Source organism: Rhinoderma darwinii, chromosome 2 (genome assembly GCF_050947455.1).
Source record: "Rhinoderma darwinii isolate aRhiDar2 chromosome 2, aRhiDar2.hap1, whole genome shotgun sequence".
Classification (NCBI taxonomy): domain Eukaryota; kingdom Metazoa; phylum Chordata; class Amphibia; order Anura; family Rhinodermatidae; genus Rhinoderma; species Rhinoderma darwinii.
In genome coordinates this window covers 330866813-331010991 of record NC_134688.1, presented here as the reverse complement: position 1 = coordinate 331010991, position 144179 = coordinate 330866813, and the positions used below count along the sequence as shown (strand labels likewise).

Sequence of the window (144179 nt, the reverse complement as noted above, 5' to 3'; positions counted from 1 at the left end):
GTGAAACAGCATCTCCCAGCATATCCTTACCATTGTTCGGGCCATGCTGGGAGCTGGAAACAAATTAGTGCAAACCTATACGGCAGGGGTTGCACTAAATTGAGCTGTATTTGTGCTGGTGTTGTATATATGTAATAAGTTTTGTTCTGGTGCTGTATATATGTAATGAGCTTGGTTCTGGTGTTGTGTATAGAACTATATTGCTTGTAAAATGTACAAATGTTTTTATACTCGAGTTACATAAAAAGAAATGTGGAAAAGAAATGACATGTCATTGATTGGTAGAGAAAACAAACATGGCGAGGGGGAAGTAGATGTCGGGAAAGAGGTTGGGGGAGCGCCAAACTGAATCTTTGCCCCGGGTGCTGGAGAACCTAGCTACGCCTGTGGATCTGGTCATATCTAATAGACCAGACACAATATCAGATGTGGAAGTCCAGGAGCACTTGGGTAATAGTGATCACAATATGGTAAGTTTTAATATAATTTTCAATAAAACAGTACGAAGGGGAGCTACAAAAACCTGGAATTTTAGGAAAGCAAAATTCAATCGACTGAGGGAAGCACTTAGTTGTGTTGACTGGGATGATGTAATGGTAAATAGCAATACTGAAGATAAATAGGGAGTTTTTAAAGATATACTACATGAATCGTGTAGTAAGTTTATACCCTCTGGTAACAAAATGTCTAGAAATAGAAGGAGATCATTCTGGATGAATAGGGAATTACTGAATATTATAAGACAAAATCAAAATGCATTTAAAACATTAGGGGCTCAGCAAAAGATTTTCAGGCTCACAAAGATCTAAAGAGTTTATCCAGTGGCGTAACTACCGCTGTAGCAGCCGTAGCGGCTGCTATGGGGCTCACGGCATGAGGGGAACCGTGCCGCCAGCCGTCATGGGCCCCCCATGCCTGAGGCTCCGCTAACAGTCGATATGGCTGCTACAGCGGTAGCGACGCCACATTCAATAGTGTTTGCGTCCTTTAGACGCAAAAACTATTGAACACTATGGCTAAGGTACACTGTGGCGTAGCTCTAGGGGTCGCAACGGTCACAATTGCAACCGGGCACGTAAGCCTGGGGGGCGCTGGTCCCGCTTCCTGAATGCTGGAGCAAGGAGCTGACAGCTCCTTGCAACAGCACTCACTCTGCCATGAGCAGCTCAGCGCAGGCTGGCGCGATGTAGTGACATCATCGCGCCTGTCTGCGCCGAGTCACTCACAGCACAGACCAGAGGAGAAGGATCCTCCACCCGTCGTGGGAATGAGGATAGGTAAGTAACTATGTTATTGTTTTTTTTCTATTAGGCACTATGGGGCATTATACTGGGTAGGGAAGGTGGGCTGATATGGTGGCAGCTATAGGAGCATTTTACTATATGGGGCATTATACTGTGTGGGGTGCATTATGCTGTATGGGGGGCATTAAACTGTATGGGTGGCATTATACTGTGGGGGCAGCTATGGGGGTCATTATACTGTATGGCGGCATTATACTGTGGGGACAGCTATGGGGCATTATACTGTATGGGGGCTCTATACTGTGGGGACACCTATGGGGGCATTATACTGTATGGGTGGCATTATACTGTGGGGGCAGCTATAGGGTGCATTATACTGTGGAGGCAGCTATGGGGGGGAATTATGTTGTGGGGGCAGCTATGGGGGGGAATTATGTTATGGGGGCAGCTATGAGGGGCATTATATTGTGGGGGCATCTATGGGGGGCATTATACTGTGTGGGGGCAGCTATGGGGGACAATATACTGTGTGGACATTATACGGTGGGGCAGCTATGGGTAGCAACACACTGTGGGGGAAGCTATGGGTGGCATTATACTGCATGGGGTAGCTATGGGGGGGGCATTATACGGTGGGGCAGCTATGGGGGGCATTATACTGTGGGGACAGCTATTGTAGAGCAATTTCTCCAGAGTACGGCAATACCCTGTATTATGTGGTCAGAAATTGCTGTTTGGAGACATGGCAGGGCTCAGAAAGGCAGGATCGCTATTTGGCATGCAGATTTTGCTTGATTGGTTTTTGGGCACCATATCGCATTTGCAATGCTGAGTACAGTGGAAGCCCCGAGAAGTGACCCAATTTTGGAAACTACACCCCTCATGCCATTTATCATTTGCAGGGCTCTGAAGTTAAATAGTAAAACAAACCCCTAAAATACACCACTTAAGGCATTTTAAGTGGTGTAGTGAGCATTTTGCCCCCACAGGTGTTTTCCCATTAGTAATTAATGTGCAGCGGATGGCGCAAAGTGAAAATTGCAAGTTTCCGCTGATATGCCATTTTAGTGCACAATATGTTGTGCCCAGTTTGTGCCACCAAAGACAAATATCTCATAATCTTTTAAGTGGGTTCTCACGGGTATGGTGATGCATATATTTGGACGTAAACTGCTGTTTGGCCACATTGTAGTGTTCAGAAGGAAGGGAGCGCCATTTGGCTTATGGAGATTTTGCTTGGTAGTAGTTCTGTTTGGGGCTTAGCTGGTCTTGTGGGGGCATATGTAAGCAGTGTGGAGTACATCAGGGCATAATAAGAGGGTATAATAATGTTGTAAATAAATATTAGCACACAGATGCGTGGCCAGTGTCATACTGATAAATGGTGCCCAATCTTTACCACTTTTAGAACAAACTGCACATTTTGTGTCGAGATAACATTTTGAGAGCCAAAACGTTGTTATTTTTTCGCCAACGGAGCTGTGAGGTCTTATTTCTTGTGGGACAATCTTGTGGGACAAAATGGTACCATTTTGGGGTAAATGTGTTATTTTTAAATCATTTTTTATTAAAAATTTTTGGCAAGCAAGGCGACCAAAAAACAGCGATTCTGACAATATTTTCTATTCTTTTTGTTTTACAGTGTTCACCGTGGGCTATAAATTACATTTTTACGTTATTCTGTGGGTCAATACTATTACGGCGATACCAAATGTATATCGTTTTTGCAGCTTTTGCATAATAAAATCACTTTTTTTTTAAAAAAAAAATGTTAAAAGTTTAGATACACCTTTTCACCATCATGGTATAACCAAAAATGTTTCTAAAGTATCAACAGTGACGTAGCTATAGAGGTCACAGTTATGACCGGGCCCCACAAGCGGCCATCTCTACCACCGGGCTGGGGGTGTGGCAACCCGGGTCGCCAGCACATTTGGAGAGGGTATAACCCATATAACCCATATGAGTCAGCTGCTGGCAGAAGGTAGTGGCAGCAGTTGACTGCAAAATGAGAGCGGCAGATAGTAGTGGACACAGTGAGATGATGTCAATGCTGTTCAGTTGCCCACACTTAAAGGCTATGTACACCTTTGAAAACGATTAATTCTTTTTTTTAAATAAACCATTGTATCAGTGTGTTTGGTGCAACTTTGTAATTACTTTCATATTAAAAAATATTTGTACTTTTTCAGATACAGCTGATTTGTATTTTGGATACACATCAGCTGTACAGTGTGCTGTAACCTGTATCCGTCGTGTCTCTGACTCGTGGGATCGAGCTGTTATCGATCACATTAAGTTGGCATTATCTACAGAGGGCACTGTGGCATTATCTACAAAGGGAACTGTGGCATTATCTGCAGAGGGCATTTTGGCATTATCTATAGGGAGTGTGGCACTTTCTACAGAGGGAACTTTGGAACTATCTACAGAGGGCACTGTGGCACTATCTACAGAGGGCACTGTGGCATTATCTACAGAGGGCACTGTGGCATTTACAGAGGGCACTGTGGCACTATCTACAGAGGGCACTGTGGCATTATCTACAGAGGGCACTGTGGAATTATCTACAGAGGGAACTGGGGCATTATCTACAGTGGTTGTGTGAAATTACCTACAGAGGGCACTGTGGCATTTACAGAGGGCACTGTGGCACTATCTACAGAGGGCACTGTGGCATTATCTACAGATTCCGCAGGGAATTCTGCCAGCAAAATGTGTCCGCGGCTGCGCGCGCTTCGTTCGCGGGTGCGCACGTGCAGTCGCGGCTGCGAGCGCCCGGGCTGTCGCATCTGGGAGCACCCAGGCTGTCGCATCTGGGAGCGCCCGGGCTGTCGTGGTTGCGCGCTTCCGGGCTTTCGTGGGTGCGCGCTTCGGGGCTTTCGCGGGTGCGCGCGCGGGCGGTCTCGAGTGCGGGCGTTCGTGGGTGCGCGCTTCGGGGCTTTCGCGGGTGCGCGCGCGGGCGGTCTCGAGTGCGGGCGTTCGTGGGTGCGCGCTCGCGAGTGCGCACGCGCGGGAGTTTCCTTGTGTGCGCGATCGGTTGCGCGCGCGGTTCGACGGCCCCCATGACGAGAGGGGGGGGCCCGCAGCTCACGACATTCTGTGGTGAAAAAAACGGGCCCCATTGCAGGGGCCCGTTTTTTTCTATCAAAGGCAAGTCGCAGCAGTTGCCGGGCCCCCCTTTCAATTCGGTTTGGCTGGGCCCCTCACACCAGTACCCCTAATACCCCCCTGATGGCGGCCCTGGTCACCATAGTCAACCAAACTAGTGCAGACATTTTTGGTTGTTTATTTATATGCAGAAATTCTGGGAAGCAAGCCATGCCCAGTTAGCCACATCCACCAGATAAGCCATTCCCCCATGAGACACAACCAACAAAGAAGCCACTCCCTAAGTGTCCCTGGAAAACTTTTTCAAATGTTGGCAACTATGAAAATCAAGCTTCAATAATAAAGTTTATGAATATTTATGATTTATTTAACATTTAGGTGCACTGGTGACCTCCCCCTACATATACAAATAGCTTGTGTTACTTTCTCCTCTTCCTGTTTATGAGAGGAGACAGGAACATCCTTGAGCTGTAAGTAAAATAAAAAGTATTAATTATTTTATTATTATTAAAACAACTGCTCATGATATTACCTGATCTACATCATATTACATGACACTACTCTGGAGTGCACAGGAGAGGGAGGTGCTTGCAGCACATAGGAGACGCAGTGGACTGTTGGGAAATGTAGTTCAGCACCAGTTATGGGGGCTCACAGGCATATACCCACTGAGCCAGGGACTGTTGCAGGGAAAGGGTTAAGTGAGGGTTAATAGGCTCCCTCCCCCTCCTCGGTACTTGGGTGAGTCAGAGTTAGGTAAGGGGCGTTAGGGCAGGAGAAGGGGTGGGCTTAGGGTAATGGGGAAAGGTTTATAGGGACTGCTTACCTGGTGTGCGGTCTCTTTTCCCGGATTTTCCCCTCCCTCTCTCCCTTAGGTATGGTTATATTGCAGGTATGATTTGGTTGGTGGGTGGGTGGCAGGATGTGTATATATTTATTTTAAAAAAAAGAGGCCTCAAACGTTACGGTTATTTGGAAGGTGTGGTATAAAAAAAGAAAAAAAAAGAAAAAAGGAAAAAGAGGTATTCCACATGGTGGTCAAAGATTTGTTTACTTGTTCGTTCTGGGCACAATGGTGTCTTGCTGGGTTATTTTGCATTATGGTGGTTTTATGTCACAGCGGGCGGTAGTAGAAGGGGATTTACTTACATGTCCTTGGTTTAGGCAGGCATACAGGTTGTTTATTGACCTCTGTTACGGTCATTTAGTGTTAATATATTTTGTAAATATGTTATTTAAGTTTTATTGTATTAATAAAGCTGTGGCCGACCCCCGGGTCAACACCACTTTAAAAGAGAATTACGTGTCGGTTGTTGTATTATTTTAGATTAGGGGGGGGACGACTCATGGGTTAGATTTTGCTATATGGATACAGCCTCAGGGTATTAGGAGCGGACCGCCCATTCTGCTCTCTGAATAAGGCAGGACAAAGTTTGTTTATTTTAGCATTTGGCAGTCTACTTACACATGCTATGATGGTAGTGGTCTTCGCTGTGTAGAGTGGTGTAGCTATAGGGGTCGCAATGGTCGTGGTAGTGGTTCCGGACCCCTAAGCCTGTGGGCCCACAGGGCCCCCGTTGCCACACAGCGCTGACTGCGCTGGTCCCACTTCCAACTAAACCTGCATCCGCAGGACGCAGATTCAGTTGGGTTGAATGCTGGAGCCTCACTCCAGCATTCACTCTGCTGTGAGCGGCTCGGCGTAGGCAGGCGCGATGTAGTGACATCATCGCGCCTGTCTGCACCGAGTCACTCACGGGACAGTGCAGAGGAGAAGAACGGGGATAGGTAAGTAATTATGTTATTATTTTTCTATTAGGTACATACATATGGGGGCATTATACTGTATAGGGCAGCTAAGGGGAACATTATACTGCATGGGGCAGCTATGGGGGCATTATACTGTATGGGGCAGCTATGGAGGGCATTATACTGTGTGGCAGCTATGGGGGCACTATACTGTATGGGGCAGCTATAGGGTGCATTATACAGTATGGGGCAGCTATGGAGAGCATTATACAGTATGCGGCATTATACTTTATGGGGCAGCTATGGGTGGCAATATACTGTGGGGGCAGCTATGGGGGACATTATACTGTGGGGGCAGCTATGGGGGACAATATACTGAGCAATTACAAGAGCTGCAGGTCCAAGGGGGGGAGGCGCTGTGTAGCACTACATACAAGGGGGGTGGTGCTGTGTGGCACTATATACAAGGGGGGATTGCTGTATAGCACTATATCTAAGGGTGGATTGCTGTGTAGCACAATATACAAGGGGGGGCTGTGTGGCACTATATACAAGAGGGGGAGGGCTGTGTGATGCTATTTACAGCGGTCTGTGTGTAGCGCTACCTACAGGGGGCAATGTGGCGCTATTTAAAGAGGGGGAGGGCTGTGTAATGCTATTTACAGGGGTCTGTGTGTAGCGCTATCTACAGGGGGCCGTGTGTGGCTCTATCTACATGGGTCTATGTGTGAAGCTATCTACAGGGGGCTGTGTGTGATGCTATCTACAGGGGCTGGGTGTGGTGCTATCTGCAGGGGGTGTGGCTCTATCTGCAGGGGGGTTGTGGCGTTATCTACAGGGGGTTGTGTGTGGCGCTATCGATAGGTAGGGCTGTGTGTAATGCTATCTACAGGGGAATGTGTGTGGCGCTACACACAGGGGGATGTAGTGCTATCCACAGGGGGTTGTGGCACTATCCACAGGGGGTGTGACGCTATCTAAAGGGGGGGGTGTAGCGCAATCTGCAGGGGGATGTGTGTGTGATGCTATCTACAGGGGCTGTGTGTGGCGCTATGTTCAGGGGGCTGTGTGTGGCACTATCTACAGGGGCTGTGTGTATGTGGTGCTTTACTTTACAGTGTTTGACACAATTATATTCAGGGTGCAGTCTTTGGTGCTATAATATTTAGGGGCACAGCGTTTAGTACTATTTTATTCAGGGGCGCAGTGTTTGGTGCTAATATATTTAGGGGCACAGTGTGTGGCACCATGATAATTTTATCTTTGTTTAGAGGTGTGGAAATATTGGAAAAGTGAAGAGCCGAAGACATCCGAGTGCCAAATTGTGCAGAAATGGGTCATGGCCGTGAGAAGTCGTCATGAAGTCTGGACCGGATGGAGTAGAAAAGAGGAAAAAAACGACATCGTCACCTGTGAGTGACTAGATTTATAGAGAATCTGTCATCTCTCTTGACATGTTTATTATAGGAAATCCTTGTATTTCACAAAAAGTCTTTGTGCAGTCCAGGACTGATAGTCAAATGAGTGTTACTATTCCCCTTGTCAGGAGGATGTGTCCCTACACAGTGCGATACTGTCAGCGATGGTTGGAGACTGTCAGTATGTAGGGACACAGCCTTTTGACAAGGGGTGTCGTAACATTTGTTAATGCCTGGACAAAAAAGAAGTGTTAACAATAGTTAGAAGGGGGCCCAACTTTGGATAACAGCCCAGGTCCTATGGTCTACTTAATCCGCAACTGCCTTAGATGCCTCAATCAATAGCAAACCGTTGCATCTAAGGTTATTTGACAGAGGGAGGGAGGTCCCTGTGTCATCCCATCAGCACACCCGCGACGCGGGCATTGATGGATTACCATGGCAGCCGGGGGTCTATTAAAGGCCCCAAGGTCTGCCAACAGTAAGTGCCTATTAGGCCATGCCAGAGGCATAGCCTACTAGTTTGCCAGTCAGTGTTACACATATAGCCAGTAATGCTTTGGTATACTTATCAAAGAATCACCGCTTCAAGTCCCAAGTCAGACAAAAAAATAAAAGTAAAATGTAGTTTAATAACGTTTAAGTAAAATTAAAGTAGTACCCCGATAAATAAAGAATTTAAACCATGTTTTGATAATTATCAGATGGGTCACTGTAAGAAAAAACGACATAATAGGTACTGCCGCAGTCATAATGACGCTTAGAACATAAAGTTTTAGTTATACTGCACGTGCCATGGTGTAAAAAAATGTGCAAAAAACATTAGTGAAATTGCTGGTTTTTTTTCTTTCCCCTTGAAAAAAATTATAAAATTGAATCAGTAATTTATATTTACCCCAATACGGTAGAAATAAAAACTACAACTCATCCCACAAAAAACAGGTCCTCATACCACTATATCGATGAAAATGTAAAATCTCAGATTGTGGCGACACAAAAATTACTTTTTTCACTAAAACATATTTTATTGTGCAAAAGTACTACAACTGAAAAAGACTATACATATTTGGTATCACCGCATTCGTACAGTTCTGTAGAATAAATTTAACATGTTATTTTTACCGCACGATAAACAGCAAAAAAACAAATAATGGCAGAATGGCTGTATCTTTTGCATTCCCTTCCAAAAAATGTTTATGAAAGCTAATTCAATTAAGTATATGAACCCGAAAATGGTGCATTGAAAAATACAACTCGTCCCACAATAAACAAGCCATCATACATCTACATCGAAGAAAAAATAAAAAGTTATGGATTTGGAATTTGAGAATGAAAAAATGTAAGAAAATGGTTTAACCCCTTAAGGACGCAGCCTAGTTTTGGCCTTAAGGCTCAGAGCCCATTTTTCAAATCTGACATATTTCACTTTATGTGGTAATAACGTCGGAATGCTTAAACCTACCCAAGCGATTCTGAGAATATTTTCTCGTGACACATTGGGCTTCATGTTCGTGGTAAAATTTGGTCAATATATTCAGTGTTACCAACAGCTCTGGGCACTGGGCAGAGTATCAGGGACCAATCTGATGGTCCCTGATCATGTGGTCGCTGTGAAAACCTATCACAGCGACCACATTTGTTTTATTTTGACTTTTCTGGCAGTAAATCTCCTGCCTCTTTTCTTCTCCTCAAACATTGTTTCAGTTTGAGGAGAAGAAGAGACTCGGGAGAATTGCTGCCAGAAGATTACAGTTACAGTTACAAAAAAATACAGTTACACTCTAAAACATTCTCTGTATAGATAGATTTCTATCTATCTATACAATCTATCTATCCATCTATCTTTTTTTCTATCTATCTACCTTTCTTTCTTTTATTCTATTAGAATAGGCAGGTAGGGAGTATATAATTATATATATATCCACATATATATAATATATATAGCAATAGCGGTTTATTTTTTTGTTAGCGGTAGTGTAGATATATATAGCAGTTAGTTTGTGTGTTTTATAAAAAAAATAAAAAAAATAAAAATTTGTTTAGTTAGTGTTAGTGTTAGTTACGTTATGGCGAGGAAGTTGTTTAGCGCCGAGGAGGCATACGCCATGCTGTGGTCTGAGTCGGAGACCGCATCAGAGATGGCGTCCGAGATGGAACCTGTTTTAGGTAGTGACGATGACAGCGTCACTTCAGGTTCATCTTCAGGGGACGTTGTCCCTGATGCAGTCGAAACTGCAGAACATGAAAGCGCAGGGCCAAGTAGCGCTGTAGCACGGGACAGCTTGGTCCCTCCAGTCCAGGCTCTTGTATGGGCACCTGCCCCATCTTTTGGGCCTAGAATCCACGGATTTACGGCCACTCCTGGCATAACCGTGGACAATACAAATTTTGTCCAAATGGATTACTTCCATTTATTTATAACGGACGACATCCTAAATCAGATTGTCCACGAAACAAATTTATATGCCACGCAATATATAAGGCAGAAACCTTCATCCACCCATGCCAGAGATTGGACGCCCACCAATTTGCAGGAATGAAAAAAATTTTTGGGGCTCACCCTAAATATGGGTATTGTCAAAAAGCCCTCCATTAGGTCTTACTGGTCAACAAGACCCGCCCAAGCCACCCCAGTATATTCTGCAGTAATGCCCAGGTCTCGTTATGAGACAATAATGAGGTTCCTCCACTTCAATGACAACGCACAGGCCCCCCCAAGTACCGATGCAAACCGGGATCGGTTGTTCAAAATAAGACCGCTAATAAATTCCCTGAATAATTTATTTCTGCAACTCTACACCCCTGACCAGAATGTAAGTGTGGACGAATCCCTCCTCAACTTTCATGGCAGACTTAGCTTTCGCCAATATCTACCTTCCAAAAGGGCAAGATATGGCGTTAAGCTCTACAAATTGTGTGAAAGCGGGTCAGGATATACCACCGCCTTCAGGATTTATGAAGGGCGGGACCGCACAATAAATGTTCCTGGATGCCCCCCTGATCTTTCCACCAGCAGTAAGATCGTGTGGGAGATAATGCAGCCTCTGCTTCACAAGGGGTACCACCTGTACTGTGATAATTTTTATTCCAGTGTGCCCCTGTTTAGGCATTTGCATGCTGCAAGGACTGGGGCATGTGGTACCATGCGCAAAAACCGAATTGGTTTTCCACAGCAATTAGTGGGGAAGCGCATGGTAAAGGGGGACTCCTGTGCTTATGCATCTGAAGAATTGCTGGCGGTCAAGTTCAGGGATCGCAAAGATGTGTATGCGCTAAGCACGATTCATACCGCAGGAACAGTGGCAGTGAGGGAAAGAGGGGCAACATCGGACAAGCACAAACCAGTGAGCGTGTCCGAATATAACAAGTACATGGGGGGGGTGGATTTAAGCGACCAGGTTTTACAGCCCTATTTAGTAAAACGCAAAACTAAAACCTGGTACAAAAAGGTGGCCATTTATTTGTTACAGGTGGCCATCCACAACTCATTTGTGCTCTATAAAAAAAACAGAGGCAGAGACACATACCTGGATTTCCAGGAAAAAATTATTGAAGGCCTCATTTTTGATGTTCAGGACACCCGAGAATGCCCCCAGTCTGAGGATGTCACGCGACTGACTGAAAGACACTTCATCAGTCGGATTCCCCCAACAGCAACCAGAAGCAACCCCCAGAAAAAGTGCCGCGTCTGCAGAAAAGACGGGCACCGCAAAGATTCCCGATATTTCTGTCCCTCATGTCCCTCGCAACCAGGCCTGTGCATTGAGCCATGTTTTAAAAAATACCACACTGTTCTGAATTATTAGATTTTAGTTAATTTGTTGAAAATATATTTGCCCTACATTACGTTTTTATTTTTCCCCTGATTTTACTCCAAGGGTGAGGGAGGGAATGGGTGGGGGGTGGATGTCATGTTTGATGTTTTCTAAAGTTCATCTGCTGGAGAGCTCCATTTGCATTAACCTGCAATTTCTTATTTTAGAAAACCCAAAAAAATAAATTCCCATTATACCCCTAGATGAATATTTTGAGATTTCTGCTTCAAGAGCAGATATTTTGGAAGTGTTATAGAAACTCTGTTGAGTTTTATAACACCAGCTTTGAAAAAAAGCGATTTGTGAAATAATCTTCTTCTATCCTCCGCCCTCCTACATCTCTATGTGATAAATAAGGCCACATATTTGGTATCCCCGTGCACGGGAGAAGTGGCAGAATGTGAACGGAGATTAATTTTGACCGTGGTCTATACCGTGTGTGAAAAATGCTGGTATAAACTGACGCATTTGCTAAAAAATTGCTAATTTTATTTTGATCCATCTTATTCAAGAAACTTTCAGAAGAAAACTGGACTGTCTAAAAATATGATAAACCCCTTGAAGGAAACCTTGTGGGGTCTACTTGTGTGAATGAAGTAATTTATGGGGTGATTCTAATGTTTCAGCAGCATTAGGCCCCCCAGAAAACAGTATGCTGCTATAAAATCAAATGCAGAATTCCTGGACCAAAAAGACTCCTTTTATGCCAAGCCCTGGCACATGCCCGCACAGTGAATAAGGCACACATATTTGGTATCCCCATGCACGGGAGTAGTGGAAGAACGTGAAAGGAGATGAATTTTGGCCGTGGTCTATACCGTGTGTGAAAAATACTAGCCTAAACTGACACATTTGCTAAAAAAGTGCTGATTTTATTTTGTTCCATCTTATTCAAGAAACTTTCAGAAGAAAACTGGACTTGCTAAAAATATGATAAACCCCTTGAAGGAAACCTTGTGGGGTCTACTTGTGTGAATGAAGTCATTTATGGGGTGTTTCTAATGTTTCAGCAGCATTAGGCCCCCCAGAAAACAGTATGCGGCTCTAAAATCAAATGCAAAATTCCTGGACCGAAAAGGCCAAAAAGCCTCCTTTTATGCCAAGCCCTGGCACATGCCCGCACAGCGAATAAGGCACACATATTTGGTATCCCCATGCACGGGAGAAGTGGAAGAACGTGAAAGGAGATGAATTTTGGCCGTGGTCTATACTGTGTGTGAAAAATACTAGCCTAAACTGACGCATTTGCTAAAAAAGTGCTGATTTTATTTTGTTCCATCTTATTCAAGAAACTTTCAGAAGAAAACTGGACTTGCTAAAAATATGATAAACCCCTTGAAGGAAACCTTGTGGGGTCTACTTGTGTGAATGAAGTCATTTATGGGGTGTTTCTAATGTTTCAGCAGCATTAGGCCCCCCAGAAAACAGTATGCGGCTCTAAAATCAAATGCAAAATTCCTGGACCGAAAAGGCCAAAAAGCCTCCTTTTATGCCAAGCCCTGGCACATGCCCGCACAGCGAATAAGGCACACATATTTGGTATTCCCATGCACGGGAGAAGTGGAAGAACGTGAAAGGAGATGAATTTTGGCCGTGGTCTATATCGTGTGTGAAAAATACTAGCCTAAACTGACGCATTTGCTAAAAAAGTGCTGATTTTATTTTGTTCCATCTTATTCAAGAAACTTTCAGAAGAAAACTGGACTTGCTAAAAATATGATAAACCCCTTGAAGGAAACCTTGTGGGGTCTACTTGTGTGAATGAAGTCATTTATGGGGTGTTTCTAATGTTTCAGCAGCATTAGGCCCCCCAGAACACAGTATGCGGCTCTAAAATCAAATGCAAAATTCCTGGACCGAAAAGGCCAAAAAGCCTCCTTTTATGCCAAGCCCTGGCACATGCCCGCACAGCGAATAAGGCACACATATTTGGTATCCCCATGCACGGGAGAAGTGGAAGAACGTGAAAGGAGATGAATTTTGTCCGTGGTCCATACCGTGTGTGAAAAATGCTAGCATAAACCGACGCAATTGTTAAATTCTTGCATTTTTTTCCAATTTTGCCCACTTTAGAGAAAAAAAAAAAATTTATATATACTGACAAATGCCACTAAAACAAAGCCCTATCTGTCCTTTAAAAAGAGTGTAAAATTCAAAGATGAACTTTATTCACCTGCTGAGTTATAGTCATCTAAAGAAGCGCATAGCAAAATTGTGAAATTTGCTCTGGTCATTTAGCTGTAAAACAGCCTAGTCCTTAACCGGTTAAGGTACGTCTTGAGTTCTGAAGTGGCTTTGTGGGGCCTATGTATTAGAAACCCTGATAAAACACCCCATTTTAAAAACTAGACCCCTCAAAGTATTCAAAACAGCATTTAGAAAGTTTTTTAACCCTTCAGGCATTTCACAGGAATTAAAGCAAAGTGGAGGTGAAATTTGCAAATTTCATTTTTCTTGCTGAATTTCAATTTTATTCATTTTTTTTCTGTAACACAGAAGGTTTTACCAGAGAAACACTACTAAATATGTATTGTCCAGATTCTGCAGTTTTTAGAAATGTCCCACATGTGGCCCTACTGCGCTCGTGGACTAAAACACAAGCCCTAGAAGCAAAGAAGCACCTAGTGCATTTTAAGTCCTCTTTTTTATTAGAATATATTTTAGGCAGCATGCCAGGTTTGAAGAGGTGTTGAGGTGCCAAAACAGTAGGAATCCCCCAATAGTTACCCCATTTTGGAAACTACACCCCTCAAGGAATTCATTTATGGTTGTTGTTACCATTTTTACCGCACAGTTTTTTCACAGCACGTATTTGAATTGGGCTGTGAAATGAAAAAAATGACATTTTTTCCAATAAAATGTCATTTGTGATCAAAATTTCTTATTTTCACAGGGAACAAAATACCCCATTTTGTTGCCCAATTTGTCCTTAGTGTGGCAATACCCGATTTGTGGTGATAAACTGCCGTTTGGGCCCATGGGAGGGCTCAGAAGGAAAGGAGCGCTATATGTTTGTTGGAGTCCAGATTTTGCTGGATTGGTTTTCGGGTGCCATGTCGCATTTGCAGAGCCTCAGAGGTATCAAAGCAATGGAAACCCACCATAAGTGACCCCATTTTGGAAACTACACCCCTCAAGGAATTCATTTATGGTTGATGTTAGCATTTTGACTACACAGTTTTTTCACAGCACCTATTTCAATTGGGCTGTGACATTAAAAAAATGACATTTTTTCCAATAAGATGTAATTTTTTACCAAAATTTCTTATTTTCACAGGGAACAAAATACTAAATTTTGTTGCCCAATTTCTCCTGAGTGAAGCAATACCCCATTTGTGGCAATAAACTGCCGTTTGGGCCCATGGGAGGCCTCAGAAGGGAAGGAGCGCTGTGTGTTCTTTGGAGTACAGATTTTGCTGGTTTGGTTTTCGGGTGCCATGTCGCATTTGCAGAGCCCCAGAGGTATCAAAGCAATGGAAACCCATCAGAAGTGACCCCATTTTGGAAACTATACCCCTCAAGGAATTCATTTATGGGTAATGTGACCTTTTAGACCCCATAGTTTCTTCACAGAACTTATTTGAATTGGGCTGGGAATTAAAAAAAAATATATTTTTTCCTATAATATGTCATTTTAGCTCAAAAATTCTTATTTTCACAAGAAATAAAATACTCCATTTTGTTGCCCAATTTGTCCTGAGTGCGGCAATACCCCATTTGTGGTGATAAACTGCCGTTTGGGCCCATGGGAGGGCTCAGAAGGAAAGGAGCGCTGTGTGTTCTTTGGAGTCCAGATTTTGCTGGATTGGTTTTCGGGTGGCATGTCGCATTTGCAGAGCCCCAGAGGTATCAAAGCAATAGAAACCAACCACAAATGACCCCATTTTGGAAACTACACCCCTCAAGGAATTCATTTATGGGTGTTGTGACCATTTTGACACCATAGTTTTTTCACAGAACTTATTTGAATTGGGCTGGGAATGAAAACAAAATTATTTTTTTCAAATAATATGTAGTTTTGGCTGAAAATTTCTTATTTTCACAAGAAACAAAATACCCCATTCTGTTGCGCAATTTGTTCTGAGTGCCGCAATACCCCATTTGTGGTGATAAACTGCCGTTTGGGCCCATTGGAGGGCTCAGAAGGAAAGGACCACCATTTGGCCTACTGGGGATTTTCTAGTGCGAAGTCATGTATGCAGAAGCACCTGAGGTACCAGTAGAGTTGAAACCCGCAAGAAGTGACCCCGTTTTAATAACTACACCCTTAAGGCATTCATCTAGAGGCGTAGTGAGCATTTTGACCAGAGACCTACACCCCATAAACTGTAATGTGGGTTCTCCCGGGTATGGCAATACCCTACATGTGGCTGTTATCAGCTGCCTGGACACACAGCAGGGCTCAGAGGGGAAAGACGAGGGGGGATAAGCTGTGCGGAGTGCATCAGGGTAAGTAAAATTGGGGTAAATTATAAACCAAGGCATGTATGATAAATTTTAAAACTGACTTTCATACAGAGCTCTGGTTATTCGGGACACGTGTCACATTGATATATTGTGTCATCCCTTATAGCAGACTTTGCACCTCTTTTGACTTTTTCCCTTCTTGCCAGTTTGGGGAACTTCTCCTGGAAAGTGTTGCCGCCTTGGTACGATGCGTGTGGACCCGCTTCCAGAAGTACTGGGTGCCCCCCCTTCTTGGTCCCTAAAGATTAGGTTCTTGATAATCACCTCTTGAAATTCCAGGAAAGTTCCTGTCTGGCCTGCACATCGACGTAGCACGTACGCATTGTACAATGCCATCTGTATGATGTGCCCGGCCAGCTTCTTATACCACACCGCATGGCGCTGTAGGGCTTCAGGATTTTATCTGACAAGTCCACACCTCCCATGTACCTATTGTAGTCCAGGATGCAGTCTGGTTTGGGGGTGGCCTTTCCTTCATATAGCCTAAACCTGTAGGTATACCCGGATGCACTCTCGCAGCTTATACATCTTCACGCCATACCTTGCCCTCTTACCTGGCAGGTACTCGCGGAATTGAACCCTCCCTTTAAAATGTACCAGGGACTCATCAATAGAAATACACTTCTCGGGGGTGAATGCTTGGGAAAACCGGGCACAGGAACGGTCTAATAGGGGTCTCCGTTTATACAAACGGTCAAAACTGGGGTCATCTCGGGGTGGGCACGGCTCATTATCAGTATAATGTAAGAAGCGAAGTATTGCCTCATTTATTTATTTTTTTAGGTTCCAGTTCAGTTCTGAAGTTGCTTTGAGGGGCCCATATATTAGAAACCCCTATCAAATACGCCATTTTAGAAACTAGACCCCTCAAAGTATTCACAACAGCATTTAGAAAGTTTATGAACCCTTTAGGTGTTTCACAGAAATTTAGAGCAAAGTAGAGGTGAAATTTAAATTATTTTTTTTGTCAGAAAATCCTCTTTATACCATTTTTTTTATAACACAAAAGGATTTATCACAGAAACGCAACTTAATACGTATTGCCCAGATTCTGCAGTTTTGAGAAATATCCCACATGTGGCCCTCGGGCGGTAATGGACTGAAGCACCGGCCTCCGAAGCAAAGGAGCACCTAGTGGATTTTGAGGCCTCTTTTTTATTAGGCACCATGTCCGGTTTGAAGAGGTCTTGTGGTGCCAAAACATTGGGAACCCCCCAAAAGTGACCCCAATTTGGAAACTAGACCCCTTGAGGAATGCATTGTAGTTTTCTTGGGGTGCATTCGGCTTTTTGATCAGTTTTTATTCTATTTTTAGGTGGCGTGGTGACTAAAAAACAGCAATTCTACTATTGTTTTTTTATTCTTTTTTTTTTACTGCGTGCACCGTGCGCAGATGTTTATAGTTTTTTTTTATGTCTTATGGCGTTTGCACAATAAAATACGTTTTGTAAACAATCATTTACTTTTTGTGTTACCTTATTCTAAGAGCCATAACGTTTTTATTTTGCAATCAATAAAGCCGTGCGAGGACTTATTTTTTGCGTAACGAACTGTAGTTTCAATCAGTACCATTTTTAGGTACATGCGACTTTTTGATCTCTTTTTATTCCATTTTTTGGGAGGTGAAGTGACCAAACAATTGTGATTGTGGTTCGGTTTATTATTATTTTCCTTTACGGCGTTCACCGTGGGGATAAATAACAAAATAATTTTGTAGTTGAGGCCGTTACGGATGCGGCGATACCAATTATGTACAGTTTATTTGTTTGTTTATATATTTTTATTAATAATAAATGACTGATAAGGGAAAAAGGGGGATTTTTACTTTTAATACTTTTAAAACTTTTATTTTCTTATTTTTACACAACTTCTTTTAACTTTTTTTTTACTGTATTACTTTGTCCCACTAGGGGACTTGAGGGCAGGAGGCCCTGATCGCAATTCTAATACACTGCACTACATGCGTAGTGCAGTGTATTAGAACTGTCAGCTACTCACTGACAGCAAGCATAGTGGGTCCTGACGTTGTCAGGACCCACTAGGCTTCCGTCTATGGCATAGCCGGACGCCATTGTTTGGTGTCCGGTTGCCATAGTCACCATCGCCGGCCGCTATCGCGTAGCAGGCCGGCGATGGCAGCTTAACCCCTAAAAAGCTGCGATCTCTATAGGCTTTTAAGGGGTTAATCAGCGGGGACACAGCGATCGGTCCCCGCTGTAGGAGCTGTGACAGCTGCTGAACAAGACAGCAGCTGTCACAGCTCCTGTATGTGTCGGGAGGACGGCCGAAACGGCCGTTACTCCCGAGACGTACTATTCCGTCATGGAGCGCGAACGATACAGCTGCCATGACGTAATAGTACGTCCAGGAGCGGGAAGGGGTTAATCATTAGGTCCAAACAGGCCTGGTCGTTAAGGGGTTAACAATGATGGGTTGTGGGAATAGCCATTTAAAGATATCTTTCATGGATTTGGAGCATGTCCGGTGTTACCTCTAAGCTGTGTGATCTGGTAAGGAAAGAGTTAAAACAATATGCTAATGAGGACTAATAAATCCAATAACGCCTTTACCTGTCTGCAGAGTTTAACATTTTTAACTCTATTATTTCCAGAATGCACAACTCAGGCCCCGTACACACGACCATAGCCGTGTGCACGGCCTGTGATTAAAGGCGCAGACGGCCGCGGACAGTCACCCATATTTGTGGGTCGTGCTCCCATTATAAAGTATGGGAGCACGGTCTGTAAAATAAAAAAATAGGACATGTCCTATATTTTACACATGCTTTCTAAGGCCCGGACACCTTCCCCTAAATATACAGGAAGGTGTCCATTGGCCATAGAAATGGATGGATCAGTATTTTGATCCGCAATTGCGGTCCAAATTTACGGTTGTGTGCAAGGGGCCTCACAAGGATCAGTGTCTTTACACTCTGACACGGTTCACTATGTGCTGACAGTATCAGAGTATCAGACTGTGTGGCGACACACCGAATTTACAAAGGGAATGGTAACACGCAGTTGTTAATTTATTCATAGGTTTCCAGAATGAATAACAGGGAAATGGCACAACGCAGAGATCTAAGAAAATAAGCTCCAGAATTGTTATATAATGGAGAATGCAAAATTATGCAATGTGTGAACACAGCCTTACTTAAGTTATTCCATTAGCAGACACTTATATTGCTTGATTTCAAATGTGTGTAAAATTTTGGATGTACCTAAAAAAAAAAAGACTTTTAGAAACGTACCAATTTTGAAAATGGCTGACGTAAAGTAGTATGTCCTGCACATACAATATGTCCTAAGTATAAGGCAATTTTTATGATTTACTACTTTTAAAAAAATTATAATTATGGCAATGTTCTGAGAGTCCTAACTTTTTTATTTTACTGTCAATGGAGCAATGTGAGGGCTTCTTTTATTATTGGGCAAGTTGTAATTTTTATTGGTACCATTTTGGGGTTCATACGATTTTTTTAAATTACTTTTTATTCCATTTTTTGAGAGCTAATGTGATTAAAAACCAGCAATGGTCTTTTTGTTAGATTTTTTGACATTACTTTATGAGGAAAATGGGAAAAAGTTTTATTTTTAATCTTTAATATTTTTAGTACATTACTAAAAACTTTAACTATTTTTTACATTTTATTTTAGTCCCATAGGGGACTTTAACAAGCAATTGATAGATTTCTGTAACGTCCATGGTCGCTGACCAAGAACTCCTTACATCCAGTCGATGCCCTTCTCTCCAAAGATGTCTGCACATGCGGCCATCCTGTTCCACAGTGACAACCAGGGTGTGCTCTCGAGCTCAGTCTAGACAAGGAGCCAGGTTGCACACAGGTGGAAGATTGAGCTGATTGCTCCCAGAGCACCCTGGACTATAAGAAGGGCAGTGCCCCTCCCTGCAATGCCTGAGCCTTGTTTTCGCTATCCTAGTCTGTCTATGCAAATGGTCTCCTAAGTGTTTTCCAGTTCCCAGTGTTTCCCCTTCCTGCTACCTGTAACCTGTATCCCGCGCTATCCTGGTCAAGTGCCGTGTTGATCTGAAGTCGTGCTGTGCTGTGTTCCACGCCTGGCGCCTGCCTGCTGCCTAGTCCCAGCCGAGCCTGTCTTGCTACTGTCTAAGCTACCACAGGTACACTATACGAACTATAGACTGTGACCTGTGTCCTGTTGGCCAGCTGCCATACCATCAAGGCGGTACGGCCCAGTGGGTCCACGTACCCAACGTGACAGTAGGCTCAGGCCATGGACCCCGCTGGTCTATCCAAGACCATGATGACGACACCGGAGATGCAGGCAAATATGCTAGACCTCCGTTCTCGACAGGACCAACTCCTCCAGGCATTGAAAATTATTGCACGTCGGCTGGAGGTACAAGCTGCCGTTCCTCCTACTACACCTCCTGGCAGTACTGATCCTCCAACTACAACTCCTGGCAGTGCTGATCACCGATTTTCTTTCCTCCTTCCTGAGCGCTATGATGGAGACGCGAACCAGTGCCAGATCCACTTTAGACTGTATGCAAGGGCATTCTCGTCTGATTGCGCAAGGGTCACTTTCATCGTCTCTCTCCTTACTGGCAGGGCCCTTGCATGGGCGAACCCTATCTGGGAGAGACAAGGAACTGAGACCCGTGACTTCCAGAGGTTCCTACGGACATTTCGCACAGTGTTTGAGGAGCCTGGACGAGTCTCGTCTGCAGCCGCCTCCTTGCTGAACCTACGCCAGGGAGACACCTCCGTGGGCGAGTACGCCATCCACTTCCGCGCCCTGGCGAGAGATCTGTTGTGGAACAGTGAGGCCCTGGTGGCTACATTCTGGCAGGGACTGTCAGGACGAACTTGCCGCCCGAGATCTACCGTCTACCATGGATGACCTCATCCTCCTGGCCGCCCGGATTGATATACGGATCCGAGAACGGTTCCAAGAGGCTCGTCGGGAGGGAGGACTCCCTAGTCCGGTTCCTACTTTGCAGCAATCCCTGCTGTCCTCAGATGCTGATCCTCCTAAGGACTCTGTGAGGACGGGCCAGTTTAAGCTGTCTACCCAGGAGAGACAATGCAGACGCACCTTGTGACTCTGTCTATATTGCAGCCTCGGAGGTCATCTTGTGCTGCTGGGTCTGCCCTGGCTCCGACTACATGTTCCAGTCCTGGACTGAAATTCTGGAGAGGTTCTCCAGTGGGGTCCCAAGTGTCTCAACCATTGCCTGGTACAGATTTGTTCGGCTCAGCCTCCTCTACCTCAGTCCTTGGCAGGATTGCCTGGTCATTATTCTGCATTTTTGGATGTCTTAACTAAGAAAGAGGCGGAGTTGCTGCCTCCACTCCGGGCGTATGACTGTCCTATCGACCTAGTTCCTGGTGCATCCCTTCCCCGTGGTAGGGTATATCCTCTCTCCTTGCCAGAGAATCTGTCCATGTCCGCCTATGTTAAGGAGAACTTGGAGAGGGGCTTCATATGGAAGTCTCCCTTCCCGGCAGGAGCCGGGTTATTCTTCGTCAAGTAAAAGGATGGTTCTCTGCATCCTTGCATCGACTATCGGGGTCTCAGCCAGATCACGGTAAAAAATAGGTATCCGTTGCCTTTGATTTCTGAACTGTTTGATCGCATATGTGGAGCCAACATTTTTTTCAAAGCTAGACCTATGTGGGGCTTACAACCTAATCAGGATTTGCCGGGGTGACGAATGGAACATGGCATTTAACACCCGTGACGGACTCTATGAATATCTAGTAATGCCCTTCGGCCTGTATAATGCTCCCGCGGTCTTCCAAGAGTTCGTTAATGAGATCTTCTTTGACCTCCTCTATGTATGTGTTGTGGTCTATCTTGATGACATCTTGATTTTTTCTCCAGATCCAATGACTCATCGGAGACATGTCCGTCAAGTTTTGCTACGGTTAGGGGAGAATCGTCTGTACGCCAAGTTGGAGAAGTGCGTTTTTGAGAAAAATGCTCTACCCTTCCTGGGCTACATCATCTCGAATCAAGGTCTCAAGATGGATCCTGAAAAGGTAAAGGCCGTTTTGGCATGGCCACGCCCTCAAAGCTTGAGGTCCATACAGCGCTTCCTGGGATTCGCCAATTTCTACAGACAGCTCATTCCAAACTTTTCCTCACTGACATCTCCTATCTCTAACCTACCCAAGAAAGGCACGAACGCCAAGGTGTGGACTGCAGAAGCGGAGGCCGCATTTAATAGCCTGAAGAGTGCCTTCACTTCAGCCTCTATCCTCCATCATCCAGATGTTTCTCGACAGTTCTCGTTGGAAGCGGATGCTTCCTCTGTCGGTGCTGGTGCACTCCTGTTCCAGAGAGGTTCCAAGGGCAAGTCAATGGTATGTGGCTATTACTCCAAACACTTCTCTTCCGCAGAATGCAAGTACTCGATTGGGGATCGGGAGTTACTGGCCATCAAATTCGCTCTGGAGGAGTGGAGACATCTATTAGAGGGCACAGTTCCCATCTTGATATTCACGGACCACAAGTACCTCACTTATCTCCAGACGGTCCAACGACTGAATCCCCGCCAGGCCAGGTGGTCGCTGTTCTTTACCCGGTTCCAGTTTGAGCTCCACTACCGTCCGGCCGACAAGAATGTAAGGGCCGATGCCTTGTCCAGGTCGTTTGAGACAAAGGACGCTATGGAGTCTCCACGGAATATCATTGCTCCGTCCTGCATCATCCCTGTCAACCCTGCCAATTAGAGACATTCCCCCTGAGAGGGCTTTTGTGCGTCTGGCAGACAGAAGAAGAATCCTCCGCTGGGGACACAGTTCCAAACTGGCAGGGCACGCGGGTGTCCGTAAGACCCAAGACTTGATCGCTCTTCAGTTCTGGTGGCCCCCACTGCCCAAAGACATTACGGACTTTGTCTCCTCTTGCACGGTGTGCGCAGCAAATAAAGTTGCCCACTCCAAACCGGCGGGCCTGCTCCAGCCGCTGCCTGTGCCCAATGCCCCCCGGGCAACATATTGCTATGGACTTTGTCATGGACCTGCCTCTCTGCTGGTTCCAGTACGGTCTGGGTGGTGGTGGACCGATTCTCCAAGATGGCTCATTTAGTTCCACTGACTGGCTTACCGTCCGCTTCCCGACTGGCCAATCTCTTCGTCCAACACATCTTCCGTCTACACGGTTTGCCTCTGCATATTGTGTCAGATCGGGGGGTTCCGTTTACCTCAAAGTTCTGGAGAGCCCTCTGGGTACTACTCGTGTGAAGTTGGACTTTTCCTCTGCCTACCATTCCCAGTCCAATGGTCAAGTCGAGAGAATAAATCTGATTATGGAGAACTATCTACGACACTTTATCTCCAGGCAGCATGATAACTGGGTGCAGCTGCTTCCTTGGGCTGAGTTCTCCTACAACGACCATACTAGTGAGTCCACCGCTAAGAGTCCATTCTTCATTGTCTATGGCCAACACACCTCTCCCTGTTTTGACTGCGTCCCAGGTGCCTGCAGCTGACTCTGCATTCAGGGACTTTCTACAAATCTGGCAGCAGACCCGATCTTCTATTCTGCTGGCAGTCAACCGCATGAAAAGAAAGTCAGACACAGGAAGACGAGAGCCTCGCCAGTTTCTTCAAGGTACTAAAGTCTGGCTGTCCTCTAGGAATATCCGGCTAAGGGTGCCATCGTACAAGTTTGCTCCCAGCTTCCTTGGACCCTTCGAGATTTTGCAACAAATCAACCCTGTCTCCTACAAGATTAGGCTGCCTCCTACCCTCAAGATCCCCAACTCCTTCCATGTCTCCCTGTTGAAGCCTGTGATCTTGAACCACTACTCCAAGACTTCCACTCCTGCAGTGGCTCCCAGCGGTTCATCAGATACTTTTGAGGTTAAGGAGATCTTGGACACTAAAAAAGTAGGAGGAAGAACCTGGATTGGAGGGGGTTTGGTCTGGAGGATAGGTCCTGGGAGCCAGAAGAGAATCTCAATGCTCCTATCCTCATTAAGAAGTTTCTCTCTCGTTCTGGCCCCAAGAGGAGGGGGCGTAAGAGGGGAGATACTGTAACGTTTGTGGTCGCTGACCACAAACTCCTTCCATCCGGTCGACGCCCTTCTCTCCAGAGATGTCTGCGCATGCGGCTGTCCTGTTCCACAGTGACCACCAGGGTGCGCTTGCGAGTTCAGTCCAGACAGATGGGAGATTGAGCTGATTGCTCCCAGAGCACCCTGGATTATAAGAAGGGCTGTGCCTCTCTCTGCAATGCCTGAACCTTGTTGTCATTATCCTAGTCTGTCTATGCAAATGGTCTTCTAAGTGTTTTCCAGTTCCCAGTGTTTCCCGTTCCTGCTACCTGTAACCTGTATCCCGCACTATCCTAGTCAAGTGCCGTGTTGAGCTGAAGTCGTGCTGTGCTGTTTTCCACGCCTGGTGCCTGCCTGCTGCCTAGTCCCAGCCAAGCCTGTCTTGCTACTGTCTGAGCTACCACAGGTACACTATACGACCTATAGACTGTGACGTGTCATGTTGGCCAGCTGCCATACCGTAAAGGCAGTACGGCCCAGTGGGTCCACATACCCAACGTGACAATTGCTGATACAATACACTGCAATAGTTATGTATTGCAGTGTATTGTGCTATTTATTGACTCCTTTTAAGCCCAGCGTTTGTGTACCGCATGCCTCCTTATAAATTACATAGGTTATTATCAATAATAGATGACTTCTTAAAAAATAAAAAAGTTACAGTCAGTATTTGGTCTGCTTGTGTTTGCGTGTAGAATATTGCCAGAGTCTTCTTTCCTAGGTTTTCTTTGGTGACATTTGGCCCATCCAAACCACAGCACTTCATTAGACTTACCAAGGTTTTAAAAGACCATTTGACCTGGCAACCATTATTGGTTGGTTTTAACAGTTCTTCTTGTTTCCCAAAGCCCGAAATCAATAAGCAGGATTTTCAGCTCTTTACAGATGGTCTATTTAGGCCATATTCAGACGAGCGTGACCATTTTGCGCGCGTAAAAAACGCAGCGTTTTTCCTACAGTTCATGTCCGTGTGCGTTGTGTATTGGCATCAGTGTGCTTTGCATCATCGGCATCTGTCCGTCACATGTACGCCATCTGTCCGTGTGCTGTCCGTGGTTTTCACGCACCCATAGGCTTCAATGGGCGACTAGGTGCGCAAAAACTCCCTAATATAGGACATGCAGTGAGTTTCACACAACGGACACTCGCTGCATGAAAACACACGCATGTCTGAATAGCCCCATTTAAATGAATGTGCCCGTGTGCTCTGAGTTACAGTTAAGTCCAGAATTATTTGGACAGTGTCACAAGTTTTGGCATTTTAGCTGTTTACTAAAACATATTGAATATACAGTTATATAATCAATATGGGCTTATAGTGAAGACTCTCAGCTTTAATTGGATGGTATTCATATCCTAATTTAAGAAAGGGTTTAGGAATTACATCTCTTTAATATGTAGCTGCCTCTTTTTCAAGGGACCAAAGGTAATTGGACAATTTTCTCAAAAGCTATTTAATGGGCTGCATGGGCTATTCCCTCGTTATTCCATCATCAATTAAGCAGGTAAAAGGTCTTGAGTTTATTCCAGGTGTGGCATTTGAATTTGGAAGTTGTTGCTGTGAACCCACAACATGAGGTCAAAGGAGCTCTCAATGCAAGTGAAACAGACCATCGTTAGTCTGAAAAAAATTAAGAAATCTATCAGAGAGATATGTTAGGTGTGACCAAATCAACAGTGCGCACTGGTGATCTCGTGAACACCAAAAGGCCTGGACGTCCATGGAAGACAACAGTGGTGGATGATCGCAGAATTCTTTCCATGGTGAAGAAAAATCCCTTCACAAAATCTACCCAAGTGAAGACGTAGGTGTATCAGTAACTAAGTCTACCATAAAGAGAAGACTTCATGAGAGCAAATACAGAGGGTTCACCACAGGGTGCAAACCATGAACCAGCCTCAAAAATAGAAAGGCCAGATTAGACTTTGCCAAACAACATCTAAAGAAGCCAGCCCAGTTCTGGAACAGCATTCTTTGGACAGATGACACTAAGATCAACCTGTATCAGAATGATGGGAGGAAGAAAGTATGGAGAATGCATGGAACGGCTCACGATCCAAAGCACACCCCATCCTCTGTAAAACATGGTGGAGGCAGTGTGATGGCATGGGCATGCATGGCTGCCATGGGCATGCATGTGACTGAAGACAGAAGCAGCCGGATGAATTCTGAAGTGTTCAGGGATATACTTTCTGCTCAGACTCAACCAAATGCAGCAAAGTTGATTGGACGTCGCTTCACAGTACAGATGCATTGTCCAAAAACATACTGCGAAAGCAATCCTGGAGTGTTTTTAAGGCAAAGACGATCAAGCCGATTGAGCATGCAAATCACTTGCTTAAGAAAAAACTTAAAGGGTACCTATCACCAGCATTTCACCTATTAAACCAGCACTGCCTGGTGGTAGTGGGTGAAAAATCATTTCTATATAACCTATACTTGTCTTCTTAGTCGGCTCTGTAGCTTTAGTATTCAGTTATTTAGTGTTCCCACACCGTATGCTAGTGAGAATAAAAGAGTCAAATCTTTGTTTGAAAAGAGTCATATCCTCATTCCTCAAGTCTTTCCGCTTTTACCCCGCCTCCTTACTTTTGATTGACAGATCCTCGCCTTCCCCCAGCACACAAAATCCCACGCTTGTGAATTGATGTTCTCTTCTGGTGTGTGCGCACAAAGGAACACCGGATTATTATGATAAAAGGCGCATGTTTGCAGACCGTTATTTACAGTCGTAGGAGGAGTTTAGGAGAGGGGATAACGGTAATGAACTTTTTATAGCAGCGGCCAGTGAAGGATAAGTAAAGTTCAATAGGTGAAATGCTGGTGACAGGTTCCCTTTAAGGCAGAAAGACCCACAAACAAGCAACAACTGAAGACAGCTGCAGCAAAGGCCTTGCAAAGCATCACAAAGGAGGAAACCCAGCGTTTGGTGATGTCCATGGGCTCTAGACATAGGCAGTTATTGTGGTATCCCAGAGGATGCAGATGTTATGAGAGGACCTGATGGGGGTAGTAGTCCCCCCTAATGGCTGGTTTATTAGTAATATCACGGTCGCGGCAGTGGTGTCCTACCCTGGGCACCTCTCTTAGGACGCGCAGCAAGTCAATTGTCAAAAAATGGAAAGCAAAATCAGACACAGTCCTCTGCTAACCAAAAGACTCTTTACTGAGGAGAACTTCCATAAAGTGCAGCAATAATTCACAGCAGTGCAGTCTCTCATTACAAGTATAGTGGAGTGTGCATGTGAGGAGGACCCCTTGTTAGCGGACTTGCAGGGATATACTTGTGAGGAGTGATGCTGACACAGTACTTTCCTCAGATTATGCCGTTTATGGTTTTGGGGGAGACACAGTCCTTATTATGGCTACAGAAGGGATCTGTACTGGTTGTCTCCCGGCGGGTTACTAACTTGAGGGAAATGTAGTTACTCACGGTTACTGGCCCGTGGTATCCGACAGACGGACGCGGACCTAAGACATGTGGCTTGGAAATAACAGAGCACTGGACTTGACCGGAGGCCTACTTTGAGGTCCAGGATTGCAGAAAGGCTCCTCTTGAAATTGCTCCTTTCTGGCAGATAGATTCTCTCCTTCTCGGAGGCGGTAGAAATGTATATGTTATCCCCTCTGTATGAACTGGTGAAGGGTCCTAGGAATATCTGTGCTTTGCATGGGCTGTGAGATCACCATGCAGCTCCTAGGCGTGGCAGGTAAGTAGCTGTAGATTCCCTGCCATCTCTTGCACAGCATGGGTGGCTGGCACCTCACACTAGACTCCCCAGAACTCGTCTGCCCTGGTTTTCCTCCCCTCTGCTAAGAGGTAGGCTGGGCTACAGTCTCCACCCACAGAATACTAGAAGTTTCTGGAGGGAAACCTGGTTATGACTCAGCGGTAATTGAAATCCTACACTCACATGCACTTACAGTGGGTCAACCATAGATGGCAGCAAATGATAATATACACAGTGTATGCACAGGAAATACATGACAAAACAGAGGCATACTGACACACAGTACTATTACATTGTGACAAACCTACTAACATACGACAACTACTCCTATTATGGAAGTAGGGGGTGTACTGGGGCACTACATTATTGCCTGGAAAAGATTCTCTACAAAGTGTTAAAACAAAATGTGTCCAATTACTTTTGAGCCCCTGAAATGAGGAGGCTGTGTAGAAAAATGGTTGCAATTCCTAAACGTTTCACAAGATATTTTTGTTCAACCCATTGAATTAAACCAGGAAGTTTATACTTCAATTGCATCTCAGTTGTTTCATTTCAAATCCAATGTGGAGGCATCAGAGCCCAAATCATGAAGATTGTGTCACTGTCCTAATAATTCTGGACCTAAGGCCTCATGCACACGACCGTAAAAACACCCGTTATTGCGGGTCGTTATTACGACCCGCAATAACGGGCTCATAGACTTCTGTTAGCCACGGGTACCTTCCCGTTTGCTCACGGGAAGGTACCCGTGCCGTTAAAAAAGATAGAACATGCCCTATTTCATGCCGTAATAACGGCACGGGCATCCCATAGAAGTCTATGGGGCTCCCGTAATCATGGGTGGCTGCGTGTGTTCACCCGTGATTACGGGAGCGTTGCGAGGTGAGGCGAGGTCAGGGGACTACCCGGACTGCAGGCCACAGCCCAGTGGCGTAACTACCGCCGGGACTACAATGAAAACTATGGCAGAGCGGGGAGGTATCTCCCCGCTCTGCCATAAACAAAAGACATGTATCCCCTATCCTGTAAAAAATAAAAATAAAAGACGTTCATACTTACCGACAACTTCCTGCTTCCTCCAGTCCGGTCTCCCGCCCGTTGCCTTGGTGACGCGTCCCTCTCGACATCCGGGCCGACGTCCTGGATGACGTTTCAGGCCATGTGACCGCTGCAGCCAATCACAGGTCAATCACAGGCTGCAGCGGTCACATGGACTGCCGCGTCATCCAGGGATGTCGGGCTGGATGTGAAGAGAGGGACGCGTCACCAAGACAACGGCCGGGTAAGTATGAATTTCTTTAACTTTTATTACAGAAAAGGCTGTCCCTTCTCTCTATCCTGCACTGATAGAGAGAAGGGGCTGCCGATTAGTGCAGTGCTATTTTGCTGCCAAAAACGTGCTCGTAAATACGGGTGGAATACGTGTGACACCGGACCCATATTTACGAGCACGGGTTCGTAAATACTGGTGCAAAACGGGTGGAATACGTGTGACACCGGACCCGTATTTACGCCAGTATTTACGGGTGTGAAAAAATACGGTCGTGTGCATGAGGCCTAACTGTATTTCAACGCACCGCACACAGACGAGTATTAGGCTCGTTTGAATGAGCCATGATGCACACGACAGTATTTTCATCTATCCCAAAAATACTGTCAGTAAATACGGATCAGTAGGCATCCGTATTTCATCAGTATATACGGATCATCAGTATATACCGTAAATACGGTCCGTATTGCATCCGTATTCCATCCGTATATACGGATCCTTACAAAAAGAGGGAGGTTGCAAATGATGTCATCAACATGTTGCCTAGAAACGCTTCAGTAAATACGGACGGTATACGGATGCACATCAGTAGCCGTCCATATTTACGGAAGCTCCCATAGACTTCTATGGGAGAGTCCTTACCGTAATTACTGACAAGAATAGGACAGGTTCTATGATTTTTTTCAGCATGGACACTCATCAGTAAAAATACTGAAAGGTGTCCGTGGCCAATAGAAATGAATGTGTTCCGTAATTACTATCAGTATTTACTGTCAGTAATTACTGATGAAAAATACTGTCGTCTGCATGGCGCCGAGTTGGCATGCCCTGGGTTATTCAAAGAAACTAACAGTACTAAAATTATTTCCCATGGTAGTTTTGGTTAAGCTATGGCCATCAAAGATGGGCAATAAGCAGATAACGTTCTGATCTGATGCTGTTAGGTCGATTAACGTTGACTTTCAACTTCAACTCTATGCCGGTTTTGGCAATGTTAAGAAAAATTTCCTAATATTGCAGGCGCTTAAAGCCCTCTTCTCTGATCTGAGTAATGGCTCTAGCCTCCAATCAGTGAATCTCGTTGCTGAGCTCAATTCTTTTATACGCTCTGACATGGGAGGATTTTCTGCCTTTTTTCAGGATTTCAGTGTTTTTTTTGGTCTGAGGTGGAGTGGACCTAGAATTCCTGCTGCTATTGAGAAGACTCGACGCCTACTGATTATGCGGGTATCACGCCATATGAGGGCTAAAGGAGCTGTCATTAGGCACCTCCAACTTGAAGGGGACAACAAGCAATTATTGTTGCGAGATGGGGTATACCTCAATGACAGTGGGTTGGACATATTTCTGTCTGAATTCCAAGATGCTATAGAGAGGGCTCTCTTTTTGCTCCTGGGTAGGAATAGGAGTGCAGGGTAGGAATAGGAGTTCAGTGTAGGTCTACACCCACCTCCTGTGGTGCCTTGAAAGTTCTTTTTAGAAACAGCAAACAGAGTAGCCAGATGAGACTTGGCACTTGGCAACTGAGTAACCAAGTCTGATCTACTAGGACATGCCCGCGGTCCATATGCTCCGGGTGTCGTCTGTATTTTACAGCGGACACCCGGGACTAAGGCCTAATTCACACGAGCGTGTTCGGTCCATGATATACGGTTCGTACATCGGCCGCATTTCCCGGACCGAACACACTGCAGGGAGCCGGGCTCCTAGCATCATAGTTATGTATGATGCTAGGTGTCACCGCCTCTCCGCGGAACTACTATCCCGTACTGAAAACATGATTACAGTACGGGACAGTTTTCCCGCAGCGAGGCAGTGACACCTAGCGTCATAGATAACTATAATGCTAGGAGCCCTTCTCCCTGCAGTGTGTTTGATCTGGGAAATACTGCCGAAATACGGACCGTATATCACGGACCGAACACGCTCGTGTGAATTAGGCCTAACTCACGGTCAATCGCGACCACAGTATCTGAGGCGTTAAAAAGAGGGGGCGGCCCCCTTCGACAGCTCATCGCCCTCCCGCAGCCATATGGGGGGGGGTGATAACAGTTGTCATGGCAGCCCAGGGACCTAATGAAGGCCCCCAGGGCTGCCTTCACTCTGCCTCAGCTAAGTCCTGCCTGTGGCAGGGCTTAACAGATGCCTGTAAAAATGACGATATACTGCAATACGTTAGCATTTCAGTATATTGTACTAGTGATCTAATGATCGCTGGTGCAAGTCCCCTAGGGGGGCTAATAAAGTGTCTGAAAAAAAGTGAAAAAAATTCTTTAGTAGTGAAAAATGTTTTTAAAAAAAACCTTTTCCCATTTTCCCCTAAAGTAATGCAAAAAATTATTTTTTTTAAACAAAATTGGTATTGCTGCGCCCGTAAAATTGAGATGATCTATTACAATATAGCGTTATTTAACGCCCACGGTGAACGCCGTAAAAAATGTAAACCGCCAAATTCACTGTTTTTGGTCAACTTAGCTCTCAAATTTTTTTTGACAAAGAGTGATCAAAAAGTTCTATGTACCAGAAAATGGTGGCAATAAAAACTACAGCTCGCCCCGCAAAATATAAGGCCTCACACCACTCAATCGGTAAAAAAATAAAAAAGTTATGGCTCTCAAAATGTGGCGACACAAAACATTTTTTTTTAACAAAAAGTTTTTTTATCAATAAAAGTAGTACAATATAAAAAAAACTATATAAATTTGGTATCAACGTAAACTTATTGAGCCACAGAATAAATATAAGGAATCACAGTTTTTTACAACATTAGCCCGCAAATAATTTTTTAAAGTTTCCCAGTACATTATATAGAACTATAAGTGGTACCAAAAGAAACTACAACTCCTCCCGCAAAAAATAGGCCCTCACACCACTCTATTGACGGAAAAATAAAAAAGTTATGGCTCTTGGAATGCGGGGAGTGAAAAACGAAAATCAAAAATCAAAAAATGGCTCAGTCCCGAAGGGGTTAAAAGTAAAAGTGTTGTCTGCCTCTATATTTATAAAGTTCATAAGTCCTGGGTTTAAGGATTAAGGGCTAGCATGGGGGCTCTTGACTGCTGGACCTGTAGGTTTAATTGACGCAAGCTGGCCACATGCAGGGTCTGTAGTTTTCTCCACTGAACTTTCTTCCATTCTTTTAATTGGCTAGTTTTCATACTATATTAAAGAGGCTCTGTCACCACATTATAAGTGCCCTATCTCCTACATAAGGAGATTGGCGCTATAATGTACTGTAGGTGACAGCAGTGCTTTTTATTTAGAAAAACAATCTATTTTTACCACTTTATGAGCGATTTTTAGCTTTATGCTAATGAGTTTCTTAATGCCCAAGTGGGCGTGTTTTTACTTTAGCCCTTATTCACACGACAGGGTTTCCCGGCCGGATAACGGCCGTTCATAAATCGGCCGTCACCCGGCTGCAGTAGGAACAATAGACCCCTAATGGGGCTGTTCACACGATCGATTTTTTGACGGCCCGGGAAACCTGGCCGTCAAAAAATGGGACATGCCCTATTTTCGCCCGTTTACCCGGCCGCCCGGCTACCATAGAAGTCTATGGGGCCGGGTAATACACGGCCATCACCGAATGTGTCCCGAGTGATGGCCATGTATTCCGTTGCTCGCGCTCTCTCTCCTCCTCCTCAACACAGTGCAGAGTGCATGTGAGGAGGGTCTTTTTTTGCTCCCTGTAGGAGTCGGAATCCCCAATCCCCGGCCAGGGATTGGGGATTCCGCTACAGGAGAAGTGAGTGACTACACTGTCCATATATGGACACAGCGACGTCACTCACTTCTGAAGCGGAATCCCCGACTCTATGGCCGGGGATTCCGCTACAGGAGAAGTGAGTGACTACACTATCCATATATGGACACAGCGACGTTGTCACGGACACAGGGTATGTGGACCCACTAGGCCGCTCTGCCGTAGCGGGGAGGCAGCTGACCAGGTCACAGTCTATGTGAAAGTCAATGGCAGACAGTAATGCTAGGGTACCTGAAATAGTCCGGACGGTGGCTGTGGCTACAGCACGGATGGAGGCTGTCACGGCAGGTGGCGCCAGACGTGGCGGGCAGTATGCGATGAAGCAGAAGACACTGGACGTGGCAGACGACACTGGACGTGGCAGAAGACACTGGACGTGGCAGGAGACACTGGACGTGGCAGGAGACACTGGACGTGGCAGGAGACACTGGACGTGGCAGGAGACACTGGACGTGGCAGAAGACACGACTCCAACGCTGGCAGGCACAGGAACTGGAACAATACCGAATACAGGAACGGGTAACAGGGCACGGGTAACAGCTGGAACGGGGAAACACTAAGGCACCATTTGCGAGACAGACTGGGATAGACTAACAACACTCAGGCAAGGATTAGAAGGCCTGGGGCCTTCTTATAGACCAGGAAATTGTGGCAGTTGATGATGATAATGACTTCCTATTTGCGCACGCTGGCCCTTTAAGGCAGGGCGCGAGCGTGCGCGCGCACCCTACGGGACACAGCCGAACGGAGCGGAAGTGAGCGCTGGCGTCTCCTAGGAGGGAGACGGGGACCAGCGCTCACGGATCCATGGCTGCGGGCGTCGGGAGGTGAGTAAACCCGACGGCCCATGGCCATGGACGCTACAGACGTCACTCACTTCTGAAGCGGAATCCCCGACTCTATGGCCGGGGACTCCGCTACAGGAGAAATGAGTGACTACACTGTCCATATATGGACACAGCGACGTCACTCACTTCTGAAGCGGAATCCCCGACTCTATGGTCGGGGATTCCGCTACAGGAGAATTGAGTGACTACACTGTCCATATATGGACACAGCGACGTCACTCACTTCTGAAGCGGAATCGCCGACCCCGTGGCTGGGGATTCCGCTACAGGAGAAGTGAGTGACTACACTGTCCATATATGGACACAGCGACGTCACTCACTTCTGAAGCGGAATCCCCGACTCTATAGCCGGGTATTCCGCTACAGGAGAATTGAGTGACTACACTGTCCATATATGGACACAGCGACGTCACTCACTTCTGAAGCGGAATCACCGACCCTGTGGCCGGGGATTCCGCTACAGAAGAAGTGAGTGACCAAACTGTCCATATATGGACACAGTGACGTCACTCACTTCTGAAGCGGAATTCCCGACCTGTCGCAGGGAATTCCTCTCCAGGAGAAGTCAGTGACTACACTGTCCATATATGGACATTGAAGACAGTGACTTCTCCTGGAAGGGGGGGTGGGTGCAACCTACAGGGGGCTGTGTGGCATTACCTACAGGGGACTTGGTGGCATTACATACAGGGAGCTGGGTGGCATTACATACAGGGGGCAGGGTGGCATTACATACAGGGGCTGAGTGGCATTACCTGCAGAGGGCTGGGTGGCATTACCTGCAAAGGGCTGGGTGGCGTTACCTGCAGGGGGCTGGGTGGCATTACCTGCAGAGGGCTGGGTGGCATTACCTGCAGAGGGCTTGGTGGCATTACCTGCAGAGGGCTGGGTGGCATTACCTGCAGAGGGCTGGGTGGCATTACATACAGGGGGCAGGGTGGCATTACATACAGGGGGCTGAGTGTCATTACCTGCAGAGGGCTGGGTGGCATTATCTGCAGAGGGCTGGGTGGCATTACCTGCAGGGGGCTGGGTGGCATTACCTGCAGAGGGCTGGGTGGCATTACATACAGGGGGCAGGGTGGCATTACATACAGGGGGCTGAGTGTCATTACCTGCAGAGGGCTGGGTGGCATTATCTGCAGAGGGCTGGGTGGCATTACCTGCAGGGGGCTGGGTGGCATTACCTGCAGGGGCTGGGTGGCATTACCTGCAGGGGGCTGGGTGGCATTACCTGCAGAGGGCTGGGTGGCATTACCTGCAGGGGGCTTGGTGGCATTACCTGCAGGGGCTGGGTGGCATTACCTGCAGGGGGCTGGGTGGCATTACCTGCAGAGGGCTGGGTGGCATTACATATAGGGGGCTGGGTGGCATTACCTGCTGGGGGCTGGGTGGTATTACCTGCAGGGAGCTGGGTGGCATTACCTGCAGGGGGCTGAGTGGCATTACCTGCAGGGGGCTGGGTGGCATTACCTGCAGAGGGCTGGGTGGCATTACCTGCAGGGGGCTGGGTGGCATTACCTGCAGAGGGCTGGGTGGCATTACCTGCAGGGGGCTTGGTGGCATTACCTGCAGGGGCTGGGTGGCATTACCTGCAGGGGGCTGGGTGGCATTACCTGCAGAGGGCTGGGTGGCATTACATATAGGGGGCTGGGTGGCATTACCTGCTGGGGGCTGGGTGGTATTACCTGCAGGGAGCTGGGTGGCATTACCTGAAGGGGGCTGAGTGGCATTACCTGCAGGGGCTGAGTGGCATTACCTGCAGGGGGCTAGGTGGCATTACCTACAGGGGGCTTGGTGGCATTACCTGCAGGGTCTTGGTGGCATTACCTGCAGGGGGCTGGGTGGCATTACCTGCAGGGGGCTGGGTGGCATTACCTGCAGGGGCTGGGTGGCATTACCTGCAGGGGGCTTGGTGGCATTACCTGCAGGGGCTGGGTGGCATTACCTGCAGGGGGCTGGGTGGCATTATCTGCAGGGGGCTGAGTGGCATTACCTGCAGGGGGCTGAGTGGCATTACCTGCAGGAGCTGGGTGGCATTACCTGCAGGGGGCTAGGTGGCATTACCTACAGGGGGCTTGGTGGCATTACCTGCAGGGGCTGGGTGGCATTACCTGCAGGGGGCTGGGTGGCATTACCTGCAGGGGGCTGGGTGGCATTACCTATAGGGGCTGGGTGGCATTACCTGCTGGGGGCTGGGTAGCATTACCTGCAGGGGGCTGGGTGGCATTACCTGCAGGGGGCTGGGTGGCATTACCTGCAGGGGCTGGGTGGCATTACCTGCAGGGGGCTGGGTGGCATTACCTGCAGGAGGCTGGATGGCATTACCTACAGGGGGCTGTGTGGCATTACCTACCAGGGGGGCTGTGGCATTATCTACAGAGGGCCGTGTGTGGCAACAAATTTAAATGAAGTTCATCCGGGTCAAAATCGGCCGTTAAAAACGGCAACACGGCGCCCGGAACGGAATCGGAACGGATGCAAAACGGATGCAAACCGGCCGGGAAAAACGGCCCAAAACGTCCGTTTTTATCGGCCGTCACTCGGACCCTGTCGTGTGAATGAGGCCTAAGACCAAGTGGGTGCTGTACAGAGGAGTATATGACGCTGACCAATCAGCGTCATACACTTCTCTCCATTCATTTACACTGCACTCGCGATATAGCTATATCGTTATGTGCAGCTACATACACACACTATAACATTAGTGCAGTGTCCTGATAATGAATATACATTACCTCCAGCTAGGACGTCATGTGTATTCAGAATCCTGACACGTCTGAATCTTTTCTGTGAGATTTCCAGCAAGGCAAACATAATCTCGCGAGATTACACTGTAAACGAGATTACGTTTGCCTTGTTGGAAATCTCACAGAAAAGATTCAGACGTGTCAGGATTCTGAATATACATCACGTCCAGGCTGGTAGTGATGTATATTCATTATCAGGACACTGCAGTAATGTTATAGTGTGCATATGTAGCTGCACATAACGATATAGCTATATCGCTAGTGCAGTGTAAATGAATGGAGAGAAGTGTATGATGCTGATTGGTCAGCGTCATACACTCCTCTGTACAACGCCCACTTGGTCTAAAGTAAAAACACGCCCACTTGGGCATTAAGAAACTCATTAGCATAAAGCTAAAAATCGCTAATAAAGTGGTGAAAATAGATTGTTTTTCTAAATAATAAGCACTGCTGTCACCTACATTATAGCGCCCATCTCCTTATGTAGGAGATAGGGCACTTACAATGTGGTGACAGAGTCCAAAGCCCAAAGGGTCTATAAAACAGCCTGCTGGATCATAGGTATCTTTTACGAATCTGCCCACCCTTCTTCCCACCGTGTTAATGGATGTAATTTTTATCTTTGTCATGATGTAAGGTGTGGAAACAACCCCATTTAGAAATGTTGGGCTTTGTAAACTTCCTGGCATATAGTGGGCCGGTCACCATGTTTAGATAAATAACCAATGTTTTTGTTTCAGGTTCAAGTTCCAGTAATGCAGAGGACATCAGTTAAACCCGGGAGGAGATGTAAGGAGTGCCTGAGGAACCAAATTTGAATGTGACTATACTTTTTATTTATTTAATTCCTTAGCAGATTCAAGTCCAACCACGTTTCTGTAAGCGTCTGTTTACACAGGCTATTTTCAGCCGTTTTTCGGGCCGTAAACGTCCCGAAAAACGGCTGAAAAATCGGAAGTAGAACGCCTACAAACATCTGCCCATTGATTTCAATGGGAAAAACGACGTTCTGTTCCAAGTGGCGTTATTTTAAGTCTCATTTTCATAAAACGGCGCATAAAAATACGCCCCGTAAAAAGAAGTGCATGTCACTTATTGAGCTGTTTTTGGAGCCGTTTTTCATTGACTATCAAGAAAAACAGCTCCAAAAACGCAGGTAAAAAACACAGCAAAAAAACGCTAGTTGCTTAAAAAACGGCTGAAAATAAGGAGCTGTTTCCCTTGAAAACAGCTCCGTATTTTCAGCCGTATTTTGCTAAGCGTGTGAACATACCCTAAATGTTGGTTTTAGCAGCAGTTCTATGTAATCTTAGTGCATTGCTGCCACCTAGTGGCAGACTACAATAGTTTTTGTTGATATTGTTGTGTGTTATGTAGATGTGACCTGAGGTTACATGATTAGAATATGCAGGTCCTCAAGCAAGAGTGATACTGAAGATGATGTTGTTGGCAGGCTGTGGTAGTGCTCCCTTGGCGGCGCCATTACTAAGGTGGCAGGTCCCTTGAAGTTGTACTCTGCAGTTTGTGGAACATAGAGGCGTCGGTCCCCCGTGCTCACACGTTACAACAGTAAGCACTACCTACAGGGGGGCAGTGTGGCATTACCTACAGGGGGTTGTGTGGCACTACCTGCAGGGTGGCTGTGTGGCACTACCGACAGGGGGCTGTGTGGCACTACCTAAATGGGGGCTGTGTGGCACTACATAAAAGGGTGGCTGTGTGGCACTACCTACAAGGGGGCTGTGTGGCACTACCTACAAGGGGTCTAGGTGGCACTACCTACAAGGGGGGTTGTTTAGCACTACCTACAAGGGGGGCTGTTTAGCACTACCTACAAGGGGGCTGTGCGGCACTACCTACAGATGGACTTTGTGGCACTACCTACAGGGGGGCTGTGTGGCACTTCCTACAGGGGGCTGTGTGGCATTGCCTACAGTGGGGATGTGTGGCATTACCTACAGGGGGGCTGTGTGGCACTACCTACAGGGGGGCTGTGTGGCACTACCTACAGAGGGGCTATGTGGCACTACCTACAAGGGGGCAGTGTGGCACCATCTACAAGAGAGGCTGTGTGGCACTACCTACATGGGGCTGTGGCAGTAACTACAGAGGGCAGTGTGTGGCATTATCTACAGAGGGAAGTGTGTGGCAAAAAATTTACAAATTCATCCATTTTTAAAACGGACAGGGAAAAAAACTGATGCAAAACGAGTCAAAATCGGCCGTTAAAAGCGGAAACATGGCCCGGAACGGAAACGGATGCAAAACGGCCGAGAAAAACGGACCAAAATGGCAGTTTTTATCGGCCGACACTAGGACCCTGTTGTGTGAATAGAGCTACACGACAGGGTTAGAGTAGGTAGTGCCACACAGCTCCCTGTAGGTAATGCCACATAGCACCCTGTGGGTAAAGCCACACAGCCCCCTATAGGTAATGCCACACAGCCCCCTGTAGGTAATGCCACACAGCCCCCCTGTAGGTAGTGCCACACAGTCCCCTGTAGGTAGTACCATGACAGCCCCCTGTAGGTAGTACCACACAGCCCCCTGTAGGTAATGCCACAGCCCCCTGTAGATAATGCCCCACAGCTCCCTGTAGGTAATGCCACACAGCACCCTGTGGGTAAAGCCACACAGCCCCCTATAGGTAATGCCACACAGCCCCCTGTAGGTAATGCCACACAGCCCCCCTGTAGGTAGTGCCACACAGTCCCCTGTAGGTAGTACCATGACAGCCCCCTGTAGGTAGTACCACACAACCCCCTGTAGGTAATGCCACACAGCCCCTGAAGGTAATGCCACACAGCCCCCTGTAGATAATGCCCCACAGCTCCCTGTAGGTAATTCCACACAGTCCCCCTTGACATAGTTCTACACAGCATACTTTTACATAGTACCCCGCTCCCCACGGATGGCACCCCCCTATCTTTCTGTAGATAGCGCCACTGTAGGGCACCTTTCCAGGAGAAGTCCCTGACTTCAATGTCCATATGTGGAGAGTGAAGTCAGGGACTTCTCCTGGAGCGGAAATACCGGCCACATAGCGGGGGATTCTGCTTCAGAAGTCCCTGACGTCCCTGTGTCCATATATGGACAGTGAAGTCAGGGACTTCTCCTGGAGCGGAAACACCAGCCACAGCGCCAGGGATTCCATTTCAGGAGTAGGGGACCAGGCCAGGAGAGGTCCCTGATGTGACTGTCCATATATAGACAGTGAAGTTAGGGACTTCTCCTGGAGTGGAATCTCCAGCCACAGCTTCGGCAATGCTGTGGCCGGGGATTGGGGATTCCGCTCCTACAGGGAGCAAAAAAATACCCTCCTCCTCCCCCTCACATGCATTTCGCACTGTGAGGAGAAGAGATCGAACGAGCGGCAGAAAGCTTGGCCGTCACTCGGATCACATCCGAGTGACAGCCCTGCTTTACACAGCTCCATAGACTTCTATGAACGGAGATAACGGCCGAAAATAGGGCATGCACCATTTCCGCCGTGTAAATAGCCCCGTCCGGGAATCCCTGTCGTGTGAATAGGGCCTAAGGGTATGTTCTTACGACCTATTTTCAGCCGTTTTTCAGGCCGTAAACGCCCCTAAAAATGGCTATAAAATGCGGGGGCTGAACGCCACCAAACATCTGTCCATTGATTTCAATGGGAAAAACATCGTTCTGTTCCCAAGGGGCGTTTTTTACGCAGCCATTTTTAAAAACTGCAGCGTAAAAAGAAGTGCATGTCACTTATAGAGCTGTTATTGCAGCCGTTTTTCATTGACTCAATAGAAAAAAAGCTCCAAAAACTACCGTAAAACACGCCGCAAAAAAGGTAGTTGCTTAAAAAACGGCTGAAAATCAGGAGCTGTTTTCCCTTGGAAACAGCTTCGTATTTTCTTCTGCTTTTTGTTAAGCATGCGAACATACCCTTACATTTATCCGAATGTTTGCAAAAAAACATGCCATGCTGCAGAAATAAAACCATAAGGCCGGATTCACACGAGCATGTTCAGTCCGTGATATACGGACCGTATGTCGGCAGTATTTCCCGGACCGAACAAACTTCAGGGACCGGGCTCGTAGCATCATAGTTATCTAGTCCCTGCCTCACTGCAGAAAAACTGTCCCGTACTGTAATCGTGTTTTCAGTACGGGACAGTTTTCCTGCAGTGAGGCAAGGCATAGCTCCCAACCGTCCCGGATCCAGCAGGACAGTCCCGGTTTTTAACCGCTTTCCTGCCGTCCCAGGAGATCTGAAAAATGTCACACTATGTCTCGTTGAGTCCCAGACTCCGTCTCCCTGTGGCCAGCCACGCCCCCTTCCCCTCCGTAAGGTCAATGTAAAAATGGCCGCATCTACCATGAGGCGAGTTAAGCTTCTGGGGGCACCCTGCAGTGTCTCAGAGGGGGCGGCATTCTAGAGCCGATGGCTGAGGTTCCCTCCACTTAGAAGCTGCAGGATGTGCTGCCTCCTTAAGAACAGCACATCTTTCCTATGCCACCTTAATAACCCCTCCCCTCCTCTCCACTCTACCGTCGCCATTGTACGATCCTGCTCAGTGTCGGGACGGAGAGGGAGGCGCGCAGGGTGTCTGCTCTGCAACCATACCTCCCACCTTTTAAATATTGTAAATAGGGACAACTGATGTGGCAATGTTTTTCTCCATTAAGCCAGCCTTCTAACCCCATCCATAAACATCCAGTTCAGACCACACAGTATCATGCTCCCATAGTGCCACCCCACAATATAATGCCCCCCAACACATCAATAGTGGCCCCCACACAGTTTAATGCCTCCATAGCTGCCCCCACACAGTATAATGACCTCATATCTGCCCTCCACAGTATAATTCCCCACATAACAGCTCCCACACAGTATAATGCTCTCATAGCTGGCCCTACAGTGTAATACCCCCATAGCTGCCCCCACATCCAGTATAATGCCCCCGCAGTTGCCCCCCATATCCAGTATAATGCCACCCATAGTGCATAATAAAATACTCACCTAACCTCGTCCCAATGACGATTGGAGGGGATCCTCTGTAGGTCTTCTCCGTCCTGTACTTTGTGCGGCTTGGCGCAGACAGGAGTGATGACGTCACTCCATTGCGCCTATCTGCGTTTCATAGTGAATGAGCTGACGGCTCCCTGCTCCACCATTCGGTTCAACTGTATCTGCGTCGTAAGAACACAGATAAATTTTAAAGGACATGCTGTCGACCGCCCGGGACAGCGGGACACCGCTTGTAATTTGGGACAGTCCTGCTTGATCCGAGACAGTTGGGAGGTATGAAATATTAGGTGCTCATTGGAAGTTTGGCGATAATAACCATATAGGAGTTATGGTTGATGTTCTTCTTGTTGGGTGCAGTCCTGAGGTAGGTAGAAGTACTAAAGAAATCAGGGTACAGTACCCTGACAGATTTGTCACCCTGGGTCAGATTTGACTTCTTTTTGTCCTGGGTCAGATTTGGGTACTGCATGGATAATAGCCCTCCAATATCTCCTTTTTGGGATTAGATTGTGCTTTTTATTGTGGGTAATTATAATAATAATGACTGTAGCGTCACATGGGATGAGACGTTTATCATCCAAGGAGGTCAGCTCAACACCAGCCGGGGGAGCAAGGACTCTTCGCTATGAGAAAGTCAGCAGAGGGGTGTATAGTCTATGTTTTTTTATTCTCTTTTCCCCTTCTTCTGTGCAGCGGCAAACCCGGCGGTAAATCTGCACCAAGATGTAAGATGCACCTAATTTATTAAGAGGAGCATGCCTATTAATAAATTCGGCACATTTCTGGCCATCCGTGCACTATGAGCTGACGCAGATTTGCGCTATCATTCACGCCAACTTTTGGTGTAAATTATAATAAATTTGTCGGACCACAGAAGGCCGCGCCCCATCTGCTAAGCTCTGCCCAATGAAGCGTCAGAAAATGGTTACAGATTTTTGACGCCACAATTCTGACAAACAGACCTTAATAAATTCCCCCCTATATATTGCCATTTTAGTGTTAAATGCTGTGGAGTTTTCATTAAATATATACAGCTGGACCATGGCAACATGGTTGACCTTATTGTTGTTAGTCACTCCAACACTTAGTAACTCGCAACTGTAACTTCCCCAACATGTACCAGGCTATTTTTTTTTTTAGGTTGCCAACATTACCACCCTCAACTCCGAGGCCAGCAGCCATACATACCAGGCACCTCGTCCCACACACACTTTACCTGGGTAGCAGGAATCGAAGAGGCTAGCAGGAGCCCCTTCAAAAGCTGATGAACGTACCCCAGCCTCTGGTACCCATAGCAGTGATACGATCTGCCCCATGATAGGGACACTAGTGATACACATTATTTTCTAAAATAACAATGACACAAGAGGCTTTCTTGTAAGAACAGTTTATTTCATGTATATGAGTACTGTCTGATCTTTTACACACTATGATGTCTACACTAACAGAGCACTGGAGAACACTCGTAGACGTTATCTATTACACACAATGAGCAGAAATTTGATCTGACAATGGAATATGCTGCATCAGGGAGTGATACAACCGCCTGTCAGATACACTCCTCAACGATCACAATATGTCTCTGCCACAAGGTGTAGCTATTTCTCAGTGCAGGAGACTTGTTACTATAAAGAACACATCAGGTGTTAAAATTCTGTATAATATACACATACAGTATGAAGCAAATTTCCATCTTGTTGAAACTGGGCCTGCCATTTCATTACATTAAAACCAGTTATTGCCACGTTACAACAGAAACAGGAACTTTTTGTATAATTCTAGGAACAGCATTTATTCCAATAAGTTCCACTGCAACTTGTCATTGACGCCACATATGTGGTTGGACATGTTCAAGCAATATTTTGGTCATGTCACAAAACCTAGTCAGCATCGACAATATTCCTCACATTATTCGAGGTAGGTAACATGTGACAAGCCCTAAATGTTAAGACTTGGAATACAGTATCTGAAGTGTACACTGAGTCCTCCATCATATAGCATTATGATACAACACTTTATATTTATATGTGCTTCTAATCTACAAATGATGTATAAACAATGTGCTTTCATTGTGCTAAGGATTATATATTGTGCCATTGTTACACTTTTTCTCGGGTATATATTCACCTATGTAAATCTCAAAAACATAAACTGTGAAATTATTGCTAATGCACCACTTCCTTCTAATTCTTCCAGACACCATTTCATATCAATTGTTGAATTTATTTTTAGGCTGGAAAAATAGGTTAGGCTAAAAGGTTCTGTGGATCGTGGCTGTTATGGCTATGCTAGTCTTCCCTTCTCTGCAGTAATTTCATGATATAGACATTCATATACAGCACAAAATAATCACATAATTATTACATATAGAAAAATATTTTTCACCGAATTTCTATATTCTGGAAAGCAAAGTGGTCATTTCAATGCCAAGCATGTAAACGCCATGCCTTATCACAATGCACAGTAACAGTGCTTACAGTTTTCATATAGCATATCTGCCAGCTGTGACCGGCATTCAGGGAGCATAGATGCTGGAATCCTACACAGTTGATATGCTGCCGAGGTGTAATGCTAAGTTAATACCACCAAAGTGCGGTTCCACAACCCATGATATCCAAATGAGGTGACAAGACAAATTGAATTTGTAAAATTGTATCCCAGCAGGGCTAGTCCCATCAAGTGTAGAATCCTTGGTGCACGCTACAGAACCTTCTGCACTTATTATGTAAGGAATAGATAATACTTATACTATGTAAGATATGCACCTCCTGCATCCATTATCAGATAAGACAAAGGGAACAATGAATGGTATATAAAACTGCTGGATTAGTTCTCCATTTCCCTATCTCAGGCAGATGATTTTATTTTCCGCCTGCTATGTTGACCACCAATGTCGGCTGTGGTGCTGTAGACGGGAAGGCCCCTAATGGAAAGACGCATCAATTCTTTGATAGCGGAAATCAGTTGGAAGTGGGTTGCCACATTGAAAAAATGGATTGGAGGAGTAATAGGAGTGCTATTGAATTTGATCCATCCTCAATACTAATGTATTTGTTGGTAAGGTCCTGTTTATGCAACTCTCTTAATAACTAGAATGGTAACTTATCTCATCTCTGTATAATTGCTTCAAGAATATAATAATTTGTTTTCCGGGAGTCTGTTAGGATATCCCCCCTGTACTTAACATCAATAATTTACCTCCATGTTACAAGTCTAAAAGCTTTTTAACTGCATTTAATAACCAATCTACTATTTTTATCGTATACTAAGTCAGGTAGGGGGGGGGGGCTGCCTACAACAACTGTGTCTCATGTATGCTTCTAATGTGATGTTACTTGTGAAGTAAGGTATGGGGAAAGCAGAATATGGTCCGCTTAGTTGTTACCCATCATGAGGTCATTATCACCGATTGTTGAAATGGCCCATTTTATGTTTCTCCTATTATTGCTTGAATAGATGCCTTTACCTTAGTGTCATCTAGATTGATTTCCATTGTTTCAGTACTTCATTCTAAGTATTGTACAGCTGTATTTCAGTGTATCATAGAGTGCTGGTGAATATGTTCCCTTACCCTCACTTATAGTTAAATCTGTAAATTATATGTCATCCCTTCTCTTTTGTTTTATTGCTATATGTTTTTTGTTTCCTTTTATTTACAATGCTAATGTCTTAAATTACACTATTATTATTTTACATAACGCCCAGTCTTTTATTCCTTACTTCTACAATAAAGCTGGGCACAGTGGGGGTGACAGTACTGTTCTATATAGTTGTGAGTTTACAGAACATCTGGTGATCACCAATTTGCTATTTGTGAAGAACTATAACTTCTCATCCAGTTTCTGTTGTGCTTCTTGGTTTTTTTGCTATTTTAAACCTATGTATTTTTAGGGCAGATTCGATATCGTCTGAGATGCCCCCAGAGACTGATGAGGCATTATACTGAGCTCTGGAAATGCTTCTAATTGGCGAATTACATAGGACTGGCTCTCTCCCAGGCTATTAATTGCATGAGTTTGCAGGAGATCAGGTGGCAAGGATATGGCTGAATATTATCTTTCAATACGGTTTAGAGCAGGCTTCATCCAATTGATATGTGCATTCTGCCTCTCTTGTGCTTCCAAAGAGGGATACATTCTACATGGCTCTAAAATATACAGGCACATAGATTATTCTAACCATAACACACAGTGTTAACTAGCCATATCGCTAGCTTAGAACTGTATACACATAGAGAATGACACAAGGCAACAAGAAGTTCTGTAAAAGCTACGGTCACATACAAGTCACTGGAAAACTAAAGCTAATTTACAGTACACAGCAATATATACAACGTATATAAATGAATTCACAAGTTACTGGAGAGTCAAAATGTACACAGACATGTACAATATAATATACAATATAACAATATATAATAATTACACATTTAATTCAGAGTATTCAGTTCTACCAATGTAAAGTCCTAGTGACTTAATTATATTAATTATAATAGGAAAATATTCTGTTTACAGTATTAACATTTGGTACCAATCTCAAGGTTGAAGGTGGAATGTAAAGCAATTGCTTCTGCCTGACTGTATATTAAACCTAAATTATGTGCCTACTGCAGCCAGTAAGTGAGTTTCACAATGCACAGCTGCCAGGGTTATCTAACCTGAACTGGCACCGCATGAACATCCCAAGGTCAGGTTGTACCAAAATAACAACGATATATAATGAATTTCACAAAATGCTGCCATTGCTTGTAGTAAACTGACTAAGCAGACTAAAAAAAGAGGATCAGCTCTCCTTTTAGTAAATACTTGTATTCCCCATAAAAAAAAAAAAAATAATTCTGGAGCATCTTTGCGTGGGGCCGTTCCTCTGTTATTCCACCTGGAACTGTATGAATAAATTGACAACTGGGTGTTAATGGGGCGTGTCTCTACGCAGTCTGACGCTGTCAAATCAGTACGGGCAATGTCAGACTGTGCAGGGACACCCAGTTGTCAATTTATTCATACATTTTCTAAAAGGAACAACAGTGGAACGGCACAATGTAGAGTTGTAAGAAAAGCTGCTTCAGAAGTGTTATTTCACAGTAAGTACAAGTATCTACTAAAACAGATATGCCAGGAGAGTAGACAGGTCCCCTTTAAAAGAAGCAACAAAAGTACCATAAATACTGATTTAGGCTGGGTTCACACGTGGCGGAATTTCACTTAAATTCCGCTGCGGACACTCCGCAGCGTTAATCCGCAGCGGAGCCGTTTCTCCATTGCCTTCCACTTCTATTTAGAAGTGTTCGTTTAGACGAGGCGTAAAATTCCGCTGCGGAGCATAGGCTGCGGAGCGGAATTTGGTGTCCGCAGCATGCTCTGTCTGTTGCGGAGCAGTGGCGGACTCATGGCGGAATTTCTCCATTGACTTCAATGGAGATTCTAAATTCCGCAATGAAGTCCGCAGCTGTCATGCACATGTTATGTGTGCTGCGGATGCGTCTTGCTTTTTTGCCATGACATTTCTTCATTCTGGCTGGACCTATGTATTTCTAGGTCTACAGCCAGACTGAGGAAGTCAATGGGGCTCCCGTAATGACGGGAGCGTTGCTAGGAGACGTCAGTAAATAGTCACTGTCCAGGGTGCTGAAAGAGTTAAGCGATCGGCAGTAACTGTTTCTGCACCCTGGACAGTGACTACCGATCCCAATATACAGCAACCTGTAAAAAAAATAGAAGTTCATACTTACCGAGAACTCCCTGCTTCTGTCTCCAGTCCGGCTTCCCAGGATGACGTTTCAGTCTAAGTGACGGCTGCAGCCAATCACAGGCCAATAACAGGCTGCAGCGGTCACATGGACTGCCGCGTCATCCAGGGAGGTCAGGCTGGATGCCGAAGGAGGGACGCGTCACCAAGACAACGGCCGGTAAGTATGAATTTCTTTGACTTTCACAAGGGAAAGTGCTGTCCCTTCTCTCTATCCTGCACTGATAGGGAGAAGGGAAGTACTTTTACCGCAGTCCGCAGCAGCTAGTCCGCATCAATTTACTGCACATTTTGTGCAGATCCGCAGCAGAATCTGCAACGCAGATTCTGTGCGGCATTGATGCGGACAATTGCGGAGGAAATCCGCCACGTGTGGTCATGCCCTTAAAGTATCATAGACCTGCATTCCACAGTGCGTAATTTATATCGGCTAACAAAAATGTAGGGACCCTGAGTTATAATATTTTCATCTGATTTAAAGTGCATATGTACCAGAATGAAAAAAAATAAATAAAAAGGAACACTTTAAAATGCTGTCCATACGTGTGATTTCTAAGAATATTTACTGGTCAATTATTATAAAGCAGCAGGATACTTTAAATAACTATATGCCAAGTTTGGTTTTATGCTAGTTTGGTCATTTTCTATCTTTAAAGGAACAGTCCAAGTAAAACTGATGCCCTGTGTACTGCCTAGTGAAGGACTTTAAGGGCGGTGCCTAACACGAGTATTCTCTCTTTCATGTTCTTTGAATCCCTGCGTCATGCATCACCCCCTAAGTCCCTGCACTAGACTCAACAAATAACACAGTGTAGTGTTCCTGTAAAGCTAATTCTCACCCAGAAAGTATATATACAACTACAATCTTAGGGGTGATGTTCTTTAAATATCCCCCATAATTTTGATTTGATTTTAATTTAGAATTTTTTCCTTTCTGGACCATGATTTAGCTCATCAGGAGAATCAAATTCAAACAGCTTGTAGCTGAGCAAAAACTTCTACCAGACTAGGCGATCCTCTTCTCGCTAGTACTAAATCTTCACCTTCTCATGATGCAGATCAAGCAGCATTAAAGTGCAATTTTTGATAGAATATATTTTTTAGGCCAGGTTCAAATGATGGTGATCGGATGCCATATTCCCCTAGAAGCTTTACTGTGTGCATGAGGTCTAAAGGAAAAATGTAAAATGCACAAAAAACTGCACTGTGTGAACAAGGTCTTTGTGTCAAACAGAAATTCACTGCATGTGACCAGAAAATAGAAGAGTTTTTTTTTGTTTGTTTCTATTTTTTTTCTTTTTTTTGAATCTTGTGGTTAGGCAGAACAATAAAACTGTGTTTTTACAGCACCAGCATGCACTCAAATGATACCATAGGATACATTTTACATGTTAAATAGTTGTCATAATAAAACTCATAATGTATCTACTGCTGCAATATTAATTTGGTTTACTTCTCCCCTTTAGAACATTAGATAAGTAAAAAATATGAAACTATAGTTCATAATTTGTAGCATTTTTGAATAAGCCTATAAGTGCTGGTAAATGTTGTCATGATGTACTACAATATAGCAATCTAATAGGTGGACTTTTCTATAGATTTAGAAACATCACTATTCCTATGAAAGCTCTGAAACAGCAACCAAAATAACGCATGTGCTGAGATGTGTAAACTGAACTGAATGAAGAAACGGTCAAAAAAAGAATGACTGCCCTAAAAACCTGATCGGATGTTTGAGATCATTTTCAATGATGTGATTTCCTGTCAGTAATCCTAGAACACGCAGACATGTGGTCAGATGACTTGTGGCATATACGAGAAGACATTACAGTAGTTAGACTGAAGATTATTTTCTTATCACGTTTTTCTAGCATGCCTTATATTAATAATTAATTTTTTATTAGTATTATTGAAAAAATGACTACAAAATTAATTAAAACTGAGCAAATACTCTTACTAGTTATGAAAATATTTATGAGTATGTGTGTGTTCAGTCTCTTTTTAAGGCAGTGAGCTATTAGTTATATATTTCTTTAGGTCAAGGAGTTAGGATGTTTAAATATAACAGCTTTTTGAGATGTGCACATACAGATATTTTTCATGTAATATATCGATGGCTAAATCATTGTAAAATGGCAATGTCAATCACTATAAAGGAAATCACCAAATTGTGGAAAATTCTAGTGGGAAACTTTGGACTTTATGATATACATGATCTATAGCTGAAGCCTCATGTACATGGCAGTGCCATGTGCATGGAGCCTATACAGTGGCACATGTAGTCCCTATGGTTCAAAACTACGAAACCATATAAAGTTTCTGTACAGCAACGTATTACGGATGTATTCTTTCCTAGAGGCAATGAGGGGAGTTTGTTAAGACTGGCGTTTCATGCGCCAGTCTGAAAATAAATTGTGCTGGAGTAAAATGCACCTAATTTATTAAGAGATACAGGTCTGTTCATATATTAGACACATCTCTGGCTGTCCATGCACCAGAAAGGGAAATCTACGCCAGCTAAGAGCTGGCATGATTTTCAGCTGTAATTTACACCATCTTCTGGCCCATATTCTAATAATTTTCTTTAAAAATGTGTAAATCAGTATAAGTCACAACATTTTGCACATATTGTGACTTTTCTACGCCAGAAAACTGGCGTAGATTGCTTGATGAATTTTCCTCCAGTGTGTCTAGGATAAAATTCCTTTATGATACAACATGGAACATGGAGGAAATCCTATTGGATTCCGTATACGTACATAAGTATACAGAGGTACAGTATGGGCCCATAGGTTTAGAATGGGAGTGCTTACATGTCCGTTGGCTCTTCTATGTGCATGAGGCCTTAAAGTAACTTTCCATGCAGTCAAGCTATGAGATATTTATATATATATCTTTTCATTTAATATTTTTTGTATTTTAAAAGGCGCTTTCACCTTACTTTGTTCCTTTACACTTTACATCTTTTTGCACTTTATACTCTATTTTAAAGAGGAAGTATCACTGATGTGTGAATATTTTAAAGTAACAATAAATAATAAAAATAGCCAGTAGACTGAAATGATTTGAGTTATATTTCTCATTATGGTTATCATTTTAAAAACGTCTTTGAAATTGACCTCTTTAAGTATAAAAAATAATAGGTATATCTTTTACTTGTATAATAATATGTTCAGCATTTATCTGTTTAGATATACAAGGTTTCTACAAAGGTTGTGCTAAGAATTTATGCAGGTTATCGGGTCCTGCAAGTGTGCTTGGTAGAAATGTGCAAAAATTTCCAATAATTCAACTGAGGGGTAAAACATAAATACTAGTTGATAAGGTATCATACCTGTGTATTATGCAGTGCTATGCTCCCTCTAGCTTTTTAGTAATATGTATACTTTGTGGCTGGATGTATAAACTCGCTAAGCAGAAGCAAATTTGCCTGAAGTCCATGATTTGAAGAACACTGCAGTACAGATGACATTTTCTGACGTAGCGGAGAAGCAAAGGTTTCGTTGGGGTAAAACATCCATTTCTGCTCCTTAGACATAAGCAATCCATTGCTTTTGCAGGGAAGTGTTTTAGAAAGTGCTATAATTTACAAAACATAATGTTAATTGCATTTGACAATATGGTAGGATTAGCCATAGAGTAGGATCACGATTCTGATTCCGGAGTGGTTGCCATTAGATATCCACTTCCATACCGTCCATTTGATGCTCCACCCAAATCCAAAGGAGAAGCATTTTCAGGGCCCAAGTATGAGCGATGGGTTGGCATTGGAGATGGAGTCTCACTAGGCACTTTACTCAGGATAAAGCGAGTTTCATCATTATCTTCCAAGTTAGAGATATCTTTCATCATACGCCCTTTTTTATATGACACAGACAATCTATTGGAGCCATCGGGGATTAATTGGAATTGCCAGAGAATGAAGATCACAGGCACTGGTAGGATTGCTAATATTATGAGACAAATAAGTAATGCCAGAGCCCATGTAGGATACAACAGAAATTGTTCTTCAGCCTGGAAGAGAAATGGTATGGTGATATTATACCCCAGAAACAATCGTAGGAGTAAAAAACATATGATAAAGAAAAAACTGCCGTTATAACCAGGGAAGCTTCTACTGAATAAATCAGCAGTCATTGCTTAGAGTGCCTCCAGCTAAAAATCAAGACGCCACTGAATCCTGTGCAGTAACCGTGTGCGGTGGTTCTCTTGTAGGTTCATCTGTTTCCTGCCTGTCATATCTGTGGCAGCAAATTTATCGCGGACCTTATGACACTTGCACACGACCGAGTACCACTCGGCTGTTTGTCACGGCATCCGAGTGGCACACGATAGTTTTCAAGGACCCATTCACTTCAGTGGGTGAAAACGGATACGACTCACTGATATGTGGAAAGATAGAACATGTCCTATCTTTTCACGGATCACGGACAGGAGTCAGACGGCACACACGGTCGTGTGCAAGAGCTGTGACATAGAATGTATTTATCCAGATCACTGGACATGTGCAGAAATGATTTCATACAACCTATAGTATATGTACATAAAAGTATTACCCAAATTTACTTGATGTTTTACTTTAAGGTAAAATAATGTCTCCTATTTTATCTCTCAATACAAACCATCTCCAGGAGACTGGTGAAGAAAAACAGCAGATTTTTCACTTTCTATTTTAATTCCTCGACCAAATTAGAACTGAACGTCATGGAATCTACTTGTAAATTTCACCCTATATCCTGTGTGATATTATCCCGACTATATAATGCACTGAATGGTACAATGAACTACAACAAACATCCTTTTATGCTTCAATGGGACGCTGTTTTAAATGTTAGGCTGGGTTCACACGACCTATTTTCAGGTGTAAACGAGGCGTATTATGCCTCGATTTACGCCTGAAAATACGGCTACAATACGTCGGCAAACATCTGCCCATTCATTTGAATGGGTTTGCCAACGTACTGTGCCGATGACCTGTAATTTACGCGTCGTCGTTTGACAGCTGTCAAACGACGACGCGTGAAATGACTGCCTCGTCAAAGAAGTGCAGGACACTTCTTTGGATGTAATTTGAGCTGTTTTTCATTGAATTCAATGAAGAACAGCTCAAATTTACGGCCGTCAAAGACGCCTCGCATAATGCGAGGAGGAGCAATTACGTCTGAAACGACGGAGCTGTTTTCTCCTGAAAACAGTCTGTAATTTCAGACGTAAAAGGCAGCTATCGTGTGCACATACCCAAACGGCTCAAATAACGTCCAAAGAAGTGTCCTGCACTTCTTTGACGAGGCAGTCATTTTACGCGTCATCGTTTGACAGCTGTCAAACGACGAGGCGTAAATTACAGGTCGTCGGCACAGTACGTCGGCAAACCCATTCAAATGAATGGGCAGATGTTTGCCGACGTATTGTAGCCGTATTTTCAGGCGTAAATCGAGGCATAATACGCCTCGTTTACGCCTGAAAATAGGTCGTGTGAACCCAGCCTTACACTACTTGGCACCATTATTGCACCTCAATGAGCAAAATAGCTGTCAGGTTTCATTAACTGAAACATCCCTAAGGCTGGATTCATGCACACAGTGTTTTGCTGCGTTTTGTGAGTTTTTCATGTTTTTAATGGCATTCCTTGCTGGGGTTTTTTTTCCGCGATCCGACGTTAGATTAAAATCTATAGTAAAATATAAAATGCACTAAACACAACTGCATTTTTGTTTGTGGCATTTTTGAGGCAGTTTTGTGGTCAGTGGCTTTTTTTTCCAAAAGCAACATGTTCTGGGTATAGTATTTATTTCTGGTGTTTTTCCCCATAGGTTTCTCTCTAGGACTTCAAAAACACCAGAAAAAACTATGTACAAAATGAAAAACACCACCAAAAACGCCTTAAAAACGCATGTTCCATTTTAATAATGCTAGTGTTTTTTTATGCAGTTTATAGTGCCAGAAAAAAATACGTGTGGAGGAAGCCTTAGGCTGGGTTCACACTACCTATTTCAAGGCGTAAACGAGGCGTTTTACGTCTCGAATTACGCCTGAAAAGACGGCTTCAATACGTCGGCAAACATCTGCCCATTCATTTCAATGGGTTTGCCTATGTACTGTGCCGACGACCTCTCATTTTACGCGTCGCTGTCAAAAGACGGCACGTAAAATAACAGCCTCGTCAAAGAAGTGCAGGACACTTCTTGGGACGTAATTTGAGCCGTTTTTCATTGAATCCAATGAAGAACAGCTCCAAATTATGCCCGTAATTGACGCCTCGCAAAACGCGAGTACGAGCAATTACGTCTGAAATGCAGGAGCTGTTTTCTCCTGAAAACAGCTCCGGAATTTCAGCCGTAATGGTCGTTATCATGTGCACATACCCTTAGGCTGGGTTCACACAACCTATTTTCAGGCGTAAACGAGGCGTTTTACACCTCGAATTACGCCTGAAAAGACGGCTCCAATACGTCGGCAAACATCTGCCCATTGCTTTCAATGGGTTTGCCGATGTACTGTGCTGATGACCTGTCATTTTACGCGTCGCTGTCAAAAGACGGCGCGTAAAATTACAGCCTCGGCAAAGAAGTGCAGGACACATCTTGGGGCGTAATTTGAGCAGTTTTTCATTGAATCCAATAAAGAACAGCTCCAAATTATGCCCGTAATTGACGCCTCGCAAAACGCGAGTACGAGCAATTACGTCTGAAATGAAGGAGCTGTTTTCTCCTGAAAACAGCTCCGTAATTTCAGCCATAATTGTCGATATCGTGTGCACATACCCTTAAAGTGTAACGCTGTGCATACTTTGTGCTAGTTAGATTGCATAGAATATACCCTGAAGTCCCGGATTTATGTTTAAGAGGTTGTGGTGATAGTGGTGCACACCTATCTCTATGGAGGGGGCCTACCCTATTGCTTAGAAATTTTGGAGGATATCTCAGTTAGTTGCTTCTGTTACAGAAACTCCTTATAATCTTACCTTCTCAATATTACTACTAGGAGATAAACCTCCTAAAATTACAAATGCAGGCTGGGAGGGAAAGTATGGGGCAGGCTCATGGGCTGAGCCCGTTCCATAAGTTGCGAGTATGTTATTGGCGACACTTCACTACAACTAGTGTGATTACAACCAGGGCCGACCTTAGGGGTGTGCAACCTGTGTTATAGCAGGCTTTTGCTGTAGCAGCCATAGCGGCTGATAGTGGCGACACCGGGCATGAGGGCTCCCGTGCCGCCCGTCGGGACAGGGCCACCCATGGTCGGCAGTGCCACATTCAAGAGGTATCTCCCTGCTCTGCTATCTACTAACGCCACTGTAGCTCCCTGGAGTGGAATCCCCCTGTGGCCAGGGATTCCACTACTGGACGGAGCGCTTGATGTCTCTGTCCATATATGGACAGTGACATTAGGGGCAACTTCTGAAGAGGAATCCCCGTCCACAGCATTGCCGACACTGTGACCGGGAATTCCACTCCAGGAGAAGCCCCTAACGTCACTGTCCATAAATGGACAGAGATGTCAGGGGCTTCTCCTGGATTGGAACAGAGACATCAAGCACTCCATCCAGTAGCGGAATCCTTGACCACAGGGGGATTCCACTCCTTCAGGGTGCTACAGTGGCGCTATATACAGGAAGGGGGGGTGCTATCTACAAGGGGGCTGTGTGACACTACCTCCAAGGGGGTGTTTGGCACTACCTATAAGGGGGCTGTGTGGCACTACCTACAAGGGGGCTGTGTGGCACTACTTACAAGGGGGCTGGGTAGCACTACCTACAGGCGGGGCTGTGTGGCACTACCTAAAGGGGGCTGTGTAGCACAACCTACAGGGGGCTGTGTGGCACTTCCTACAAGGTGGCTGTGTGGCACTGCCTACAAGGTGGCTGTGTGGCACTACCTACAAGGGGCTGTGTGGCACTACCTACAAGGGGCTGTGTGTCACTACCTACTAGGGTGCTGTGTGGTCATTTTACTGTGAGGGTGGGGCTGATGGTCATTTTACTGTCATTGAGAGGCTGATCGTCATTTTACTGTGAGTGGGGGCTGATTTTTTTTTCCAGGGGTGCCTTGAGTCCGAAAAGCTTGGGAAACTCTATAATAGGATACAGGATCACGCTGGCCTACGCAAGGATCCCGTCGTCAGCGATGTGTAGCAGCTCAGTTCGTCGTGGGAACGGGCCCTAGGTGAGTAAAAAATGTTTTGTCTGGGGGGCACTGTCTACAAGGGGGAGGTGGGAAGCTGTATGGCACTGTCTACATGGGAGAGGTGGGGGCTGTATGGCACTGTCCACATGAGGGAGGTGGGGGAGTATGACACTGTCTATAGGGAGGAGGTGGGAATTATGGCACTGTCTACAGTGAGGCTGTATGGCACAATGAGTGGCGTAACTACCGTTGTAGCAGCCATAGCGGCTGCTACGGGGACCGAGGCATGAGGGGGCCCGTGCCGCCCAGCCTCTAACATTTATGGGCCGGGGGCACGTGCCCTCTCATGCCCGATGGCGTCGCTAGGACCGGAGGGACCCCGGTGTTAGCAACAGCCACCCCCTCTTGCAGAAATTTTACCTGCGTCTATAGCTCGCAGGTACAAATACATGCATTAGCGCTGAAGGACACCCGACCATTCAGCGCCTTACAATGATGCTGACATCATTGTGCCGCTTCCGTTGTTGAAAGGCACTGATTGACGGGCAAGTCATTCTGCCCTGCCAATCAGCGCCTTTCAAAGACGCTAGCGGCGTGATGACTTCATCGCACCACTTGCATTATGCAGCCCCAGCAGACCTGCTTAGAAGAGAGCAGGTCTGCATTGCCACCGGACGGCGCGGGAACGGGATCATGTGAGTATGTAAAGTTTTCTTTTTATTATAATAAATCTATGAGTGGCATTATCTACAGGGGGGCTCTAGCTACAGGGGGGGTCTATATGTGGGGATGTGGAGCACTATATACAGGGGGAGCTAAATCAGGGACACTATATACAGGGGTGGGCTATATGTGGAGCACTATCTATAGGGGGAGCTATTTGTAGGCCACTATCTATAGGGGAGGGCTATATGTAGGGCACTGTCTACAGGGGTGGGCTATATGTGGGACACTATATACAGGGGGAGGTATATGTGAGGCACTATCCACAGGATAGGTCATCAGTATATGATCGTGGGGGTCCAAGACATGGTACCCCGCACCAATCAGCTGTGATGGCTGCCTCCGGGCATCGGAAGCTGTGCAGTGGTCGGTAGTGGAAGCAGAAGGCTCCAACCACTGTATAGTGGCCATGCTGCAATACTGCAGTTCTGCTCCTATTCAAGTGAATAGGAGCAGAGCTGCAGTAACCCAGCAAGGCTGCTATACAGTGGCCGGAGCCTTCTGCTTCCAGTACCGACCACTGCATAGCTTCCGGCAAAAGAAGGCAGCGGAACAGCTGATCAGTGCGGGTTCTGGGTGTTAAACCCCCACTGATCATATACTATAGAAAAAACAGCCCCCAATTTGGACAACCCCTTTAAGGGAATGGGTTGGTAATAGTACCAAATTTGGGATTATTTAGCTTGGAAAAAGACCATAAAGTGTAAAGGATCTGCCAGGCACAGCTTCTGTGTCAACGCCCATAGGTAATCAGTCTGCACCTGCTTCTATGTCTGTGAGACTGACTCCATCTTCCACCACTCAGGATGGCAGGCTTAGGAGTGGGAGAGCCTATCACAGCCTGGCCAGACAGAGCTAGCTCCCGCCCTCTGTCTATTTATACCTGCCTTTCCTGTTCCTCCTTGCTTGTGATTCTTCTCGTTTGGTTTCCTGGCCCTGCTGCAGCTTCTGAACTATTTGACCCTGCTTCATACTACCCTGGCTTACTGACTACTCTCCTGCTCTGCGTTTGGTACCTCGTACACTCCTGGTTTGACTCGGCTTGTTCACTACTCTCCTGCTCTGCGTTTGGTACCTCGTACACTCCTGCTTTGACTCGGCTCGTTCACCACTCTTGTTGCTCACGGTCCCCATTTCCCTTAGCTTTGTGTACCCTTGTCTGTTTGTCTGTCGTGCACTTACTGAGCGTACGGACCGTCGCCCAGTTGTACCCCGTCGCCTAGGGCGGGTCGGTGCAAGTAGGCAGGGACTGAGTGGCGGGTAGATTAGGGCTCACTTGTCTGTTTTCCTACCCCCATCACTACATAATCACAAGCCCATATACCTAGTCTACCCTGGTCCCTCACACTACTATGGACCCCCTTGAGACCCTGGCTCAGCAAATGCAGGGTCTCTCCCTACAGGTCCAGGCCCTGGCTCAGAGGGTCAACCAGCCTCATGCTACCATGGTAGTGCCCCTTACCTCACCTCTTGAACCCCACCTCAAGTTGCCTGACCGGTTCTCAGGGGACCGGAAGACTTTTCTCTCCTTTCGGGAGAGTTGTAGGCTCTATTTTCGCTTAAAGCCTCACTCCCCAGGTTCTTAGAGCCAGCGGGTGGGTATAATTATGTCCCGGCTCCAGGAAGGGCCCCAAGAATGGGCCTTCTCCTTGGCTCCTGACGCCCCTGAACTTTCCTCCGTTGATCTTTTCTTTTCTGCTCTCGGGCTCATTTATGACGAGACTGACAGGACTACCTTTGCCGAGAGACAGCTGGTGACCTTACGTCAGGGTAGGAGACCTGTTGAGGAGTATTGTTCTGACTTTAGGAAGTGGTGCCTAGCTTCTCGGTGGAATGACCCTGCCTTAAGGTGCCAGTTTAGGTTGGGTCTGTCGAACGCCCTGAAAGACCTGCTAGTTAGCTATCCCTCTTCTGACTCCCTAGACCAGGTTATGGCTTTAGCGGTACGACTTGACGTCTCAGGGAACGACAACTTGAACGTTTTTGTGTTTTCCCCTCTGACTCCCCCATGATGCCTCCCGAGGTCCCGTTGCTTCGCTCTTCCACGGAAGACTCGGAGGTACCTATGCAACTCGGGGCCTCCGTGTCCCCCCGACAACGTAGAGAGTTCCGCAGGAAGAATGGTCTCTGCTTCTATTGTGGGGATGACAAGCATCAAGTGAACACCTGTCCTAGGCGTAAGAATAAGCAGCTGGAAAACTTCCGCGCCTAAGTGATCATCGGGGATGTCACTTGGGCGCACAGGTATTTCCCGTAAATATGAAACGTAATAAAATCTTGCTTCCCTTTCAGGTCTCTTTTGGTGGTAGGTCTGCTACCGGCAGTGCCTTCGTGGATTCAGGGTCTTCTGCTAATATCATGTCTGTGGAATTTGCTATGTCTCTAGCTATGCCTTTGATTGATTTGCCTAAACCTGTCCCGGTAGTGGGTATCGACTCCACTCCTCTTGCTAATGGTTATTTTACTCAGCATACCCCTGTTTTTGAACTCCTTGTTAGCTCCATGCATTTGGAGCAGTGCTCTGTACTGTTGATGCAGGGATTATCGTCCGATTTGGTTTTAGGCCTTCCCTGGTTGCAGTTGCATAATCCCACGTTTGACTGGAATACTGGGGAGCTTACCAAATGGGGTAATGAATGCTTGACATCATGTTTTTCTGTTAATACTATTTCTCCCCCTGAGGAGGTGAACACGCTACCTGAGTTTGTTCAGGACTTCGCTGATGTTTTCTCTAAGAAGGCCTCCGAAGTGTTACCTCCTCATAGAGAATACGATTGCGCTATCGATTTGGTACCAGGAGCTAAGCTCCCTAAGGGTAGGATATTTAATCTCTCTTGTCCCGAACGTGAAGCCATGAGAGTATATCCAGGAATGCCTGGCCAAGGGTTACATTCGCCCCTCTACTTCTCCGGTAGGTGCTGGCTTCTTCTTCGTAGGGAAGAAGGATGGTGGTCTTAGGCCATGCATTGACTACCGTAATTTGAATAAGGTCACTGTAAGGAACCAGTATCCCCTTCCTTTGATTCCTGATCTCTTTAATCAGGTTCAGGGGGCCCAATGGTTCTCTAAGTTTGATCTACGAGGGGCGTATAACCTTATCCGCATCAAAGAGGGGGATGAGTGGAAGACTGTGTTTAACACGCCTGAAGGTCATTTCGAATACCTCGTCATGCCCTTTGGGTTGTGTAATGCTCCCGCGGTCTTCCAGAATTTCATAAATGAGATTTTAAGAGATTACCTGGGGGTATTTCTTGTAGTGTACCTTGATGACATACTTGTGTTTTCCAAGGACTGGTCCTCCCACATTGAGCATGTCAGGAAGGTGCTCCAGGTCCTTCGGGAAAACAAACTGTTTGCGAAGACCGAAAAATGTGTGTTTGGGATGCAGGAGATACCATTTTTGGGTCAAATCCTCGCTCCTCACGAATTCCGCATGGACCCCACCAAAGTCCAGGCTGTGGCGGAATGGGTCCAACCTGCCTCCCTGAAGGCGTTACAGTGTTTCTTGGGGTTCGCTAATTATTACAGGAGATTTATTGCTAACTTCTCGGTCATCGCTAAGCCTCTTACGGACCTCACTCGCAAAGGTGCTGATCTCCTCCACTGGTCTCCTGAGGCTGTCCAGGCTTTTGAGGTCCTTAAGAAGTGCTTTATCTCGGCCCCGGTGCTTGTTCAGCACAACCAAATGGAGCCATTTATCGTGGAGGTTGACACATCCGAGGTGGGAGTGGGGGCTGTCTTGTCCCAGGGTACCAGGTCCCTCACCCATCTCCGTCCCTGTGCCTACTTCTCCAGGAAGTTTTCACCTACTGAGAGTAACTATGATATTGGCAACCGCGAACTCTTAGCCATTAAATGGGCATTTGAAGAGTGGCGCCACTTCCTGGAGGGGGCTAGGCACCAGGTAATGGTCCTTACCGACCACAAGAATCTGGTTTTCCTAGAATCTGCCCGGAGGCTAAACCCGAGACAAGCTCGATGGGCGTTATTTTTTACCAGATTCAACTTTTTGGTTACCTATAGGGCTGGGTCTAAAAATATTAAGGCTGATACACTGTCGCGTAGCTTCATGGCCAGCCCTCCTTCGGAGGAAGATCCTGCTTGTATTTTGCCTCCAGGTATAATAATTTCCTCTATTGATTCTGATTTAGTCTCTGAAATTGCGGCTGATCAAGGTTCAGCTCCCGGGAACCTTCCTGAGAACAAGCTGTTTGTTCCCCTGCAATTCCGGTTAAGGGTACTTAGGGAAAATCATGACTCCGCACTATCTGGTCATCCAGGCATCCCTGGTACCAAGCACCTCATTGCCAGAAACTATTGGTGGCCTGGGTTGCCTAAAGACGTTAAGGCCTACGTCTCCGCTTGTGAGGTTTGTGCTAGGTCCAAGACTCCCAGGTCCCGACCAGCGGGCTTACTACGTTCTTTGCCCATTCCCCAGAGACCTTCGACCCATATCTCCATGGATTTTATCACCGATTTGCCTCCATCTCAAGGCAAGTCGGTGGTGTGGGTTGTAGTAGACCGCTTCAGTAAGATGTGCCACTTTGTGCCCCTCAAGAAACTAGCCAATGCTAAGACGTTAGCTACCTTGTTTGTCAAACACATCCTGCGTCTCCATGGGGTCCCTGTCAATATTGTTTCGGACAGAGGGGTACAATTTGTTTCATTGTTTTGGAGAGCCTTCTGTAAAAAGTTGGAGATTGATCTGTCCTTCTTCTCTGCCTTCCATCCTGAAACTAATGGCCAAACTGAGAGGACTAATCAGTCTCTAGAACAATATTTAAGGTGTTTTATCTCTGACTGTCAACATGATTGGGTCTCATTCATTCTCCTCGCCGAATTTTCCCTTAATAACCGGGTCAGTAACTCGTCAGGGGTCTCCCCCTTTTTCTGTAATTTTGGGTTTAATCCATGGTTCTCCTCCGTTTCACCTGGTAGTTCCAACAATCCCGAGGTAGAGGTCGTTCATCGGGAACTGTGCACAGTCTGGGCCCAGGTTCAGAAGAACCTAGAGGCGTCCCAGAGCATACAAAAAACTCAGGCAGATAGAAGACGTTCTGCTAACCCCTTGTTTATGGTCGGGGATCTGGTGTGGCTATCGTCTAAGAACTTGCGCCTTAAGGTCCCATCCAAGAAGTTTGCTCTACGGTTTATAGGGCCGTACAAGGTCATTGAAGTCCTCAATCCTGTCTCCTTCCGACTGGAGTTGCCCCCATCTTTTCGAGTACACGACGTGTTTCATGCCTCCCTCCTTAAACGCTGCTCCCCGTCCTTGGCTCCCTCGAGGAAACCTCCTGTCCCCGTTCTCACCCCTGAGGGGGTGGAATTCGAGGTGGCCAAGATTGTGGACAGCAAGATGGTCCAAGGCTCCCTCCAGTACCTGGTACATTGGAGAGGATACGGGCCTGAGGAGAGGACTTGGGTACCCGCCCGGGATGTTCACGCTGGGGTATTGGTCAGGAGGTTCCACCTACGTTTCCCCAATAAACCAGGTCCACCTAGAAAGGGTCCGGTGGCCCTTTATAAAAGGGGGGGTACTGTAAAGGATCTGCCAGGCACAGCTTCTGTGTCAACGCCCATAGGTAATCAGTCTGCACCTGCTTCTATGTCTGTGAGACTGACTCCATCTTCCACCACTCAGGATGGCAGGCTTAGGAGTGGGAGAGCCTATCACAGCCTGGCCAGACAGAGCTAGCTCCCGCCCTCTGTCTATACCTGCCTTTCCTGTTCCTCCTTACTTGTGATTCTTCTCGTTTGGTTTCCTGGCCCTGCTGCAGCTTCTGAACTATTTGACCCTGCTTCACACTACCCTGGCTTACTGACTACTCTCCTGCTCTGCGTTTGGTACCTCGTACACTCCTGGTTTGACTCGGCTTGTTCACTACTCTCCTGCTCTGCGTTTGGTACCTCGTACACTCCTGGTTTGACTCGGCTCGTTCACCACTCTTGTTGCTCACGGTGTTGCCGTGGGCAACTGCCCCATTTCCCTTAGCTTTGTGTACCCTTGTCTGTTTGTCTGTCGTGCACTTACTGAGCGTAGGGACCGTCGCCCAGTTGTACCCCGTCGCCTAGGGCGGGTCGTTGCAAGTAGGCAGGGACTGAGTGGCGGGTAGATTAGGGCTCACTTGTCTGTTTTCCTACCCCCATCACTACATAAAGAGATCTTTCTAGTGAAAGGTTTACACCTAGGCCTGTGACAATGACAAGGGATCATCCTTTACGTCTAGAGAAAAAAAGTTTTCACCATAAAAATAGAAGGTGATTCTTTACTGTAAGAGTCTCTCAGTGAGACTTTCCAACTCTCTGCCACAGGATGTTGTTATCGTTGGTTCATTAGACAAGTCCAAGAACATATATTACATTGTTGTCCATTCACGTGAATTGGCGCCATGCGATAACAGATGTTTGGCAGGGGTTTCAGAAGCAAGTTTACCGGCAATCAGCTGATTGCTAGTCCGCCTTAATTTAGAAAAGGGGTTATTGTAGTAAGACAACCCTTTTAAATAATAAAATTCTGTCTGCCTGCAGCTGACACTAGGGGGAGCTCACTGAATAGGGATTTATACAACTCCAACTGATGTCGATATTAGCTGTATAAATTTGTATATATTGAGCTTCACAGCTGGGACCTACATTTTTTCTATTATTTTACTTCTTATTATCCTTTTACAAATGTCCTCTTTCTTCATATATCTTGTTCTGTACTCCTTCCAGCCTTTGTCATTTTTCTCCATTGCACTTATTTCTACCACTTCTTATCTTTTGCTTTTTGTTTTAACTTCTCCTGTCTCAAGAAAAGTTTCAACCCAGCTAAATGTTTCTGAATACATTGAGAATAAATAAGAACAAAAAATCTTGGAAAAAAAAGAATAACTTGAAGAGACTCAACACACTAATACCAAAACAGAAACACACAGCATGGTGAGTACACTTTACTTACCAGTTCTTTGATCCAAGCACTGTATCCAGGTGGACTGAAAGCTAGTTGAATTACACTAGCTGACAGTAGAATTGCCATAAAGATTGGGGAAATATACTTCCATGTATAAAAGTAGTAGCTGTATGGACGAAATCCAAGCATATCTGTGAGCTCCTGCATGAATCTGAAAATGCACAGAGAAATTGTGTGATCCAACAGAGTAAGTGTAAATGTTGAACAAACAAATAAAAATGAAGACCCACTAAAAGGGATTTCTCACGATTAGAAAAAGGGTCTGCCTTTTTCCAAAAACAGAGCCACTCTTGCCCATGGGCGGCGTCTGGTATTGCAGCTCAGCCTTATACAAGTGAATAGTTCTGGAAACAAGCAAACCCGACAAACCCTTTAACTAATATGCACATTTGATAATGTTCATATTTGTATTATAAGGAATGGAATAGGTACAGGAAAGTTAAATAAAAAATTGTAGTTAAATACAAATGACATAGATTGAACAAGATTGATTTAGGTGGTTTGTGCACTGTGGCCAGTGCTAGTCAAGAGACATTGGAAACATATTATATACATTCAAAAACAACTTCAAAGGAAAATCTGATGTTTTTGTCTACTCTCTAAATGAATTAGAACATGTGATCAAGATTTTGGGTCATATATTTTACTTTGATCTAATTTTCAAAAATACACTCCAGTGTGAGAAATCCATATAGTCAACTAGTTGTAGAACTGAAATAAGAATAAATTTTTGTACATGTCAAGAATTGGAAAAACATGGCTGCTTTCTTCAAAAAACAGCACCATACCTGTACACGTGTGTGGTATTGATGCTCGGCCCCATTCACTTTAATGGAGCTGCGTTGCAATACCAGACACAACCTATGGACAAGTGTGGTGCTGGTTTTAAAAGAAAGCAGCCATGTTTTTCTAATACTTGACAACTCCCTTGACACAGGTAAATGGAAACGGAGGTGGGCACTGTACAACAAATTGCTTAATTGGTCTTCAAGACAGTTCTTTTGTTATTTCGCTAATGGCATTTTATGTGTTTTCAGAATTTACGTAGTCCATTATGTATATATCTTAAAATATATTTAAGTCAATCTCAAATTATGTCTTAACTAAAATTCCCTTTCTTAAGTGTAAGGAGGAATTGAGCATTGCTTTGGAGCTTTCATATTTTATGTAGGGGCCAGAAACAGTATATACAGTGCAAAGAACAAACCATTTTTCCATTTGCCTTTTGTATATCAATGTCCTGCGAGAGGAGTACAGGTCAGAAAGAACCTACTTGAAGCGAGAAGGTTCAGTTTTGGGGTGTTTGACAGACAGGGAGTGGGAGGATTCTTACTTCTTTGTGCCATACACCCAAGCTACTGCAATGTTTTCCAGGATGACCACAATGGTGAGTGGTAGTGTGGCAGAGTAATCATCAAACATGGTGACGAAATAATTTCCAGAATGCTGAACAAAGATCAAGCCCAGCAGGAAGGCAAGGATGCAACAGCTGACTACAATTATTAGCAGAAAGAAAAATTATATAGTGAAATGATGTGCATGCGACATGAATGTAACAGTATCAACATGCAAGTTATACATGCAACCCACAGCGGATCGGGACAGTTCGGCTGTCAGCAGAACTTCCTCATTCAGGATCCGCATGGTTTTGCTGTAAAAGTTGAATCAATATAGTCTGACATTCGAAAACATGCTAAGCCAAAAGGTCTGCACTTCCCAAACTGATGCATATACATACTCCTCTATGCCAGTAGATGAACTGCAAGTCTGGATCGTATGACTGTAAATATCCATTATAATAATGTGCATCAAGGACCTTTGTACTGGCAGTCATAAATGGTAATGATTCTGTCCCTCCTAGTATATATATATATATTATGGTCTGGTTGGTGAACATGCTGATATGGCAGTCACACAGGCATTGTCTAAATAGGGAAACTTGGTACACATATCTGTTTGACATAAGGTACAGTAGGTGTTCATCACCTCCCATAAGTACTGGCTCATCTCTACTGGTTGTTTAGTGTTGTCATTGTTAAAACGAGTCTGCTTAGCTGTTATTCTACCACACAGGAAAGGAATAAAAAATCTAGAAAAGAATACATCAACAGAATAATATATTGTAAAAGTAATAAATAAGTGCTCAAGGGCAAAACATTACCATTTACAATTTTAGCAAAAAAGCAGATATGTCTATTTTACGAATAATTCCTATTAATATCAGAGTTATGCTCTGTTTGAAGTTTCTGTCGCAGTACCCGTCAGGTTTCACAAGAAGAATTGCGCTGCGTGCATCGATATTCATCCCGTCAAAACGGCAGACACCACAAACTTACACTACCTCAAACATTTCAGACCAATATTACAATAAAAAAATAAAATATTCCAAGCTCAATCTAATATCTACTACTGCAATTAAAATAATTAGTTAGTCAGACTTAGGCCTCATGCACACTTCCATCACCGTTTTCACGGCCGTTTCTCACGGATCCGTGTGTCCGTTATGGTATCCGTCTGGTTTTCGTGTGTACTGCGTGTCCATTCCATGTTTCTGTTTCAAACGGACGTTGTGCTTCCGTTTGGCTTCCGTGTTTCCGTTAAATAAAACGGAAGGTATTGAACTTGTCACATATCCCAGTCTGTGAACTTTGGCACGCCTGCCGTGGCTAGGGCAACGGATCCGTCAAAAACGGACGGCACACGGAAGCCTTCCGTGTGCCGTCTCTTTTTTTCACGGACCCATTGACTTCTATTGGCCCCACGGTCGCGGAATCACTGACAAATGTACGACATGCTCTACTTTTGACGGAACGGAACAACGGATTCGTGAAAATAACGGAAGTGTGCATGGGCCCATTGAAATTAATGGGTCAGGGTGCTATCAGTGAAAAAAACGAATAGCACCCTGAAGGAAAAAACTGAAGTGGGCATGAGGCCTAAGGCCTCGTTCACATTTGTGTTGGAGGCTCCTTTAAGAGCCTCTGTTGTAGATCCATCTGAAATTACAAGAAACAATCCCACAGACTCCCCGACGGAAACCTGACAGATGCCATCATAGTCGATGGGTTTCATTGTCCGCTGGTGGTGTCCATGGTGCAACAGAACTGGTGTCCGGTATTTTGTTGCTCTGCTCCCATGACGGAGCAGAGCAACGGAAATACTGAATGTGAATGTGAACATAGCCTAAGAAGTCTAATCATCTGAGGACCAATAACTGAAAGTTGCAACTTGACAATTTTTTCTGCTCTTGGTCAAATCAGCAGACACTATTAAAATGTGCCAACTGTAATTATATGGGCCAATATCCTAGGATGTAAACTTAAAGGGGAGGTCTGCTTATGAAATCCATTTTCAATTACCCTGTTAATAAAGGAGAGTAAAAAATGTGGACTATGAATGCAATCCTGCAATGTGTTCATCTGTTATAAGATAGAAGTAATACAAAGTTTAGGAGGCATATCACATGTGGATTGAGTGGACATTTATAGGTTGTTGCCACTCTCTTAATTACAGTACATTTCTTATTCTAAGTGTTATTACAAATTTTTATTATTGTACCCATTTCTTATCTGTGTTTACGGGTCACATTGCTATTTCCTGTTTATTCTCTTTGTGTATGAGATTATTCACGGAAACATGTTGGTATTTTCCAATTTTTTTTTCCTCTGGAAATATATCCCTCTGGAAATAAATAATACATTGTACACTGTAAACTGCATCCTGAGTCTGAGGTACCTCAAATGCACTGAGGTAAATTAAGAAGATGTTAAAGGCTACGTACACCCTTTGATTTTTTTTTGATTTTTTTTTAACTAAAAATGTGTATCTGTGCGATTGGTGCACCTTTCTAAATGCTTTTTATTAAAAATGATTTTTACTTTTTAAGATACAGCTGCTTTGTATCCTGTATACAGAGCAGCTGTGGCTAACGCTGAAACCTGTATTCGTCAGGTCAGTGGCACTGACGGGTTATCAATCACATCTAAGTTATAAACTTAGATGTGATCGATAACAGGTGGATTCTGGGTGTCAGAGACACAGAGGACCCGTGGTCACAAAACCCATTAATGCTGCTGACCTGACGGAGTCAGGTCTCAGCACTAGATACAGCTGCTCTGTATACAGGATACAAAGCAGCTGTATCACAAAAAGTTAAATTTATTTTTAATAAAAAGTATCAGAAAGTTTCACCAAACGCACTGATAATTACTTCTAGTTACACCATGGCCTGATCCTCACACAATACCTGTTCTAAAAGGGGTTTTCCCACCATACTGTATACATGCATGCCAACCAGGTGTCTCCATAGCTTAGCGCAGCTACGAGATTTAAAAAGGAATGCTCTAGGAATAGCATTGCAGACCCTTTGTTTTAACATCATTGTGGTCACGAGTGGATGGACCCCACCGATTGTAATTTGTTTTAAAAATACTCATATCATTAAATTAAAGGATAAAAACACAATTTTACAACCATAAATTTATTCTATTTCAACTTCTTTATACAACATTTTGCAGTAGGTCTTTTCCATGAACAGATATTGAAAATGAGCCTACACAATATCACTTACCTGTCAAAACTTCCTTTCGGACTTTAAAAGTATCAATAATTGGAGTAGTAATACCAGACATAGTGCCGATCATACTTCCCAGACCAAGATTAATCAACATAAAGAAAAACATGACGGACCAAAAAGGAGAAGCTGGAAAGTGAGTCATTGCCTCAGTGAATGCAATAAAAGCCAATCCAGTTCCTTGTACAGCCTGCAAATGCAAGAAATCGCAATTCATGTTACTCAGGGTGCGCATTCTTTACTTCATCGACAATGCACATTTCTTACTTAAAATATTCATTTACATATAAGAATGATAGTAGCTTTGTGTACGGTCCATGATTACGGACGGGCCGGCGAGTGTCATCCGCGGGCCGTCTGCAATTCCGCACCATGCACACAGAAGATGTGCATTCATTTCAACGAGCCAGGACCGCAATTGCGCTCCGAATGACATGTCCTATTTTTTTTTGTGGTCCGGGTTCTGGGCAATGCACAGGCCGTGGTAACTACGGTCGTGTGCAGTGGTCCATAGGAAGCCATGCACTCTACACTATCTTCAATTGCGATTCCGTTACTGCGGTCGTGTGCATAACGCCTAAATATATTTTGTTCACAATTCTATAAAGCTGACTACAGTGATGTGTCATATATACTCAATATAAATACCTTATTGAGTTCATCTTCTAGCAAACAGGCATCCAGGTGGAGATCTTGAAAACCATCTTCTTTCACCTTTTTAATGACTTCATACATATCTGCATAATCCGCTGTTGTCAAGTGAGAAAAGTTCACATGTTGTGGTATAAGGAAATGGCTCAGTACTCCAGAATTTAAGTAACCAAGGATTTTCTCTGCATTTCTAATGGGGAGACAAAATAAATAAAGGAGTTTTTGGTTCTATGTGACTTAAGCTTGCCCCTTGTATATAATGAAAAATTATGCAAATTTCTCATAGACTTTGTGTTTCAGTTTCTCACCATTTTCAAGTTCAGCTTTTAATCCTGACACTATATTCAATGGGTGAGTCTGGCCTACAAAAACAGACCAGAATAGGGAATGCTCAGAGTTTCTCGCAACGGACACACTTTCCATTGAAAACAACAGAAGTGTGAAGAGCCCCATTGACTTGTTTGGGTCAGTGTGCTGTCCGTTGTTCAAACAGACCGCACACTGATGAGAAATACATTTGTGTGAATAAGGCCTTAGATTATATCCGCCTGTCAGCTGAGAGCTGGACTAAGTCTATACAGGTTTTCAGCCTCTGAGTGCACGCTAGAATGTTTCCATTCACCAACAGCAAAGATCTTGAAAATAGTAAGGAATTATTACAGAATGTTAGAAAGTTGCTAAACTTTTGTTATTTTTCATGCCGTCCTGTTCAATTGTGAAAAACTAGTGGACTAAATCAGGAACTTTTCTCATAAAAAAACAACCAAAACAAAGCTACCAGTTGTGGAAAGTGTCACTTTCTTAACCAGCATGGAAGATTCCAAATATGTGGCACATGATGGCAGCCTGAGATAAGGAGCAGGCTACTGGTATACCTTTCCTTTCATTCCATTATCTCCTCAGTCAGATGGTACATAATGAATATTTCACTAGCTTGCTCCTTTTACATTCTTTAGTCAGAACTGCTGCAATGAATGCTGCACGGAAGAAGGAAAAGTCCTGTTGGTATTAAATCAACTAGGCCACATGTGTTTTTTTGTTTTCTTTTAATCATGAATAACAATACTGTTATTGGGGGGTGTTAAAGGGTTAGGAAAACATTAGCAGCCCCAAGTAGTGTTTGGGCAGAAAAATATGCATATCAATTGGGCATCACAAAGGCTCATTGGTTAGCAATGTTGTCTTGCATAAACTGTGGCTATGGGCAGTGGACCTTCCACAGTCCGCCCGCTCACTAAAGTTTAAAGCCTGCGCACTGTCGCGGATGCAGTGGCGTCGCTGGCACCGGAGGGGGGCCCCGGCGCTAGCGACAGCCGCATTCACTTGTATGTGCATCCTCAGGACGCAGATACAAATGAATACTATAGGCTGCAAGCCACGTTAGGCCTGCAGCCTATAAGGCGCTGGGAAGACTCCCTGCCCATGCTGGCGTGATGACGTCACATCATCACGCTGGTCTGCGGATGCGTCTGCCCGAGAGGCAGTGTAGCGCTCCATACGTTGCGAGAGCGGGGCAAGGTAAGTACAATCTTTTGTTTTTTGAGGGGGCTGTGTGGTAATATACAAGGGGGGATTGCTGCGTGGCGGTATATACAAGCGGAGAGGGGGCCGTATAGCACTATATACAAGGGGAGAGGGGGGCTGTGTAGCGCTATATACAGGGGGGATTGCTGTGTAGCACCATATACAAGGTGAGGGGGGATTGCTGTGTGGCAGTATATACAAGGAGAGGGGGATTGCTGTGTGACAGTATATACAAGGAGAGGGGGATTGCTGTGTGACAGTATATACAAGGAGAGGGGGGATTGCTGTGTGGCAGTATACACAAGAGGAGGGGGGATTGCTGTGTGGCAGTATATATGAGGGGAGGGGGGATTACTGTGTGGCAGTATGTACAAGGGGAGGGGGGTATTGCTGTGTGACAGTATATACAAGGGGAGAGGGGCTGTGTGTCAGTATATACAAAGGGAGGGGGGATTGCTGTGTGTCAGTATATACAAGGGGAGGGGGGATTGCAGTGTGTCAGTATATACAAGGTGAGGGGGGATTGCTGTATAGCACCATATACAAGGGGAGGGGGGATTGCTGAGTGTCAGTATATAGAAGGTGAAGGGGGGATTGCTGTGTGGCAGTATATACGAGGTGAAGGGGGGATTGCTGTCTGGCAGTATATACAAGGGGAGGGGGGATTACTGTGTGGCAGTATATACAAGGGGAGGGAAGGATTGCTGTGTGACAGTATATACACTAACATTCAAAACTGTCCTTATTTTTGAAAGAAAAGCACAGTTTTTTTCAATGATGATAACATTAAATTAATCAGAAATACACTCTATACATTGTTAATGTGCTAAATGACTATTCTAGCTGCAAACGTCTGGTTTTTAATGCAATATCTACATAGGTGTATAGAGGCCCATTTCCAGCAACCATCACTCCACTGTTCTAATGGTACATTGTGTTTGCTAACTGTGTTAGAAGGCTAATGTATGATTAGAAAACACTTGAAAACCCTTGTGTAATTATGTTAGCACCGCTGTAAACAGTTTTGCCGTTTAGAGGAGCTATAAAACCGACCTTCCTTTGAGCTAGTTGAGAATCTGGAGAATTACATTTGTGGGTTGGATTAAACTCTCAAAATGGCTAGAAAAAGAGAGCTTTCATGTGAAACTCGACAGTCTATTCTTCTTAGAAATGAAGGCTATCCCATGCGAGAAATTGCCAAGAAACTGAAGATTTCCTACAAAGGTGTGTACTACTCCCTTCAGAGGACAGCACACACAGGCTCTAACCAGAGTAGTAAGAGAAGTGGGAGGCCCCGCTGCACAACTGAGCAACAAGACAAGTACATTAGAGTCTCTAGTTTGAGAAATAGACGCCTCACAGGTCCTCAACTGGCAGCTTCATTAAATAGTACCCGCAAAACGCCAGTGTCAACGTCTACAGTGAAGAGGCGACTCCGGGATGCTGGCCTTCAGGGCAGAGTGGCAAAGAAAAAGCCATATCTGAAACTGGCTAATAAAAGGAAAAGATTCATATGGGCAAAAGCACACAGACATTGGACAGAGGAAGATTGGAAAAAAGTGTTATGGACAGACGAATCGAAGTTTGAGGTGTTGGATCACACTGAAGAACATTTGTGAGACGCAGAACAACTGAAAAGATGCTGGAAGAGTGCCTGACGCCATCTGTCAAGCATGGTGGAGGTAATGTGATGGTCTGGGGTTGCTTTGCTGCTGGTAAAGTGGGAGATTTGTACAAGGTAAAAGGGATTTTGAATAAGGAAGGCTATCACTCCATTAAATTCTAATGGTACATTGTGTTTGCTAACTGTGTTAGAAGGCTAATGTATGATTAGAAAACACTTGAAAACCCTTGTGTAATTATGTTAGCACCGCTGTAAACAGTTTTGCCGTTTAGAGGAGCTATAAAACCGACCTTCCTTTGAGCTAGTTGAGAATCTGGAGAATTACATTTGTGGGTTGGATTAAACTCTCAAAATGGCTGGAAAAAGAGAGCTTTCATGTGAAACTCGACAGTCTATTCTTCTTAGAAATGAAGGCTATCCCATGCGAGAAATTGCCAAGAAACTGAAGATTTCCTACAAAGGTGTGTACTACTCCCTTCAGAGGACAGCACACACAGGCTCTAACCAGAGTAGTAAGAGAAGTGGGAGGCCCCGCTGCACAACTGAGCAACAAGACAAGTACATTAGAGTCTCTAGTTTGAGAAATAGACGCCTCACAGGTCCTCAACTGGCAGCTTCATTAAATAGTACCCGCAAAACGCCAGTGTCAACGTCTACAGTGAAGAGGCGACTCCGGGATGCTGGCCTTCAGGGCAGAGTGGCAAAGAAAAAGCCATATCTGAAACTGGCTAATAAAAGGAAAAGATTCATATGGGCAAAAGCACACAGACATTGGACAGAGGAAGATTGGAAAAAAGTGTTATGGACAGACGAATCGAAGTTTGAGGTGTTGGATCACACTGAAGAACATTTGTGAGACGCAGAACAACTGAAAAGATGCTGGAAGAGTGCCTGACGCCATCTGTCAAGCATGGTGGAGGTAATGTGATGGTCTGGGGTTGCTTTGCTGCTGGTAAAGTGGGAGATTTGTACAAGGTAAAAGGGATTTTGAATAAGGAAGGCTATCACTCCATTTTGCAACGCCATGCCATACCCTGTGGACAGCGCTTGATTGGAGCCAATTTCATCCTACAACAGGACAATGACCCAAAGCACACCTCCAAATTATGCAAGAACTATTTAGGGAAGAAGCAGGCAGTTGGTATTCTATCTGTAATGGAGTGGCCAGCGCAGTCACCAGATCTCAACCCCATAGAGCTGTTGTGGGAGCAGCTTGACCGTATGGTACGCAAGAGGTGCCCATCAAGCCAATCCAACTTGTGGGAGGGGCTTCTGGAAGCATGGGGTGAAATTTCTCCCGATTACCTCAGCAAATTAACAGCTAGAATGCCAAAGGTCTGCAATGCTGTAATTGCTGCAAATGGAGCATTCTTTGACGAAAGCAAAGTTTAAAGGAGAAAATTATTATTTCAAATAAAAATTATTATTTCTAACCTTGTCAATGTCTTGACTATATTTTCTAGTCATTTTGCAACTCATTTGATAAATATAAGTGTGAGTTTTCATGGAAAACACAAAATTGTCTGGGTGACCCCAAACTTTTGAACGGTAGTGTATAAGGGGAGGGGGGATTGCTGTGTGGCATTATATACAAGGGGAGGAGATTGCTGTATAGCAGTATATACAAGGGGAGGGGGATTGCTGTCTGGCAGTATATACAAGGGTAGGGGGGATTGCTGTGTGGCAGTATATACAAGGCTGTATGGCATTATCTACAGGGGGGCCGCGTGGCGCTATCTACAGGGGGGCTGCATGGCACTATCAACAGGGGGCTATGTGTGGCGCTATCTACAGGGGGTTATGTGTGGCACTATCTACAGGGGGCCTGTGTGGCACTATCTACAGGGGGACTGTGTGGTGCTATCTACAGGGGGGCTGTGTGGTGCTATCTACAGGGGGCTGTGTGGCACTATCTACAAGGGGCTGTGTGGCACTATCTACAGTGGGCTGTGTGTGTCACTATCTACAGGGGGTCTGTGTGGCACTCTCTACAGGGAGCAGTGTGTGGTAATATCTACAGGGGGCTGTGTGTGGAACCATCTACGAGGGGGCCTGTGTGGCACAGTCTACAGGGGGTCTGTGTGGCACTATTTACAGGGGGTCTGTGTGGCGCTATCTACAGGGTTTGTGTTGCGTTATTTCATTGATGCCTATAATTGGTGTTTATAACTGTCGGCGCTGACAGAGGGAGACTGTATGGGGACACACCCCTTTGACAAGAGGAATGGTAACACCCTGTTCTCAGTTTAATCATAAATTTCTATGAGGAATAACTGAGGAATGGAAAAACGCAGAGTTCTAAGAAAATGTGTTTCAGAATTGTTATTTCATAGGAAATACAATTAATTACTAAAACAGACATGTCAGTGGAGGTGACAAGTCCTCTTTAACTGTTTCAGATCTTCAAACAAAATGTAAAAAGATAAGTAAACACAAAAAATACAGTTTGAAAATGAAAATTAAATTTATTGAAGGAAAAATATATCCAGAATCAACCGGACATTATTAATTGAAATTGGGTTTAATTAAATTAGACAAACACAGACTTCACTACAGCAAGCCCTGTTGAATTGAAATATAACTCAAAGGCCTTCTTTAGGCTGGATTCGCATACACAGCCTTTTGCTGCGTTTATCGTTGCATTTTTAATGTTGTTTTTTGCTGCGTTTTTCAGTGCATTCAGATGTTACATAAAAGAGTATAGTATCAAATGCACTACATTCAACTGTGTTTTGATTTGTGTCATTTTTTATGCAATTTTGTGGTCAGTGGCGTTTTTTCCAAAATGTAGCATGCTCTGGGTATGGCATTTTTCAGGCGTTTTTCCAATGGGCTTCTCTATAGAACTTCAAAAATGCCACAAAAAAGAGACTAACAAAATGACACCATATGAAAAATGCCACCAAAAACGCATGTTACATTTAATAATGCTAGCGTATTTAGAAGCGTTTATTGATGCAGTGTAAATTGCCAGAAAAATTCTGTGTTAAGGGAGCCTTACACAGGTTTTTCCTCTATTGTCTTAAACTGCAAGAAAAAGTACATGTAAAAAAAGGCAGCATTATTTAAATGTGATGTAAGTTTTTACATGCGTTTTTGGTGGCATTTTTATTTAGCGTAATTTTGTATATGCATTTTCATGGTGCTTATGAAATCCTATAAAGGAGCCTATGGGAAATATACAAGAAAGAGCTCCATACCTAGAGCATGCTGCATTTTGAAAAAAAATGTTACAAACCAAAATACTGAGTATGTATGCTTTCTCATATTTTACCATAGACTTTAAAGTAATATCTGGGAAATATAACATGCAAAAAAAAAAAAAAAAGCTGGGAAAAATGCCACCAAAAATGCTAACAAAAACCCCCTGTGTGTAAATCCAGCCTTAGGCCGGGTTGCCACGTAGCGTAAATGCTGCGGAATATCCGCAACGGAATACTGTGTGGAAATTCTTCAGAATTTACGGTAGCAACAAAGTGGATGAGATTTAGAAAATCTGATGCCCACACTGCGGAAAAAAACTGCAGCGTAAATGTTAATAAATTGACCTGCGGTGCGGAATTTAAATCCGCAGCATGTCAATTTATGCTGCGTTTTAGTTGCTTTTCCGTTGCAGGTTTTCCCCATTGAATTCAATAGGAATGAAAATCCTGCAACAGAAAGCCAAGTGTTTACAACGACTTAGGTAAGTATGAGCATTTTTTACCTCTGTTTTATGCAGCAGAAAATCAGTACGAAAACGTACCACAATGTGGTGCGATTTTTCAGATGAAATGTACTGCGGGTTCCAGGTTTGACATTTTTACGCAGCGTATCGTACTCGTGGGAACACGGCCTAACCTTGCCAGAAGTCTGAAGAAGGCTAAAACCACTTTCACATGGCAGTATTTTGGCTAAGTATTTGCAAGCTAAAACCAGAAGAGGATCCAAAACACTTTCCATTATACTTTTCTTCTTTGTAGGCGCCACTCCTGGGTTTTGGCTTACAAATACATACGCCATGTGAAAGCGGCCTAAGGCATACACACATACAGTGTTTTGCCGCGTTTTTCACATTTAGGCCGGGTTCCCACGGGACGGATACGCTGTGTAAAAATCACACAGCGTGTCAGACCTTGGACCCGCAGGTCATTCCGTCCGAAAAATCGCACCACATTCCGCTGCAGAGGAAAGCCGTTCATACTTACCCTCTCCCCCCTTTGATGTCTGCTCCGTCCTCCCTGGATGATGTTTCAGGCCATCTGACGCTGCAGTCCATTTTTTTATTTACTGTTATTTTATACATGTGTTTTCACTAGCTTTTGAAGTTCTATAGAGAAGCCTATTAAAGAAAAACACCTGAAAAAACGCCACTAACCACAAAAATTGAAATGGATGAGATTTGAACAAACCTAATCCACCCACTGCGAAAAAACCTGCTGAAATTCCACGCTAAAGTCCAGGACAGAAATTTTGCAGTGTTTCTATTGTGTGTGGACAGACCCTTGCATAGCTATTTCTAAGGCTCTGGGACTCCAGCAAACCACAGTGAAGAGATAATAGAATCATTCCAGCAACGAGAAAGAAAATCATTGTTCTACAGGGTTAATAAAAGTGTAAGTAAGTTTCTTCCTTCAAAAACTGTATTTTGGGTTTATTAAGGGTTGTCCTTTTCCTATTATAAAATTATGTTTGAAGATCTGAAAGGGTGTGTAAAATATGCAAAAATAGAAGAAATCAGAAAGGAGGCAAATACTTTTTCACAGCACTCTATGTTCCTGTTCACACCACATTTTTTGAATCCCGATGAAAGGTACTGTTGCCTTTTAAAACAGGATGCAAAAGGACACAAAAAATTATGCAGGCTGCTTTTGTGTGTGTGTGTGTGTGTGTGTGTGTGTGTGTGTGTGTGTGTGTGTGTGTGTGTGCGCATGCCTGCGTGTTTAACATAGAAGTCAATGTCAAGAGAGGACTGCTCTTTCATCCTGTTTTAGGCCTTATTCACACGAATGTGTCCGTTTTGCGCACGTAAAAACGCATGTGTGACATCTTTGTACGGTGCGCGTCTGCGTTTTATACGCACGTATGTCATCCGTATCTCACGCGTTTTTTACATCAGCAAAAATAACTGAAGGAGGTGTTTTTCTTGTTCTCATTATTCCTTTAGCAACGGTTGCGTGAATCACGGACAGCACACGGATGTGCATCCGTGTGCTGTCCGTGATTTTCACGCACCCATTGACTTCAATGTGTGCGTGATGCGCAAAAAACGCACAAGTATAGGACATGCAGTGAGTTTCATGCAGCGGACACACGCTGCGTGAAAAACACTGAATGTCTGAATGGGCCCATTGAATTGCATAGGTCCGTGTGACGTCCGTTGTTTTAACGTGCGTAACACGGATGTGAAATACGCTCGTGTGAATAAGGCCTTAAAAGCACCTATTTTTTTTGTAACCTTAAAGGGAAAAAAATTGCAGCTCAACAGGATGCAAAAACTTGGTTTGAACCTAACCCAACTTGGTTTCCAATAATAATAGCTGTACAGTGTCTATGAGTGGTATAAATATAAAGATTCATGGGCCTGTATTAGAGTACCAGACAGCCCCTAGACAAGAGAAGATAGATTCGGGGTTTTAGATATGTTACATATGTTATATTTTACATTCTTTTATTTCTAGATGTTGGGGAGAGATGCTGTAGATATAGGACTCATAATTATGACCAAAACTTCCTCATTAGTTGAAACAAATGTGTTTTTTACTTACCAATGCGTTTTACTAAGTGTTTCAGCTGTTAGGGCTCGTCCACACGTAGCGGAATTGCTGCATATTTTCTGTCTGGAATTGCGGACGGAAAATCCGCAGCGGAATACAATAGTAGCAAAGTGGATGAGATTTAACAAATCTCATCCACACGCTGCGTAAATATTCAGAGCAGAAATTGACCTGCGGTGCGTATTTTTCGTACAGCAGAATGTCAATTCCTGCTACGGAAAGTGGACTGAATTGCTGCATTATTTAGAAGAGATGTCACCAACTCCGAGCATTGAGAAAAATTCAGCAAAATACGCACCATTTTCTGCAGTTAAAAATGCAGGAAATGGTGCATTTTTGCCGCAGCGAAAAATCTGCTACTTTCAACGGAATTGCTGCAGAAATTTTCTGCAGCAATTCCATCACGTGTGGACAAGCCCTAAGGCTGGATTTACACGAGCGTGTGCGATTTGCGCGCGCAAAAAATGCAGCGTTTTGCGCGCGCAAAAAGTACTTAACAGCTCCGTGTGTCATCACCATATGATGCGCGGCTGCGTGATTTTCGCGCAGCCGCCATCATTATGACACTCTGTTTGTATGTTTGTAAAAAGAAAAGCACGTGGTGCTTTTCTATTTTCATTCATACTTTTTACTGCTCTAGCGCGAATCACACGGAATTGCTTCCGTGTGCTGCGCGTGATTTTCACGCACCCATTGACTTCAATGGGTACGTGATGTGCGAGAACCGCAGAAATAAAGGACATGTCGTGAGATTTAAGCAGCGGACACCCGCTGCATGAAACTCACGGACAGTCTGCACGGCCCCATAGACTAACGTAGGTCCGTGCGACACGCGTGAAAATCAAGCGCGTTGCACGGATGTATTACATGTTCTTCTAAATAAGCCCTATGTCTGTGAGTAGTAAATTTAAACCCAGATTACAGCTGAAACACTTTTTTAAAACGCATAGTTTTTTCTTCCCAACAGTTCAAAAACGCAACGTAAATGCAACCTGTGAACCCAGCCTTATGACGAATAAACAAGTTGTGTTTTTTTTCTTATTATCTATGCTTAGATGACCTGTCAGATTGTATCCATTTATACAAAAATGCCTAGCCTACCCATACATCTTGTGTTGCTAGAAAAAAAAAAACACACTTGTGTTTTAATGGGGTTAAAAGGGTTTTCTCAATAGGCACATTTATCACCTATTCAAAGGTATGATCACTGGGGAACCGAGCACTGGGACCCCCACCGACCACTAGAAAGTACTCCACTGAAGCTCCATTCACTGTCTTCCTCACTGAGATCATACAGTGAGGATGATTTTGAATGAATGGTCACGCATTTGTGAGCTGCAGCTCCATCCAATGTTTATGGGGCCGATCAAGACAACCATATGGCCACAATTGTGCAGTGAGGAGCGGGGGTCAGGACCCCCATTCTATTGATCGGTGGTGGGTCCTAGTTGTGGATAGGTGATAAAATGTTCTTAGTGGGGAAAACCTCTTTAACGCTGCCTTCACGCGCACTCTGTGTCGCATTTTTGGGGCAAAAAAAACCGTGTATGTGGCGTTTTTCCATGGCAAATTATATAACTCAACATGCGATCACGTGATACAAAGATTCTTCTCCGCAACACATGATTTACTCAGAAAAAACACCACAAAGAGACCATTATAAAAGCGCAACACAAATTGCCAAATGCATTTTTTAACAGGAAAAAAAACCTATGGATTTCTATGGTGGAAAAACAACACTAACTGCTTAAAAAACTCAAACCTTGCTCCGATTTTGAAAAAAATCAAAAAATGCAAAAAAAAAACACCATGTTAAAAAATGCAATGTTTGTAGTGCGTTCTGTATTTCAGCATTGACTTCCAGCTAACAACTTGGGCTTTTTCCTATAAATGCTGCATGTGAAGCGTCCCTAAGGCCAGGATCTCACACACACACACACACACACACACACACTTACACACACACACATACACACACACACACACACACACACACATACACACACTTACACACTTTTTATGCAGTATTTGGGACAGTTTTTTAACCAAACATAAAAGTAGACACGAAAGAAAAGAAATGAATCAGTCTTTCTTTATAATTTTGCTTTCTTTTAGATCTACTTCTGGCTTTGGCTAAAAAAAACTGAAGTAAAAATTGCCACAAAATCTGCAGCAAAAGCGTGTGTGTGTGTGTGTGATCTTGGCCTAAGGCAGATGCTGAGATGCTCCATCCTGTAGGACTTCTAATATTACCACACTACTCTAGTTCTCTGCTTACCATCTATGCGTTACTAGAATCTGAAGAACATTTACCTTAAAACCAATCTCTATTTTCCTGCCAAGTAGAAATAAACTGCAATGTCTAATTCCTGTCACAAACTTCATGTCACAAAAGCAAATTAAAGTAATCCAAATTTTTCCACCATTAAAGCCCCATAAAACCCACCATACATAACATGAAAATGTAACTCCTCATAGACGGATTAAAGGAAATTTAGTAAATTGCCGTCAGATGAATTTGAAGTTTGGATATAATATAGTTCTATATGCTCGGAACAACCTTTCATGAGGAGAATAATATCGTTTGAGTACTTACTGTACTACGCATTTCTCATTCATCATATTAGCTTTGAACCCAAGGACAGCAAATACAACCAAAGTGGCCAGTACGGAGGTGAAGAAGTTGATGAAAGAGACAAGCGCTGCATCAAACTGGCAGTTATTATCTTGTTTATTGTAGCTTGAAAAAGCAATGACACCACCAAAACCCAGACCTAGAGCAAAGAAAACCTGAGTTGCTGCTTCCCTCCATACTTGTGGATCCAACATCTTCTCAACCTAGGGCAGATAATAAACACATGAGACCCTTTCTCAGGCAATTGAAACAAGGTAACTGTGTAACTGGAAAAAATGAGGAACGTTACCTTTGGAGTCAACATATGGAGGATGCCATCAACAGATCCTCTTAGTAATAGTCCACGGACAAGGAAGCAAATTAGAACCACATAAGGGAAGAGGGAGCTGAAGTACATTACCTGCAATAAGAGAACAAATGGGTTCAGTCATTTTTTAAAGGATACTGAGGTACATTTAAAGAAGGTGTGTAGTCTAAGCTCAGAAATTATTCAGAAGTCAATGCCTATAGGTGATACGTAACCCCAGCACTTGCTTATCAGTTGTGATATGTGACTACAGTTTAGCTACAGTGCCTACATGGAGTGTGAGTTAGTCTGAATCAATAGCGTAGTTAACTGCGCTGTTGATTCCGCCAAAAAAACGGAAACCTCACAGAACGGTGACAAACGGAAACCATTTGCACCGGATCCGTTACCATTGAAATCAATGGTGATGCAAACGGAAAGCTCTGGTTTCCATTTGTTTCAGCTTGGTTTCCATTCATGGGTTCCCCTGACGGAAGTCCCGACGCAGATTTGAACGAAGCCTAAGCTGCAAAATATTAGTGATATGCTTGTTTCACGTTTGCAATTCTTTGTTTCAGTGCTACACGACCGGTTTGTCTTCATTTCTGCAGATTATTGCTGTTTGATCTATACTTTGCATTGAAGAAAGAAAAGCATGCTGATTATTTGGCATCTGGACCCTGAATTACAGGACGGGATATACAGCTTTATTCTAAATATATCCTCCTTTGTCATCTGTGTTTTCTGGGTTCATTGCAGTAGATAAAGATTGATGTATTGTATTGAGTCAAATCTGGAAAAGTGTGGTTGGCCATTCTGCCTCCATCACTATCTCTCCCTTGCCAGAGTCCCCCCAGATTAGCACTGTTTTCTTGCAGCGCTGCGGGTATTGAGTTCAAATCTGACGAAGGGCAACATCTGCGAGATTTATTAGCTTCCTATGAAATTGTTCCTTGTGTTTGTCTGAGATAGAACAATTAGACTGTGAGCCCCATAGGGGACAGGGACTTTTATAAATAGTGACAATATTTGTACAGCGCTGTGAAAATGTTGGGTTCATATAAGCAGTGGTAAATAAATAAATGGGGTTATATTATAATCCTTGCATGTGATATAGTGTTAGAGACAAGGGCTGCTGACGATGAATTCTATGTCATGCTATCTAATGCCTTGCTCCATGTATAATAAAAAAAGAATTCTACAAATTTGAGAAAGCAATTTATAGGACAGAGCAGCAGGAGGTGTGGTCTGGCATGGTAACACAAGCGCCACCCAACCTTCAAAACACACATACTAAAAACGTTATGAATAAAGAGACAATGCAGATGGAATAAAATGGCCGCGGTATTTATTAAGGGGTTACATAATAAATAGAATAAATAAATATTAAACTTGTAATAAATACCAAATATTTTAATAAATATTAAAAACCAATAAATATTATACCAATAATTCATGACCTTGTCCACCCATAAACTGGGCGACTAAACCCCCACTAACAAGATACCGCGACAATAAAAGGGAGGGGGTGGGGCGATGATGTTCCTCTTCTTCATCCAACTCGGACGGGCAGCAGACCACTCCAAAACCTGGGAATATATATTCAAAATTCCCGCTTTTTTACCAAAGGGAACCAATGAAAACACTAGATTTTTCCGCCACATAGGAATTTTCCAGAACCTGTGCGTGCCAAGACCAAGTGGGTGGGGCACCACTAACCTGAACTTGACCTCATACAGGTAAGTACCAACTAAAATAATGAGGGGCCACGCTGTAAACAGGCTAATAGCCCCTATTCATTCTGCCTTGGTTACTTTTATTTCGGCTTGGCGCAAAGAAAAATACCACCTTATTAACATAATGTAATTTTAGGTACATTTTTTGAGGTACATTTTAGGTAATTTTTTTCGTTTTGTACAGTTTTTTTTGGTTTGTTTAATGTTTGTTCCATAAATAGCTCCAAATCCCATGCATAGACATCTAGTTAAATGATAATATTCTGGTTGCCTGTAGTCACCACTAGGTGGAGCATAGGGGCTTACTGCACACTGTTTCATTATTCAGTTTAATGTATAACTCACATACAGTAAGCCCCTAAGCTCCCCTTAGTGGCGGCTGCACGTTGCCATCATTTTAACATTTTAACATTTAAAGGGGTTTTTCCGAGATCTCATACTTAATTTTAATATATTTGAACAACAAATAAATGCCATGCGCAGTTCACAGCGACACAGCATAAGAACTTGTTTCTAGGGGTAAGCTGGCGCCATTTTATTGAAGACCGGAAGCGCTGCCAGACATTGTTATGATGGCAACACAGAGTGGAGGAGCGACTGCAGCAGAGAAGCGGAGGCGGAAGGAACATAGCAGGTAACTTATTGGGGTGGCTGGCAGGTGAGGAGCGGCTACATGTTTGTTTGTGTGTAGGGGGATTTGTTTGTTTGTGTGTGGGGGTGTTAGTGTGGGGGGTGTTGGTGTCGGGGGCCTAGTGTGTCAGGGGTATTTGTGTGGGGGGGTTTGGGAAGCGGCTACAAGTTTTTTGGGGTGTTTGTGTGTTTGGGAGTTTGTGTGGGGGTGTTGTGTGTCTGGGGGGTTTGTGTGTGTAAAGCGGGTTTGGAGAGCAGTTACATTTTTTTTGGAGGGTTTGTGTAAAGGATCTGCCAGACACAGCTTCTGTGTCGACGCCCATGGGTAATCAATCTGCACCTGCTCCTATGTCTGTGAGACTGACTCCATCTTCCACCACTCAGGATGGCAGGCTTAGGAGTGGGAGAGCCTATCACAGCCTGGCCAGACGGAGCTAGCTCCCGCCCACTGTCTATTTATACCTGCCTTTCCTGTTCCTCCTTTGCCTGTGAGTCTGCTCTGCTTGTTTCCTGGCTCTGCTGCTGCTGCTTGAACTACTGATCCTCTGCCTGTTATTGACCTTGGCTTACTGACCACTCTCCTGCTCAGCGTTTTGTACCTCGTGCACTCCTGGTTTGACTCAGCTCGTTCACTACTCTCGTTGCTCACGGTGTCTCCGTGGGCAGCTGCCCCGTTTCCCTAGCTTCTGTGTACCCTTGTCTGTTTGTCTGTCGTGCACTTACTGAGCGTAGGGACCGTCGCCCAGTTGTACCCCGTCGCTAGGACGGGTCGTTGCAAGTAGGCAGGGACTGAGTGGCGGGTAGATTAGGGCTCACCTGTCTGTCTCCCTACCCCATCATTACAGTTTGTGTGTTTGAAAGTTTGTGTGGGGGGGTTTGTGTGTGTAAGGGGGGTTTGGAGATGTTTATTTGGAGGGTTTGTGTGTGTGTGGAGTGTGTTTGTGTGGAGTGTGTTTGTGTGTGTATGTGTTTTGGTGTGAGGGGTTTGTGTGTGGGGGGGGGCGTTTGGGGAGTGGCTGCATGTTTTTTGGGGGGAGAGCGGTGCATGTTTGGGGGTGGTGTGTGTGGGGTGGTTTATGTTTTACTAAAGTTTGTTTTCGTGTTTGAGTTTTTTTACAGGTTCAGTTGTCGGACTACTTCAGATTTTAGGACTACTTTAATAACAGTGTTCTTTTTATTCTCAATAAAAAGGTTAACGAGGGCTTTGTGTGGGTTTTCTTTATTTCAGTATATTTTTTTCTATGTGCTTGTATTTTTTTAAACTTTATTACTACCGCCTTAGTAATGGCCGTTGTCTGATTGCCATGGGGAAACTTTTTTCCGTTATGTCTAATTACTAGGTGAAGCTTTCATTGTACTTCTCCATGGAGAAACATTCTGGTGGATGATTTTTCCATTGACAGATAGCAGAGTCACATGACAGGAAAAAATAATTCCCCATCACGTAACTCTGCTACCTGTCAACTGAAAAGTCATCCACCACAGCGTCTCCCTCTTGACTTTCATTGTTCTCAGCCGTGATCAGCACGTCTTACCATTGTATAGTCACTCACAAAATGGCGCTGACTTACTTCTGGCTTGTAGCCAAAAATAGGGAGGGGTGGTGAGTTTGGTCACGAGTAGGGAGAGTGTTTCTCTCACATTTACAGCAGCTGTGAGTCAGGTTGCTTTGTCCTATTCACCTTGCTGTAATTATGGAAAGGGTACCCTCTAGTGGCCAACATAGAGAAACATGACAAATTATTATTTCATTTTTCATATTTCCCACCTTGTGGAAGAAAAAAAAAATACACCAAAAACCCTAAAAATATATATAAAAAATAGGTAACTTACATAGTTACATAGACTGAATAAAGACACAGGTCCATCAAGTTCAACCTTTCTAAATCGATTACACGTCATTCATTGATTGATTAATTATAACCCTAAGGGCTTATTCAGACGAACGGGATATACAGCTTTATTCTAAATATATCCTCCTTTGTCATCTGTATTTTCTGGGTTCATTGCAGTAGATAAAGATTGATGTATTGTATTGAGTTAAATCTGGAAAAGTGTGGTTGGTCATTCTGCCTCCATCACTATCTGTCCCTTGCCAGAGTCCCACCAGATTAGCACTGTTTTCTTGCAGCGCTGCGGGTATTTAGTTCAAATCTGACGAAGGGCAACATCTGCTAGATTTATTAGCTTCCTATGAAATTGTTCCTTGTGTTTGTCTGAGATAGAACAATTAGACTGTGAGCCCCATAGGGGACAGGGACTTTTATAAATAGTGACAATATTTGTACAGCGCTGTGAAAATGTTGGGTTCATATAAGCAGTGGTAAATAAATAAATGGGGTTATATTATAATCCTTGCATGTGATATAGTGCTAGAGACAAGGGCTGCTGACGATGAATTCTATGTCATGCTATCTAATGCCTTGCTCCATGTATAATAAAAAAAGAATTCTACAAATTTGAGAAAGCAATTTATAGGACAGAGCAGCAGGAGGTGTGGTCTGGCATGGTAACACAAGCGCCACCCAACCTTCAAAACACACATGAACTCCTTCCTTCCAGTCGACGCCCTTCTCTCAAGAGAGGTCTGCACATATGGCCGTCCTGCTCCACAGTGACCACCAGAGTGCGCTCACGAGCTCAGTCCAGACTTGAGAAGCCAGAGCGCAAGCATGTTGGTGATTGAGCTAATTGGTCCAGAGCACCCTGGGCTATAAGAAGGTCCCAGCCCCATCCTCCCACGCCTGAGCTTTGTTGTTGTATTCCTAGTCTGTCTTGCAAATGGTCCCCTAGTGTTTCCTGCTCCCAGTGTTTCCTGTTCCTGTATCCTGTAACCTGTATCCTGATCTAGTGTCGTGCTTAGCTGTAGCCATGCTGTATACCATGCCTGTCCTGCTTCTCCACGCCTGACGTCTACCTGCTGCCTAGTTCCTGCCAAGCCTGCCTTGCTGCTGTCCGAGCTGCCACAGGTACCCTATAGAAACTATAGACCACTATTGGCCAGCTGCCATACCGCCAAGGCGGTACGGCCCAGTGGGTCCACGAACCCTACGTGACACTGACATAGAATCTGCCTTTACTACCTCTTGGGGTAGGGCATTCCATAGTTTGACTACTCTAACTGTAAAGAACCCTTTCCTATGTTGATGTCTGAAACGTCTTTCTTCCATACGCAATGGGCGTCCCCTGGTCCTTTGTAGAGTCCTTGGAAAGAACCGAACATGTGCTAGTTCTCTGTATTGACTACACATATATTTATACATGTTAATAAGATCACCTCTAAGACTTCTTTTTTATAAGCTGAACAAGCCTAATTTTTCTAGCCTTTCAATGTAAGCGACACCACCCATCCCATTTAATGATCTAGTTGCCCACTTTTCAAACCCTCTCCAGTTCCCCTATGTCCTTTTTACAATGTGGAGCCCAAAACCGAATTCCATATTCAAGGTGTGGCCTCAGTGGCGTAGCTATAGGGTTTGCAGTTGCGACCGGGCCCCTAAGCCTGATGGGCCCATGGGGCCCCCATTGCCATACAGCATGCTGATTAAATAAATTTTCTGTGCCGTGAAGCCGGCACTTCCTGGTTACCGTCACATGGTACTTAGTGTACCATGTGCCCGTGACGTCACGTGAGGGGCGTTCCAGCCAGCGTGGAAGAGCCGGTGTGGAGGACTCCAGGTGAGCTGCAGAGTCTGTATTGTAATGTATTGTGTTGTATGGTGTTGTCTTGTAATGTATTGTGTTGTATTGTGCTGTCTGTGTTTGCGGTGGAGAGGGGTGGGCCCGATAAATTACAGCCCCCCCCCTCCTCTCTCCACCGAAAAACCACACAATACAACACAATACATTACAAACTGTGGGTCGCGCCCCCCTGGGGGGTCGTGTGAAGACCTCCGGGGGGGACGCGAGTCACTCTAACCGCGGTCCCGGTTTATAATCATCGCTGGGGCAAGGAGCTGACGGTTCCTTGCTCCAGCATTCACTGTGCCCTGAGCGGCTCGACGCAGGCAAGCGGGATGTAGCGACATCATGTGTCTGCGCCGAGTCACTCATAGCACACACCGGAGGAGGCGAAGGATCCTCCACCCGGCGTGGGAACGGAGCTAGGCAAGTAATTATGTTATTTTTCTATTATGCACATATGGGGGCATTATAATGTATGGGAGGCTGATATGGCGGGGGCATTATACTGAATGGGGGGCTGATATGGCGGGGGCATTATACTGTATGGGGGGCTGATATGGCGGGGGGGCATAATACTGTATGGGGGGGCTGATATGGCGGGGGGCATTATAGTGTATGGGGAGCTGATATGGCGGGGGGGACATAATACTGTATGGGGGGGCTGATATGGCGGGGGGGACATAATACTGTATGGGGGGCTGATATGGCGGGGCGGCATTATACTGAATGGGGGGCTGATATGGTGGGGGGCATTATACTGAATGGGGGCTGATATAGCATGGGGGCTGATAAGGTGGAGGGCATTATACTGCATGGGGGGCTGATATGGGGGAATTATACTGTATGGGGTTGATATGGGGGGGAATTATACTGTATGGGGGCTGATATGGCGGGGGACATTATACTGAATGGGGGTCTGATATGGCGGGGGCATTATACTGTATGGGGGGCTGATATTGGGGGTATTATACTGTATGGGGAGCTTATATGGGGGCATTATACTGTATGGGGGCTGATATGGGGGCATTGTACTGTATGCAGGGCATTATACTGTATGGGAAGCTGATATGGGGTCATTATACTGTATGGGGGCTGATATGGGGGGCATTAAACTGTTTGGGGAGCTGATATGGAGGGGCATTATACTGTATGGGGAGCATTATACTGTATGGGGGCTGATATGGGGGGCATTATACTGTATGGGGAGCTGATATGGAGGGGCACTATACTGTATTGGGAGCTCATATGGGGGCATTATACTGTATGGGAAGCTCACATGTGGGGCATTATACTGTATGGGAAGCTCATATGGGGGCATTATATTGTATCGGGAGCTGATATAGAGGGGCATTATACTGTATCGGGAGCTGATATAGAGCGGCATTATACTATATGGGGAGCTGATATGGGGGCATTATACTGTATGGGGGGCTGAGATGGGGGGCCTTATACTGTATGGGGAGATGATATGGAGGGGCATTATACTGTATGGGGGCATTATACTGTATGGGGAGCTGATATGGGGGGCATTGAGCTGATATGGGGGGACATTATACTGTATGGGGAGATGATATGGGGGACATCATACTGTATGGGGGCTGATATGGGGGCACTATACTGTATGGGAGCAGCTATGTGGGGCATTATACTGTGGGTGCTGATATGGGGAGCATTATACGTATGGGGCAGTTATGGGAGGCATTATACCATATGGGGCAGTTATGGGGGCTTTATACTGTGTGGGGGCAGCTATGGGAGCATTATACTGTGTGGGGGCATTATACTATGGGGCTGTTGTGCAAGGTGGCTGGGCATAAGCGCGTGCAGGGGTCTGGTGATGGTGGTGTTGGGGAGGGGTAGGGGGGCCCAAGTTGAATTCTTGCACCCGGGCCCATGAGCCTTTAGCTACGCCCTCGTGTGGCCTTAAAAGAGATTTATAGAGCGGTAACATGACATTTGAATCACGGGTTTTATCTCTCTTTTTATACACAAGATCCTATTCGCTTTTGCAGCTGCTGCCTGACATTGAGTGCTGCTGCTTAGGTTATTTGTTACCAGAATACCCAGGTCCTTCTCTTGTTCCGTTATCCCCGATTTTATTGCATTTAATGTATATGAATTAATGCTATTATTGCGTCCTAAGTGCATTACTTTATATTTATCAACATTAAATTTCATCTGCCATGTTATTGCCCATGCTGCCAGCTCATCTAGGTCTTTCTGTAATATTTTATAGTCAAGCTGAGTTTTAAGTATCCTACAAAGTATTGTATTGTCAGCTTAACTTGATTAAAATGGTGACACATTCCCTTTAAGGATGCAGCTAATTTCGACTTCGACTAATTTCGGAAGCTCCATACCTTTGTTTATATCCCTATTGGGCATTCCATCTAATGGGTTCAATACAGCTGGCTCCCATTAGTAGGTTACATTGCGTTGTAATGACCTGCTTACTGTGTCATATTAATATGTTGGCGTTAGGAAGGGGTTGAGAACCAAAGCAGTTAGGATGGCATTGGAAGTGGATATAATTGTATTCAGTGTAGGAAATCCTGTGTGAGCAAAACAATATGGACTTCATTTTTTTACTTACATTGATACATTGTAGCACACTATGAAGACAGGGATTTGTGCTAATGCATATAGCTCAAACTCAGGGGCGTAGGAAGGGGGGGCAGGTGGGGCATGTGCCCCGGGCGCAACTTATAGGTGGGCACCAACGCCACCTGCACTATAATTGTACCTGTGTACAACACAATACAGACACATCTACAATTAGAAGCAATGAATAGCCGGATACGTTCCGTTCCCGGCTATTCAGCTCCTTTGTACCAGAGAAGCGCTATCGCGCTTCCGTCGATGAAAGGAGCTGAGTGACAGGGAAAGTCATCCTGCCCAGCCAATCAGCGCCTTTCATAGACGCTTCGTTCAACCCCCAAGAGCCCTGCGCAGAAGAGAGGAGGTCTCCATGGCTGCCGGACGGTGTGGGAGCGGGATTAAGGTGAGTTTAAATTGTTTATTTTATTGTAATAAAAAGTGTGAGGCATTATCTACGGGGGGGGGGGCTTTATCTACGGTGGGGACTTTATCTATGGGGGGCTTTTTCCACGGGGGGGCTTTTTCTCCGGGGAGACTTTATCTACGGGGGGATTTATCTACAAGGGGGGCTTTATCTACAAGGGGGGCTTTATCTACAAGGGGGGCTTTATCTACACGGGGGCTTTATCTACACAGGGGCTTTATCTACACGGGGGGGCTTTATCTACACGGGGGGCTTTATCTACACGGGGGGGGGGCTTTATCTACACGGGGGGGGCTTTATCTACACGGGGGGGGGCTTTATCTACGGGGGGGCTTTATCTACAGGGGGGGCTTTATCTACAGGGGAGGCTATATACTGGGTTGGGCTATCTATGGAGCACCATATACGGGGGTGGACTATATCTAAAGGGGAGCTATATACAGGGGTGGGCTATATCTACAGGGGGGCTATATACAGGGATGGGCTATCTATGGAGCACTATATACAGGGGTGGGCTATATCTACAGGGGGCTATATACAGGGTGGGCTATCTATGGAGCACTATATACAGGGGTGGGCTATCTATGGAGCACTATATACAGTGGTGGGCTATATCTACAGGGGGTCTATAAACAGGGGTGAGCTATCTATGGAGCACTATATATAGGGTTGGGCTATATCTACAGGGGTGGGTTATCTGTGGAGCACTATATACAGGGGTGGACTATATGTGGGGCACTATATCAGGGGTGGACTATATGTGGAGCACTATCTACAGGGTGGGCTATATCTACAGGGCTGGGCTATATCTACAGAGGGGCTATATACAGGGGTGGGCTATATGGGGGCCCTATCTACAGGGGGCTCTATGGCAGACACTATCTACAGGGGGAACAGTGTGTGTGTGTGGGACATGGTGTATGGTGCTATTATAATTAGAGGTGCAGTGTATGGCGCTATTATATTTAGGGGCGTAGTGTGTGGTATAATGAGAACTTTATATTTATTTATAGGTGTAAAAATGTTGGAAAAGTGAGAAGCTACAGACATCTGAGTGGCAAACTGCAGAAATGGGCTGTGACCGGGAGAACTCATCATAGAGGTCTGGACCGGATGGAGAAAAAGAACTAGAATCTGAGACGTCACTTAATGTAAATGTTTATTCTCCCTCTAATTTAGCACTGTAGTCACTGTATGATCTGCAGCGAGATGATTATGATATGATTTCTTTTTTGTGGAACAGCAACTCCCAGCATATCCTTACCACTGTTCGGGCCATGCTGGGAGCTGTAGTTTTACGCCGTACATACCTATACGACAGGGGTTGCACTAAATTGAGCTGTATTTGTGCTGGTGCTGTATATATGTATTGAGCTTGGTTCTGGTGTTGTGTATAGGAACTATATTGCTTGTAAAATGTACAAATGTTTTTAAGCTCGAGTTACATAAAAAGAAATGTGGAAAAGAAATGACACGTCATTGATTGGTAGAGAAAACAAACACGACGAGGGGGAAGGAGATGTCGGGAAAGAGGTGGGGGGGCGCCAAACTGAATCTTTGCCCCGGGTGCTGGAGAACCTAGCTACGCCTCTGCTCAAACTGAATACAATGTAATCTAGATCTGAGCTTTACGGCACCCCTAAACATAAACAAGAATGTTTTTATCCACTGACATCAAACAGAGATGGTAAAATAGCGGATGAATTGAAATATAAAACATATTAGAAAGTTGCAGAACTCTATATTCTGCAATGATCTCACGAAGATAACCCATTAAATAGAAGCAAGCCCACCGATGAGTTAATCTACATGGGTCGCCCCAACAATGAGATGTTTTCGATGGGGAAAATTACATCTAGCTATTCACTTCCCCTACAGCGTCTGCTGCAAATGAATGGGAAATAAATGGTTGACCATGTAATGATAGGGCATATGTAGAGAAGACAGGGAGGGATTGTCCTAAAGGAAAAAAAATGTTTTACACTTCATTTGCATAGAACTAAAACCCATTACATTTTGCTCGGAAGTAAATACTATAACTAGTGAGAATAATTTATTTCCTCATAATCTACCAACTTTTATTCACTGCATAAATAATAGCCAACAACTATATTATATACTTCACCTTGCCTGATGACTGTATGCCTTTAATCATAGCCAATCCCACAATACACCATGCACATAATAGACATAAGGTCATCCTCCAGTTAAGGCCTCCTCCTTCTGATATTGAGTTTGAAATATCGAGAGTTTCCCGGTACCAGAAGTATGTTGTAGCTGAGCTTTTCTCACATTCCTCTTCCACCACTGTAGAACACAAAAATAGTGGTATCAGCATTTTATTAGCTGCCACTTCATTTAGTCATACAACTAAACAGGCATTTTAATTTTCTAGACACTTTCTTAGGCCAGTTGCACACGACCGATGTGCCACTGAAGCCGTTTTTAACGGCATCCAAGTGGAACCCGATAGTTTTCATGGACCCTTTAACTTCTGAAGGTGAATCGGGTCCGTAAAAACTGACCCGATTCTCCTATCCACGGAAAGATAGGACTTGACCTATCCTTCCACGAATAACTGACGGGACCCGGCCAGCGCACACAGTCGTGTGCATGAGGCATTAGGGTTCATGCACACGGAAGTAGTACCCTATATTTAGAGCCAAGAACAGGATTGGATCCCATCGTTTGAGATCAGAAGAGAGGGCTGCCAACCTCCTGAATGTTCCTGGACAGTCCGTAAAAATATAGGGCTTTTTTTCCCCAGTATACATTAAAAAAAAAAGTTGGAAGAGCTGTCGAGATTATTGGGATTGTAATCATAATTTTTAAGGTACATGCTGCTAATGTGCTCATATCAATACTCCAAGCCATAGACATATTCTACTTATAATATTATGATTTTCCAGTTTTCCTGCTGGTTTGGCAACCCTGTCAGGAATGCCTTTCCCAAAGCCTGTGGGAATCTCAGAGGATGGGATCTGATTCCGTTCTTGGGTCTAACTATTTGGCTCATGGATGAGCCATAATACAGCTATGTAAATTAGCCCTTACTGTCATCTGCTTTCAAATTTTTTTTATTTAGGGCACCTTCTCAAGGTTAGTAGTGAAATATGTAACATTATCAATAGAAAAATATACTTTCGAATGTGTAAATGAAAGTGAATGTTGAAATATTTATTAAATCGGATAAGCTTCCTTATGTAAGAAAATCTAATGGGGGAAATTTAGTAAGCTAAATGTGGCAGAATTCTTGCTTAATTTGCGCCCAAATAAATGGCGTACACACCTTGCTCCGGATTTATTATGCGTTTTAGACACTTTTTGCGCCTCACTAGACAGTTTTGAAAGTTGTCTAGATAAGGGGCATGGCTTAGTGAAAAGGGCATGGCTAAAAATGTTCCAAAGTGATCTAAAATTGTGTAAACATTTCGGCACATAATATTGGTCTAAAGTAAGCCAACCAAGAGGTAGTAGCATAAAGAAGAAAAAAGTGCCTAACTTGTCTAGCAAGGTGCATGAAATTTATCATGCAACCAATGTTCCCTCTAAGTCTTGGCAGCTCCTGAGCGGGCTAGTTAGGGAGCAGGGCAAGTCTCCATCAATGGTGGGCGATCTGATGACCAACAGTAATACCCCCAGTAAACGCTGATATAGCGTACTAAATAAGAGAATAAGAAAACGTATTTTAAATTAGTTTTAATAACTTTTTTAAATACTATAATATTACAAGTCCACCAGCAAAATAGACAGTTATAAACACCAATTATAGGCATCAATGAAAGAATCCCTCATTACACCACTGTCCCTATAGATAGCGCCACACAGACCCCCCTGTAGATCCTGCCACACAGACCCCCCTGTAGATCCTGCCACACAGACCCCCCTGTAGATCCTGCCACACAGACCCCCCTGTAGATCCTGCCACACAGACCCCCTTGTAGATCATGCCACACAGACCACCCTGTAAATCGTGCCACAGTCCCCCCTGTAGATAGTGCTACCTCCCTGTAGACAGTGCCACACAGATCCCTTGTGTACATAGTGCCACACAGCCCCCTTGTGTAGATAGTGCCACACAGCCCCCTTGTGTAGATAGTGCCACACAGCCCCCTTGTGTAGATAGTGTCACACAGCCCCCTTGTGTAGATAGTGCCACAAAGCCCCCTTGTGCAGATAGTACCACACAGCCCCCTTGTGTAGATAGTACCACACAGCCCCCTTGTGTAGATAGTGCCACACAGCCCCTTGTGTATAGTGCCACACAGCCCCCGTGTGTAGATAGTGCCAAACAGCCCCTTGTGTAGATAGTGCCACACAGCCCCCTTTGTATATATAGTGTCACGCAGCCCCCTTGTATACAGTGCTACACAGTCCCTTGTATACAGTGCTACACAGCAATTCCCCCTGTATATAGTGCTACACAGCCCCCCTCTCCCCTTGTATATAGTGCTACACAGCTCCCCTCTCCCCTTGTAAATAGTGCTACACAGCCCCCCTCTCCCCTTGTATATAGTGCTACACAGCCCCCCTCTCCCCTTGTAAATAGTGCTACACAGCCCCCCTCTCCCCTTGTATATAGTGCTACACAGCCCCCCTCTCCCCTTGTATATAGTGCTACACAGCCCCCCTCTCGCCTTGTAAATAGTGCTACACAGCCCCCATCTCCGTTTGTATATAGTGCTACACAGCCCCTTCTCCCCTTGTATATAGTGCTACACAGCACCCCTCTCCCCTTGTATATAGTGCTACACAGCCCCCTCTCCCCTTGTATATTGTGCTACACAGCCCCCCTCCCCTTGTATATCGTGCTACACAGCCCCCCTCCCCTTATATATCATGCTACACAGCCGCCCCCTCCCCTTGTATATAGTGCTACACAGCCCCCCTCTCTCCTTGTATAAAGTGCCACACAGCCCCCCTCTCCCCTTGTATATAGAGCTACACAGACCCCCTCTCCCCTTGTGCATCTAGCGCTGCACAGCCCCCCTCCCCTTGTATATAGCGCTACACAGCCCCCGCATCTTTTTTATATAGCGCTACACAGCAATTCCCCCCTGTATATAGCGCTACACAGCCCCCTCAACCCTTGTATATAGTGCTACACAGCCCCCTCCTCCCCTTGTATATAGTGCTACACAGCCCCCTCCTCCCCTTATGTATATAGTGCTACTCTGCCCCGCTACTCCCCTTGTGTATATATTGCTACACAGCCCCCATCCTCCCCTTGTGTATATAGTGTTACACAACAATCCCCCCCTGTATATAGCGCTACACAGCCCCCCTCACCCACAGCTCCTTAAAAAAAAAAAAGATTTTACTTACCTTGCCCCGTTCCCGCGACAGACGGAGCGTTACACTGCCTCTCCGGCGGGACGAATTCGCAGACCGGCGTGATGTGACGTCATCACGCCGGCCTGCGCGACTCCCAGCGCATTATAGCCTGCAGGTTTAACGTGACCTGCAGCCTTTAGTATTCATTTGTATTTGCATCCTGAGGACGCACATACAAGTGAATGTGGCTGTCACTAGCACCGGAGCCCGGACTTTAAACTTTAGTGAGCGGGCGGACCGTGGAAGGTGAGCGGCCGCGCAGCCGGGCACCTTATAGGGAACACTGCATACAACATGCCCCACTGTGATAAATGTAATGCTTCTTTTGCCTGTCCGGTCTAGTTTTATACTGTTTATTTTAAGACAGTATTAAAAATATCTGCCCGAACATGCTTAACAGGGAATAAATTGAAAAGTCTTACAAAGTCTGGAGTGTTGTCCTGCTGTACATCCTCATAAATAGCAATGTGAAATGTATCTTCAAATTAGGAGCAACTTACTTTTTACAGATCCATTTTTCACACTTGGACATTCATTCCAAGGCAGGGGATACTGGAAGGATTGAAAGAAGTAAAATATGCTCCATCCAATGATAACATTATAGTAAAGACCGACAAAGAAGCAAACCTAAGAAAAATGTGAGAAGAATCGTGATTATATCAAGTTCATTGAAACATCTCTGCCATGCCAAATGTAATTACATGTACTCACATTGTGTAATTACCCCAATGAATACATGGAATTTTTCAGCAATCGAAAAAAAAATCTTGTTCATCTTGCACAAGGACCATCAGGACAGCGAATTTCTAGGCTTAAAATAGATCAAAGGCCTCGTGTTGCCCGTTTTTAATTTAATAGTCTGCTGTTTCAGATGTCAGTTGCTCTTTTAACTATTTTGTTACGCGTTATCCAAGGTTTTTAATGTTTGAAACAAAAATATGATACATCTGTATAATAAAAATCTATTAATATTTTTACTAATAGCTTTACATTCAGTCCCAAAATGAACAACTATTATATGAATCCCAAAAATAGTAGACATCTAAGTTATTATTAATGAAAATAATAATTGGTAACACACCATGTAGTTTTCCATCCTCAAATCAAATGAAAAGATGGAGATAAAATATGTACTATGTCTGTTTCCCTAACTTCCATAGATTTGAGTGGAGGGAACCTGCAGTGCATTCAGAAAGTCTTCAAACCCTTTCACTTTATTTGGGAGCAAATCTTCTACGGATACAGGTTTTGGGCTGAGCCAGTGTAAGATCATCATGTGTTATCAAAGTTGTCTCATTATTAATATAGATATATTTTTTTTGGGGGGGAAGGGCATAGTGGGGTAGTTCTTATGAATTTTTTTAAGACACCAGCATTGCCCCTGGAATACATGCTTACATTTTCGTAACTATTACTATTAGTGAATAGATGGAATATAAAATATGTTTTTATAGTTTTATTTGCTAATAAACTGTTTAAACCTGTTTGCAACCAGTACCTCGAATTCCATAATAATTTTTTGTTGTTGTTGCTGCATAAATGTGCAGTCGAGAAATAATGCAATTCCTCACCACAGTCCCTATTTGCATAACCACACCCTTTTATGCCCACACCAACAAATGTTGCGCAAACTGGACACTTCCTCTGCTTATTACGTCTTCGAACACCTGGCCCTTTTGTTTTTTAGGATGACATCCATAGAAATAGAATGCAAATGCAATGATAAAATAACCAGCAGTAAACCTTGGGAAATTTGGATATTAAGCTCAGTGACATACAGTAGAGAGCCCATGTGAGCTCCTTGTTGTCTAATGGTTAATTTGTAAAGAGTACAGAGCTTCTTATTTATGGCTCTCTAGCAAATCCTTCACTGGTGTGTCAGTTTCTCGGGTATATCCCAATCCACTAATAAACGTGAGCCGAGAGAATCATTAAAGGCTATGTACACCTTTGAAAACGAATTTTTATATATATATATATATATATATATATATATATATATATATATATATATATATAGTGTATCAGTGTGATTGGTGCAACTTTCTAATTATTTTTTATTAAAGATTATTTTTACTTTTTGAGATACAGCTGCTTTGTATCCTGTATACAGAGCAGTTGTATCTTGTGCTAAGACCTGAATTCATCAGGTCAGCGGAACTGACAGGTTCAGTGACAGCGGGTCCTGCGTGTCTCTTATTCTTTGTGTTTTTGTGGCAAATTTAACTGAATGATTTCAATGGAGAAAATGGAGCAAGAACAGTACACTGGAAAAATGCATTTATGGTACCATGATTATTGTTTTACATAAATCTAGTTCTAGGTACTAAGAAAAAATTGTACTAGGACACAGCCAAAACTAGCAAAACCACATGTATTAATAAGTTATCATGGCGATGCAGTTACATACCACACCAGGGACGTAGCTAGGGGGAGGGGGGGCAGGCGGGGCATGTGCCCCGGGCGCAACTACAAGGGAAGGAAGGGGGGCGCCAACATGGGGAGTGGAGGCATGTGCCCTCCGGACGGTACACCCATAGACATTTAGTGCCATGGGCAGCCCATGGGACAGGAGTGAGAGCTGTGTAAATGTAAGGGTATGTTCACACACACTAATCACGGACGTAATTCGGGCGTTTTTGCCCCGAATTACGTCCAAAAAATGCTCCTCAATAGCGTTGACAAACATCTGCCCATTGAAAGCAATGGGCTGACGTTTGTCTGTTCACACGAGGCATATATTTACGTGCCGCTGTCAAACTTACGGCGCGTAAATAGACGCCCGCGTCAAAGAAGTGACCAGTGACTTCTTGGGGCGTAATTGGAGCCGTTATTCATTGACTCCAATGAAAAGCAGCGCAAATTACGTCCGTAATGGACGCGGCGTTCAAGCGCCTGCACATGCCGTTACGGCTGAAATTACGGGGATGTTTTCTCCTGAAAACGTCCCTGTAATTTCAGCCGTTACGGACGCTGCCGTGTGAACATACCCTCATGCACAATGTTCTCCTGCACAGGCAGAGCGTGTGTGCTCCGGGCGGCTGCATTATACGTCACATGTGACGTCATATAATGCAGCCGGTCATACACTCTGCCTGTGAGGAGAACACCATTGAAGTGTTCAGCCACAGCCAGCAGACAGGCAGGGAGGATGGAGGAAGAGAGGGCTGGGGAAGAGCAGTCTTAGGGTATGTGCACACGTAGTGACCAAAAACGTCTGAAAATACGGAGCTGTTTTCAAGGGAAAACAGCCCCTGATTTTCAGACGTTTTTTGAGCAACTCATGTTTTTCGCGGCGTTTTTTACATCCGTTTTTGGAGCTGTTTTCATTGGAGTCTATGAGAAAACGGCTCCAAAAACGTCCAAAGAAATGTCCTGCACTTCTTTTGACGAGGCTGTATTTTTACGCGTCGTCGTTTGACAGGTTGTCTGCACAGTACGTCGGCAAACCCATTCAGATGAATGGGCAGATGTTTGCCGACGTATTGTAGCCTTATTTTCAGACGTAAAACGAGGAATAATACTCCTCGTTTACGTCTGAAAATAGGTCGTGTGAACCCAGCCTCACACACAGCTCTCCTCCTGCCTGCAACGTGTGACTGCTGACAACATGAAGATCCCTCCACGGAGCTCCGGACTGATAAGTACAGCTGTGTGTGTGTGTGTGTGTGTGTGTGTGTGTGTGTGTGTGTGTGTGTGTGTGTGTGTGTGTGTATATATATATATACATACAGTGTGTGTGTATATACAGTGTGTGTGTATGTATGTATATATATATATATATATATGTGTGTATACAGTGTGTGTGTATATACAGTGTGTATGTATGTATATATATATATATATATGTGTGTATACAGTGTGTGTGTATACATACAGTGTGAGTGTGTATACAGTGTGTGTGTATACAGTGTGTGTGTGTGTGTGTGTGTGTGTGTGTGTATACAGTGTGTGTGTGTGCGTGTGTGTGTTTATAAATCGTTTTTGTGTGGGAGGGGGGATTTGACTGTAAATATTATGTGTGGGGTGAGGGGTGAGGGCCGTTGTACTGCCGCTAATGACGTTTCCGTGAATCACGGACCGCACACGGATGGCTTCCGTGTGCAGTCCGTTGTTTCACAGACCAAATCAATGCAAAGGCCGAGACTGTTCCGTCAAAAACGGGCAGGTGTAGGACCTGCCCTATTTTTGATGGAACGGCGACACGGTTCCGTTAAAACAACGGAAGTGTGCATGGACCCATTGAAATGAATGTGTCAGGGTGCTATCAGTTCAAACAACGGATAACCCCCTGATGAAAAAAACTGAAGTGGGCATGAGGCCTAAGGCCTAAGACATCCGTTGCCATTTATACGGCTGCATATCACGGATTCGCGAAACAAGGATCGCACATAGAACTATACTGCTTGTAAAATGTACAAATGGCTATATTAAAATAAAAGTGAAAAAAAAAGTTACACCACATTGATTAGTTGAAAAAGCAAACATGGTGAGCGGGAAGGAATATGTCGGGAAAGAGTTTGGGGGGGCGCCAAGCTGAATCTTTCCCCCGGGTGCAGGAGAATCTAGCTACGCCTCTGTACCACACCATTATCTGGATGTGTGAACCCAACATAGTGAAACATAACTATTTAAAGCCAATGCTTACAACACAGCTAGCATAGCCAATTCCTCCAAGCCGGGGACATATGTAATTCCATACTCCGATGCTACCTCTACGAATTCTCTGCCCCACAGCCAGTTCAAGGAAGAAGAGAGGGATGCCAATCAAAACCAGTAAGATCAGGTAGGGGATCATGTATGCTCCTGTGGTAATAAAGAATAAACTCATAAGAACAAGAGTGAAATTAAAGGTCAAACAAAGCAAAAATAAAACTACAAAAATTTGCATTATTAAAAAAAAAAAATCCTCATTTTGGTCTTACAACGTAAATACAATAGGTACAGTATAAATAAGTGTAGAATATGGAAACATCTGATACTAACAAAGAACCCTCATATGACCTCCTCAAAAAGCATGTACTACTACACCAAAACACAAGTTGTCTTGAGATATTCCAGTTGTGTTAATAATTGAGGTGCATTTGAATCTGAAGTATTGTTCTCACAGACGTTCTGCGTTATTTTTGGTGAGATTAGTGTAAAACAAGTGTTAGAAGTGTGGGACAGTTGAATTGAAGTAACAGCAATAGAAAGGGCTTTGTAGATCTGGACCCAAGTTCCTGCCTACAAAACAGAATCCAGGAGGACCCAACCTACATGCTGAACCAAGCAGGTCTGTAGTTTTGTCTGGCAGGAGCATAGGACATGCAGATTTTATCGTAGACCGATAGTAAAGCTGACAACCCTGATAGTTATAAAAAGTTTTACTTTAGTATTTAGATTTTTTAGAAAAGCACCTCCTCACTCAGATACACCTGTCTGAAGTCGTAGTCTAGCCCTGGCCTACTGATAAATCTGGTAACAAAAATCCACGGCACACTGATTACGATGAAATATTACGGATTTTCACTTCATTTGTCACAAGGGTTCAATAAAAAAACATACAAATTCAGATACGTCATCCAATAATGGTATATAACAAAACACATTGTTTCAGTCTATCTCGTGCCTTTTTCAAATGCTATCTGTTTACAAAAATTAGTACAGCCATTAATCAACCAAAACATATATATATATATATATATATATATACATACATACACTAGATATACTTCAATGTTGCAAAAAATAAAAAAATAAAAAAAATTATAATAATTCACCAATCATCATAATGTGGTCATATAGACAACACACTAGTATCATATTGTTGTCTGTGGATGGTTTTACAAGCAATAGTCCTGTAATGTAAACAGACGAATCAAATGCATACCTAGAGGGATAAACTTATCAATTGAAAATATACAAGTCAAATGGTTATTGTCAACTCAGACATTTAAGACATATACACAGAATATACCATAGACGTTGTTCCCATCTCTGTAACTTCCATAGAAGGGAATGGAGAGAGCTGCGCAAATGTGTGGCCCCCTCTCTATTCATTCTCCCGCGTTCTCGACATAGGTGAGGGTCCTAGAGGTGGGACCCGTATCTATCAGACATTTATGGCATATCCAGTGGATATAATATAAATGTCTTTGGTGGGTTGGAATACCTCTTTAGGAATAACGCTGTATCTAATTAAACAAAGTGCATCAAAAGTAGAGTTTCTGCTTACGTAGAATAGCCAGGCTACTCTACCTATGCAGTTACTCTCCTTTTGACAACATATACGGTGGATGTATGTATGTTTTTGATGATTAATGGTTGTACTATTTTTATACACATAGAACCTGATAAATGTCCGGGACAAACCATAACGTCTTGTTGTGTACCCTACCATTATTGGATGACATATCTGAATATGTACATTTTTGATTGACTTGTGAGAAATAAAATTGAAATCCATAATTTGCCATCATAATCATTGTGCCGTGGACATTTTATACTATATATAGCGGATTGTAGAATGCTTCCACTGAGCATCTACATAGGTTTAGAGTGCCGTACTAATCCAGGCTAGAAAACAGACAGTTTAATCTAAAATAGGCAAATGTGAAAAATGATACATAATCTGTAACATTCTACATATACAGTAGGTAGATACATTAATAATAATAAGGACTGTACTTTAGATATTAACACTTTATAAGGCATTTTACAATTAGTTTATTAACACCTTCACTGGAGCTATGGGTGCCAAAAGCATTAAAAAAACAGCCCAGACCATTATTCCTCCTCTTCTAAACTGTACGCCTAGAACTAATCCAGACACGAAGCGTTCCCTTGGAATCCCACCAACTCAAGTTCGTCAGTAATACTGCCAGATGGTGACGTGATTCATCACTTGATAGAACACATTTTCGCTGCACCAGGGTAAAATGGTGATGGGCTTTAATCCCTTTAGGACCGGCCTATTTTGGTTCTTCAGGACGAAGCATCTCTTTTGTTTTTTTCATCGTTGCATTCCAAAATCGAAAAAACTTTTTTATTTTTTCGTTGATGTAACTGAATGAGGGCTTATTTTTTGTGAGAAAAGTGATATTATTTAATAGAAACATTTTCGGGTCCATAAAGATTGTTAATGAACTTTTATTAGCTTTTTTTGGGGAATGGAAAAAACAGCAATTCCGCTATTATTTTTGTTTTAAATTTATTCCATTCACTGTGCAGTATAAATAACATGTTCCCTTTATTTTATGGGTCGGTACAATTAAGGACATACCAAATATGTATCTTTTTTATGTTTTACTACTTTTGCACTATAAAAGCAAATTTCAAGGTAAAAAAATATTTTTTTTTTGTTGCCGCATTCCTAGAGTCATCATTTTTTTATTTTTCTATTAAAGTAGCCATTTATTTCCAGAACGAGACGTATTATATAATACAACCATTTTGGGGTACATATAAATTATTGATTAATTTTAAAAAAACAAAAAAACATTTTGTGGGGTTAAATTAATCACAAACTTTTTCAACTTTGTGAAGTTTTAACTGCATTTAAAATAAAATGTTCACTTTAGTATATGGGTCGTTACAATCGCAGCGACAACATACATGTATATTTTTATATTTTAAACACTTTTGAAAATAAAACCACTTTTTATGGGAAATATTGTTTTATTCTATTTTCCTTCATTAACCCCTTAGTGACCACCAATACGCCTTTTCACGTGAGTCACTAAGGGGCCTTAGGCTAGGCTGACGCCTTTTCACGTGAGCCTAGTCTAAGTCCTGCACGGGTCTCCCGTGCAGGCTGGAGCCGGGGCTCAGCTGTCTGATGACAGCTGAGCTCCTGCTCCAACGCTCGCGATCGAAGTTTACTTTGATCGCGGCCGTTTAACCCGTTAAATGCCGCCGTCAATAGCGACCACGGCATTTAACTTTGTTTACAGAGGGAGTGAGCTCCCTCTGTCACCCATTGGCGGCCCGCAAATGCAATCGCGGGTCTCCGATGGGGTGTCATGGCAGCCGGGGGCTTGATAAAAGCCCCCAGGTCTGCCCTGGACATATGCCTGTTAGGACGCGCCGGACGCACGTCCTAATAGATTGCCTGTCATATTTACACTGACAGGCAATAATGCTCTGGTATAGGAAGTATACCAAAGCATTATAGCAGCGATCTGAAGATCGCACAGTAAAGTCCCCTAGTGGGACTAATAAAATAAATAATAAATGTGAAATAAAGATTATTAATAAAAATTACAGTAAAAAAAATAAATAAAACCATTTTTTTCCATAAAAAGTGGTTTTATTTAGTAAAAGTGTAAAAAATAAATAAAAGTACACATATATGGTATCGCCGCGACCGTAATGACTCCATTAATAAAGTTAATATGTAATTTAAACCGCAAGGTGAACACCGTAAAAAAAAAAAGCAAAAAACAATGGCAAAATTGCAATTTTTTTCTATTGCCCCCCAAAAAAGTCATAATAAAAATGAATCAATAAGTGCCATGCACCCCAAAATAGTACCAATCAAAACTACGTCTCGTCTCGCAGAAAACAAGCCCAAAAAATCACTACATTGATGGAAAAATAAAAAAATTACAGCTCTTGGAAAGCGACGATGCAAAAGCAAATAATTTTAGTTCAAAAGTGTTTTTATTGTGCAAAAGTCGTAAAACATAAAAAACCTCTACATATGTGGTATCGCCGTAATCGTACCGACCCATAGAATAAAGGTAACATGTTGTTTACACCGCACAGTGAACGGCGTCAATTTAAAAACGCATAGAACAATGGCGGAATTTCAGGTTTTTTTTATAATCCCCCCAAGAAAAGTTAATAAAAGTTTATAAAAAAATTATATGTACCCAAAAATGGTGCTATTAAAAAGTACAACTAATCCCGCAAAAAACAAGTCCTCATACAGCTATGTAGACGAAAAAATAAAAACGTTATAGCTCTTTGAATGCGACTATAGAAAAACGAATAATATAGCTTGGTCATTAGGATCTAAAATGGGCTGGTCACTAAGGGGTTAACTTTCTTAAACTGTATTTAATCATTTTAAATAGAGGGGACCTCACAATGCGATCTTCTGATCGCTTCTATAATGCTTTGATACACTTAGTATGCCAAAGCATTATTGCCTTCTACACAACCTAATAGGAATATAGATATGGCAGGTCTGGAGTCCTATGCTAGACGACCCGCGGTTGGTATGACAGCCATCGGCACTCGACAATCACGTCGCGGGGGAGCCCCCACCTCTATTAAACTTCTTAGATGTTGCGGTCACTATTGCCTGAGCCATCACCGCAACATAACTGTACGTTGAGTAGGGCTGGGCAATTGTAACCTAAATAAAAATCATGATTTATTGATTATGATTAATTAATCATTTAGACCACGCTCCTTTTTACATGCCACGCCTGATTCAAATGCCACATCTCCTATTTGCATGCCACACCATTGAATTAATGTATATCCCCTGAGCCTGCTGTATACTACTGTATATCATATACTACGACACTGACCCCACAAAATGGCCCCATATTGGCCCTCACACAGTAATATGCCCCATAGTGCCCTCTACACAGTATAATGCCCCATAGTGCCCTCATACAGTATAATGCCCCACAGTGCCCTTTACACAGTATAATGCCCCATAGTGCCCTGCACAAAGTATAATGCCCCCATAGCTGCCCCCACACAGTATATAATGCCTCTATACTGTAGTGCCTCCCCACACAGTATAATGCCCCAAAGTTCCCCCCACACAGTATAATGCCCCTATAGTGCCTCCCCACACAGTATAATGCCCCTATAGTGCCTCCCCACACAGTATAATGCCCCATAGGTGCCCCCACAAGGTATAATGCCTCCCATAGCTGCCCGACAGTATAATGCCCCATAGATGCCCTCCACACCCAGTATAATGCCTCCATAGTGGTTTCCCACCGAGTTTAATGCTCCCAAATAGCTGTCCTCCTCGATGCTCTGTGTGACTCGACGTAGACAGGCTCTCAGAGCACCTAGATTAGCCTGCTTCAAACCAACTGCGGCACAATGGATCCACATCTCAAGTGATGAACATAGCAAACACAATATCATTATTATTGTACACCTCTCAGTCATAACATTAAAGGGAAACCGATCAGTGACTTTATACTGCCCTCTCTCATAAAATAGTGGTTTGTTACTTATGTCTGATAATTTTGTGATTTTTGTGAACTTACAGTACATTTAGAAAATTGCAGCTTTCCCATTGGAGGAAGCAGTCTGCGTCTTCATGAGCTGCTGTTCCTTCCGCCCAGCCATCAATAATCGATAGTTTTCTCTCTATGCACAGTAAGGGTCAGTTCACACGTTGCGTAAATACTGCGGATTTTCCGCAACGGAATACAGTAGCAGCAACTTGGATGAGATAAAACAAATCTCAACCACACGATGCGGAAATACTGAAAAAACGCTCAGAAATTGACATGCGGTGCGGAATTTTATTCTGCAGCAAGTCAATTGTGTTTGCGTAAAGGCTGCTTATTTGTTGTGGGTTTTCTCCATTGAATTCAACGGGGAGGAAAAACCAGCAACAAATAGCAGTTTTTTGCGTTTCCGCCGCAAAAACACAACTCAGAAATAAAAATATATATATTATACGTACACAAAAGTCTGTGTTTCTTCCTACAGGCTGGCCTCCTGGGATGACATTTCATCCCATGTGACCGCTGCAGTTAATCACAGGCTGTAGTGGCGATCACATTGGATGAAACGTCATCCCAGTAGGCCAGCCTGGATGACATCAGAGGGCCAGCCTACTGGGATCTTCTTTCATCCCATGTGACCGCAGCTGCAGCCAATCACGGGCTGCAGAAGTCTCCTAGGATGAGGCTGCAGTTTTCACCGTTTTTTTTGCCTGCAATTCCCTGTGGCGGATAGGCTGTGTAACTTTATGCAGCGTATCCGCCCAGTGTCAACTCAGCCTAATAGGGGGAAAGCTGTCCGTCATCAGTGGCTAGGTGGGGTGAGCGGCAGCTCCTGAATACACCAGATTCTTTCCTCCCAGCACAATGTGAGCACTGCAACGTTCTAAATGTACTGTTCGCAAAAATCACTAAACTATCAGACATAAGTGACAAACCGCTGAAATCAGCATGTCTGTTCCTACTTCATGCTGCTGTCAGATAGGCCAGTATGAAGTCACTGGAAGATTCCCTTCAATACCCTAACTAATATTGGGCAGATCCCCCTTGTGCCGCCAAAACAGAAAGGAGCCTTTTCATTGGTTGTCCTTGCTTGAACCACTTTGGTTTCATTGGTTGTCCTTACTTTGGTATGTAGTAACCACTGTATATCAGGAACAGCCCACAAGACTTGCCGTGTTGGGGACGCTCTGACCCAGTTGTCTAGCCACCACATTTGTCCCTGGTCAAAGTCGCTCAGATCCCTACGCTTGCCTATTTTTCCTGCTTCCAACTGTCAACTTCAAGAACTGACTGTCACATGTTGGCTAATACATCCCACCCCTTGACAGGTGCCATTGTCACAAGATAATCAATGTTATTCACTTCACCTGTCAGTGGATTTAATGTTACGGCTGAACTGTGATTCTGTATCTTTTTATGTGCTTTTATGTGGATTCAAAACAAAATATATGATTATTCTAAAAAGGGAAACTGTCACCAGCTTTTCACCTATTAAACCATCAATACCTGGTGGTAGTGGGTGAAAAATAATTTCTATATAACCTATAATTGTCTTCTTAGTCGGCTCTATGGCTTTAGTCTTCAGCTTTTTAGTGTTCCCACACCTTATGCTAATGAGCAGAAAAGAGTCAGATCTTCGTTTGAAAAGAGTCAAATCTTCATTCCTCAAGTCTTTCCGAGTTTACCTCACCTCCTTACTTTTGATTGACAACTCCTCGCCTTCCCCCAGCACAAAAAACCCTGCGCTTGTGCATTGATGTCCTCTTCTGATGTGTGCGCACAAAGGGACACCGGAGTATTACGATAAAAGGCGCAAAATGTTTGCAAACCGTTATTTACAGCCGGAGGAGGAGTTTAGGAGAGGGGATAACGCCAATGAACTTTTTATAGCAGCGGCCAGTGAGGGATAAGTTAAGGAGTCTCTGTCACCAGATTCTCAAATCCCTATCTCCTATTGCATGTGATCGGCGCTGCAATGTAGATAACAGTAAAGTTGTTTTTTTTAAAAAACATTCATTTTTGGCCAAGTTATGAGCTATTTTATATATATGCAAATGAGCTTTGAAATGGGCAACTGGGCGTGTTTTTTTTTTGTATGTCCAACTGGGCGTGTATTGTGTTTTTAACTGGGCGTGTTTACTTGTTTTACTAACTGGGCGTTGTGAATAGAAGTGTATGATGCTGACGAATCAGTGACCAATCAGCATCATGCACTCCTCTCCATTCATTTACACAGCAGCATCACGTTCTTACTAGAACGATGTGCAGCCACATACACAAGTGTCCTGATAATGAATACATATGACCTCCAGCCTGGACATCATGTGTATTCAGAATCCTGACACTTCTGAATCTTTTCTGTGAGATTTCCAGCAAGGGAAACAAAATCTCGTTCACCTCGTAATCTCGCGAGATTACGCGTGGCTTGCTGGACAGGTAGTGCAATTTATTAGAACATCAAACAAACAGTTGGACATTCAAGTCCCCTAGTGGGACTAAATAAAAGTGTAAAAAAAAAAGTGTCAAAAAAGTAAAAATAACAGTTGTAAAACATACAAAAAAAGTTTCAAGTAATAAAATAAAACACAATTGCCCTTTTTCCCTTATCATGTCATTTATTATTGAAAAAAATAATAAAGCCATACATATTTGGTATCGCTGCGACCGTAACGACCTTAACTATAAAAATATTATGTTATTTATTCCGCTTAGTGAACACCATAAAAAAAACAAACGAAAAAATACTGACATAATTGCTATTTTTTGGTCACTTTGTCTTCCAAAAATTGAAATAAAAAGTGATCAAAAAGTCGCATGTACCCAAAAATGGTGCCTATAAAAACTATAACTCGTCTTGCTAAAAACAAGCCCTCATACAGCTCCGTCGACGAAAAAATTAAAACCGTTATGGCTCTCACAACTTGGCGACAGAAAAAATACATTCTCTTTACAAAAGTTATTTTATTGTGCAAAAAGTTGGAAAACATAAAAAGTGCTATAAATTAGTTATCACCGGAATCGGACTGACCTGCAGAATAAAGGTAACATGTAATTTATAACGCGTGGTGAACGCTGTATAAAAATAATCAAAAAACAGCAATTCTGCCATATTTTTTTAGTCACCTTGCCTCCCAAAAAAAAAAAGGATAACAAGTGATCAAAAAATCGCATGTACCCCAAAATGGTACCAATAAAAACTACAGCTCGTCCCGCAAAAAAAAACAGCCGTCATACCACTACGTCTATGAACAAATAAAATTAGTTAAGGCTCCAATAAGCCAGGAAATAGAAATATGCAGTTGTGCCGGCCCGAGGGGAACATTTCTTCTGTTTCAAGTGGCGAATTATCAAGGACCTAAAATTAGGGAACCAGGAAGGGGAGGGCCCAAACATATCCGCTGGAAGCGACGGTGCCCGTATTATACCAGGACAACACTTCCCAGCAAAATTCCTCAAACTGCAAAGATCCCGAGTGTGGACCAAAAGGGGAATAAGGAAGGACCATTTATTAGTGCGACACCGGCCTGTGCAGAAAGGATTGATCACAGCGTAACACACATCTATGGATCGTGTTATTGGTTTTTTTTACCCCATTATTATACCACCTGACTATGCCCTTTATATACTCCGCCCGGCTTACATGTACCCCCACATTATAAACGGACACACCAGTAAGACTCCGAACAAAACTACTACAAGCAAAATCCACGCTCCAAAAGCCAAATGGCGCTACCTCCCTTCTGAACCCTACAGCGTGCCCAAACAGCAGTTTACTTCCACATATATGGCATCGCCATACCTGGGAGAACCCTTTTAACTATTTTTGGGGTGTGTGTTTCCAGTGGCACAAGCTGGGCGCCACATATTGGCATATCTATGGAAAAAATCCCAATTTCTGCCAATCACCTGTGGGGTTAATATGCTCACTACACCCCTAGGTGAATACCTTGAGGGGTGTAGTTTCCAAAATGGGGTCACTTCTGGGGGGGATCCACTGTTTTGCTCCCACAGGGACTTTGCAACAGGGAATGCGACATAGCGCCCAGAAACCAATCCAGCAAAATCTGTACTCCAAAAGCCAAATGGTGCTCCTTCCCTTCTGAGCCCTACTCTGAGCCCAAACAGCAGTTTATGACCACATATGTGGTATTGCCGTACACAGGAGAAGTTGCTTTACAAGTGTTGGGGTGCTTTTTTTCATTTCTTTGTTGAGAAAATGAAACATTTTCAGCTAAAACTACGTCTTATTGAAGAAAAAGGATTTTTTTTTATTTTCACTGCCCAATTCTAATAAAATATATGAAACACCTGTGGGGTCAAAATGCTCACTACACCCCTAGATGAATTCCTCAATGGGTGTAGTTTCGTGAATCGAATCACTTTTGGGGAGTTTCCACTGTACTGGTACCTTAGGAGCTTTGCAAAAGTGACATGGTGTCAAGAAACCAATCCAGCAAAATCTGTGCTCCAAAAGCCTTCTGTTCTGATCCTTGCCATGTGCCCAAACTGCAGTTTATGACCACAAATGGGGTATTGCCGTATTCCAGAGAAGTTGCTTTACAAATGTTGGGGTTCTTCTATTCCTTTATTTGTTGAGAAAATGAAAAATTTTGAGCTAAACTACGTCTTATTGGAAAAAAATTATTTTTTTTATCTTCACTGCCCAATTCTAATAAAATCTATGAAACCCCTGTGGGTTAAAAATGCTCACTACACCCCTAGATGGATTCTTCAAGGGGTGTAGTTTCCTAAACGAAGTCACTTTTTTGGTGTTTTCAGTGTTTTGGTCCCTTAGGGGATTTGCAAATGCGATGTGGTCTCCGCAAACCATTCCTGCTAAATTTGAGCTCCAAAAGCCAAATGGCGCTCTTTCCCTTCTAAGCCCTGCCGTGTGTCCAAACAGCATTTTATGACCACATTATGATCACATTTTGCCCGGCCGGTTTGCATAAAGTTTTGCATCCGTTCAGGGCCGGGCAGATCTGGACAGTGACATCAGCGGCAACTCCTGAAGGGGAATCCCCATGTGTTCGGGGATTCCGCTTCAGGAATTTCCCCTAATGTCACTGCCCAGATATGGACATAGACATCAAGAGCTCTGTCCAGGAGCGGAATCCCCGAAAACACGGGGATTCCGCTCCTTCAAGGAGCTAAAGTGGGGCTAGCACATAGCAGAGCGGGGAGATACCTCCCTGCTCTGCTATAGTGACGTCGCTACAGTAGTAGCAGCCGCAGCAGCAGCAGCAGCTGCTAGCGGCGCCATGGAAGGTGTCGCCGGGCCAGGGCGCTTTAAACAAGCAGGGGAAGGGAGCCAGCACAGCGCTCCCTCCACCTGCTGTACACCCCGGCCCTGCCACACAGTGTACAGCGTAGCCATTAGTCCGAATGGCATCAACTCCTCCTCCTCACATGCACTCTGCGCTGTGAGGAGGAGGATATGGAGCGCAAGCCACGGAAAACCCGGCTATCACTCGGGACACATTCCGGTGATGGCCGTGTATTACCCGGCCCCATAGACTTCTATGGGAGCCGGGCGGCCGGGTACCCGGCCGAAAATAGAGCATGTCCTATTTTTTGACAGCCGGTTTTCCCGGCCGTCAAAAAATCGGTCGTGTGAATAGCCCCATTAAGGGTCTATTATTCCTAATGCAGCCGGGTGCCGGCCGATTTATGAACGGCCGGCACCCGGCCGGGAAAACCTGTCGTGTGAATGAGGCCTTAATGTATCGAGCAAATTTTGCCAGTAACATAAAGGCCAATGTATCACGAGAAAACAATCTCAGAATCGCTTGGATAGGTAAAAGCATTCCGAAGTTATTACCACATAAAGTGAAATGTCAGATTTAAAAAATTGCCTGTGTCCTGAAGGCCAAAACAGGCTGTGTCCTTAAGGGGTTAAAGCTTTACTTTATGTATTGACAATATCCACTATTTCACCACCAAGAAATTCTCCAGGTGTATATGACATATAGCCCCAAAGTTTACAACTGCATGCCATATACATACGTCGCCATTAGCTTTAAAATATTTATCACAAAGTGCACATTTTTACTGTACAATCCTTTTGTACTAAAAGCCGACCAATTTTTTAAAAACAGTAATACAAATTGTATTATAATAATAATAATAATGTATATAACTTAACACAAATGAGAAGTCTTGTATTCTTCTAAACATAAAGGCACCGTAATATATTTTAATCATCTGCACTTACCTCCACCATTTTTCTGGCATAGATATGGAAATCGCCAAACATTGCCCAAACCAACAGAGTATCCAATTTGGGCTAATATATACTGTAGCTTGCTGTTCCATGCTGGCCTGTCCTCTAATTCTGCATTATCTTCCAACAGTTTTCCTCCACTCTCTTCCCCAGATACATTTAGAGCGCTCACTTTATGATCTATTGGTTCCTCGTGGGCCAACAAGTCAACAACAGATTCTGTGACAGGTTGGTTGCCATGCTCCCTCTGAGTCACTTTACTGTTTTTGGGCATTTGGAGAAGTGTAGCTTCCAGAAGACCAAGAGAGATGTGGAGCACAGATGTAATTCAGCACAAGAAGTTATTTAAAGCTGGCTTCCATTCAAAACTGACCTGAAAAAAAAGAAGAAAAAAAAGTAGTTCTACAAAATCTACAGATAATAAACTTTGTGTAAAATCCTTCATTATGTCATAGCACATTAGTTATCTTGAAAACTAAGCAATATTCACATGATCCAAGTTATTAACTAATTTTACATACAATGATTTGTATTCTTTTGGGTCACTTAGTCACATGCAGGTAATGTTTCATGTATTTCATTTTAATATTATTAATTAAATTTAAAGGAGCTATAAGAAATTGATGGCATAACCTCAGGACAGGCAATCAATATCTGATCGTGGGGGTCTGTTGTGGTGCTCATACGAGCACTGCTTTCCCTTCATTACTGTCACTGCTCGTGCTGTGAATCGCCGACACACCTATGGTGGCGGTTCACAGTACTACAGCCTTTTCCCATTCACTTAGAAGGCTGTACTTCTGTGAACCGCTGCTACCAATGTGTAGGCGATTCACAGTGCGAGCAGATAAGGAATGAAGGGGAAGCAGTGCTCCTATTTAAGTGCAGACTGGACTTTTGCGTCCGTAAAAAAAAAACGGAAACCTAGCGAACGGAGGCAGACGGAATGCATCGGAAACAAAAGACGGAAGAGAGCTAAACGGAGCTTAGGGCCTGTTCACATCAGCGTTGGCTTTCCGTTGGGTAAACCCCGCAACAGAAAGTCAAACTGAAACCGAAGCTTCCGTTTCTACATTGCTAATGGTTTCCGTTTGTCACCATTCCGGCAGGTTTCCGTTTTAACGACGGAATCAATAGCGGAGGCTACTGCGCTATTGATTCCGTCGGAAAACCGGAAACCTGCTGGAATGGTGTCAAACGGAAACCATTAGCAATGTTTCCGTCACCATTGATATCAATGGTGACGGACACAGAAGCTGTGGTTTGTTTGACTTTCCGTTGCGGGGTTCACCCGACGGAAACTTCAGACGGAACCCCGGAACGGAAAGCCGACGCTGATGTGAACAGGCCCTTAACCCCTAAATTTTAGACGTTAATGACCAAGCCATTTTTTACGATTTTCCATCGTCTCATTTAAAGAGCTATACACTTTTTATTTTTGCGTCGACATAGCTGTATAAGGTCTTGTTTTTTGCGGGACAAGTTGTAATTTTTAATAGCACCATTTTGGGGTACATAGAATTTATTGATTAACTTTTATTAACTTTTTTTTGGGGGGGATAGAAAAAAAACAGCAATTTCGCCACACTTTTTTACGTCCTAAATTTACACCGTTTACCGTGTGGTATAAATAACACAATAACTTTATTCAGCGGGTTGTTGCGATTGCAACGACACCAAATTTGTATAGTTTTTGTATGTTTTACTACTTTTACACCGTGAAAACACTTTTTTTCAAAATTATTTGTTTTTGTGTCTCCATATTTGAAGAGCCATAACGGTTTTATTTTTTCGCCGATGCAATTGTAGGTGGGCTTTTTTTTTGCGGGACGACTTGTAGTTTTTATCGGTACCATTTTGGAGTAGATGCGACTTTTTGATCACATTTTATCACATTTTTTTTAAGGCTGGATTCAAAGAAAACAGCAATTTTTGCATGTTTTTTTTTATTTTTTACGACGTTCACCGTGCGGGTTAAATTATGTAATAAGTTTATAGTTGGGGTCGTTACGGACGCGGCGATACCAAATATGTGTAACTTTTTTACTTTATTTTGTTTGTTAATAATAAAGCAGTTTGTAAGGGGGAAAAAGTGGGGTTTTCATTTTTTATGAAACTTTTTTTTAAACTTTTTTACTAGTCCCACTAGGGGACTTCACTATGCGATTATCCGATCGCATTTATAATACACTGCAATACTTCTGTATTGCAGTGTATTATGCCTGTCCGTGTAAAACGGACAGGCATCTGCTAGGCCATGCCAGAGGTATGACTTAGCAGGTATTCACTACAGGCAGACCTGGGGGCCTTTATTAGACCCCCGGCTGCCATCGGAGACAGACACTCGGCGATCTTATCGCTGGGTGTCAGTTGGATGAGAGGGAGCTCCCTCCCTCTCTCCAAAACCACTCAGATGCGGTGCACGCTACTCAGCACCGCATCTGAAGGGTTAAACGGGTGAGATCGATACTAATATCGATCTCACCCGGTCGAGCAGGGACGCCCCCAGCCCTCAGCTACCTCTGGCAGCTGAGAGCAGGGAGATTTGACAGCTCCCTGCTCTGTTTACTTATTCCGATGCAGCAACGTAAAAAGTCTATTGCATCAGAATAAAGCCCGTTAGTGACCGACGTAAAAACACGATGGGCCGGTTACTAACGGGTTAAAGGGGTTTTCCAGGTACTAACAACTGATGACCTATCCACCAGATAGGTCATCAGTACATGATCTGTGGGGGTCCGACACCCGGGCCCCGCACAGATCAGCTGCTCCAGTGCCTCTGTGCACCGGATGTACATGCCGGAAGCAGCTCCGGAGATGGAATAGCGGCCGAACTGTAGTACTGTGCAATGGTGGGAGCCAACTGCTTCCGGGCTTCGTCCATAGCATTATGCACCACAAAATCCGGTGCCCGCAGGCCACCGGAGCGGCTTATCGGTGCGAGGTCCGGGTGTCAGAAGATGTACAACATCTTTAATGCTAGTGTGAACTTAGCCTAAATGACAGATGAAATTAAAATGTTGATAATTGAAAAAAAGACTTGGGTATCATAAACTAAGCAGGCTGTCCGGTTTCAGTAAATTAATGTTACTTTTTGTATAATTAAAAGTTATACAATTTTCCAATATACTTTCTGTATTAATCCTCATGGTTTTCAAGATCTTGGGTTGTTGTTATTCAGTAGGAACATTCATTGGATAAAATTCTGTCCATGGTCATGTGATGGACATACAGGTGCACGGCTCGTTACAAAATGTGAATCAGAACTGTGTCTTCTAACAATCCCAGCACCTGTGTGTACATCACATGACCATGGATAGAATTTTATCCAATGGAAGTAAACAATGAAAGTTCCCACTGAATAACAGCAAGCAGAGATCTTGAAAACCGTGAGGAAATAATACAGAAACTATATTGGAGAATTGTATAACTTTTAATTATACAAAAAAAATAACATTAATTTGATGAAACTGGACAACCCCTTTAATGCCAAGCAACAGCTGCTAAAGCAAATACAATGTTATAGGGAATATATGGGAGAAAGATTTGAGGCTCAAATATAGTAATGCCCCTCTATAACTCATTTCCTTGGCCACAACATGGGGTTCAGTTTTGAGCATCACAGTCTAAAAATGACAGGAGAGCTGGAGATTGTTTATGCAACTACAAATCTATGAACAGAGCTGCTCAGAGGGATGAAGCAGAGCTAATATTCTCTTTTTTTTTATTGGGGTTGGCTCATGAACGCTGTACTCATAGATATTATATGGAGCGGTAATGCACACATGTGATATCTGCTCTATTCAAAAGTGGGACAAGGGACCCTGATTCTCATTATCGGTGGAGGTCCCAACCATCATACCTTTATCCCCTATCCTATTGATGTTTTTTGTGTGAAACCCCTTTAATAACAGTAATGTGTAGTTTCTCTTACACAGTACATTTCTGTGAAGCAGTAACAGAACAGTTGGTACCATGATTATGGCGGTAGTCATGGAATAGAATGTTGCCATAGCTTCAGACTACAATTTCTCCCCATAAGACATAGTTGGAAGCAGTTGTCTGAAACTGCCTCCAGAGCCCGTGTAATATTAGGCTAAGTTCACACCTGTGTTGGAGGCTCCATTAGACTGGAATCACAAATTGCGTATTTATTGCAGATTTTGATGCATATTTTTTAACCAAAGCCACAAATGGATCCAGGCAGAAGAAGTATAAATTCTTCCTTTATATTTTCCAAGCCTGTTGAAACCACTTCTGGCTTTGGCTCAAAAATCTCCAACAAAATCTGCAACTAATATGCGATATATGTGGCTAATGCACACGAACGGGTGTCAAATCAGCCGTGAAAAACGTCCGTATATTACGGCCAATTTACATCCTTGCAGGACCTAACTTCACAGATCCCTCATAGACTTGAATCTATTGAGGGATCCTGAAAAACGGGTAAAAATTGGACATGTCCTATTTTTTCAAGGGCCGTTCACATGGCCCGCTAAAAAACGGCCGCGTCAATAGCCCCATAGACGTACATTTATTTTAATGCAGGTGCGTGACGGCTGCTAAAAAGATGTCCGTCACATGGCTGATTATCCTGTTCGTGTGAATAAGGCCTTAGGGGCCTCCGTGTCAAAATGTCAGAAAAAAAGCACAGTATGTTGCACAGTTTTTTCTGGTAAAACAACGGACACCATGACAGTACCCATTAAAAGTCAATGTGTTTCGACGGAAACCATTGGAGTCCATCATGCAACAAACACAGCACTATTGTTTATTTTTTTCTATTTTTGGGGGTTTTCTGTTCTTTCAGCCTCCATTAATACAGAGATCAGACAGAGGCTGGTGATATCATTTCCCAGCACCACCCACTCAGTGCCAGGGAAAAGAGCAGCACTGGGTCATGAGACCGGGCGCTTTACTAGGTGAGCACAGATTTTATTATTATTTTCTGCATGTAGAATTTTGTTTTACAAGCTAAATAAATGCATTCTGAAGCAGAACTCCAGGGGACTGGAAATTCGTTTGTAAGCTGTAAAACAAATTAAAAATCAGTATTACAATAAAAAAATTTACAAAGTAGACGTATTTTTAATAATAGTACTGAGAATTATGACTTAAATGGGAGAACGGACACTAATTTGATTCAGGTCATTTATTAGGATGAATACTCTGCTTTCTTTATTGTTTTGAAAAATACCAACTATATTGTTTGCCAGTTTTTGGTTTTTTTTTGCGAGCCAGGCCCTCTTGTCCAACATCAGTATCTGACCTCACAAATGCTCTTCTGGATCAATGGCTACAAATTCCCACAGACACACTCAGAAATCATATGGAAAGCCTTTCCTGAAGAGTAGAAACTGTTTTAGCTGCAAAGGTGAAACCAACTTCATATTAATGCCTATGGATATAAAATGGGATGTCATAGAAGCTCCCGTAGGGGTTACGTCTAGGTGACCCAATACTTTTGTCCATAAAGTGTATATCTGGAGTCTTATTCTTTCTGACTTTTTTTTTTACGGCACCATTTACTTGCATTGGATGTCAATAGATTTTATGAGAATTTAGGCATGGAATCCACGCTTAAATCCTCATCAAATCCTGACCGTGTGAACATAGCCTAAATGTCCAAGTAGTTTTGGCAGTTCTGTAATTATATTTATGAACCAGGAGGCCCAGAATGAAAAGAGCTGAAAGTCACTCCCAGACTTTATAGTGCATGAGATTGTGGGAGGAGACAAAAAAGAGACTATAAATACTAAGATAAATATAATATTACTAAACTATGTTACATCTGTAACTTCATACTATGGGGCCTCCTGGAATAGCCCTTCACGTAATTTACTCCTAATTGTATGGGAAATGGTCTATTGATGAAACTTACTAGTGCATTGGCTTGTTATTTAACTGCCTTCTTGTATTTTTGCCCAAAAAGATAATCGATATTGCCTGTTTGCCGTCGGCATCTGCCATTGAATGCATTCATGAAATTCAAGGTTACGGTGACTCTTATTTATTATTCTGACTACTCTCTGTAGTGTCATTACTGCTACTGTGACTTTCTTCTTTTTTCTCTCCATGGTTTAATTTTAGTGTTACAGTCTATGAATAGACAACACTGATGTGATCTGCTCATGACTAGTCTAGCATGTATTTGAGTTATGTAAAGCTTTATAGAATAATGTGTCTTTGGCCACGGTCAAGTACTGTCTTCTCTTACAAAATAAAAGTTAGGGTTGTATAAGGCAATGCATCTCTATATTCCAAATACCCACATATTTCCAGACAACTGCATCTGGGTGTATCCTACGGTGACCCAGTCACTGTAGCAAAAAAAGTTGTCATTCAATCTTGCTGGTATAATATAATAACAAATGTCATTTAAAAATAATAATGTCAATTAAAAAAAAGAACATTTGACAATAGGATTACCAATAGGATAGGGTTCTTCAAACTGTACTTGTCTTTTAAAATGTGAAATGTATTTTGCACCTGTGATCCTGGTAGTTTGGTTGTTTGTGGCCGGCGTCAGCACCTGCAGGTTGCTTTTCGCTCACGCTGCCGTCATGGCTCCTCCAAGAGAGAAAACCCCAGCCAGCCCGCTGACGCTCTGGCTGGGGATTTCTCTCGTGGAGAAGCCCCTGACGTCACTATCCATATATGGACAGTGACATCAAGGTCTCCTTCTGAAACGTAATCACTGGCCAGAGAGCTGTCGACGCTCTGGCCGGTGATTCCTCTCCTGGAGAAGCCCCTGATGTCACTATCCATATATGGACAGTAAAGAGAGTGTGGGCAGCACAGCAGAACAAGAGAAGCCTCCAGGGCCCAGATGGGTGCCGACCTCCAGGGATCTGACTTGTAAATTCCACAATTTCCAAACAAGAAGTAGAAAAGAGAGGCAGCACTGCAAACAGATGTCGTCAGAAAAGTGGATTTATTCTCCCATCAGTGCAGTAAACAATGCAACGTTTCAGCTGCTCAATGCAGCCTTGGTCCAGCATGCTTGACCAAGGCTGCATTGAGCAGCTGATACGTTGCACTGTTTACTGCACTGATGGGAGAATAAATCCACTTTTCTGACGACATCTGTTTGCAGTGCTGCCTCTCTTTTCTACTTCTTGTTTGGACATATATGGACAGTGACATCGAGGTCTCCTCCTGAAGCGGAATCACTGGCCAGAGAGTTTTCGACGCTCTGGCTGGTGATTCCGCTCCTGGAGGAGCCCCTGGCATCACTGTCCATATATGGATAGTGACATCAGGGGCTCCTCCTGGAGCAGAATCCATGGCCAGAGCATTGCCAATGCTATTCCCCAAGCACCTGTGGTGAGATTTGGGAGGACACTTTTTTGTGACTATGCTCAAAAAAAATTCATAAATTGTGATATCCACTTTCAAATTTTAATAAAAAGATATTTCAAAAGAAAATATATGAATACATAAAAATAGAAGAAACAGATATAGAAATGTACCTGAAGCAAATACCAATGTATTAATAGAATACTCAGGAATCTAGACACATTCAGATGAGCAATTAATTCGTAATATTAATTATGCAAAAGCTTCGATTTCAAAGACTCTCAAGAAGCTTTTTGGCTGCGTCAGTGAATGTCTGCTTCTAGTAACACTGAGATATTCCTCATATCTTTCCATAACGCAAAGCACATGGATTCATAGGCTAAAAGATCTCTAAACAACCCACACCAAGGAACACGTATTGCGGGGTGACTTGTAATACCAGACACATAAATCAAATGTGTACAAGTCTATTACAGTTACCAGGCAACAAAACCATTACTGAATTATAGCTCACATGAATTTACTATCAAATGGCCGTGAAGACATGTTTACTAAGCAACGCTCTGTCCGTAAATCGCTCACACCAGGCTGAACTCATATGTCTGCAATTTACGATAATGTCAGGAAAAATCCCATAGACTATCTACATACCGACACATACAGCACATATAGTAGCAGATTTCGGGGCCACAGCTGCAGTTTTTGACATTCTGCGATACAGCGCCACAATATATATTTAATCACAAACGATATTACAATGATTTATTGCAGTCGCCATATTTATTTACAGTTATAGAAGTCCATTAACACAACATTTTATCAGCCATTAAAACGGCAAAGGGTTAATATCCAGAAAAATACAGTCTATAGGAGACATGAACATAAAAGGAAAGCCCAAATCCTATGCAGCGCGTCATACATTCTAATAACATCATTTACTGACTCTTTCACATGAATTCTGCTGCATCTGCATATCTCAACTCCCGCAAGCTACGGGTGATATACAATATGGACACAATGCTTGCAGGACTGCCCATATGCCCATGCTGATGACGTACCCACACATGGCATTGTATGCCACAGAACTTCTACCAGCTATTAACTATTAAACACCAAATTCTAGCACAGCCTATGAAAACAATGCGACATGTACAGCCGCTCTAATCCGATTACAAACCTAGAATACGTACAGAATGAGAATAAAGACTCTCCGGCCCCAGACTGCTACAAATGTCAACACACAATGACATTAAATATTCAGAACATCTCAGAATAGAAGTCAAGGTCACACAATGAGAGGCAAGGCTGGGCACATGCCAGATACAAGGTACCACAGCAGTGCCTGGCATGATCTGGTGCCACATGGGAAGGTCTCATGTAGCCCCACACCTAACACATTCCCTTCCATCACTCACTACCACCGGTACCAGTACATGAGTGGCATGAGGAGCCCAGTGCAGGTGAGGCCATCCTTCAATGTCATCCTGGCAAAGCCGAGATACAGCAGCAAACAGGACAGGTCTGTGCCCCTGCTGCTCACACCATAGAGCTCAACCTGAAAGAGGATAAAACGCTGGCGTCCTTACCCTTCACATGTGATGCTGCGAGGACGGATGCGCCCGGATTAATGCAGGTAGGAGGGACTGTGCTCTTGGAGCAAGGATGGAAGGAGAAGGGACCACAGACCCATTCACTGGGAGCCAGAGCACGCAGGCGTGACGTCAGCACCCACTCCCGACTACCAGACCACTCCCAGGACAAAAGGATCGTCTTACCTGCCTGAAGACGAGAGGCCAGTGATGGAGGCTGCTGACGCAAAGCTTGAGTCATCCAGAGATGCTTGTCACTTGTGACTGGAGAATGTGAAGCGAGTGGATGGGGGAGGACGGTCACGAGGCAGACAATGAAACGCTGCTGCCATGTACTCTATAGGGATGGGAAACTGCCTGCATAGGCAAAATATGACACTCACTGGAAATATATGAAATAAAGCCATGAGCATGGCGGCAAGGAGTTTTCTGTACTGCCTGTTAGTCATCTTTTTAAACAATAGTTTAAACAATAGCCTCTCAGAAATGGCTGCTAGTACGGAGCATGGTCTGCTGATGTCACTTGTGTATGTCTTGTACTGTGCAGCACCGAATAGTTCAAAGTTTTTTCTTATGGTAATTTGGATTATGGAATCTTGTATAGAAAGGCAGAGAAATATAACTTTGCTAGGCTATGTTCACACAGAGTTTTTTGCAGGCAGAATTTCTGCCTCAAAATTCTGTTTGGAAGTTTGAGGCAGATTTTCCTCTCCAGGCACGCCGATTTTTGCAGCGTTTTTCTGCCGCGGACATAAAACACCGTGAAATACGCTTTCTCTTCCTCCCATTTATGTCAATGGGAGGTCAGAGGCGTAAACGCCCGAAGATAGAGCATGTCCCTTCTTCCGTGAGACGGTTTTACCGCTCGCAGGAAAAAGACGCCTCCGCCGCCCATTCAAATCAATGGGAGGCATTTTCGGGCCATTTTTGACGAGTCAAAAAACTCAGTGTGAACATAGCCTTATGGGAGGTAATTGTCAGGAACCAAAGCATTATTACTTCATGTTTGTTACCTCAGTCTCACATAATATTGACATACCTCCATGTCTGAGCACACAGCCTGGGTTCATACACCAGGAAAACCCATTTCCACATGCTGTAATTCTGACATGATAGAGCGTTGATCCCCCTACTCAGGACCCCTCTATTATCCAGAGCAATGAGCCGCCTCGAGTAGGTCTCTCTTTTGCGGACTGGGACAATCCATGTATTATATAGTTGGCCATTCATTTTAAGGCCTGCAAATAATGGAAAATATACACAGTCGAGTCACATTATTATGACCACCTTCTACTTTCGACGTCAGCCCACAAATGAAGTGATGTGTCGTGAGCAGACTTGGTGGGTATATAAGGTGTGCGATAGGCTGTCTGAACACACATCACTCGTTGCCACGGGTAAAAGTGGCGATTTACCAGAGTTGATTATCAGCTTTTGGGCCAAGGGTGGCAATATTTCTCAAACAGCGCAGTTTGTGAACAGTTCGCGTGCTGCTGTGGTGAAATTGTATTGTGAGTGGACAAATGGCACCATTGGGAATAACCAACGTGGAAACTGCGGAGTACCACATGCCATTGATGTGAGAGGTGAACGACGGCTATGAAGGTGGGCGAGGGCTGAACGACATGCTACAGTGGAGCAGCTCACCGTGAAAATTAACAAGGGGACTACCGGACATGTGTCTAAAACAACAGTTCAGCAGACGGATGGTCACTGCTCCTATGCTAACAAAGGTGCATCGGAAAAAATGGCTTCAATTTGCACGGCTGTATCGGATTTGGACCACTGATGATTGCCAAAGGGTTGCCTTCTCCGATGAATCACGTTTTCTGCTTTATAGAACGGATGGACCATGGCGTGTCAGGCGAGAAACATCAGAGAACAAACACCCTGCAACCATTGCTGGGAGAACACAAGCTGGTGGCGGCGGCGTTATGGGGATCTTTTTCATGGCTTTCTCTGGGCCCACTCATCCATGCGGAAGGAACTCCGAACAGATTTGGGTATGAATTCATCGTTGCAGATCACGTCCACCCATACATGCTCTGTGTCATCCCTGGGGCAGATGGAATCTTCCAGCAAGACAATGCAACATGTCGGACAGTGGTTGGAAGAGCACGGCCAACTACTTATCTGGCCCCCTAATTCGCCAGACTTGAACCCAATTGAGATTCTGTGGGACCACCTCGATCGTCATGTTTGCTCTATGAATCCTCCCCCACACACCTTCCAGCAAATGTGGGATGCACTGCAGTCAGCACGGCTCCAGATACCGGAGACAACCTACCTGCACCTTATTGAGTCACTCCCAGCCCGTCTAGCTGCTGTCCGTGCTGTACACAGAGGTTACTTTGGTAATTATAAGGTAGAAAGAAAAGGGATGTAACCACGGCGCTGCTACTCAATAAGGATCCAGAAATTGATAATAGTATTTATTGGTAAGAAGGCTACGCGTTTCAATGCCGCACCGGCATCTTCCTCAGGCCATATGAATTGCAGTTAAAACTAGGTAGCTTTATATGCACCACGCGGATAAAAAAGCCGCCAATGTGTTCAGGGTCAGAGGGCACAAATGACTTAATCAGTGCAAGGATCACCAATGAAACAGACAAACATGTCTATGAACAAAAAATGACATTAATGTTAAAACAAACACAAATGTTGACACATCGTAACATTTACAGGTTAGGTGAAATGAAACAAATAAATAAATCAATAAATAAATGGAAACATGAGAAAAGGTGGTCCACAAATAGAAACGCCCGAATGTCACCACCCGGTACCTGCAAAAGACCAATACTATAATAAGAGCAGCTAAATAGAAAAAAATGGCAAAGGGACAATATATATAAAATACTTAATACATAGATCTAAAAATAAAAAATGCATAAATATGCATACAGTTAGGTCCAAAAACTTTTTTAAAAAACTTATTAGCATATTGAATAATCAACGAATGTATTGGAATAGATATAATTATAATTAACATTAACCGATAACATGTGTGAAACAAATATCTGCAATGGTGCCGGGAAAAAAGACAGAACCCGGCAATACAATAACCAGGCACCCGCATAGCTGCTCGAGAATCAGAACCATGGACAGCTCAGGGGAAAAGAAATAAATAAATGAATAACCAGACCCAAGAAAAAAAGTTTATAATGTGTACACCGACCATTATACTATTGTATTACTAAAATACTAAGATATTAAACTACTAAAATATACTGCTAAAATATATAAATAGAAATGAGATCAAAAGCGATAAAAGATGCACAGAGCACACAGATGCACGAACGTACATTTTGAAAAAACAAAACCTCTTAGCATAATGAGTAATCAATGAATATATTAAATGGATATAATTAAAACTACAATGCACAGAAAAAATGCAGACAAAAGACTGCACTAATAAACAGAAAAATGCCGAAACCCGGCAAAGAACCAAACCGGCTCCCACGTAGCTATTCGAGAATCAGGACCACGGACAGCTCCGGAGAACAAGAAACCCGGACCCAAAGAGGTTTGCAGTGTGTACATACACCATTAGACCACAGAAAAAACATGTTGCCAATAACAGCAAAAATCCACATGTATCTCTCTAGTCTCTCGATTCCAACAGAAAAAAAGTGTCCGAGGACACCAAATGACATCAATGTTGGGGCAACAGCAATATCAACCCATTCAAACATAAACACACATCAATCTCTCAAGAAAAATAATCTAAAGATCGACAACAATTGTATACAGTAATAAACCTAAGGAGTATATAGATATAAAAATGTAAACTGATTGCAAATGAATATATAGATATAAATATGTAAACTGGATTACAAATGTATTGTTAATCAATGGTTGTTTCAGAGAGCAGGACCATTGGACCAACCGAAATAAATAATTACGAAAAATAGACCATCATAATTGTACTACCAGAAGATGAATAGGATCTTAGATAGAAGCCAAGCTAATTAGCACTTATCAAAAGATAACAATATACATATATGAAATAAATTGTTAGTCAAGTGATGATTCAGAAATATCATTTAAACCATTCGGATGCAGAGTCACTAATTTGAAAATCCAAAAGTTCTCTCTCTGTTTTAATTTCTGGAAACGATTTGAGACATCACAAGATATTTGTTCTATAGGGGTGATTTTAAGTTTGTCAAATTGGCATTTATGAGAAGAAGCACAGTGCCTTGAAACACTGTGCTTTAGAAAACCTTTGGTAACATTATGCCTGTGTTTATTGATTCTGCTCCGCAGACACTGGATAGTTCGTCCAATGTACTGTAGAGGACATGAACATTCTAAAAGGTAAATGACATAGTTACTGGCACAGTTGAGAAAAGTTCTAATGGGGAATACTTCATTGGTAATATTAGAATGGAAAGAGTGTTCTCTGTGTGAAATATTATCACAACATAAGCAACGTACTTGCCCACATTTATAAGAGCCGTTTAGTTTGGGAAAAATTATTGGAGTAGAGGACTTAGTATTACGAACACGGCTTGGTGCTAATATATTTCTCAAATTTGATGATCGTCTGAAGGTTATGCCCGGTTTATCTGGTAAAAACTCTTTAAGAAATGGATCGTTTTTCAGGATGTGCCAGTGTTTTGACAAAATTGATCTTATGAAATTATGACCACTATTGTATGCTGTAATAAAATTATTTGTAACGTCAGTTACTTTGGATATTAGCTGGCGGTCATTATAATGTGACTCGACTGTGTATGTCCGGCCACAGAAATTATTATCTAGGTTGAGAAATACACAGTAACCCAAATAAATTGTATTCTGCACATGTGAGTAGCACATTTACCTCTATAGGGAGGCAGTGTTTGGTTTCGCATCTATAATACCGGTACTGATGATAAACGCTTTTGTGCTACTTTCTTGACTGACACAATCCTAGTGTGCAACATTCTATACTACAATTATATTGTGGTTATTAGTGTGGTTATAATTCTGGTTGTTACTCCTCCCAAACCCATACATTTCTGCAGATAATTACTCCGTATCGCAAGGGCCCTGTAGCGGACAAACAGCGCATTTCATCAAGTAGAGAGCTCTATTACAATCAGGTTCGTACACCTATGTCATAAACTATTGCTATCTGATATTCTATTTCTATTGTGATATATGTTCATGAGATATATTTGATAATTTTTTTTATTAATATTGTGGTAAATATTTGATACAGTATAATTTGTGTTTGCTTTTATCTCCATTTTTATATAAATATATTTTCAAATACCATTTTTATGTCGTGCTTGAGATCCGGTAGTTGATTTTTTGATCTGTGCGTATTTTAGATTTCATTTATTGTGAGTCACCCTTCATATTGCAATTTACTGTTTAGTTATAGTGGGATCCTGTCACAATGTGAAAGTCTATTCTTAAGTTATAGTCACCATTCCCTCACCAATGCAGTCAAATTCCTCTCCCTTCAGCATAAATACAGCAAGGGGGACAAGTGTAGCCATCCAATCTTCTGATGTACAGAAAAAACAGATAAAAACAAGGACATTTATGCAGAAACACCGAAAAAGGCCATACTTACAAATGGACACAGCCAGGTCAGAAACGCTGATGAAGGCGAGTGAGCAGGTGCTTTAAATAATAATAGCCACTCCCACTAGTCTTGAGGGGAGTGGTATGTGGTGCATGGGATGTGTAGTAAGAAATAATAAATGAATAGTGTATGTGCAAGTGTAATAATGTAAGTGAAATATAGGGGGCAGTAATGAGTAAAGTGGCTAAAAAATAAATGAATAATGGGATGCAAGTGTGTGAAACATGGAGGGATAGTGTGTAAGTCATGAGGCGCAACGTGTCTAGCCAGGTAGAAGCCTATTTGTGACGCCTTGATAGTTCATAGAGCGGGCTACCCTGCTTGCTAGGCCAAACAACAACACACCATGCTCTCCCAGCATCAAAGACCTGGCTGTGTCCAAAAGAAGCGAATATAAGTGATAATGAAAAATACATGGGGTATTAGTGATCATTTTGGCCAAAAGGACGCAAGCTCGCAATCCACGACAAGGATCCCCAGACTTGCGAGTCCCTAACTGGAGCGAAAAGCTCCTGATGTACAGAAAAAACAGATAAAAACAAGGACATTTATGCAGAAACACCGAAAAAGGCCATACTTACAAATGGACACAGCCAGGTCAGAAACGCTGATGAAGGCGAGTGAGCAGGTGCTTTAAATAATAATAGCCACTCCCACTAGTCTTGAGGGGAGTGGTATGTGGTGCATGGGATGTGTAGTAAGAAATAATAAATGAATAGTGTATGTGCAAGTGTAATAATGTAAGTGAAATATAGGGGGCAGTAATGAGTAAAGTGGCTAAAAAATAAATGAATAATGGGATGCAAGTGTGTGAAACATGGAGGGATAGTGTGTAAGTCATGAGGCGCAACGTGTCTAGCCAGGTAGAAGCCTATTTGTGACGCCTTGATAGTTCATAGAGCGGGCTACCCTGCTTGCTAGGCCAAACAACAACACACCATGCTCTCCCAGCATCAAAGACCTGGCTGTGTCCAAAAGAAGCGAATATAAGTGATAATGAGAAATCCAATCTTCTGCTGGATCCCCACCATATAATGACTATTTGGGCAATTGATTTTACAGTGACCTGAAATTGGGGAATAAACATACCTACCATAACACCCATCTCGTTTTTCTTGGTAGGATTGTCACGTGAAAGGGATGCAAAGTAGGTTGGGTTTGTGGAAATTTGCATAAAAGTGTGCGTTCTTGGATTGTGTTGGTATTCCCAGGGAAATTGGGGACACGTCTTGAAAGTGTCCTACAAATGGAGATGCAAATGTTGGGTGGTATGCTTACCATAGGGGCAAACCATTCCACTGCTATTCGGTTGTAGTGAGAAGGAGGCCTCCTTTTTCCTGAAATAGAGCCATAGCATTTTCCTGCAGCTACCATCTGTAAGCCATAACAACCAATCAGATCGCTGCTTGGATTTTTAATACCTGTTTTGGAACTTATAAAAGCTTACCTGATTGGCTGCTGGTAGGGATGTAACTACCAGTGTGATGTCACACTGCTGCCGCTGACATCATAATCTGCATCCCGATACATTATTCAGAGACCAGACACACATCTAATGCACCGTCTGCTACCACCAGACTCCACATCCAGGAGGGGACGCACAATATTCCTCACAAGACCGCACTCCATCTCCTGCTACAAAGAGAAGCCATCTCTGCTGTGTTTTCCTGGGACATGATCAGAACAACTTCCTACATGTAACATGGGAGTTGTACTTTAACTTTAAACACGCCCAGTTGTACTTTAGAAAGCCTCATTTACATAAATATAAAAATGGTCATAACTTGGCCAAAAATGCTTGTTTTTTTAAAAAAAACACGTTACTCTTATCTACATTGCAGCGCCGATCTGCTGCAATAGGAGATAGGGGTTGCAAAATCTGGTGACAGAGCCTCTTTAAGGAAAGAATAAGGCTATGTTCACACGGAGTATTTTGCAGGAGGAATATCTGCCTCAAAATTCCGTTTGGAAGTTTGAGGCAGATATTCCTCTTCCTGCACGGCGATTTTCGCGGAGTTTTTCGCTGCGTTTTTTGCCCGCGGGCATTGAGCGCCGCGGGCATAAAACACCGCGAAATACGCTTTCTCTGCCTCCCATTGAAGTCAATGGGAGGTCAGAGGCGGAAGCACCCGAAGATAGGGCATGTCGCTTCTTTTTCCCGCGAGGCAGTTTTACTGCTCGCGGGAAAAAGACGCCGACGCCTCCCATTGAAATCAATGGGAGGTATTTTCGGGCCGTTTTTGCCGAACTTTGCGACGCGGTTTCCGCGTCAAAAAACTCGGCAAAATACTCCGTGTGAACCCAGCCTTAGGGCATGCCCACACGTGGCGGATTTCCTCCGCAACTGTCCGCATCAATGCCGCACAGAATCTGCGTTGCAGATTCTGCGGCGGATCTGCCCAAAATGTGCAGTAAATTGATGCGGACTGCGGTAAAAGTGCTTCCCTTCTCTCTATCAGTGCAGGATAGAGAGAAGGGCCAGCACTTTCCCTAGTGAAAGTAAACGAATTTCATACTTACCGGCCGTTGTCTTGGTGACGCGTCCCTCTTTCGGCATCCAGCCCGACCTCCCTGGATAACGCGGCAGTCCATGTGACCGCTGCAGCCTGTGATTGGCTGCAGCCGTCACTTAGACTGAAACGTCATCCTGGGAAGCCGGACTGGAGACAGAAGCAGGGAGTTCTCGGTAAGTATGAACTTCTATTTTTTTTACAGGTTGCTGTATATTGGGATCGGTAGTCACTGTCCAGGGTGCAGAAACTGTTACTGCCGATCGCTTAACTCTTTCAGCACCCTGGACAGTGACTATTTACTGACGTCTCCTAGCAACGCTCCCGTAATTACGGGAGCCCCATTGACTTCCTCAGTCTGGCTGTAGACCTAGAAATACATAGGTCCAGCCAGAATGAAGAAATGTCATGTCAAAAAAGCAAGACGCATCCGCAGCACACATAACATGTGCATGACAGCTGCGGACTTCATTGCGGAAATTAGAATCTCCATTGAAGTCAATGGAGAAATTCCGCAATGAGTCCGCAACCAGTCCGCCACAACTCCGCAACATCCATTGCATGCTGCGGACACCAAATTCCGCACCGCAGCCTATGCTCCGCAGCGGAATTTTCAGCCTCGTCTAAACGAACCCTACTAAATAGAAGTGGAAGTCAATGGAGAAACGGCTCCGCTGCGGATTAACGCTGCGGAGTGTCCGCAGCGGAATTCAAGAGCAATTCCGCCACGTGTGGCTTTGCCCTTAATGTTCCATTACTGACCTTGTCCAAAAAATCTTCTCCTAGATAATAAATATTTGTAGAAAGTTATAACATCAAGTTTTCTTCATTCAAACAAATATTACTATTTAATTTGATAAAATATCAAATTTAATAAACAGGAAAAAAAAGATTCATAACATAATGTATATCTGCGTCAGTATACCATAAATCCAAAACAAAAAGTAGTACATACACCAGTACTCGATTCAATATATACCACATTCCAACAAATAAATATAAAATATATTGTACTATTGTCCATGTGTATCTCCAGTAATAACAAACATAAAGACATTTTTTAATTCAACACCTTTTACATACACACGTACATTTTAACTCAATCTGTTCACACTTAGACAAACGCTCTTTAATGGTCAATTTTATGTGTCCTTTCATTCATTCATTTAAAGATCACGGCCACGGCATGATCATAAACATCATAAACAATGGGTGACACATACGAACATAAACACTTCACCTGATCAGCTGTTTCCGTTTGTTGTCCTCTTATCTACACAATTACCATCTAGTATACGAAAAGGAGATGCGTTCCAGACTGCTAATTAGCCTGGACCGCAATCAATCCCACAACAACGACCGGATATAAATTCCAATTATGCAAGTCAGAGTTTCACAAAAAGCCATGATTAAGGACGCAGGTCGCTTCTGAAACGCGTAGGCACCGCCTATATCTTCAATTAGCCACTGTACTGTGGAAATACTTATTGTCAATTTTAAACCACTTTTTCGTTTGGAGTAAAACTTGGAAGAAGTTTCCGATTTTAACAGACACATTTGTCTCAGCGCTGGATCCATCCTTTACTCTTCTGTCTATCCAATACGTGTGCCGACACGAGGACCCGAGCGCTACAGGCAATGTGAATATATAATCAGGTGAGCTGGAGGATCTCTCCCATTCTTTACTACTATTATCGGTAAAAACATGTTAACTTTATTCTGCGGATCAATAAGATTACAGCGATACCAAATTTATATAGTTTTCTTTATGTTTTAATACTTTTACAAGGAAAAAACTGATTGTCAAAAATAAAATTTGAGTTTTGTCGCCATATTCTGAGAGCCATAACTTTTTTATTTTTAGTCGATTTAGTGGTATGAGGGCTTATTTTTTGCGGGGTGAGCTGTTGTTTCTATTGGTATCATTTTGGAGTATATGAGCCTTTTTGATCCGTGCGGACTAAATAATGATATATTGTGATAGTTCAGACTTTTACGGACGCGCCGATACCAGTTATGTTAATTTTATTTGTTTTTTTAAATTGTGCTTGAGGGAAAATGGGAAAAGGTTTTATTTTTAACTCTTAATCTTTTATGGCTTTTCTATTTATTAAAAAAAACGTTATTTTACTGCTTTTTGTCCCCCTAGGGGACGTGAACCAGCGATCGTTGGATCGCTTGAAAGATATACTGCAATACTAATGTATTGCAGTATATCGTGATTCTGACAGGATCCTATGAAGCCCTTTATCAGACCCCCAGGTTGCTATGCCAACCATCAACACCCCCCGATCTCACCGCAGGGGACGCCATACAAGGGGTCTCTATTGACCACGGCAGTTAAACGAGCGGGATCTCGTTCGTTACCCAGAAGTGTCGGTTATAACACACAGCCGACACACTCGTCCTATTGAGCAGGCTCAGCCCGTGAACCCGCTCCATACTCGCCCACCCGACGTGCGTATATCTGCCGTATATATACGGCAGATGTCGGGAAGGGGTTAACAACCTAAAAAAAATTTACGCTTAGTGGACCAGAAATAAATTTGTTGCTTGTTGTTGTTTGCCAATCTATTATGGTAAGGGTATGTTCAAACGGCCTATTTTCGGACATTTTTCGGGCCGTAAACGCCCGAAAAATCGGAAGCAGAACGCCTCAAACATCTGCCCATTGATTTCAATGGGAAAAACGGCGTTCTGTTCCGTCGGGCCGTTTTTTTACGCGGCTGTTATGAAATACGGCCGCATAAAAAAAAGGCTGCGAAAAAGAACTGCATGTCACTTCTTGGGATGTTTTAGGAGCTGTTTTTCATAGACTATTGAAAACCGCTCCAAAAACGGCCATAAGAAACACCGCGAAAAATCGCGAGTGGCTTAAAAAACGTCTGAAGATCAGGAGCTGTTTTCCCTTGAAAACAGCTCCGTATTTTCAGACGTTTTTGAGTTTGTGTGTGAACATACCCTAATGTCGATATATAATATGACATGTTAGTAGTTTTTTTTAATAGGGTTATGGGTATGGTTGGTCATGATTTGAACATTTGTTTCTTATTCTGACTTTGTGTTTAATTATTTTTTACATTTTGTTTTTAATTTTCCATATTTACAACATATTTACCAATAGATACCAAAGACCTGTGAGGTCCATTACTATCATGTTAAGACAATTTTTTACACTACAGTTTTCCTATGTTGAACACCGAGGTATAAGCCCAAGGGGTAGAATATCTCCACCACAATTCATATATAGGCACCAAAAATTGTTAAACGACCAAGAAAGTGAGTATAAAAACATGATTTTATTGAGACACGTTAAAAATTACAACAATAGCATAAAATAAAGGGGTGGGGCGATAAAAAAAGGAGAATCCAAACCATTAAGCAAATACTGAGTGAGCTACTGGCAATAACACCTATACCAGGGGTCAGGAACCTTTTTGGCTAAGAGAGCCGTAAACGCCACATATTTTGAAATATAATTCCGCGAGAGCCGTACAATATGTTTAAAGGGCCATTGACAGATCAATCGCTCCAATGTTCACTTAGTACAGCAAGGAATGCTCCTCCCTGCTGTATAAAGCCACAACTGGACTGAAACAATGGTAATTAGCAGTAAAAAAATTAAATAAATAACTTACATTGTGAGCTTGCGATGCATGACATCAGTCCAGCAGTCTGGCTTCTTCTTTTTCCTGCGCATGACTGGAAGCTGGCATTCTTCCCACCTGATGTTGAGAGAATGCCAGCTTTGAGGCATTCGCAGAAGAAAGAAGCTGGAATGTTGGACATGTCACACAACGCATTGTCAGTTATGTCAATTATCTATTTTATTATTTTACAGCGAATTATTGTTTAGGTCCAGCGGTGGCTTAGTGCAGCAGAGAGGAACACTCCTTTGTGTACTAAGTGACCGCTGGAGCAATTGTATCTGTCAGTGGCCCTTTTAAAAGTGTTGGTCTTACAGAAAATGAACAAAAAAGAGAGGCTCAGACCCATAGGGAACTAAAGCATTTACTACTTAAAGTGGTACATACAAGCAGGCACACCCAGCGTAATAAATAATTGAACTTTATTAAATAGTCTCACTGTACATAAAGTGCACACATTGACTTGTATTTAATTTTAAAGAACAACAAATCTCCGAACTCTTTTTTTTATAACATAATAACGTTTTAATGCTGTTGCTAACCAACGACGAATAGAATACTTCCTACCGTTAACGTCCAAGGGAGACACAAGGGAGGAGGCAGATGCCGCTTCACTAGGGGACGCAGACGGCGTGGCTATGCAGGGAGTTATGGGAAATGTAGTCCATGCTCCCTGCCGCTCACCACTGCCGCCAATGCTTATCAGGCCATCAAAGAACTACCAATATCAGCGTGCACCGCGGCCTGATGGAGCGCGGTGCACGGGCTGATGGAGCGCGGTGCATGCATCCTTCCCATAGACAGGTAGGAGCCCTGTCTGCGAGCCAGATACGGCCATCAAAAGAGCCATATCTGGCTCGCGAGCCATAGGTTCCCGACCCCTGACCTATACCATGGATTGACACATTGTAAATAGCCTGCAAGAGTAAGGGTATGTTCACACGCTTAACAAAAAATGTCTGAAAATACGGAGCTATTTTTAAGGGAAAACAGCCCCTGATTTTCAGACGTTTTTTGAACAACTCGCGTTTTTGCAGCGTTTTTTACGGCCGTTTTTGGAGCTGTTTTCATTGGAGTCTATGAGAAAACGGCTCCAAAAACGTCCCAAGAAGTGTCCTGCACTTCTTTTAACGAGTCTGTAATTTTACGGACCGTCTTTTGACAGCGACGCGTAAAATGACAGGTCGTCGGCACAGTACATCGTAAAGCCCATTGAAAGTAATGGGCAGATGTTTTCCGACGTATTGGAGCCGTTTTTTTCAGACGTAATTCGAGGCGTAAAACGCCTCCATTACGTCTGAAAATAGGTCGTGTGAACCCAGCCTTAAGATACTTTTACACGGTCCAACCTGGACTGGATTAATGAGACGGCTCGTTGATTGGTGCTCGTTTCTCCTTTCACAAGGCGCTAGTATGCGGACGAGCGCGCGTTACTACTGTCGCTCATCCCCAATTTCTATCATGTCGGCAGCACATCTCACTGTTTACAAGGGATGCTACTGTCAGGAGTCTTTCCCAGCGTATACGTGTAACGTAGGCTATAAAACGTGATGTGAACAGCCCCTTATGGTGAAAGATCAGCTGTGAAACACATTGCTTAACCCCTTCCCGACATCCGCCGTGTATGTGTGTATATATATATATATATATACGGCGCACATCGAGTGGGGGAGTATGGAGCGGGCTCACGAGTGTCGGCTGTGTGTTACAGACGACACTTACGGGTAACGAGCGCGATCCCACTCATTTAACCCGTTAAATGCCACGGTCAAAGCGACCGCGGCATTTAAATCACTAACAAGGGGGGACCCCCTGTACCAATCCAACGGCGCCCGTGGCAAGATTGAGGGGTGCCGTTGTTTGGCCCGGGGGCCTGATGAAGGCCCCCAGGTCCGCCATCTTTGTACTCCGGCAGGGCTTCACAGGAGACTGTCAGAATCACGATATACTGCAATACATTAGTCCATTTTCCTTCAAGCACAATGTAAAAAGAATAAAAAAGTAACATAACCGGTATCGACGTATCCTTAAAAAGCTGAACTATTACAATATATCATTATTTAGTCCGCACAGTGAACCACAAAAAATACAAAATTAAAAACGTCAGAATTGCTGTTTGGTCCCTTCTTCTCCCACAAAAAATGAAATAAAAAGTGATCAAAAAGTCTCATATACCCCAATATGGTACCAATATAAACTACAGCTCGCCCAGCAAAAAATAAACCCTCATACCGCTAAATCGACGGAAAAATAAAAAGTTATGGCTCTCAGAATATCGTGACAAAACTCAAATTTTATTATTAACAATCAGTTTTTTCCTTGTAAAAGTATTAAAACATAAAGAAAACTATATAAATTTGGTATCACTGTAATCGTATTGACTTACAGAATAAAATTAACATGCCGTTTTTACCGCATGGTGAACGCCGTAAAGAAAAAAACACCCAAATATTGAGGAATCGCTGTTTTTTTCCTATTCCACCCCACAAATATTTTCTTTCCAGTTTCCTACTACGTTATATGGTACAATAAATAGTGCCGTGAATATCTACAACTCGTCCCGCAAAAAACAAAGCATCATACAGCAATATTGATGGAAAAATAAAAAAGTTATGGCTTTCTGAAGGTGGGGAGGAAAAAAAACAAGTGAAAATCCTGCGGCGGGAAGGGGTTAATTGTAGCAGTATGTTTACTAATGCAGAAGCACATCATCACCAAAGATGGATTGCCATAAAGCCACATAACGACATTACAGGACCTTCAGTCAGAGAGGGGCTAGGAAGAAACATCCTGTGTCTCCCCTTCCCCTGTATAAATCACCGGTGACCTTGGTCTATTGCCCAGCTGCTATTAGATCATTGAAGATCTGCTAGATCTTTACCATGAAGATGACCCATCATAATAATATCAATCATGATAATCTAAATGATTATGAATGGAAATGACTGGGTTATAATAATGTGCACAGAAAAAGCCGGCCTGATTCATGAACATATTGAGTCACGGTATGAGTAAACAGATCTGTAGGGGGTTCATGTTCTCGAATCATGAAATCTACAATTACCATTTTAACGTGTGTCTTGGCACTACAACAATATATGCGCTATCAAAGAAGTTGACATTTTTTGTAGCACAAACCCGTGTGACTATTGTGTCGTAGGACTTAATGACAAGACCCTTCTACATGTGTCCTCTGCAGACCTATTTCCATAAGTGCCCTGATGGCAAGCTATAAATAGCTCTGTGAATTCAACCCTTCTGACTCTGAGCATCCAGAGCGGAGGATCTGTTACCATGGAAACCTGATCGGCATCTTTCCGCTGCTCCTGCCTGTGTCTGAGAAACACCAGCTGGTGAATAAGTGAGCTTTCCTTAACACATCAAACCCGATAACATAGCAGCGGCAAAAGCGAACATACAGTATCAGCTCTGTGGATTATCCTCCGCAGAAAGCAATGGATTTCTGCACATGGAAGATTAAAGAGATTACAATATGAATATTAAGCATCTTTCATTTCACTGAAATCAGAATTCCAGATTTTAAAGCTGTGATGATTTTCAATGCATAAATATTAACATATATACAGTATGAACTACTGTGAATTTATACTCGCTAAACAAGGTACTAAAGGCGCTGAAATAGGTTTTCTTTTTGGCATAATAAAATGAATAAATTCCACTGTCAAGGTGGCTTTTCATTTATTTTTTGAATTCAGTCATGTTTTCTCCAGTTTGCCGTTTTTGTAGAATGACTTCCACTGAACGCAGATGAGATGTGTCTGTAGACTTACATTTGTGGAAGATAAACCCAGGAGTCAGGGGCGTAACTAGGAAAGACTGGGCCCCATAGCAAACTTTTGACTGGGGCCCCCCTCCCCTGGGTGTCACACAACCCCCCCTTGTAGATAGTGCCTTTTTACAGCCCCCCCCCCTGTAGATAATGCCATACAGCCCCCCCTATGTAGATAGCGCCATACATCCCCCTGTAGAGAACGCCATACTTCCCCCTGTAGATAACGCCATACAGCCCCCTGTAGATAACGCCATACAGACCCCCTGTAGATAACGCCATACAGCCCCCCTGCAGAGAATGTCATACAGCCCCCCCCTGTAGAGAATTCCATACAGCCCCCCCCTGTAGGGAACGCCATACAGCTCCCCCCCTGTAGTGAACACCATACAGCGTTCCCCCCTGTAGGGAACGCCATACAGTCCCCCCTCCCCAAAAAATGCGACCTACAGTGTGTCCTACAAAATACATGTATCACCTCTCCACAGGATCTCCACAGGATAGGGGATACATGAGTGATCGCTGGCAGCGATAGGGAGAACGGGGGACTAAAAAGTCCCCTGAACTTCTCCATGACTAAGCTCTGACTTCCGGCGTCTGCGCAGCTCAATAAAAATGAAAGGAGCGCAGGTCACGCATGCGCACAAGCACGACCGGCGCTCCATTCATTTCTACGGAGCTGCCGACACAGACCCCGGAAGTCCGAGGTTTGTGATGGAGAACTTCAGGGGACTTTTGGTCCCCCGCTCTCCCTATCGCTGCCAGCGATCACACATGTATCCCCTGTCCTGTGGACATCCTGTGGAGAGGGGATACATGTCCTGTGGAGAGGGGATACATGTCCTGTGGAGAGGGGATACATGTCCTGTGTAGAGGGGATACATGTCCTGTGGAGAGGGGATACATGTATTTTGCTCTATTTTGCGCCTTCAGGACCAGACACCGTTTAGCCATTTTTAGCACGTGTTAGTTAAATGGCTATAACTTTTTTATTTGTTGGGCTAACGACGTGATTTTTGCGACGTTTTTTCCATAGACAATGCAGGTTTCATTTTTTATCATTTTTATACACACCTCTTTTGCTATTTTAGAATTTTTATTCATAAAGTTTGAAAATAATAGTAAAAAAATAAGCTTTTATACATTTCAGCTATTTTTTTTTTGGTAATAACATAGTTTTACCCTAAAATAGACCTTTTATTTGTGATCGTCATTGTCTACCGTAAATTTTAATATATAACATGTCTATATTAGGGTAATTGGGTCAGCGCTAGCGTTACAACAATGATTGGCGGGGGGGAACGTTTTTTTTGTTGGGGTGGATATTTTATGTGTATTTATTATTTACATTTTTTTTGCACTTTACTTTATTATTTTTTTATTACTATGGTCTGTTCCACAAAGGTCAAAGAAGACCTTTGGGGAACTTTATATATTTTTTTCTTTCTTTTACACCATGTTTTCCACTGTAACTGGAGCTGCACAGCAGCCCCAGTTACAGGGGAAATCAGCTCTCTCATAGTGACGATTGTCACTAATAGGGCTGTGCTGGGTCTAGTAAGACCCAGCAGCAGTCTGTCAGTAACGGCACCCGGCGATCATGTGACCAGTCACATGATCACCGGGAGGAATAGAGACAGCGCCGCTGCTGCTGTCTCTATTCCTATACACAGCGTTCATTGAGCGCTGTGTAGAAGAGATCGGAGAAGACAGAAGCAGCGAAAGCTGCTTCTATCCTCTCCTCAGGGTCCCCGGCAGTCACTGACAGCCGGAGACCCGACATTTAGCTGCCCGATCGCGCGGGCAGCAAGTTAAAACCCGAGCCGTAGAAAGTCTATGGCTCGGGTTTTAAAGAGGCTCTGTCACCAGATTTTGCAACCCCTATCTGCTATTGCAGCAGATAGGCGCTGCAATGTAGATTACAGTAACGTTTTTATTTTTTAAAAACGAGCATTTTTGGCCAAGTTATGACCATTTTTTTATTTATGCAAATGAGGCTTGCAAAAGTCCAAGTGGGCGTTTTTAAAGTAAAAGTCCAAGTGGGCGTGTATTATGTGCGTACATCGGGGCGTTTTTACTACTTTTACTAGCTGGGCGTTCTGACGAGAAGTATCATCCACTTCTCTTCAGAACGCCCAGCTTCTGGCAGTGCAGACACAGCCGTGCACAGGTCCTGCATCGTGTCGGACAAGCAAGGACACATCGGCACCAGAGGCTACAGTTGATTCTGCAGCAGCATAGGCGTTTGCAGGTAAGTCGATGTAGCTACTTACCTGCGAACGCTGATGCTGCTGCAGAGTCAACTGTAGCCTCTGGTGCCGATGTGGCCGACACGATGCAGGACCTGGGGCAGGAAGTGAGTGACGTCACAGCGTGATCTCTCGAGAACACGCTGTGTGTCTGCACTGCCAGAAGCTGGGCGTTCTGAAGAGAAGTGGATGATACTTCTCGTCAGAATGCCCAGCTAGTAAAAGTAGTAAAAACGCCCCGATGTACGCACATAATACACGCCCACTTGGACTTTTACTTTAAACACGCCCACTTGGACTTTTGCAAGCCTCATTTGCATAAATACAAAAATGGTCATAACTTGGCCAAAAATGCTCGTTTTTTAAAAATAAAAGAATCTACATTGCAGCGCCGATCTGCTGCAATAGCAGATAGGGGTTGCAAAATCTGGTGACAGAGCCTCTTTAAGGACCCTGACCGCTGGCCGTAAAAATACAGCCAGCGGTCGGGAACCAGTTAATGGCAGAGCGGGGAGATACCTCCCTGCTCTGCCGTAGTGTTCAGTGGCGTCCCGCTGTAGCAGCCATAGCGGCTGCTAGCGGAGCCTCCGGCCATTGTGGGGGCCCGTGCCGGCGGGCGACACGGGCCCCCTCATGCCGCGAGCAGCAGCCGCTACTGCTGCTACGGCGGTAGTTATGCCACTGCCAGGAGTCTATTCTTATAAATGTAGAAAGGCAGTAGAAGGTATTTGCTGCTGTAAACACAAATACTCCACAATGTATAACCTGCAAGATATCTGTACAATGTAACATGCGTTAACCCCATTTATTGTAGCATATAATGTACTGGGAAACGGGGAAAAAAATTGTGGAGGGGGGGTGATTCCTCGATTGTTATTTGCATTTCGTTATTACGGTGATACCAAATTTATATATTTTCTTATGTTTTACTGTTTTAATAAGGAGAAAAAAAGTTGTTCAAAAGAAAATTGGTTTTGTGTCACCATATTTTTTTATTTTTCCATTGATTGTTCGGTATGAGGGCTTCGTTTTTGTGGGGTGAGCTGTAGTTTTTATTGGTATACATGAAGGTACATGAGAGTTTTTGATTATTATTTTTTGTGGGAGGTGATTTAAAAATTCCTCTTCCTCCTCCTCCAGATAGGGCAAGGAGATTTTACAATAGGTCTTAAGATCTTGGTCCCTTTAAGGAAACACCTAATAAGGTGGTTGTTTGAAAACCTAAAATCCAGAGAGGCATTAATAGCAGAAAAATGGACACCAAGAGTATTATATTTCAACACTGCTTGAAAACCTTGTTGCAAAAATTCAAGCAACTGAGCCAACTTAAAAGGGTTTTCCCATGAGGGACATTTATGACATATCCACAGTATATAATCCAAAAAATAAAATATTTGAAGCAGCACAAATCCCGATATCAGGAGCGGTGTCACGCTGTAAGATCAGACAAACCCAGTCTGACGTAATGTAATCCTCAGAAAAAGCGTGGTTGAACAGCAGCACACGTCTCCCAAATTTCAATCAATATGTCCTTTTATTGGTCAAACATCCAGTAAAAAATGGCAACGTTTCGAGCCGGCTTGAGAAAGACCCTCCACTTGTCATGGGTCGAAACGTTGCCATTTTTTACTGGATGTTTGACCAAAAGAACACATTGATTGAAATTTGGGAGACGTGTGCTGCTTTTCAACCACGCTTTTTCTGAGGATAGCCACAGGATATGTCATAAATGTAAGATAAATGTGGGTCCTACCTTTGGGACCCAAACCTATCTCTAGAATGGGGCCCCCTAAACCCCGTTCTGCCTTTTTCTGCTATCGCTGCCTCCCGGCCACTTTCTGGTTGTATGGTCGGGAGTTACGAAAATAGCGTAACTCGCTGAACTACGCTGTTTCCGTAACTCCCATAGTAGTTAATGAAGTTATGGAAGCAGAGTAGCATGCGAGCTATGCTGTTTCCATAACTAGCATTCAGATCTATGGGACTTACGGAAACAGCGTAGCTCAGCGAGCTACGCTGTTTCCGAATTTGGAAATCACCTGCTTCTGCTTTAGGGGCCCCCGTTCTAGAGATAGGTGTGGGTCCCAGAGGTGGGACCCACATCTATCTGATATTTATGACTTATCCTGTGGATATGTCATAAATGTCGCTCAGGGGAACACCCCTTTAAGGAGGATCTGTCACTAGTTTATTAATGCCCTATCTCCTAACTAATCTAATAGGCGCTATGATGCTGTTAACTACAGTGTAATTTTTTTTCAAAAACGTTTATTATTTGCACGGTTATGTTAATTTTTCTAAATATGCTAATTTGGGTATACTTGCCAAATGGGAGGTAACTCTTTCTTTTCACTCTGGGCCGTGTAATGTTTTCTGTATGAATCTGTCCAATTGTCATACAGTTCTCCTTTTCCTAGCCCAGCAACTCAGCGTGATTATATAGTATACAGCTTCTATTCCTGGCTGTGTTTTTAACTGGTGATACCACCGGTTGTTTCACAGCTACTGTAAGGCCTCATGCACAAGGCCGTGCCCGTAATCACGGCCCACGATTGCGGGCACGGCCGGCCACCGACGGCCGCATTTTCATGCCGTAAAAAACTAACAGTAGGACATGCTCCATAATTTTCGGCACGGTTCTACGACACGGACACCTATCCGTAGCGGTACGGAAAGGTGTCCGCGGCCAATAGAACCGGGCAGGTCCGTAATTGCAGACCGTATTGCTGTCCACAATTCCGGAGGTTTTTTTTTTTTTACAGTCGTGTGCAAGGGGCTTTATCCTGGTGCCATATGAAAGATTAGAATCTCATCTTTAATATGCTACCACTGTTCTAGGTGGTCCACAGCCCGAGATATGGCTATTTTAAATTATCCCAGTTCCCTCCAGCCTTAGTCTCTCACACTGTTTGTGAAGCAGCTTCATGCTGATAGGACAGCGTCAGAGGCTGTGAGGTAGCTCCACCTCATGAGAATCCCTGCTGTTGACACCCACTTGTCAAGTAGGCCTTATTTGCATATTTAGAAAAAAACTCTCATAACTTTTAAAATAAGAACCATTTTGGGACACAATTTTTACTAGCATTATCAGTGTGAGATTGGGCATTATCATCTAGGACATTGGGCATTACTAAACTAGTGACAGATTCTCGTTAATCTCTCTAGAGGAAAGATCACGGGCTCTGCACCAAGTAGAAAAACAAACACTATTATAGACCTCCCTAGTAGAATCTCTTTGAGAAGACAAAAGAGTCTTGACGAAATCTTGTGTTATAGAGCTTTATCCTCTCAATATCTATGCCGTCAGGTGCAAATTCTTCTAAATACTTCCTGAAGAAGGCGATTCTCTCAGAAGTTTCCAATACATTCCGTTTCAGAATTCTAATAAGGCATGAAACCATGCCCTCCTGGGCCAGAATGGAATTATTGCTAGGACCTTGGCCTGTCTTGTCTGATCTTTTCTAGGCATTTGAATATCAACTGTAGAGAGGGAAACAGAGAAATTTCCCTGCCAGGATAGGGAGAATGCGTCCACAGTTTCTGGACTGCCTTCCCTGCTTATGGGACATAATTTTTGAATTCCTAATCGTCCTCGGCAGCGCCCAGGGGTTATGTTTTCCAACTGGAAATAAAGCTCAGAACCTACTAAAAAGCAGCAACAAGGAGTTCATTCCCAAGCCGCTCCCTTAGACAATAAAGGCTCCAGTTACCCTTAGGTGTGTGACATTTTTTTAATTCTATCTCCTTTAGGACAGGTAGGTCAGTGAGATTCTCTTCCGACAGGGTAAGCAGCAACCGTGATATTAGATTGTAATGGTATTTTTCTTATCTTATGTTGTATTCTTATGTCTTTCAGTGCCTGCTGAGGGTTACCAGCTGTTGCAGGTTCAGTACCATGATTCTGGCAGGGGGGCCTGCTAGATAAACTGGGCTCCGCTTATATCAAAATATATTATTTTAGTGCACCAGTGGTGTCTGGTGTCTTCCCTATAGGAGCGCCTTGCTGTGTCTCACTGCCCCTTCCCCGCGCAATGCATACACGCTGGGGATATGCAAAGATGGCACCTGCAGCACTTCCTGTTCAGAGGTAACCCCCGCCCCAGGTCAGGATCTGACGGTCCTGTTTTAGTTCCTGTTTGTGCACGTGTGGTGGCTCAGTGTGCATAGTTGCCAACAGTCGTGTACTTGTTGACGCTCTGGCTGGGGATTCTGGTCCTAGAGGTGGTCCCTGACGGCACTGTCCATATATGGACAGTGATGTCAGGGGCTATTGCAGGAGATTATTTCCCCGGGCAGTGTCGGCAACGCTCTGGCTGGGGATTCCACTCCTAGACGGAGCCCCAATGGAGCGATCTACAGGGAGGGGGTGTGGCGCTATCTACAGGGAGGGGGTGTGGCGCTATCTCCAAAGAGGGGGTGTGGCGCCATCTGCAAGGCGGGTGTGTGGCGCTATCGACAAGGGTGTGTGTGTAGCGCTATCTACAGGGGTGGGTGTGTAGCACTATCTACAGGGGTGTCTGTGGCACTATCTACAGGAGTGGGTGTGGCTCTATCTACAGAGGGCCCTGTGGCATTATCTACAGAGGGCACTTTGGCATTATCTAGGGGGTGGCGCTATCGACAAGGGTGTGTGTGTAGCGCTATCTACAGGGGTGGGTGTGTAGCACTATCTACAGGGGTGTCTGTGGCACTATCTACGGGGGGGTGTGGCACTATCTACAGGAGTGGGTGTGGCTCTATCTACAGAGGGCCCTGTGGCATTATCTACAGAGGGCACTGTGGTACCATATACAGAGAGCACTGTGGCACCATCTACAGAGGGCACTGTGGCATTATCAACGCGGGGAACTGGCACTATCTACAGAGGGAATTGTGGCATTATCTACAGGTGGGCCATGTGGCACTATCTACAGTGGGCACTGTGGCATTATCTACAGTAAGCAGTCTGGCAATATCTACAGGGGGCACTGAGTGTGGCATTATCTACGCTGGTTTTTACACTACCTAGCCCTAGTGATAAAGTGAGACATCACCTGAGTGTGCCAGGCAGTGGATCGCTCTAGCAGGAAGGATGAGCTATGCTCCTGATATTTTGTGATTAATATATGGCTTGTCTCCTTTCTGTGTCTGTTCTTTGGGCTACTTGATTAAGTTTGCTGACTCCTTCCTTATATGTCTAGTCAGTGGCGTAGCTATAGGGGTCGCAGCGGTCGCAATTGCGACCGGGCCCCGAACCACATCAATAAAAAGTTACTATAGTAACTCGGGCCGCGGGCCCCTGTTACTATAGTAACTGACACTACTTACCTTCCTGGTTCCGGAGCGCAGCAGAGGTCCTGACGTCACAACTCTGTGCGCAGCGCATGACGTCACAACGCTATGTGCAGCGCACAACAACGTGATCCCGGAGAGAGTCAGGACGTCTGCTGCAGCTGAAGAGGAGGTAAGATTAATATCCCCATCTTCTGAAGCTGATTGGCGGGGTCCGACTTCCGGGAGTCAGCCAATCAACTGTTTTGAAGGGGCCGCAGCACTCGTACGAGAGCTGCTTCCCCTTCATTCCGGTCACACTGTGAATCGGTGTCGGCGATTCACAGTGTGAGCGAGTAAGGAAAATGAAGGGGAAGCAGCTGTCGTAGGCGTACTGCGGCCCTTTCAAACAGCTGATTGGCCGGCTCCCAGGAGACGGACCCCGACACATGAGCTATTGGTGGCCTATCCTGAGGATAGGCCATTAATGTTTAGGGACTGGACAACCCCTTTAAGCCTACGATGTAGCAGGCTTAGAGGGCCCATGAGACAGGATCACAGATTGTGTGATGCTGTCTGCTGGGCCCTGTATCTAAGCCAATCACATGGTAGGCTTAGATACATGGTCCATGTGTGATCCTGTCTGATGGGCCCTGTAGGTAGGTTTAGATACAGGGCCCCAGCACACAGTAATCTTATACTGTATAAGCTTACTGTCTGCTGGACCCTGTATCTAAGCCTACCTTGTAGTAGGCTTAGATACAGGGTCTCACAGAGAGTATCACACATGGGCCCTTTATCTAAGCTTAACACATTTGTTACTACTAATCGTTTTTTGTGTGTTTTCTTACAGGTTCGGTCATTGGACTACGTCAGATTTCAGGCCTACTTCGATGACGGCTTTTTTTTCTTATCAATAAAATGGATAACGAGGGTTGTGTGTTTTTATTTTTATTTGAATGAAATATTTTTTCTATGCCTTTGTGTTTTTTTTAAACTATATTACTACAGCCTTAGTAATCTCCGCCGGCGGATTGACAGCGTCCATTGCTAAGGCGGGGATTAGTGTTAGCCAGTGCAGAGTGCGGGGTCCTCCCCAATTTTCATAACCAGCCAGATACAACACAGCAGCAGCAGCAGGCAGCATTACCAAGGTGGGAAGGGCCACTGTTTTTGGCCTTTCCCAGCCTACTACTACTACCAGCCTGTGGCCGCCCCGGTGCCTGACCATCACTACAGATGGTCGGGTACTGGTACGTACCCGGCTCTTCCCAGTACCCCTGGTGGTGGTGGGTACCGTGGTAATAATGGGGGTTAGTGTTAGCCTCTGGACCTGCTAACATTAAGCCCCGCCTTAGTAATGGAGGTTGTCAATCAGCCAGCGGCCATTACTAAGGCAGTAATAATAAAGCTTTAAAAAATACAAGCACATAGAAAAAATATTTTATTGAAATAAAAAACACAACCCCCATTAACCATTTTATTGAGAATAAAAAAACGCTGTCATTGAAGTCCTCGAATCCGAAGTAGTCCAACAACCGAACTTGTAAAAAAACACAAACACACAAAAATAATTAGTAACACATAAAGAAGCAAAACAATTATTTTTCTTACCTTTCCTGGGTCCAG

At 43.9% G+C, this 144179-nt stretch overlaps 1 protein-coding gene across 4 annotated transcripts; it reads right to left on the bottom strand.

The window, feature by feature from the left end:
• Window positions 1-47030: 47030 nt before the first annotated feature.
• SLC6A17 (solute carrier family 6 member 17) lies at window positions 47031-131337 on the bottom strand. 4 transcript variants are annotated; one of them, XM_075853669.1, is made up of 12 exons: window positions 131253-131337; window positions 110630-111011; window positions 98874-99031; window positions 94726-94852; window positions 91017-91198; window positions 79823-79933; window positions 79495-79736; window positions 67992-68184; window positions 67341-67533; window positions 64104-64263; window positions 62759-62921; window positions 47031-50980 (listed from the first exon to the last, which is right to left on the bottom strand). In XM_075853669.1, exons 2-12 carry the CDS (start codon window positions 110910-110912, stop codon window positions 50612-50614), a joined length of 2181 nt encoding a protein of 726 aa, XP_075709784.1. In that variant the 5' UTR covers window positions 110913-111011; window positions 131253-131337; the 3' UTR covers window positions 47031-50611. The 4 variants fall into 4 exon arrangements, with proteins under 4 accessions (XP_075709784.1, XP_075709781.1, XP_075709780.1 ...); XM_075853666.1 differs by lacking the exon at window positions 131253-131337 and adding an exon at window positions 119713-119815; XM_075853665.1 differs by lacking the exon at window positions 131253-131337 and adding an exon at window positions 119524-119722.
• Window positions 131338-144179: the final 12842 nt, after the last annotated feature.

Bases quoted from the DNA above. Each gene is read 5' to 3' on its own strand.
- SLC6A17 (XM_075853669.1), bottom strand. From the start codon at position 110,912: ATGCCCAAAAACAGTAAAGTGACTCAGAGGGAGCATGGCAACCAACCT. The intron at 79,934-91,016 runs GTGAAGTATATA...CTCTTATTGCAG, and splicing joins GCATACAGTCATCAGGCAAG to GTAATGTACTTCAGCTCCCT. The intron at 50,981-62,758 runs GTAAGTAAAGTG...TTTCTCTTCCAG, and splicing joins GTGCTTGGATCAAAGAACTG to GCTGAAGAACAATTTCTGTT.